Below are 141976 nucleotides of genomic sequence, written 5' to 3'. Positions count from 1 at the left end.
TCCTGTCGCTAGGATCACAATATGTTCTAAAAAAAAAATCACTGTACACGCCAGCGGCCTAAATGTCATTACATTATCATAATGCGCGATTGGAATTATAGATGTATAAATAGGGGCTATTTTTTTATTATTATGTTCTTTGGTCAATTTGAGATCCGGGGCTATTCATAAAAGACCAGGGGCTATAGCCTCGGATGCCCAGGCCTAACGACGCCACTGTTATGTAACCAGGGAAGTTGGGAGATTGAAGGGACGGGAAATGAAAGGAGTCACTGCGTTATGTCATCTGACCGTTTATTCAACGTCACACGTCTTGCTACCATTCCTACCTGGAAGGATATGTGTATTTTATTATTATCTGTGTCTCTTCCCGTACACACAGTCTCTTCCCTATATGTTTTGCGATGACAATGTCAAATTGAAAAATGTCATAGATGTTCGTGTTTTTGTTTGACCCATATTTGGTGGTTATTTTAGGACTTGTTGTGTGTGTAGTTGTTGCATATTGATGCCTTTCATAATAGTCAACCCAAACTGTCTCATTGTTTATTACGTCGACTCAGCATCAGAAGCTGTTCGCTGAAGCAGCTTGATACTGTTACAGGAAACAGCTTGATGCTGTTACAGGAAGCAGCTTGATGCTGTTACAGGAAGCAGCTTGATGCTGTTATAGGAAGCAGCTTGATGCTGTTATAGGAAGAAGCTTGATGCTGTTATAGGAAGCAGCTTGATGCTGTTACAGGAAGCAGCTTAATGCCGTTACAGGAAGCAGTTTGATATGGTTAAACAGGAAGCAGGTTGATGTCGTTACAGGAAGCAGTTTGATATGGTTAAACAGGAAGCATGTTGATGCCGTTACTGGAAGCAGTTTGATATTGTTACACAGGAAGCAGGTTGATACACTTACAGGAAATTGAAGTTGTTCCCTTGTTAAGGGGTTTGGGGGGGTTAAGGGGGTTAAGGGGCTTAGGGATAAAGGTCATCATTCTCTTCTACCATGATATGGCCAGGTAAGAATTCACTCACATACTCATGGCAGGTTTAGACACACACACACACACACAAAAACACATATACATGCAGACAGTCAAAAACGGTGTTGCGTCATATACATCTTTTCACTCTACTGATCTAAGCAGTGATGTCGAAGGTTTAGCTTTCTATAGTGCAGGTTGTTAAAGCTACTGGAAAGCTGTAAGTTATGATATTATAAGGTGAACAACATTCATTCTGCATTATGGGTCTCACGCATCCTGACACTTGCATTCTCTCAATCTCCCTCCCCCTTGCTTACTCTCCCTTTCTCTGTGCACAAGATGTCATTGTCATCCCCAATCTCGTAGTGTCTCAGACAATCTCAGAGCTTCATAGAGCTTCCCTTTCAAAGCTTCTCACAGCTTCCCAAAACGTCTCAGACAATCTCGGAGCTTCATAGAGCTTCCCTTTCAAAGCTTCACACAGCTTCCCAAAACGTCTCAGACAATCTCAGAGCATCATAGAGCTTCCCTCTCAGAGCTTCTCACAGCTTCTCAAAATGTCTCAGACAATCTCACAGCTTCATAGAGCTTCCCTTTCAAAGCTTCTCACAGCTTCCCAAAACGTCTCAGACAATCTCAGAGCTTCTTAGAGCTTCCCTCTCAGAGCTTCTCACAGCTTCCCAAAACGTCTCAGACAATCTCAGAGCTTCTTAGAGCTTCCCTCTCAGAGCTTCTCACAGCTTCCCAAAACGTTTCAGACAATCTCAGAGCTTTATAGAGCTTCCCACTCAGAGCTACTCAGACCTAACACAAGGGCCCTGGGAAGGCCAGTCAGTCCTCTCCACTGCACGTCTGTGCGACTAGCCTATTATAACGCCAAAACATATCCCAGTAGTAGCCGAGACAAAGGCCTGGTTAACATCTGGTGTCCTGTGCTTCAGCTAATAAACCTCAGCAGCCGCCACCTCAGGCAAGAGGGCAATGAGCCGTGGAGTGCAAAAGGGAGTGGTTTTGCCCGCCAGTGGTAGCAGGTGTCAGCCAGGCTGTGCTACATCCACCCCCAGACCCCCTCACCTCCCCCAGGGAGAGAGATTTAGACAAAGGGGGTCCCACGGAGGGTGACTGCCGTGATGTCACCCACTGAGGTAGTGGAGAGATGTCATTCCAGCTGAGATAAAATGATTCCACCACAGTGGCAGGGTCTATGCCAGAACAGACAGGGAGAGGTTTAATGAGAACAAAAGGAGGGAGCTTGAGAATAATGCTGTGTCACTGCCAATTAATGAAGAACATCATGTGAAGAAAGGTTGAAGCGGAGGTCGTCGATGGGAAACAGAGGGAAAGAGTGAAAGATGGCGTGACAGAGGAAGATACACAGAACCTCTGTGATGAGATTATGATGTGACGAACTTGTCATAAAAGACACAAAGCCTCTGCTTTGGCAACACTGATCTGCCTGCTCTGACGCATGGCTCCCTGAAAGGGTTACCAAATGCCACCCTATTCCCTCTGTAGTGTACCACCTTCAGCAAGAACTAGTGCAATATTTAGGTTGCCATTTAGAAAGCAATACCTGTCTGTTCTGGTTGACTAGATGAGATCCAGTGGGACAAACACATCCAGAAAGAAACTTAACGATAAATAGATAAGGGCTACCGAGGCCATTCCTGTATGTTGTGGGATGCAAACCACAGTTTAGTTTGACATGCCAGGCCACCATCCATGTTGCCATGTCCATTTAATCAGGTCTCCAGAACGACCTACAACCGTTGGTCGGGAGACTGTTGACCAGTCCAGACTGTGGAAACGGCGTTTCGTGAGTCATTGTGGTCAAAATCGCACGGCAGGGTACCGCCTTGAATTATGAACAGGCCCCATGAAGCCTGCATTCCTTCCACTGTCAAATTAATTCACCTGACCTCTGGCCTGCCGAGGCTTACCTAAGGGTTCCCCGTTGGCCGTCTGTGGCAGACCGAGAACACCTGGGCAGAGTGTCCCATCGGGTCTCCATTAGGACAAAGAAGTACTGTGGCTGCACAGGAAGCCCAGGGGGAGTGAGCTGGAGTCGACTTGTCACTGGTCCAAAAGATCGGGGAGAGGAGGGGGGAGAGAGGGGGAAGAGGAGGGGGGAGAGAGGGGGAAGAGGAGGGGTGATAAGGTGGAGGGAAGGAGTAACGCTAACCCGATGCAGAGAATTAAACACCCCTTTTACGCCACTCATGTCCATGACAGGGAGAGGCAGGCAACTCCCACATGACAGAAGTACAGTCAGCAGAGATTACATCTACACACGTCTAATACAGAGGTAGAGATTACATCTACACACGTCTAATACAGAGGTAGAGATTACATCTACACACGTCTAATACAGAGGTAGAGATTACATCTACACACGTCTAATACAGAGGTAGAGATTACATCTACACACGTCTAATACAGAGGTAGAGATTACATCTACACACGTCTAATACAGAGGTAGAGATTACATCTACACACGTCTAATACAGAGAGAGAGATTACATCTACACACGTCTAATGCAGAGGTAGAGATTACATCTACACACGTCTAATACAGAGGTAGAGATTACATCTACACACGTCCAATACAGAGGTAGAGATTATATGTACACACGTCTAATACAGAGGTAGAGATTACATCTACACACGTCTAATACAGAGGTAGAGATTACATCTACACACGTCTAATACAGAGGTAGAGATTACATCTACACACGTCTAATACAGAGGTAGAGATTACATCTACACACGTCTAATACAGAGGTAGAGATTACATTTACACACGTCTAATACAGAGGTAAAGATTACATCTACACATGTAATACAGAGGTAGAGATTACTTCTACACATGTAATACAGAGGTAGAGATTACTTCTACACACGTCTAATACAGAGGTAGAGATTACATCTACACATGTAATACAGAGGTAGAGATTACATTTACACACGTCTAATACAGAGGTAGAGATTACATCTACACATGTAATACAGAGGTAGAGATTACATCTACACATGTAATAAAGAGGTATTGATTACATCTACACACGTAATAAAGAGGTATTGATTACATCTACACACGTCTAATACAGAGGCAGAGATTACATCTACACATGTCTAATACAGAGGTAGAGATTACATCTACACACATCTAATACAGAGGCAGAGATTACATCTACACACGTCTAATACAGAGGTAGAGATTACATCTACACACATCTAATACAGAGGTAGAGATTACATCTACACACGTCTAATACAGAGGTAGAGATTACATCTACACACGTCTAATACAGAGGTAGAGATTACATCTACACACGTCTAATACAGAGGCAGAGATTACATCTACACACGTCTAATACAGAGGTAGAGATTACATCTACACACATCTAATACAGAGGTAGAGATTACATCTACACACGTCTAATACAGAGGTAGAGATTACATCTACACACGTCTAATACAGAGGTAGAGATTACATCTACACACGTCTAATACAGAGGCAGAGATTACATCTACACACGTCTAATACAGAGGTAGAGATTACATCTACACACGTCTAATACAGAGGTAAAGATTACATCTACACACGTCTAATACAGAGGTAGAGATTACATCTACACACGTCTAATACAGAGGTAGAGATTACATCTACACACGTCTAATACAGAGGCAGAGATTACATCTACACATGTAATACAGAGGTAGAGATTACATTTACACACGTCTAATACAGAGGTAGAGATTACATCTACACATGTAATACAGAGGTAGAGATTACATCTACACATGTAATACAGAGGTAGAGATTACATCTACACATGTAATACAGAGGTAGAGATTACATCTACACATGTAATACAGAGGTAGAGATTACATCTACACACATCTAATACAGAGGTAAAGATTACATCTACACACGTAATAAAGAGGTATTGATTACATCTACACACGTCTAATACAGAGGTAGAGATTACATCTACACACGTCTAATACAGAGGTAGAGATTACATCTACACACATCTAATACAGAGGCAGAGATTACATCTACACACCTCTAATACAGAGGTAGAGATTACATCTACACACATCTAATACAGAGGTAGAGATTACATCTACACACGTCTAATACAGAGGTAGAGATTACATCTACACACGTCTAATACAGAGGTAGAGATTACATCTACACACGTCTAATACAGAGGTAGAGATTACATCTACACACGTCTAATACAGAGGTAGAGATTACATCTACACACATCTAATACAGAGGGCTTGTGGGAAGGCAGAACCCACACTGCCAATTTGTTTTGGACCAAGTCAGAAAACACCTTTTTGTTCTGCATGCACACCGACGTGCATGAACCTTCAAATATTTTCTTGGATTGTTTGACAAATAGTCAAAAGGCGTAGGCATATTGACAAAGTTACGGTTTGTGTTCAGAGCAAGTATAATTACCGTATCTTAATTTGATCATCCTGTTGTTGTCCTTTGCACTTGTTTGTACAAATTGAAAAAGTACCCGACCACTACACCAGGTCCTGTGAAGCTCTGTTGGTAGCTTGCACCACCAGGTTAGTGGTTTGATTCCCACGGTGAGAACAGGGAGTAAATGTCTGCACCTACGACTACCTGATAATGACCACTCCCTTCCTGGTCCGTTTAGATCCGTCGTCGGAGGCCGACCCCTGCGACACTCTTCAGGGTGGCAGACCAGGGTACACCAGAGGATGATCAGTCAACCCACCAGGTAGCACAGCCCCCCCCAGTGGCTCCAAGGACAACTCCAAGTTACACTGTATTTGCACAGGGTCTCATTATTTACATTTGATGTTCAACTTGTTCTTCCTCCCACAGTGGGTTGTAGGGGAGAATGGCGTGCTTAAACCCAAGCGGGTCAATCCAAATGTGTACCAGCCACCATCACTAAAAGGTATGAGTATCTACGAGGGAGTTAAAATGTTTGTTTATTTTTGTCTGAAAAGACAATACCAGGAATTGAACTACGTTTTTTATTTAATGTATTCCCACTAAAGTAATGAATTAGATGTGATTGAGTCAGTATGTATCTCAGTATGAAATTATTCTTCAAGTACAATGTCATCTTGGGGCTTCGTTGTGGTCTATTTGCAGATGACAAATTACTTTTAATAATTAATTTAATTATGAAAAACAAATGCTTTTATCAAAGATCATCTGAATCCAGTTGCCAACCCTGTATGTACACTGTAGATACTGTCTCTATTAGACTCCTGCACGATCCACTTGTTTATGGTAAATTATCCCTGTGTTGACTCTGTCTTGGGCTTTGCACCTCTGCACACTACCTTCCTGCTTCCATGCTTTATAAAATGTCAACAGATGGATGTGACAAATGGATACACGCTGTCTGAATCACTCTGACTCTGACTTTAAGGAGATTTACCTGTACTGCACCTCTACATACTGAGTACAGTGCGGCCAAGATAGATTGCTTCTATATAAGAGAATTTGGGAGCAGAGTGGAAAAAAGGGAAGGGACAGGGGTGGGGGGACGGGGGGGGGGGCGAGTGTTGGAGATAAAGAGAGGGGTGGAGAGAGAGAGAGAGAGAGATTGGAGAGTGTGACAGCTGTAGACACTGACTGTGAGTCTGTGCAATTCTGGATCATCCAGGATTACTACAGCAGTGTGTACAGCTGCAGATAGAGACAAACAGGGTCTCACCACATACACACACACACACACACACACACACACAGTTCTAAATGTTGTTTCCTACTTGTTGTTGCAGAAACGTAGAGCATGTGCTAGTTTCCAGGCTTGTCAGTAGAGGGTCATTAAATGGGGATTATGTGCGTGTGGAGGGTTATTATAATGACTCGTGCTGTGTTTCTATATCACTGTTCTCCATCCTTCATCAGCTCAGCCTGGCTCAGTGACAGAGAGAGAGAGAGAGAGAAAAGGGGATAGAGTCCAAAAGAGGGAGAGATGGGGGGAAATGAGGGAAGCAGAAGAAGAGATTAAGAGGTGAAAAGCAAGGGAGAGCTAGAGGGGAGAGAGAAGGAGAAAGAGAGAGACAGAGGGGAGAGAGAAGGAGAAAGGGAGAGACAGAGGGGAGATAGAAGGAGAAAGAGAGAGACAGAGGGGAGAGAGAAGGAGAAAGGGAGAGACAGAGGGGAGAGAGAAGGAGAAAGGGAGAGACAGAGGGGAGAGAGAAGGAGAAAGAGAGAGCCAGAGGGGAGAGAGAAGGAGAAAGGGAGAGACAGTGGGTAAGAGAGATCATGAAAAAGGCCATGACAGGAAAAGGGCAGCCAGTGAAACCCAGACCCATGTGTTTACTTATTCTCCATTGTAACTCTTATTTATTTGCATATTTGTACAACACTTTAGCTTATGTATAGTTTCCCATGCCAATAAATCTATTTAAATTAAAATAAGTAAATTCACCAAATGATTTGAACTTCAGTAACAGTGAGAGTGGGAGAGAAAGAAACAGGAACATAAACCTTGTTAGTGGATGCTTGACAATTTCCCTGTTTTTGTTTCACAGTACTGGCAGTCCTTTTTCATGCCTGTGTGTTCTGTGTGTGTGTGTGTAAGAGAGACACACAGAGGGACCAAGGTGACCTAGACAGGGAAAGAGAGAGGATGGGAATTTCAGGAGGGAATGAAAAGAGAGCAGGAGGGGGGAGTTTCAGGAGGGAGGGTAAAAAGGGTGAGTCAGCATTGTTTAGACAGCAAGAGAACAGGCACGGTGCCAGGCAGGAAAAATGAACCCAGAGAAACAGATGCGGAAAAGTTAAACAAGAACCTAAAGTCTAGGACACCATGTTTGTCTGTCTGCCTAGATGGCAGATGGGGGGGGGGGTGGTGGCATGTTATCCATCTGTCTGGCATGCATCTGAAGGCCCTTATAGAGCATGGTGATGTTTGCATTGTTGAAGCCTGGTGAACCCAAAACAACCTTTCCCTCTCTTTCTGTGTGTGTGTGTCCGTGATCCTGTTTGTCCTCGTGATCCTGCATGTCCTGCGTGATCCTCTGTGTCCTTGTGATCCTCTGTGTCCCTGTGATCCTGTGTGTCGCCGTGATCCTGTGTGTCCCTGTGATCCTCCGTGATCCTGTGTGTCCCCGTGATCCTGCGTGTTCCCGTGATCCTGCGTGTTCCCGTGATCCCGTGTGTCCTCGCGATCCTGCGTGTTCCCGTGATCCTGTGTCCCCCCGTGATCCTGCGTGTTCCCGTGGGCCTGTTCATGCGTGCGTCCAGCCGTCCAGAAGATGGCTGAAGCACACATGCAGAACCTGGGTGTGTACCCTCCCTTGGAAGACCCGTTTGAGGGGGAAGAGTACGACGACTGCCCCTGTTATGAGGAGAGGCAGGAGAGATTCCCCGCCAAAGCAGCTGGTGAGCCAAGGACCCGCGAGGCCGAGAATGGCCACAACACTGCCCACTGATCAATGACAGAGTGGTGGTGATGACAGAGAGACCGGATCCATGCACCACACATACGTCACGCACACACACCTCCCAACCTGTGTACATGACCCAGTTCATCTGTGTTTGAACGGGAGCTGCCCGCACGCATTCGATGGGCCCAGTGTCCTCCACAGAGTTTAGCCTGTTGAACAGCAGGGCCTCAGATTCACTCTTCCCCACAGACCAAGGCCTAATGAGTAGGGCTATTCAACTCCAGTCCCAAAGGGCCAATACACTTCTGGTTTTCAGTTTCAGTTTGTATCAAGGGGCCTGATTCAGACTTGGGACACCAGGTGAAAGCAATTATCTACCAGTTAAATTATACCAATTATCTACCAGCGTTTTGGCCTTCCGGAACCAGAGTTGAACGGCTCTGTATGTGATGTAAACCAGGGGACTGGGCAGAATACACATGGAAGTTGAGCAGCACCGTGCGATGCATGTGCACATTCATATAGAGCTCACTGCACTGCAAATTAAGAGACCACTGCACCTTTTTCTTTTCTTTCCAAAAAAGTAGAAAAGGAGGGTTTTGAGTGAGCAATAGAAGTGTTAAAATTAAGAGACCACTGTTAATGTAACGCTTCTGTTCCTCACTCAAAACTTTCCTTTTCTACTTTTTTGGAAAGTAAAGAAAAAGGTGCAGTGGTCTCTTAATTTTTCCAGAAGTGTAGATGTCACGTTTACACCTGGTCATCAACATACGTCACATCCACACAAACTCACACTCCGACCAAGGGACTGGCTCATACTGTAGAACCAGATGATCAAAAAGAGTATCGGAAGTAGATTTATCAAGATCAACTGATGAACTTCTTTCTCTTTGTCATGTTGGTTAACATTTGTTACATGTCATTTATGCATCATCTAAAATCCCCAGGTCTATGTTGTCCTCAAACTTGTCAAAATAGTTATTTACAGGAGAACGAGGTTTGCTACTGCTATTTAAAACGACCTACTGTCCTGTTAGAACCTCAAGGGACCGGAACCATAGACCAATCAGAGGCACCAGATGAGGAGGACGAGGATGAAGAGCTGGAGGAAGACATAGTGGAGGAAAATACAGAAGAAAAAACTGAGGAGGAGGAGAAGATGGAGGAGAAGACAGAAGTGAAGGTGGAGGAGACGGTGGAGGAGAAGGGAAAGAAAGTGCGCAAAAGTGTAAAGTTTTAAAACAACTTTGAGCAAGAACAACAAAGAGGGAGATGGATAGTTGCCGATGTGTGAATGACCAAGTGAGCGAATGAGTGAATTAACAAGTCATTTTAATATATGAGTTTGAAAGAGAGCTACTTATTTAGTTATCAAGAATGGTCATTCTAAATTGAATGAATGACTGGATGTGGGTAGGTGGAGTCGGCAAATGTGAGTGTACAAGAAAGCTGTATATTATTACTATGGGGAGAGAGAAAGACAGGGAAAAGAGGGGTGAGTGAGAGAGGGAGGAGAGAGCATGAGGGAGAGTTTTGGTGGTGGACAGAGATGTGTCTATATGAAGAGGAGAGGAGTGATCCCACTGGAGGTCAGAATATAGATATTTGGCCCAGACATCTTTATAGGAGGGTCTGACCATGGTCTATTCTTCTCTTCCATGTCGAGTGAAAAATTCCTTCACTTTGTACTTTCTTACTTAGCTCTAGTGTTAGAAAACAGTGGAATATTGGTATCACGTGACAACTCAACACAGCATTACACAGAAATTGTTTCACTAAAAAGAGAACAGACACACACACACACACATACACACACAAGCTCATATATACACCTTTAGTGCTCAAACACACACAGCTGTAATGAAATGTTTAATCCATAATTCAAATAAGATTAAAACATTAGGTTGTTTTGTGCATTGACAGAAAGGCCGCTGCCTCTTTGCTTTTTTCTTATGTTGGCCTGCCACCCACACACAGACACACAGACCCTAACCCTTTCAAAATCTTAAAAACCTGTTTTTGTGTGTCTGTAGCACATTTCACTCTGGCTTAGTTTGTAAATCTCTGCCACATGATCTTAGTCATAGCTTGTTCTTGAAAGAAGCGAGCAGCTACTGCCATCTTGTGGCAATACAGAGAAGCTGCAAATAACCTGAATGCACAGGACATGGGCACTGCATACATATTTATTAACGCAGGTGTATAGTTAAACAGATTCCATAGGTGTAGCGTATTTGGGGGAAAAAATATTTGTGACGTATTTGAATTTATTTTTGAATTCTTGCATAGTCAACTGGTGTCCATCAAAACTCTACCTCCCCTTTAGAACGTGGTGAAGTTACCTAATTGCAATTCAGTTGAAGTGTTAATGGTGTAGCCTACTTTGGGTGTATGAAGATGCCATAACTTTAAAGAGTGGCCAAATTTTGATTATTAGTTTGAGGGAAGGGGGACCTTCATTTTATATACACAATCAGATTCCAATTGTTGTTTGTTTAAATAATTTCCTGTGTAAAGACATTTTAATCAACATGGCTTTATATGGACTCTGTTGAGCACTTAACTGTCACAATGTTTTGTAACCGTTCAGTCACGACTTGGATAACTGGTTTTCATATTACAACTAAAACAATACAACAAAATACCATACATACTGACTCTGTCATTTCCTCTATTTTCAAACTGAAATGGAATAACACATTTGGGGGTGAAAAAAAGAAATTTGTAGTCATTGTAGTTATCATATTAATCATAAAAATACCAGCCTAATAAATATAAACGGCACAATTGCTTGAGTAAGGTCTGTTAGCGTACTACAGCAGTTTTTTCTCTCTTTCCATTCCATTTTGTGTTCTCCATTCTTTTGGCTGGTTGTGTGGCCTGGATGGTATTTTAATACATTAATCCGGATCTATTCCTCTATTGCCCCTCCGGAGATGTGGATGCTGAAAAGTATCCTCGGGGAAAACATCTTCAGTGTTCGGTACACTGAAAAGAAAAAAGTATTTGAATGTGCATTTCACGATCTGACTTGGTAGATTATCTGTGCGGCCTTATATTAAACATTTCCTAGTTTGTTCACTGTTCAGTTTTAAGCAGTTTTTAAAATAAAAGCTACTTGGGAGCCAAATAAACTGTCTGTTTTACGTGAACGGAGTCGAAATATACGTGGTATTGTTTTGCAGTACAGCCAAGAGTTTAAACAACGTTCAACTGCAGTTTTACACAACAGGTTTGTTCAAGTTCAGCTCAGTTCATTCCACATACGGAAACAAAGTCCAATAGTATTATAAGTTTGCTCAACCTTTGGGCTTACGGCTGAACAAGTTTTTTCTTATTTTTTAACTGTTCTTTCATCAGGTAAGACTTTCAGTCAACATCAAAACTGATCAGCTGTTTAAAGTTTAATTGTTCGGACATGATATGGAAAAGCACACACCTTTTCTGTATAAGGTCTCACAGTTGGTGCATGTTGGAGTGAAAACCAAACCAAGAGCTCAAATTAATTTTTAGCAGTGATTTACGAAAATTGGATGCACCTGAGCTCAATTTCGAATGTCAAACAGAGTCTGAATACTTATGTAAATGTGATATTTATGTTTTATTTTTTATCAACAGCTATAAACCAGTTTTTGCTTTGTCATCACCAGTATTGTTTGTAGATTGATTTTAAATGTATTTTAGAATAAGACTGGGTAACGAAATGTAGAGAAAGTGAAGCGGTCTAAATACTTTCCAAATACACAGTATGATTAAATTGCTAATTATATTTAGTTGGAAAAAAGATCCATAATTTCATCAAATTCACATTGACAATTCGGTCATTAGCAAGCAGTTAGTCTAAAATCGATAAAATGCTAATGTTAGCTTGCTGAAAAACAGTGGTATTCCATCTGTTCGCTAGCTGTCAACAGGAAATGCATTTGTAGACGCACAACTTAATCTAGACAGGTCAGGTCTACGTGTTTGTGAGTTTAAATTGTTTCTTTTCTAAACAAGTTTGAAAATATAGAGTTAGGTTTAATAATGGAATAAAATAAACAACTACAGCAACAACAATCACAAAGAAGAAGAGGAAAAGAACAAGAACACAAAGTATGACAACTATATGGTCAGACGTCGTCTGTTGCGAGTCCGATTAATAAACATACAACACTTCTAAACAGGAAATGCCAAAGTGACCATTTTCCTGTAGAACGGATTCCCGGAAGAGAAGTTTCGTCGATGATGATGATAATGATGATGATGTGCTGAATCAGGTGAGTTAAAGGCTCGATTTTGGTTGTTAAATTCAAAAACGTTTCATGTGTTCATAGTTCAAATTAGAAATCTGTGTCTTGTCTATATATGTGTTTTATTGAAATGTATTATTTGGAATGGTGTGTATAATGTAGCTATCTTAGCTAGCTCACTTTCTAGCTAATTATGCCAAAACAACAACACTGTTATGTAAGCCTGGCATTTTATTCCATTCTATAGAATGAGACGTGTCTACTTTTAAACATTTCGACCATTATTATTAAATTCACATGTTTACAGAACCTGCTTGTATCTTCTAACTAGCTGTAACCAGTTTCGTTTTAGCTGTCAGCTTGCTGCATAGTATTTGCCTACGTGCTGGATCAACTATCTAGTTTTGTCCAGTATCGTTTTCCATAATGCAGTGATTTATGTATACGAGTTTGGATGTGTGTGTCTCTGTGCAAGAATACGTCCTGTGGTCATTTATGTGTTTTGACCGGTTCTCCGAGTACAGTTGCCTCATGATATGGCCATTGTTGTTGTTCAGTCATTCGCCCTCTTTTTTTTTCTGAAGTTAATTAGGAGGCTGTTTTTTTCACTAATTATTTAGTATGTGTATATAACTTTTTCTTCGTCCAAATTTTTTCTAAAGGAAATGTTTAAACATTGCTTTAAGCTATTTTTGTGTCTTCATCCGCATAATGCTAATCAATGCATTACAGATGCATTCAATGCTAATCAAGACGAAGACGCATTCAGTGCTAATCAATACTGTACACAGGCCCACTCAGAATCAGATCAGTCAATTTCAAGCATTCACTGTTATCTCTAGCAGTCCAATGTTCAAAGCAACAAGTGATTATTTTATATCAGTGTAGACCAATTCAAGTCTCCTGAAAACAGTGTAATGTGTTAAAGAAATTTTAACAAAAGTTGTTAACCTTGCTGTTAACTGGTTTGGGTTCCTTGCCCTAACAGAAGTCTACAGACTAGTATTAACTATAACAGCAATTTCAAACCTCAGTTAACTATATCCATTTCAAACTGACAATCAGTGGTAGTATCTGGGTGTGTTAGCATGTTTATAAAAATCACAAAAAAAAGTGAACTTCTTGGAATCCGCTTTCTCTGCTTGTAGCCTACTTCTCGAAATGACGGGCCAGTTTTCAGTACCAGGTGCTCATCAGGAGGTATTTATATCTGGACTACAATTAAACGGCCTCATAGGAAACATCTCATCATGATTTCCCCGCCTCTTCCTCGGGCCCTTTAACTGGCCACACCTTACCAGCGGCACACATCTGTCGTCCCCAGGTGGATCGCCCCCTCCGTCAGTAGGAATGCCGGGCAGAGTGGACTACGGGGAGCTTGGGGGGAGCCTTCCTGCCATTGCCTCCCTGAACGCGTCCTACTCCACCACCGCCTCCGCCCCCTCTACCCATTACCTGGTCAGGCCCCCTGCCAGTAGGCGGGTCATCTCTGACGTCCGCCGCACCTTTTGTCTGTTTGTCACCTTTGACCTCCTCTTCATCGCCCTGCTGTGGATCATTGAGTTGAATGTGAGTCACGAACCGAGTGGTGGACCCTGTTCTCTGTGGAATAAGAGTGCTTTATAGACTCTGATTTTGTAAAAATTAATAAATACATTGGACTTGTATTTGTTAATTTAATCACATTTACACATTTTCTGCTAGGCTTCCTGTATGGGGTCTGCAGCAACGTAGATGTTAAAGATATTATCACTCTAGAAAAATCTCAAAGCAGTACACAGTTCGTATAGGGAAGTGAAAGCAAAACCGCTTTGGGTAACATTGGACATTTACAGATCGAGTAAGTTGGCCAGATAAATTACTGACTCTGAGGAAAAATGTATGTATAAAAGAAAACATTCTGAATGATCTTAAGGATCTATTCAGTGTCCACTCATTTGTAATGCAAGGCACACTATGCAGGCTCTGGTTTGGTTCAGAGTATTTGTTGCTTTGGTTTCTGATCAGGTAACACCTCATACTCCCTTTCTAGACCTGAGTTTGCTCATCGTTCTGGAATACCCCTCTGGTATTTGAGTGGTAAACCCTGTCCTCTGTTTACAGTCTGTTGGTCTTTTCACCTGCTGTCTGTGTGATTTTCTTATCGACACTTGCTGTAATTGGTTCCACTGTTTTACGTGTCACAGGATGTGCTCCTCTTTTTACTTTCCTGGGAGAAGGTGTGAACATAATTGCCAGTCAGATTCCCTGCAGAGCTGTTACTGTTTTACTTGAGGTCATTTTCTGACAGCTCATTTCAGCTTGTCTTTTGTTGTGTCAGTGCTGCATGATGATGGGCAGGTTACATTTGTTTGTTTTAGGATTAACTTGCCTCTAGCTGCATGTTTTACTTTATGGCTTCTCTGTTTTGTCTCCATGCAGATCTCCAACTCCATTTGGCATAGCTTGGAACTCGAGGTTGTCACATACAACTTTAAGTCCTCCTTCTTTGACATCTTTGTGAGTGTAAATGGACTAGCCAAAGTTCTGAAAGTGTTAAATCATTAAGTTTCTGAATGTTCAGTCCAGGCAATTCCAGTGTGTCGATTCCAATTAAAGAAAATAGAGCAAATTCATGCCTTAATGTTAATTGGAACTATATTTTAAAAACAGTTTGAATTTGTTTTATCACCCTTTAAACTCCAACTGCTAGTTCAGTTATTATAGCTATAATTGTCACATCAGCAACCACCCACTAAAAGGCTTATTTACTCTCAAATTCCCTATTTCTCCAGTATAAGCTGAAGGGCTTAGTTATTTTCTTATTTCTTTTTTTTCCTTTTACTCCACAGCTCCTTGCCTTGTTTCGGTTCCTGTGTCTTCAGTTGGGTTATGCTGCTCTCCGTTTGAGGCACTGGTGGGTCATTGCGGTAAGAGCGAGCACCTTTAGACCCACAGGGAGGTCATATGTGGTGTGCTGAAGCCCCGCCCCCTACCTATTGTGAAACGTTTTTTTTCCCCTGTTTCACTCCCATAGATCACCACCCTAGTGACCAGCTCTTTCCTGGTAGTCAAAGTGATCCTCTCCAATGTGAGTGCTCACACTCTCCTCACTAGAAACAGTCGTGTGCTTGATTGTCACAGAGGTCGGTTTTCTAAGCTACTTCTCCTTTTCACTTCTCCATTTCGACCTTCTATGTTTTGTCTGCCTGGTTGGCGGGCGGTGTCTACTGATGGGGACTGTACATGCACGTCTGTCATCAGGTTTCACCTTTCCACAGCTTTCTGCGTTAGTTCCCGTGGTGACAGCCTGGGAAAAAACATCCTTTTGCAATCTGCTATTCTTTTTTTATTTTATTTTTAATGGGGAAGGAAATGGTAGATGTCATTAAAATGGCACTTAGTTGTGTGTGTGTGATATATACTTTCCTTTCCAAAAAAGTCAAAAAGGAAGGTTTTGAGTGAGAAACTGAAGGGTTAAAATTAAGAGACCACTGCAAATTTCTCACTCAAAACTTTCCCTTTCAACCTTTTTGGAAAGGAAAGATAAAGGTGCAGTGGTCTCTTAATTTTTTTTACGGAGCAGTGTGTGTATATATATATATATATATAATACACACACACACACATACTACCATTCAAAAGTTGGGGATCAATTAGAAATGTCCTTGTTTTTGAAAGAACAGCATATGGTTGCTGATAATGGGCCTGTACGCCTAGGTAAATATTCCCCTGAAAATCACCCGTTTTCAGCTACAATAGTCATTTGCCACATCAACAATGTCTATACTGTATTTCTAATCAATATTATGTTATTTTAATGGACTAAACAATTAGCTTTTCATTCAAAAACAAGGACATTTCCAGGTGACCCCAAACCTTTCGACAGTATTGTATCTATTGTCTCAGACTGACATGTGAGGTCTCACACAGCTGCTATCCCAGAATGCCTTTGGCTACGTGTTGCCCATCACATCGTTCGTGGTGGCATGGCTGGAGACGTGGTTCTTGGACTTCAAGGTGCTCACGGTCGAGGCTGAGGAGGAGAGAGGTGAGACGAGCCGGATGACAATTTAACACACAGTAGCTGATCTGGGTCCTCTGGGAATCCCCTCAGAGGATGGACGAGGGCGGTACCACAGACACTGATATGTACAATCATTTGTTGGTCAGTTGGATGAAACAAATATGCGTTGAGGAGATTTGACTTGTGTGTGTCTCCCCCAGCCTTCCTGGCAGCAGTCAACGCAGCATCCGAGCACGCTCCCATGATCTACCCCCGCGCTGTGTCCGAGGGACAGTTTTACTCTCCCCCCGAATCTCTCGCCGGTACCACATCTCTCTTTGTCTGTTCTTGTAATTGTAGTTGCTCATGTCGTTTCATCGTCTCATCTAATGGTAAACTCTCTGGTTGTGTTCTGACGTCCAGGGTCTGAGGACGACCTGGATGAGGAGGGCCTGGGTCGAAGGGCAGTCTCCCCTCAGGAGAAGGAGCTGGTTAGGCAGGGTAAAGAGGCCATGGCTGTGGTGGAACAGATCCTGGCCCAGGAGGAGAACTGGAAGTTTGAAAAGAACAATGTGAGTGACTGTAACCACTCGGGTGTTTTGAGCTGTTCGTTGAGAGTCCGGACACAACAGTGTGATATGCTGCTCATGTGAATGTTATTGACAGAGTGAGGTGCTGTACTTAATTCTTCACACCTTCTTGTCAGGATATGGGCGATTCTGTTTACACACTGGAGATTCCGTTCCATGGAAAGACCTTCATTCTTAAGGTGATCCCTCAACATCGTTTATGTTTTATTGGTGTTTTAGAATGTGATTTGATTTTTCTGTGAGTGTTAGGGAAATTGTACATTTTAGGCCCTCATCTAGGAAAGTTAACTTGAATTCTTTCATCATTGATTTAATGCTGATCTTCCATACTGATGTGTCCCTAGTACTCATACATTACTGTTTGGACCTGAATGCTAAACCTTTTGATAGAAAACAGTACTGTAAGTTGACCTTTGTTGTGTATCTTATAATACACTGAGATGTCCATTTCCTTTTCATGTGAAAAGATACACTGAGATGGTTATCTTTTAAGATGTCTTGAACTAGTGTGCCTACAGAAAGTGTTCTGACTTTTCCTTTTTTTTTATATATATATATATAATTGCCTAAATTATTTAATTCATCTTTTTTGTTGTCAATACAAACAATACCCCATAATGACGACAATCCAGTTTTTAGACATTTGAGATAAAGCTGTCACAATATCAGATTTTCAGTACACGATTATCGTGGCCAAAGGAATTCACGGTAAAGATATAATCGTGGTATCTATAGAAAATTTGAAGAAAAAAAATGCTGGTATTCATCTTAAACTTTGTTTAATGTGTTTTTTTTTCTTCTCTTTTTTGGAAAATGAATTACACTCAAAATATGAGTGTATGGAGGTGGAGAGAGTCTGTAACCATAACTGTAACAATTACACTTAATGGCTAGTGAAAAGGCAACCAGATGAACTGATAAAAAGATCCACAAAGCCTAACACTGAATTTTAAGTTCAGGGTACCATCATTTTTGTCCAGGCCAGTTTCATTATTATTATTTAAATGATTCTGTTGCACCACAATTCAAAAGCAATGGCTGATTTTCATTAGTTAATTTTCAGTACATTTTTATTTATTATTTCTTTTGTCAGTTTCAAGTTATTTCAATGACCATTGTGGGGTTTTCTTACTTTAACAGAAGGGTACCACCAACAATTTTGTCCATGTGTGTATGTTTTAACGGAAAACAAGGACATTTCATTTGAAGAGTGTTGTATACCAATGCATTTGTGTGTTCCAGGCCTTTATGCAGTGTCCAGCAGAACTGGTGTACCAGGAGGCCATCCTGCAGCCAGAGAAGATGGCTCAGTGGAACAAAACAATTTCTGGCTGCCAGGTGACCCAACCCCCCCCCCCCCCCCCCCCCCACCTAAAGACCCCTGCTACAGTGAAACCTGACAAAACGTTTGCAGTCTTGTTGACGACTGACGTTGCTGTGCGTGTTTTCCTTTAGATCCTCCAGAGGGTGGACGACAACACACTGGTGTCATACGACGTCTCTGCCGGGGCAGCAGGGGGGGTGGTGTCAGCCAGGTAACAGCACGCGTGTGTGGCCAACTGGACGTGTTTGGTTCTTCGTTGTGTTGGGACTGTAGAAACCAAAGGAACTGAGGAAGGCCTTGTTCTCCTTTAGGGACTTTGTGAATGTGCGGCGGGTGGAGCGCAAGCGAGACTGCTACATCTCTGCTGGCATGGCAACCGAACATGACGGCAAACCTCCGCACAGTCGCTACGTCAGGTCTGGTCTCCTGACAGCCTTCTTGTCACTCGGAAACAACAGTGAAAGCAGAGAATGTCCAACGCAGCAGTTAGTTAGCCTGTGTGTTATCGACAAGGTCCCTTTCTACCCCTCACTCTCCTTTTCTCCCCAGGGGTGAGAATGGTCCGGGCGGGTTTGTGGTCCTCAAGTCCAGCAGTAACCCCTCAGTCTGCACCTTTATCTGGGTCCTTAACACAGACCTCAAGGTAAGAACACCCCCAAACATCACCCAAGCAACATGACCAGGTTTTTTTTTTTTTTTTTCTTCGATTACGGAATCTTCTGGCAGCTTTGACAAGGGAAGGAACCTTTTATGGAGTGGGTCCTCTTCAGCCCGAACCCTCTCTCAACAGCTCACAAGGCAGAGATGTCCACACATAACGATTCAAAACCCAAAGTTTACAGGTGAAATGTATGCACGGGAGGTGGCTGACACAAACCAGCCACTTATGAAATGCAGTTATAAAAATAAGCTGTTGCTATAGATACAGAGTTTTCGACCAAGCCCCGCCCACCCCTTCAGATTGTTTCAAGCTTTATTATGCAGAAACTCATCCAACGTGGCTGTTGTTCTGCTCACTGTCTCTTAACGTTGTATTACCTACCCTTTTTAGAACCACGCTGTAGATGCTTATTTTAAATAATATTCCCCAAAATATAGAGAATTAGCATTTCCGTCATTTTAGACCATTACCAACTGCCTTGCTTAACGGGAAAAGGACCGATTTCTTTGATGAAAACCTATAAGTCAGTGGCCTAGCAGTCTAACCTGTAGCCAGTCAGTCCATTACAGCCTAGATCCCAAGCTTCTGGAATGCTCTCCTGAACCACCTGAAGTGACCACATTTAAAAAGTTTCTTCTGACTTTTAATACTCCTTTTAGCCTTCTTAAGTGTTCTATTATTTCTATTATTCCTATATATATATATTTTTATTTTTTTTTATTTTATGTAATGCATTTTGATGTGCCCTGTGGATGAAATGTTTTATACAAATAAACTTGCCTTGCTTAGGCTCATGTAAAACAGGTCTTAAGACATTTTATATAGGAAGGCTTTTTGTTGATAACCGTGTTGGGGGGGGGTCACGTGGGGTTTGGGGGTACGACACGTGGGGTTGGAGTGGGGAACACTAGTTACCGGATGAGGATTGGGAGCAGCAGGATAAACAGTCATTTCTGGTCTTGGTTTGGCTGGCAGTGATACTGTTGTATGAACATCATCCCATTTCCCCCTCTCCTCATCCAGGGTCGGCTGCCTCGCTACCTCATCCACCAGAGTCTGGCTGCCACCATGTTTGAGTTCATGGCCCACCTACGCCAGCGCATGTCTGACCTGCGCTCCAACCGCTAGACCGCCACCTGCGGGACGGACGCCTGCCACCTGCAGGTCTGGAGGTTTCACTGCAGCTTCTCAGGAACACCTGCCATGCACTTAGCAGGTGACCTGAGACGATGGTTGACATGAGACCTACTTTGACTTAGACAGGCGTGCACAGCACCAGGGACTGGAGGACGGTGTGACCCCCCCACGTTCTTCACTCCTTTAGGGGGGAGGGAGTCTGGGCTGTCAGAGGAAATGCTCCTCCCTGACATTTTAAACACAGTTACACACATTTCCTGTAGCCTTCCTGCTGTCCCTGTGTTCCCCGTGCTGTCTGCATCTCCCTCCAGCCACGGAGTCCAGCCGTCTAATGGAGGTGGCTTTTGGACTTTAGTTGGCCAGACTTGACAAACATGAAGGATGTCCTTTTTTTTTTTTACTACATTCGTTTGTTTTTTCCCCCTTTCTCACCAAGAACTGGTGCAATGACTGGTTTGGCTGCGTCGGATGGCTAAATCCATGCCTTATTCTACCGCACTCACACTTGTGGTTAACCACTGAGTGGCTGCGGATGAGCCTTTGTCTTATTTTTCACTGTGTTTCTCGGGTAACGGCTACATCATGAACAAACACTGAGCAGTTGGAAGTCAATGAATACGGTGACACGTCCCTTTTTTCATCGTTTACGCTCACTATGAAGAGGAGTGCCGGGTGCTGTGGTCTTCCCACCACTAGAGGGCGGCACCACCACCTGTTTGCTGAGAACAGGAGACAACTTTCCAAATGGAGCTCATGGAGGCTTTTCTTGAGTTTTCGGTTGATCATAGCTTCCTGAAGAGATACAGAAACTCTACTCCTCTGTGCCAAGCCTTTTAGTGGCCTTTTTTGCTGGAGGGAAGTGAACTACTTCGGCAAAATGCTTCACAATCGCAGACAATTCTAACTGTTCTGATCACCTCCTTTTTGAATAAGCCTTTACTGAAGACCGATGGAAATGTGGAATTAGTTATGTCTGCTCTTTTAACATGTATAAAGGTGGATGAAATATTTTAGAATCTTTCAAATGCACTATAATTGGGGTAACTGATTCAGTATTTTCAGTATGTAATAAATCTGTACCGTCATCAACATTAAACATTACATCTTGTATATCACAGCCTTCAGCTTTGAGCCCCAACGTGTTCATGTTGATGGAGACCTGAACATTTGGAAAGTCACATCACTGAATGCTGTTTTTGGGAGAACTCATGTTCCCCTCAAATGCCTTGCAGTCTTTGGAAGAGGGAAACGCACAATGGGACTTGTTGTTCGGTTTAGGTCTGTGCTGTAGATCAGGGCTCTGGTTACATGGCTTGACTACACCATTATCATGGAAGGAGCCACAAGTTGAAGGAAAACATTACGTGTTTCTATTGGTCAAATGGTTTGCTGGGCTGTCTGGAAGTGAAGAGGGGGTGTCCGGTAACCATGTTAAAAAAGAAAAAGTCTGAAAGTCACTTTGAGCAGTTTGCCGTCTGTGTGAGTGGGAGTATCAAACTGCTAATTTGTTGAGCTTAATACTGGGCTGAGAAACATGTTTGGTGCCTTTGTCGCAGTGACACTTTATAAGCATGTCTGTGTTTTTGTTTTGCTTTCAGGAGCTTTCTTCTACCAGAATGGATCTTGTATGTTTTGCATTGGTTCTTTTTTTCAGTTTTGTATGTTTACATGTTTATGACTTAGTTCATACATTGTTGATAATTTACTGAACTGTTTGTCTTTAGATATTTTACCAAAATACTGACCAACAATGTTTTTTTTTTTCTAACAGAAGAGCCTTGATTCTATAATTAAAATGTTGGAATTGACCAGTCTGTGTTCAGGAAGTCTTTTTATTGGTCGTGGAATGTCCTGAACAGTAAACTCGCCCCTGAACCCAGTTACAAACCGCCACGTGAAAACAGTAGTGTTTTGTATTAAAATTGTTGCTATGAAGAACATATGTTGTCCTGAACTCATTATGGGGTCACAGCATGATCAACAGACCTGCTCAGTAGGTCACCATGCAGGCCTGCTGCACATAGAAAGGCCAGGTTTATAACATATACACCTGAGATGACAGAAGGAGTGACATGGCTGTGAGGTTTCACACTGAAGGTGTCTGTGGTCACAACGAGCAGGGATTTTAATGGGCCTGTTCACTCCATTTCCCTGTCCGCCTCCCTCCACTCCCTCCAGTCTCGTCAGGCTTCTAGCCTCATTATGGCTCTGTACTGTCTTGCTTGAGGCTGGGGTGTTTATGTGATGATCATAACCCTGTGACTGAAGTTGGCCTCACATGCAGCCCGCCCCGCCCCGCCCCGTGAAGAGTTCTGCATGGGGTGTTCTCCATGCACATTAACATTTTGAACTGAGTCTGTTGTCCTCTTCTGCTTTTTGGTTGAGTGAGGTACATAACCTACACAACTTGGATAGCGATCATTCTGGGTCCCAAGCATTTTTCTTGTCTAGAACAATGTCAGGTCCACATGGACAGAATTAAGTCTGATGGGGTCTTTCATAAGAGGAGCACCCCATACTGTTGGGTCCATAATGAGGCCATTTCCTGATATCGTTTCACATAAAAAATGTGACTATTTCCAGTATGTGCACAGGGATGACTCTCTGACAAGACCAATCTATTTCTAAATAGGTACATTCCCAAAAACTACCGTGTGTTTTGGTTAAAGTCCTCTACCTGTGGCCTGCACTTCCTCTGAAGAGCATGTGGTGTTAGGTTTGTGATTGAATGGATGGGGTGGATGTGAACTGACTTAGCTGCATGGCATAGCTCTTGGCTTCCTGTTGCTGCTCAGGGGGGGGGCAGAGGATGGTTGGACTCACATGACTGAGACTGTGTGGGGTATTGTGTCTGCATCTTGATCTGTGGAGATTAGTGAGGCGGAGAGACGAGATCCCACTCGGTGCTCTGTGGTGAGGCGTCGTCCCAGCGTCCTCTCTCCAAGCTTCGTTTCTTCGGATTGGGTGGAAGGAACCTGTGCACGAATCTGGAGACCCTGGCTGGCTGCCCCGTCTGGACCTTACACATCAGGACGATCCCTCGACCGGTTTACACAGCGTGGATGTCAGACGAAGAATGGATTGCTCAGATCTAAAACCATTGTCTCATTGCTGGAAATGACATTTATCCATGACTTTGTTTAATGTGGTGTCAGACTGAACTGGGTGATATTCTCTAAACACACATTTTCTCAGTGTGGAGGCAGGATGTCAAAAAAGTTTAAGTAATACTGGCTTGATCAACTTCTCCAGCTTTGCTTGACATATGATGCTACTTTACTCCTGTGGATATTTATTCCTGTGGAGTGAAGATCGGTGGGTGTGATCAACGTTCCTCGGTAGCCCCAACCGCAAACTGCAAGAGGTGGAGAGTTTTGGACCACTGTACTGTGACTGAACAGGACTTGATCAACGGTACTGTAACTCTTCTGCACCTATCCCTGCCCACAATCCTCTCTCTACTTCCCAGCCCTCAGCCCCTCTACCTCAGAGATGGGGTCTGCCGCCAAGACCTTCTTTGCTCGGTTCTGTTGTTGCTGTTGCTGTGGCGATGATGAAAATGAGGAGGAAAAGGAACCTTTAATCAGGTATGTAACCACGAAACCCATCACCACGACAACCAGTGATACACCGACATATGTGCGCACCCATCACCTAGACAACCCGTAAAACACAGACGACCAAACGCCTGATGAATGATTGTGTGTGTGTGTTTTTTTCCCCACCAATTTGTTCATGTTTTAAAGCCATGACACTCTAGAGTACTTTGATCGTGAGGCCAAGAAGCGGAGGGACCAGGAGCAGAATCTATGGAGTGAGCCGGGTGACCCAAGTCACTCAGAAAGAGACGATGATCGTATCCTGTACAACCTCATCCAGAACAGGAACCAGACCCGCAGGGGCTCACTGGTACCCTAGGGGATATTAAGACAGAGACAAGGAGGCTGGGGGAGGGAGTGGGACAGAGAGAAGGAAGGGGGAGGGAGTGGGACAGAGAGAAGGAAGAGGACAAGGAGGCTGGGGGAGGGAGTGGGACAGAGAGAAGGAAGGGGGAGGGAGTGGGACAGAGAGGAGGAAGCAGACAAGGAGGCTGGGGGAGGGAGTGGGACAGAGAGAAGGAAGCTGGGGGAGGGAGTGGGACAGAGAGAAGGAAGAGGACAAGGAGGCTGGGGGAGGGAGTGGGACAGAGAGAATGAAGCTGGGGGAGGGAGTGGGACAGAGAGAAGGAAGAGGACAAGGAGGCTGGGGGAGGGAGTGGGACAGAGAGAAGGAAGCTGGGGGAGGGAGTGGGACAGAGAGAAGGAAGCTGGGGGAGGGAGTGGGACAGAGAGAAGGAAGAGGACAAGGAGGCTGGGGGAGGGAGTGGGACAGAGAGAAGGAAGAGGACAGAGAGGGAGGCGGATGGAGACACTGAAATAAAAAAACGGTGTTACATGCGACAGATCATGAATGCAGCAGTGCCTATATCAATCTGTCTTTGGCCTATATGTCACTTTTGGTTTGAATGCCAGCCTTACTGTATGACAACACAGAGAGTTGGTCACTGAGATGGAGGAACAAGTGGACGAAATGAGAAATCTGGGAAAAAGTCAAGATTTGTAATAGAAGGTTTTGCAGAGCTGAATACAGCCTTGTGCCCAGATCAGTCAGTAGATGGTGAAAATTGTGTCAGCTGTGTAGTATAGCATTAATAGTGTTTTGGGGCAGTAGTTGTGTAGTATAGCATTAATAGTGTTTTGGGGCAGTAGTTGTGTAGTATAGCATTAATAGTGTTTTGGGGCGGTAGTTGTGTAGTATAGCATTAATATTGTTTTGGGGCGGTAGTTGTGTAGTATAGCATCAATATTGTTTTGGGGCGGTAGTTGTGTAGTATAGCATCAATATTGTTTTGGGGCGGTAGTTGTGTAGTATAGCATCAATAGTGTTTTGGGGCGGTAGTTATGTAATATAGCATTAATAGTGTTTTGGGGCGGTAGTTGTGTAGTATTAATAGTGTGTGTTTGTAACCCTGAATCCTTTTCCACTTTAGGCACATCGGCGTCTGAGTGTGGACATTGAGTCTATGAGAGATATGCGTCGGGAAGTCAGGGACAAGTGGAAGATGATCCTGGAGAACCTAGGTGAGAACCAATGGAAAGGCGCAGTTAGGTACAGACAGAAGGTGACAACCAATGGTAGGCCGGGAAGCAGACAATGGGTCTCACTAACTGGCAAATCTCATTGGCTCAGGGTTCATGGCGGAGGCGGAGTCGCTGCTGACGGTGTCTGCCAGCGCGTCGTATGACCGAATGAGGAACGCCCCAGCGGCTCGCACCCTACTGCAGACGCTCCACTCAGAGACGTCCATCTTCAGCACCCGGGAGCCCCCACCAGAGAGATACCTCTTCATCCTGGTGAGAACAGGACGGGGGGGGGGGGGGACGGTCCATAATGACCACAGTGTCCCTCCCTTCACTTCCTACTGCACGGTCTGTTTGACGTAGATGACACCTCATGCTCTCCTCTTCCCTTTTCATTTCATGTATTCACTCTACGTGTCTTTCATCCTTGTACTCATTCTCCTTCCTGTCCCTCCTGCTCCCTCCATCCTTCCTACACCTCCCCTGTACTCCGCGCAGGACCGTCTCATATATCTAGATGCTGCAGACGACTTCGTGGCGAAGGCCAGGCGTTTCTACCCAAAGCGCGATAGCGATGACGAAGACGAGAACCCGTTGGCCGTCAACCTGCCGCTGTTACTGGCCCGAGTGAACCGTAATATGAACGGAGGAGGGAGTGGCGAGGAGGAAGATGAGAGCGAAGGAGAGGAGGAGAACTTCTAGACGGAACGTGAGATCGGGGACGCAGTGACCGTTGACTGTAGAAAGGGGGCAGTAGTTAGTTGATAATCTAGCTGGGTGGGTTTAGGGCTGTAACTTTGTTGAGGTTTCTCTTCCAGTTTTCATAAACACAAGGTTTAAACTAATATGACTCTGATTTTATTTTCTCTGTTTATGGCTGAGATTAGGGAGTGTTTTCATTGTACCACCCCCAATTGTTTATCCATCAGAGGCCCATGTTACACCTGCCTCTTAACATGCATCCATCATGCTGATCTCGTCATGATCTAATCTGCTTACACTTCAAAGAAATGATCCAAATCAGATCGTATTTTTGTCTTTGTATCCATGATCAGATTGTGGACGAGAGCAGGAATAAGGCTGTATGTTAGGAGAATGCGCGTGCCGGCCTTTAGTTATTCCTTCTGTTCATTCTTCTGTTGGTCTGCTGTAAATGCTGTGTACACAGAAACCTGCAGGGCTCAGACGTCCTGAGGGAACAGATTCCCCATCAGGTCTCTGGGTCTCATGATAATCAGCTCTTCTGTTTTCTCGTCACAAGATAGTATTTTTCTTTTATATATATATATATATATATGTATATATATATATATATATATATATATATATATATATATATAAACGTACATTTAAAAAAAATGTATTCATTGCAATGTGTGGAAAAGAAATTAAAGTATTTTAAAAAATGTTTTTCTCTACCTGCCCATGCTTATCAAGGGGAGCTTTGTTTGTTCGCAAAGTTTACAGAAATGAGTTTAGTGTCCCAATGACTAAACTTTGGTTGTTTGAGTGTGTGTGTGTGTGTTTGTGTGTGTGTGTGTGTGCGCGTGCGTCTGAACAGTGGTGGTTACAGCATGTTGCTCATGTTAGACAGGGTATGTAGCATGTTGTGAACAGTTGAAGAGGATTCAGTATGTCTCAATGGTTATATTGTAAAGTAGACATGGAAAATAAAGTAGAAACCTGACACCACCTGTGTGTGTGTGTGTGTGTGTGTGTGCGTGCGTGTGTGCGTGCCTGGCATTGCTTCAACACATGGAGCCAGGCTGTGATGACCCCCCTGTGTCCTCTGGGCATAATCTACAGTAACTATGTATTACCAGGCGCTGGTGATGTTTTAAACACGTCTATTTATCCGTGGCCACCGTGAGACACGCCCCGTAGAGATAACCTCCGGCCTGGCCCAGTCTGACCTGTCCTGGGCCTGCTCATCCCTCTGGAGCCACACATGTTGTGTGGATGTTTTGGTGGTCAGCTGCCTGTGATGTTACATAACACGGACACTCTGAGGAGGGCACGTCTCTGAACAAGGCAGCGGTCAGAAACACACACACATTCATTTAGACACACACACACACACACATTCATTTAGAAACACACACACATTCATTTAGACACACACACACATTCATTTAGAAACACACACACATTCATTTAGACACACACACACACACATTCATTTAGAAACACACACACATTCATTTAGACACACACACACATTCATTTAGACACACACACACACACATTCATTTAGAAACACACACACATTCATTTAGACACACACACACATTCATTTAGACACACACACACATTCATTTAGACACAAACACACGTTCATTTAGACCCACACACACAAACACCAACAGGTTGCTTTTTCAAAAAAAAATCCCAACAGACAAGTTGCTAAATCTGTCATTCTCAACTAACCAGCGCTAGGTTCACAGTCAATAATGGCTGGACGCCTGTTTGGATCTTTAACATCGACAAATGAATACATACCCTATAAAACATCACATCATGCTAAATGGAGGGAAACAGGCTTATGCTGAGTATGTTACATCGATCCTTGAGTAAATCTCTCATTTTCAATTCATTCTTTATTCGGCATGAGAAATGTGATGACATTGAAAAGTCAAGTGGAGCATTAGAAGGCTACTGTATAATAAATAAAAGTTAAAATAAAAACAATATGAAAATCTAAGTGAACTTTACTCAAGTTTTTAATGGCTAAAGACATTATTTTATAAGCTGTGCACAGCGTCATGTAAATTTCAAGGAGAATAAATAAACAGATGGTTATTATATTCACAACCTCGTTTATGTTCCACAGGCTGCCCTTTTTCTCATGACAGCAAGTCATAAATCTTGCAGCTGGGATTGCACATTTTGGTATTTCGCCTAACAAATATGGGAGTTTATCAATGTCTACAATGCACTCCATAAGAATTTGGACAGCGACACACGTTTTGTTCTTTTGGGTCTGTACTCCAGCACATTGGTCTCAAATGAAACAAATGACTAAGAGTTGAAAGTTCAGACTGTCATCTTTCATTTCAAGGTATTTACATCTTAGTGGCATATTCCCAGAAGTTTCTTGAGCCATTTTCCAGTGAACCGGTGGATGTTTCCAATGCAATTCTATAAAAAGAAAAACAAAACATACATCTGGGCTGCATATGTTTTCCTCATTCTTTCCAGTTCAACATGAACGTGTGTCATTAACTGATCGATTAATTGAAGATGAATCTTTATGATGATGGCCAGCTTGTCTTGGATAGACACTTTGGTCCTTGTGTTGTCAGTCACCCGCAACAGTCTCCAAATGCAACAAGCTCCTAACGCTGCCTAATAAGAGACAGCTGTGAAGTATGTTGTCAAAATACTTTGAGTCTTAGTTTGGGGGGAGGCTCTGTACAAAATGTGCCGTTATTTGGAAATGGTTTGTTTCGATGTGGATGACAATACCTTGAAATGAAAGCTGACACAGGGTCATTTAATCCAAATACAAAGTGCTGGAGTAAAACAAACTTGTGTCACTGTTCAAATATTTATGGGTTGAAACATATCTCTCTTCTCTCTAACATTCTGTATCTTTATCTCTTATGTGGCGTCGCCTGGATCACAATACATTCAGGGCTTAGCCCACCCCCCCGCCCCGCCCAGGACAGAAAGTACAGGGTTTTGAATGTACATGCGGAACATGTCAATGTACATTCTAGTGGCCTACACGTCTACATTATCATAATGCACGATCGGAATTATAGATGAATTGATTAGGGGCTATTTTTTTATTATTATAATTTTTGGTTAATTTGAGATCCGGGACTACAGCCCCGAACGCCCAGGCCTAACCACGCCACTGCCCAGCCCCTTTTGCAATTGAATGCCTTTGACCAGATAATCATGGAAAATGACACAGGGTTTTTAACCAACTTATCTTGTTAAATTACCGTTAAATAAAATTAAATACAATTGACACAAGTGACATCTCATTTAAGTGTCTCTTCCCAGAAGGTGAGTTTGACTTTAGTTATGTAACAGAGAGAAAACCCAGCCTGGTTCAGTGGAAGGAATGCCAGGGGGCAAGGTGATCTCTCTGGCCGGATCAACTTATCACCGCTCACCCACAGGGACCATCCAACGCTGAAGGCCTCATTAGAATGGAGATGTCACAATTAATCCAGAAACAGATACTGGTTGGGTCCACATCAGTCATGTACTTACTGCTTACCCAAATACATAATGTCACAGGTCAGGGGTCATTGTCAGTCTCTATTGTACTGTCTCTAATACAGTATGTGGTGGTAATAGAAGTATGAGTAAGAAAGTAACAGGCTTCAAGCATTTAACAGATACTTGGTGATTATCTTATTGAGTATCTGAACTGGTACTTAGTGATTATCTCAACAAAACTCTAAATAGTGATTATCTTGTCAAATGTCAAAATGTATTCAGTTATGTCGTTTGAAAAAGAGAATGATCTCACTATACAAGCTTTGAGACCTACTAGGTTTCTGCAATGGGAGTCCTGAACTGACATTTTATGGTTGCCATAGCTGCATAACACATTGTGTGTGTGTGTGTGTGTGTGTGCGTGGGTGTGGGTTTATGGGTGAGAGTGGGTGTGCAATAAGATATCTCACAGATAGCTCATCAGTACATACCCCAGACGTGATTCGGAAACATATTGCTGTAAGATGGGAGAATATAATGAAGTATAACATTTCTGGTCATTTGCTTAAAGACAGTCAATAACACGGGTATGACGAAATGTATATGTTTCCCTATATAACAAGGAGTTAGGCCAGAGACAGGGTATACAGCCAATGTAACATGGCAACATGTTGGTGTATCAGCCCGTAGTCATCGTATATTGGTCATATGCCACACCTTCTCCCTCTTCATGGCTGAAATAATTTGGGTTGTTTAAAACAAATGTATTACGTCAACATACGAACTTCATTACCTGTGCTGTGTTTGACCTTAAGTTGAGGAGAAATACAGTACAATTGAGATGTATACTGTATATGTTGTTGCTATAGTAAAATACCTATCCACCTATGTCAGGTAGATGTGTGAAGTATTGAAATACATTAAGGAATAAATGAGTATTTCATTTGAGAATGTAGCTGACAGCGAAAGACACACGAGTGACCGTGTTCTTACCATTGAAGGTGGTACATGTAGAATGAAACCAGTGCTTGAACCAGAAGGATGAGTCACTGCAAACACTGTCTGGTAGTGACAAGAAGAAATGTTGATGTAATATGTTGATGTGTGTGTGTGTGTGTGTGTGTGTGTCAGCAAGTGTATGTACAAGAGACAGAGAGACAGAATCTATGACTGTAACCTGAGAGGCTGTTGGCTGGAGTGTGTCTTTGTCATCAGACCAATACATCACAGACAGTTAAAACACAGTTATATCAATGACAAAATGGCACAAAAACACTGTTAAAAGGGTCTGAGCATGGCTCATCAGCTGGACAACAGATATAGGTAAAGTGAATGTTTAAAAAGTGTGTTGATATGTGGTATCAGCCGGGTAAAAATCAGTTCCTTGCGTCAGCCTACAGGACATCTCTGTAAAATGTCAACTGGAAGAAATGTGATCCGAAATGGTTGCTGAAAGAGACTTCCCTAAACTCAGCACTTTCTCACTAGTTTGCCATCAAGATAACTGTCAGGTTGACCCTCTGTATGTAGGCTTAGCTATGTACATCCACATATATATATATATATTCTCTCTTGGGGCAATAGAGGTTCCACTCAGCATGTATGTAGCGTCGATAGCATGGGGTAATCTCTTTCCACATTAGTGTTCTGCCATCAGGTATTACACATACATCAGGACATAAGCTCTATTAAGATGCCCCCTGTTAGAAGTCCCCCCCCCCCCGGTGTGATCCCGTGTGTTTACAAGTCTCTGAACGCCGGCTCTGATGTCGCTCTCAACTATGACATTCCCCACTTGGCTTGATAACCAGCTGTCCCTCAACTTAGCGTGTGTGTGCTGGGATGAGATGATTACAGAGGGGATTGGGGGGGTTTAATGTGGGTGTCAGGAGATTCTGAGTACAATTACCGGTAACCCCCCCCCCCATAACCCCTTCTTAAAAGCCCCCTGAGCGCGTGTCACTTCCAGCTCCCGGGGCGCAGTGGAAGGTGGGCCGCTTCTGGTGTCCAGTGTCAGTGCACAACTGTCTGTGGAGTGACAGCATCGCTTAGAAATAGAAGCGGGGCATCTATAAAACACGTTAGACAGTCACTGGTCTAGAAACAGTCAGCCGAGACAGCCAGACCATCACCACAGACGCAGGACACAAAGAGAGCGCAGAGTACCTGGTCTGCCAACCACACACACAGACAGCCGGACAGCAGGACAGCCAGTCTGACACTCCAGGAACTTGTTGGACCCACCCAGAGAGCCGTGAGGATGCAGCTGTGTACCGTGGTTGAGAAGCGCGCTGGGGCCGTGGTGGGGGCGGAGCTGGCCTGCCGAGTCTGCGAGGAGAACAAGGCTCAGAGGGAGAGTTACTCCGCAGACTGGAACAGCGTCAACGTGAAGACCCGGACCATGGACAGGTGAGTGACGGGCGATAGGGCCAACGGTATCCACTGCCTGTCCGGCCTCGGACGTATTGGAGAACACTAAGGAATTACTGGGGATGTAAAACCTTAAACAGCCATGGATAACTTCTGAGCAGCTCCTACATGTACTGCCCCGGGGGGTAGTCGTACTCAAAACTACATGGCTGTATAATATAGTTTGGTTATGATTAAGTGTAATCGGCTGAACCTGCTGAGTATAACATGAATTCTCTGCATGTTACTGAGGGACCGCTGAAGCTAATCACTAGGCGACGTGTAACCGTGTACCTTAATGGCGTCCCACAGGCAATCGATGAGCATGAAGGACAACTCCCATCGTGAGACCTACACTCGGCAGTGGGAGGCTCGCTCCCTGACCCAGGCCTGCCCGTCGGGGGTCTACAGAGTGGGCACCATGGAGAGGGGCGTTAGGGAGCACCAGCTCCTGCCCAAAAGGAACACCCTGCCCCTGCCCATCTTCACCCCCGCACAGCTTGGCGTCAGGCTGGGCCGCGGAGAGCCACACACCGAGGAGGACCTCCGGGCCTTCCCCATCCCCGATGGCGGCTGCCCTGGCAAGAGGGCCGTGGCGGAGATCACCCAGGACCTGCCCCCCGTCAAGCCACTCAGGATGGAGTTCGCCAAGGCACCCAAAGCCCTGGGCCGCTCCATGTCTCAGGAGGTCCAGAGAGGGTGAACAAAGTCAATGGGAAGGAGAGGGAGAGGGGGTGTTAGGGAGAACGGTCGTAGGGCTCGGCCAATCAGAATACAGCATGGAGACGTGTATAGATTTATTCCTAGTCAGTTTGTTCCATCCCTATATCCTAGTCGAGCAAACCGTGTACACCTTTACACTTTCAAACCGTGTACACCTTTACACTTTCAAACCGTGTACACCTTTACCCTTTCAAACCGTGTACACCTTTACCCTTTCAAACCGTGTACACCTTTACACTTTCAAACCGTGTACACCTTTACACTTTCAAACCGTGTACACCTTTACACTTTCAAACCGTGTACACCTTTACACTTTCAATGGGTGTTACATATATAGCAGGGATGATAAGGCTGGTGCTCTACTGTTATAGAAATGACTATCTGATGGGCCGTTTTGAGCGACATAAAGACAGACAACCTGTTCAGCAGTGTGTTCTTTCAGCCGTGCCATGAGCTAATCTCCCTGTTGACTGGAAATGCCTCATGGCCTGGTCACGTCTACACGCTGAACGAACCGCACCTGCCTCCTCCCAGGCTGAATTCTCTCGTGGGTAAGCCCCATAGCACGGCAGGGTCTCCTGACCACGTTGTCTGCAGAAGTACGTCCTGAGCCACCGGTCAAACAATGACAGTCACCCTTTACCAGATTGAGATGGCAGGATGGTTTTAAATGCAAAATCCAATTTAGATATGAGGATTTTTTTCTTGGAAGTATTCAATGGTGTTTACGGAGGTGTTCGTGTAGAAAGAACATGCAGATATGTAGAGGGTTGGTAGACAGACAATTCTAGATATCAAAAGAGGGCTTGAAAAGTGACAGAAAGAACAGAAGAGATTTTATGAATCGAACAGAGAAACTGAAGATGAGGGCAGGGTTAGGGTTAGGGTTTGGGCTCAACACACTGTCATATCCCTCTCTCTCTTTTTAAACAACACTGTCCTCCCCCAGACCTCCTAGGGCATTTCATACTCTCCTGGGTGAGGGACAAAATGGTACAAATGCCATCTCACACCTGGACAAGAAACCTTTGAGAGTGTTCCCACGTCTGGACTGACTACCTGTACGATCGAGACTATTCATCTAGTGTGACTTAATAAAGTGACCTTTGACCCGTGTATGTTTTGAAGTGCCTTGTCATCTTGCCTTGATTTACAGTTGACATCTGTTGGTGGAGTTGGCCAACAGAATGATGTGAGCCTGTATCGGTTTTCATGTGTTGTGTTTAAAATGTTTTCCTATAGAGTTATTTTTCTAAAATAAAATCTGAAGTGCTTTTCCTACATTTTTGAGCCTGATGACCTGTCTTCATATTGCATGGCATTACACAAGAAACCCAAAGTAAAGCTACATGCACAGATGTTTGTTTTTCTATTCTTGTGGGGAAGCAGAAAACCCAAAAGGCACGCTCCCTATCCCCAAACCCTAATTCTAACCTGTAATGCATAAACCACAACTGTAACTATCAGCCTAAATCGAATAGTTGTTTCCCTAATGCAAACCAGACAACAGATCAGGCTGGTTTACGATGGATATGTCAGGTTCTCCTATCTTTGTAAAAACTATTGTTAGACCTGGACACACACACACACATACACACACACACACACTGTGATTATAGAGGGAGCAATAATGAGTCATCTTAACTACCCGTCTAACTTGTGTTCTGGCCACTACAGTAACAGGCAGACTTTATGAGCACCAGTAGATGTTGTGTCTGCTGGAGACTGTAACATGTTTCTTTCCCTGTCACAACTTCCTGTTCCTGTCAATGATCTTTCATGCTCTATCCTCAGCAGGCTAGGGTATCACTGACTCTGTCCAGGACACACTGTTCCACTCTAGGCCGTAACACTGGTATACCGCTCTCTGTCCCTACTCTTTCATCTCTGCTCTCTTCTTACAACTGACACTTACTCCTATTAATCATGTCCTCACTTCCCCTCCTACCCCCCCCCCCCTTTTCTCAATCTCTCTGCCCCGACCCCCAACTTTGCAACTGAGCCCTATTCAGTCAAACACGCATTCACGTTTTTACCTATTTTTCAGCTAACTACAAGCCTAGTGTGTCTAGTCAATCATAACATCCATGTCTAGTTAATCAGAAGCGTGTGGGAACAGGAGGAATGTTGGATATGATGATGCTGCCCCAGACATTAATATGGCTGCATTGAATCAGACCCAGCCCTAGAGAGGCTCAATGTAGTGGTCCGGGTATATTTAGCTAGCAGGGTAAACACTACTATCACCATAGAGACAGCTGTATCTGCCTGTTGTTCTTCTCTGAGAGTTTAATCCCTCACGGTTTTATCGGCGCTCTGTGCCCACGGGTCCACTCTTTTTTCTCCGTATCTAGACATTCAACGCCCCTCTCATACCACCCCTAAACCCTAATCTGCCACGCCCCAAACAGGGACAGCCAGATTCCACCACGGACACCAGCCAACCCTGTAAACCCCCTTCCTCAGGCCAGGGAATGTCAGATGACATGGTGAGTGAGGTTCATGCGGAAAAACGTGAGACAGCACGGACTTCCCAAAGTCTACGTTATCTGATATCTCCCCACCAGGATCCATGTGCCACTGACACATTTCAGAGCAGATGTTAACATCGTCCTGTGTTGATATCTTCAGGTTATTTGTCATTTTTGTCCCCCAGAGCGACTTACGGAAGCAGTAAGGGTCAAGAGCCTTGGTCGAGGGCACATGGATGGCTTGCGTACCTTGACGTCTCTGGCATTTGAACCAGCAGTCTCTGGGTTACTGGCCCGATGTTCCTTTCCACTCGTCTGTGGTTCATGACCACCATGATAAACAAGACTATTGACACATTCAGGGGTTAATGGAGTCAGTTCGCTGCTGATCTTCTCGCTTCTTTGTCACGGTTGCGGCAACACTTCCTGTGGTCATGGGAGGTTATTCTGTGGAACTGAATGTCTGAAAGTGCAGTAGCGTAGAGTCACAGCGAACGGCTGTCAAAACAACACAGGACGCTGTTCATTTGCCTTGTGACCTGCGGTATCAATGGGCTCTTAAGGCCTTACGTAACTCTGGTATCGGTGTGTAATTCTCTGGAAGGGTGCGAGTGCACCTCCAGACACACTGATGGTAACGCACACAAAAAATCACAGAGTAATGGAACCACTCACTAACACATTCCAGTACGTACACCCACTTGCACATACACACATATATTTACAGTATATATATATATATATACACACAGACACACACAAACACACACAAACATGCCAGAAACTCTCCAAAATAACAAATCACACAAGCTCAAAGCCCGCTGTCTTGTCATGACAAAGGTGACACTGCTCCCTGCTGGATATATTGTGTAATGCATGTTGAAATAAGGACAAAACAACCGCTGTATATAAGTGTGAAAGCAGTGAAAACTTTCTTAAATAACAACTGAGTAATGGTGAATTAGCAATTTTCTTTAATCAAAACAACACGTAGAAGAACAACAGTCTTTGAAAGGTCGAAATTAAAGTGTGTGAATACAAAAATACAAAATACAGGGAACTACTTGTGCAAGACTCAGCAACAATTCCACCGTTACTGTTATTACCGAGCTGTATTTTAGTTTTCTGTGGCAATATGATGTCCAGCCAGTGAGGGAGGTGATCTTGCAGGTGGCTGTCATCACGGTCTTCTCTCCGTGGTGTCATAGTCCACTACACATTCATGACAGACGCTGGGGGGGAGACCAAAAGCGTCCGATGAAAACACTCCGACCGGGTGTTTGCTATAATCAGCCTCATTATCGCCCCCAGTTGGCCATTCACCCACCCCGACAGACACACCACCGGCGCCGCCGCCATCATCCGTACCGTGGGCTTCAACACCGGCAGCGCCAAACAACCACAACGCCGTGCTAATTGGTTGCTACAGTAGATTCTACCTGTCAGAGGAGGGTAACAGCATGTCTAACACCCCGCCCCCACCCCCCACCCCCTGTAAAGTTCTGCACATACCACAGCTGATTATTGTTGTAACTCCCTACCTGCGTTTAAGCCAAAAGGCCTCTGAGGAGGTGTGGAGTATATATGGCTAATACAACACGGCTTAAGCTGTTTTCTGGGGGGTGGTCTAATTGTGTTGGTAAATGCTTTATAAGTGCAATAAGGCATCTTGGGGTTTCTTGTGCTATGATATACACTCACCTAAAGGATTATTAGGAACACCTGTTCAATTTCTCATTAATGCAATGATCTCATCAACCAATCACATGGCAGTTGCTTCAATGCATTTAGGGGTGTGGTCCTGGTCAAGACAATCTCCTGAACTCCAGACTGAATGTCAGAATGGGAAAGAAAGGTGATTTAAGCAATTTGGAGCGTGGCATGGTTGGTTGTTGGTGCCAGACGGGCCGGTCTGAGTATTTCACAATCTGCTCAGTTACTGGGATTTTCACGCACAACCATTTCTAGGGTTTACAAAGAATGGTGTGAAAAGGGAAAAACATCCAGTATGCGGCAGTCCTGTGGGCGAAAATGCCTTGTTGATGCTAGAGGTCAGAGGAGAATGGGCTGACTGATTCAAGCTGATAGAAGAGCAACTTTGACTGAAATAACCACTTGTTACAACCGAGGTATACAGCAAAGCATTTGTGAAGCCACAACACGCACAACCTTGAGGCGGATGGGCTACAACAGCAGAAGACCCCACCGGGTACCACTCATCTCCACTACAAATAGGAAAAAGAGGCTACAATTTGCACGAGCTCACCAAAATTGGACAGTTGAAGACTGGAAGAATGTTGCCTGGTCTGATGAGTCTCGATTTCTGTTGAGACATTCAGATGGAAGAGTCAGAATTTGCCGTAAACAGAATGAGAACATGGATCCATCATGCCTTGTTACCACTGTGCAGGCTGGTGGTGGTGGTGTAATGGTGTGGGGGATGTTTTCTTGGCACACTTTAGGCCATGTCCATCCCTTTATGACCACCATGTACCCATCCTCTGATGGCTACTTCCAGCAGGATAATGCACCATGTCACAAAGCTTGAATCATTTCAAATTGGTTTCTTGAACATGACAATGAGTTCACTGTACTGAAATGGCCCCCACCAGATCTCAACCCAATAGAGCATCTTTGGGATGTGGTAGAACGGGAGCTTCGTGCCCTGGATGTGCATCCCACAAATCTCCATCAACTGCAAGATGCTATCCAATCAATATGGGCCAACATTTCTAAAGAATGCTTTCAGCACCTTGTTGAATCAGTGCCACGTAGAATTAAGGCAGTTCTGAAGGCAAAAGGGGGTCAAACACAGTATTAGTATGGTGTTCCTAATAATCCTTTAGGTGAGTGTATATATAGCTTTGTTTTGTGTATGTATAGTGACAGTATGCACCAAGTGCTGCATTTATACCTGTGGCAGGTGGGACGTCAGCGCTGGACAGGGGCGGAGGTGGGACGGCCCTCCTGGATGACAGGGCCCACAGTTCCGGCAGTGCTGGAAGAGGGCAGAGGCGGGACGGCCCTCCTGGATGACAACGTAGATGCATATCATCATTATCTCAGTCTGTCACCAACACGTCAACCTGCCGGGAGTTAGTGGGTGAAGACAGGGTTGTGAATGTGTCACCTGATGATGTCTCTGTGCGGGGAGCTGTGTGCTGGCTCTGGGGGTTCAGGGGCGTTGTGGTAGACCAGGCTGGGGTGGAGCTGGGGTGGAGGCACCCAGGCGGGGTAGGGCAGGTAGGCCATGGCAGGCTGATAGTGGTAGTGATAGTGGTACACCTCCTCCACCTCCTCCTCCTGCTGAAAGATCTCCAGAATCCTGCTGGCCTGGACGGGGGATACAAGCAGTCCTTTCAGACAGTGGCCCCTTATTGCCTCTGATCAACAGTGGTTTATTACAGGGATGTTGAGGCATATCCTACTATCCTACTGTTGGACAAAGAGGCACATCCTCATTCTCTACTGTTGGACAATGAGGCATATCATATTGGAGCCTCAGCATAACAATTGAACTTCCTAGTATCTATAACAACAAAAAACAAATTCTAAAACTAACATTTAGGTTCACTAGCGAGCGTGGGGAGCAACTCTGCTCACCTATTTTTAAACATCATATCAGATGAAGAAAATCTCAGTTTATTGAAACAGGTGTCTGATGAGTATGCTACCCACAGACAGGATGAATGGCTGACAGGAAACCTCAGGGTTTGGTGGAGGGTGGAGGTAGGAACAGCCTAATGTCTATACCTCAGAGATGGGAGGAGGGTGGTGGTGGGAATAGCCACAAGACTGTACTTCAGGGGAGGGTGGAGGAATGGGCTGTGAATAGCCCAATGACTGTACCTCACGGCTGGGCGGTGGCTGGTTCTGGGAATAGTCAGTTGAGCTGAGGGCTGACATGGTCATGTTGTTCATAATGACCTGGTGCATCTGGGAATTCTGGATCATAATCAGCTCCACCAGGTCTGCAAAATAACAGAATGAAATTATCCCATGCACGCACGCAGACACGTACAGATACTTACAGTCCCTTTGGAGAGCATTCAGACACCTTCCCAGAGGCTATACGGAATCCCACCAACGTGCTTCAATGTAGGGAAGGTATTAGCCAGGTGATGAGCGTTCGGTTTTCAGGCCTAACAGTCTGATTTTGGTCTCAAAAGACCAGAGAATCTGTCTCCTCGTGCTCTGCATCCCCCAGGCAGCAGGTAGTATGTTTTTTACTATGGAATGGTTTCTTCCCAGTCAGCCTACCAGAAAGGTCAGATTGTTAAAGTGCTGCAGAGATGGTTGTCCTTCTGGCATGTTCTCCCATCTCTGCAGAGAAACTCTGACGTTCTGGTAAAGTGGCCACTGGGTTCTTCGTCACCTCCCTGACCAAGGCCCTTCTCGCCCGGTTACTGAGTTGGGCAGGACGGCCGGCTCTAGGAAGAGTCTTGCTGGTTCCAATCATCTTCCATTTCACAATTGATGGAGCTCACTGTGCTCCTGGGAACACTTTAGCTAATGTTTTATAACCTTCCCCAGATCTATGCCTTGACACAATTCTTACTGTGACGTCTACAGTGAGTTCCTTGGACGTGTATGCCTTACTAAATAACATCCAATTAATTTAATTTTCCACATATGGACTCCAATCAACATCTAGAGGATCAAAGTACACAGAATTTTAGGTCAAATTTGGAGCTCATGGCAAATGGTCTGAATACCTATGTACATGAGATAATTCTGTTTTTTATTTTCAATAAATTGGCAAACATTTTAAAAATCTGTTTTTGCTTTGTCATTATGGGGTAACATGTAGATCAAAGCAAACAAAATATATTAGAAATGAAGCCTATGACACATCAAAACATGGAGAAAGTGAAAGGGACTGAACATTTTCAGAAGACACTGCACATCCACACACATACACACACACACACCTGTGGCATTTACACCTCCTGGAAGCTCTTCTATATGCCTGTTCTGCTATCCTATCCATTCAGGGACAATCAACCCATTTCATCCGGCATGTCCAGTCATGAGCTATAAATAAAATCTCTCATTCTCACTTTCGTTTTCTATCCTACCTTCAATTTCTGTCTGGCATAGACCAACACTGTTGTTGGGCTGAAAAAAATGATGACAGCCGTGATCTCACATTATGCAACACAACTGTTTCACTACACAACTTCATCCAAACATTTCATCCAAATGAGACGGCGCCGACTCCATGAAAGATTTCAGAAATGATGCGGGTATTGATATGAACCTTCATGTAAGTGACTTGGAATTAAGAGGAGCAGGAAGGTCAGTCAGACCAAACAATCACTGCCCTGGCCCTAGTGATACGCAGGCAGACATGGATGAGGTGCTATAAAGGTCAAGCAATTACGGATGGTCTAGCTCTTGCTCTTAGTTCCTACTGGCTCCGACAGTGACTCACAGTCACAGTTTCATTGACACAGACACACACACACCTATATGTCAGCCATTAGGATGACTTTTTCCAGAGTGGCTGACATACATGATGTATTATCTATGCGTTATTATTGTGTGCATTCTACTCATGTGCAATGGAAAAATTTATATAACTCGTAGCATTCCTATTGTATTACCCTAATTGAATATAAGCTACAAGACTACATAGCGACATGAGCGATGTAGCATCCCATCAAATAATGTCATGGTTCAGAGATTCAGTTAAACAATCACCACACCATGCTAAATTCTGTTGGTTTTTATTTTGTTTTTGTTTGTTTATAACCATTCTGTATGTCATATCCGGAGGTGTAAAACGTACAAAGTTACTTGGCTGTGTTCACCAGGTGAGGGACATTCCTCATTTAGACCTAAATGACCCGATACAGGTGGTTAATTCTGATCTCAATAAAGAACTTCCCTCACCTGGTGAACACAGACATGTACTATTAGACAACTGGCTAAGTAAGAGCACATTCTCTTTACAAGTCCAGCAATGCACTATTTTTAGCCTCGCTGGCCCTGTCCAGGAGTAATTTTGGACCAAGCCACAGTGTCCCCAGACTGTCCATGCTACAATAGAGTGTGCGGCCAGGGTTAGGGTCAGTGCGTTCCGCCTGGTGGAATTCTTATATGTAATGGTTCGGTATCTCCTAACCATCAGACAATGCCTTAATACTACCTGACCTCGTGACTTTTCACTGTCCCTATCCCCTGCCCACCCTGACACTTTCTGTGATGTGTTTTCTAAGTTTAAAAGCCATCCTAAGGAAAATAGATCAAGGCCTGTGGTGGAACAATTATAGAAAATTATGTTTGTGATTTCCAACTCTGGGGCAAATTGAACTAGAACATAAAGGGGGGGGGGGGGGGGGTAAAGGTTCTTGCTGAAATACGTTCAATTTAGGCACATTTGTGGAGAATCTCTCTGGTAACCCCTACTGCCTCTGATCTGGCAGACGCAGGGAACTCATTTCTACAGTGCTGGAGCATGCCTCTGGCAATCCGTAAATGTAATAAAATAAGAACGTTGGCTGCCTGGTTTGATCAACATAAGTAATATGTAAGTATTAGTACTTTTATTTTTGAAATGTTTTTAAAAAATCATACTTTTTTCACTCAAATAGTATTTTACAGTAGGGAGACTTTGACTTTTACAATTTTTATGATTGTATCTTTAACTCAAGTTTGACAATTGGTGAACATGCCACTGAGATCCAGCATTTACCTAATGACTTTGATTGGCACAAGGGTCATTAATAATCAACAGCAATTAATTAGTCACACGCGGTATCTCAGACACCACAAGGCCCCACTTTCACCGAAGTCATGCATCTTGCCTCAGAGATCCAGCATAAAGAAAATCCAGCACGGATCATGTTGGTTTGGACTGTGGTTGTCTTCTATTTATTAGGGATTGATTGGTGTATATTACTGTTGGTTGGTTGTTTTAGATTAGATTAGAACATTTACAAGTATTTTCGTGTATTAACTGTATGTAGCCTATATTACAAGTGGAATATATAGATGTGCAATGAGGGCAAATGTTTTAGAACTGAAACTTGTAAAGGCAAATGTTATGAAACAAACAACAGCCAGTCATTGTTTGCAGCCGCTGGTTTGAAATGTGATTTTGAGATAGGCTATATTGTGATATCCTTGCTGATTTCAAGGTGTCTTGCTGTGTTTTGAAGCACTCTTAAATAGGCTACTGTATGTTTTTTTAAATGGTTAAATAAAGAACATAATAGAATACATTCAACCCAGGCACACGCACCCACACACAGACACACACAAAATGCATGTCAAAAAAGCTGCAAGAAAAAGTTTTCCCTTCCTGACAGCCTCGGTTCAGTACCACGGCCTGCATGGTTGCCAGCCATACTGTACCTACCCTGCTTGACATGTCCTTGTTGGATGGGGGAAGTGGGGGGTGACATGGCAGCAGAGAGCTGCTGTATGATGGTGTTGGGCCACTCCAGAGCCTAGAAAGAGTCGATGTGGGACAGTAATGAGGATCTCTGCCTGGAGGCATATAGCCAGGGAGAATATCAATCTCCCATATCTAATACTGCCTGGGTTGAACTACTATTGAGAGGCAGGCAATTTCTTCCCACTCACTCAACACTTCATAGGAGCTACGCCTGATAAAACATCCAATTAAAACTTTAACGCGCCTTTGAGATATGCCTCGAGAAGATATGCGTCATCAAGATATCAATAGGCCTATACTAAAAAGCACACTAGTTGTAATTGCTGAATATATCTCCTTGATAATGCCGCACATTGTCAAAGACAAGCAGAAAGAAACACCTATCTTCACAAATAAGGCTGTTAAATATTACATAGGATTACAGTTTCTATATGCCAGTGAACTTCTACAAGCCAGTCAATTGTACTGTTAAAAAAAACATGTTGGCCACACTTACAGGATGTTGAATTATATGGACGTTCTGTGTGTCCTGGTCACACTGCTGATACTGAGGGCAAGTATTTTCGGTCCAGGCCATGGAGTTAACAGAGATGAACCTCGTCTTGCTCTAACCCTGGCACGTAGTTTAAATGCATCCGTTGGGTTGCCAAGACATCCAAGCGCAAACAACGGCCAAGGCGCAAGTCTTTGTTCGCATTGCGCGACAACTATTTTGATGTTGGCTGGTGAAAACATTTGACAATTGATCTTGACAGCTATGCCTTAAAGGTAGCAATCCATGCATCTAAAATAGTTAATCAATATAATTATCTTAGCAGATTAACCGAACAATGGGTCTGTCAAGTGACAGGGACAAAAACAGGTGTGCTGCGGCCATACGTCTCTGGGTCTTACTAAATTGAGCGGACTAACCATGTGTTTGAAAGAGGCAGCTGATTGTGGCATTGTGATGTGCACCGATTGAGAAAAATGTTGGTCTGTATATGGAAACGCAGGCAGTGTTGCGGACAGCTGGGTGGGAAAGACCTGGGCCGACAATTTCACTTTATAGACTCCTCTAATTACAGCTTCCATAACAGCTTCCATAAGTTTTCCGCTGTGACTCCTGCTATCTCTGTACTTCCTCCGATGTTTCTCTACTCTCCTTTCTCCCATAGCTGTCACCCTCTCCCACGCGGATCCCTCCACCGAGCTCAGAGAATTTCAAACGGTGTAATTAATCAATGCGCGCCAGGAAAGATCGTCTCTATTTTTAAAAACCCTGTCACCATGTGGCCAAACTGAAACAAAAGATAACGGTGAGGAAAACGAAGCCCGGACATCAGCCGGTGATACCCCATACAACCGGTCTACAAAAGAATAAATATTGGCCTCAACACAGCACATTATAATGACACCAGAGAATTTAGTTACGCAGCCACTCCGTTTAATGAAATTGGGCTATGGGCCATCAAATATGTTTTTACGTGATAGGCCTACTTGAAAAATGTATTAATTATATTCAATTCAGTTCAAGAGTAGTGGGGCGGAAGTGTCTGGGAGCGAACGAGACATGCATAGTTTAACCAGAGTAAAAATGATGTCATGAAGAAAAGTGTTTCTCGGTTGTCACCATAGGAAAACCTGTGTCTGTTACTGTGGGGTAAATCTTTTAACAGGAACGTTTGGGTTCCAGGTTGAACCTTGTTGTTTCCTCAGTGGAAAGGGCCCTACAAGTAAACCAAAAGGGTTCTATATGGAACTTAAGGAATTGTACCTGGGGCGAAAGGGGTTCCACCAGGAACTAAAAGGTTTTCCCCAAAACCTTTTTTCAGAGCGTACGGTAGGCCAGTGGAAACAATATACAGTACTCTATCCAACATTCTTCTTCAGTGCAGATTGTGAAGCCTGCATCTAAATTATTATTTAAATAACCTTCAGTAATATTTTATGGAAACACACACTGTGGACGGATGGACGGACAGCGTAGGTTAAGGGTTAGCTCCATCCCATTAGGCTTAATTATTTAAACTCCAAGTCCTTGATGAAACCTCAGGCCTGTGAGAAGTTTGGCTACCCCCCTCATCACATCTCGCACACACACACCATCAACGTTAACTCAACACTGACTCAGCGTTAACTCAACATTAACTCAATCCTGCCGCTGAACGCGTTTCGAGAAAAGGAGATGCGTCGCTGCAAATGTTATCCCATTACTGTAAATGTTATCCTATTAGCACATTAATTTTTTTTCTGCTGGTGTTGTCACTATGAACAGGTGGTATTTAATAGGCTGTGGATAAGAGCGTCTGCTAAATGAATAAAATGTCAAATGTTAGGTTAGGCTTTTTCTCCAGCTCCTCTCCGGCCCTCACTCTGACTCACCTGTTTTCATTCTGACTCCCCTTCTTTGCCACCCCCCCCCAACCCCCCCCCCCCCCCCCACCCACCCACCCACCCCACCCCCTGCGGCATGTGCTCAAGAACATGGCCATTACCTTTCTCCGTTCCTATGGCAACGCTACCCTGCTCTTGCAGCTCTGAGGCAATGGTGGTAGCAGTGATAGTATGTGCGCTGACTGGGGCTTGTTGGTAGAACTTCAGCAAACAGTTTTTTTTTTTTTTATAACAGTTAGGATAGGTGCTATTTTGGAACATGCGTTCATCTCTCCCTTTCCATTCCTCCCCTCTCTCAATCCCTCTCCCTCCCTCTAACTTGCTTGGTAACGCGCACACACACACACACGCGACATGTTTCATAATTCTTTAAAACACTAAATGTACTCTACTAGTCGTGACGGGAGAGAGAAAGTGTGCCTCATTCCGTTTCCGCCGTTACGCGTGGAAGTCGGAGCCTGTTTTATGCTAATGCTTGCCGTCTTAGTTGTGGCCCATTGATTGGCCCATTGATTAGAACCAAACAATCAGTCGCCAGCGACCACCACTCAATCAGACTTCAGTCTGCCATGAGTGTGGGGGGGGGTGTAGCAGGTTATCATAGATCACCATATTACCTGGCGACTGCAGCCCAGGCGGGTGTCTCTGCTCACCCGGCGATTGTTACAGCTTCTGCTTTTAGGGATTCAATCCATCCATGTGCGGGCGCTGACGGGGGGGGCGCTGACGGGGGGGTGGTGGGGGGGGGGGGTGCGGGAGGGTTAGATGGAGTGAGACCACAGATACAAAAGGGAGACAATGATGTAGCCGCAGAGAGCGGGAGAGGGAGACGGAGAGATTGAGAAAAGGGACGGGCTGAGTGAATGTTGGTCTACTATCTGACATATACCTTTCAAATGAAAGGGAGTAGAGGAGCGAGGGAGGGAGGCAGGGAGGGAGTGGGAAATAGAGGGAGATAAGGCCATGAATACATGTTTATCCTCCCTTTTCCCTCGGCAGTACACCAATGAGAATGATTGATGCGCACACACACACACACACACACACCCACAATCTGTCTGCTCCTATTAGCATAATATCTGTACGAGCACTTCACTGTAAACACCGAGCTTACAGCATTAGCTTGTTAGCAACGCACTCCAATTAACTTATTTGGTATTTTGGGGAGCTGGGAATGAGGCGAGTTTACTTCAACCCCCTGAGTGTAGTGCCTCTGCCCACTGTTTACCCAGAATCCCCTGGTGTAGTTACGTAAGCTCATTACCAGTGATTGTCAGTGGAAATCAATGGTACAACATCCAGTCTCCTTCTGGGACCGAGGGGTCAGAGAGAGACACTTTCATGTCAACTGTCTTAGGCAGCAAACCTTGCATTTCTAAGCTCTGAGGAAGCCATTGTTGTTCGTTTTATGTGTTTTTTACCAGCAGGCTCATAAGGCTGGTCCCAGGGTAATAATGCAATATACCTGCCTGTGTGTGTGCACCGAATGTGTCTGGCTGCCACTTCCTTCCCTGTTCCTCTACGATGCAGGCAACTTAAAAAGAGCAATGTTGTGTAGTATTGTTCCTGTCAGAAATGATCTTAGAAAATATTGCGTCGTAACTCGCGGTAGGTGCTAATGGCTCGGCACGTCTTTGAAGGTGTCCCCCTGCCCCCCCAACAATTGAAAACAATATTAAGGGGATTTAACTTGCGATTGGTAGGTAACCAGCGGCGATTGGATTGTGATTTTCTCCACGAAATTGCATAAAGATGAGTGCACATACTATTGTGAATCATTGAGCTGCAATGTGGTTGTGTTTTTGCTGAACTTTTGAGCACTGCAGAAAATGGACGGGCTTTGTTTTGGTAGTAAGGCTTCATTTTCGCCATGCCGTAATGCCCGACTCCCATTGAGAAAATATTGAAAATCATTGGTACAGATCAAATCAATGGGCCATTAGCAGTACCTTAACACAGACTGAAACATTTTGTTTATGGGCCACGTCAAGTCACACCACATTATACTGGCTTGATAAATTATGTGAGAATCCTTATTGTAATCCAGCCAGGATGAGTAAATCCACTTGTTTGAACTGCAAACTGCACTGCAAATGACAGTCAGGATAGTGAAGATATATTATTGTAGCCACCAGAATAACATCAGTTGAACATTTTGCATTAATTACCGAGGTGGTTATTCTAACTTCATTTTGAAAAATGTATGCTTGTGTTGCATAAGATTAATCAAACAAACCGATGCAGAAATACATGGTAATGCTTGGAAATGTGAAAATCCAGATTAATGCAGGGGTCAGAAGTTTTGGGCACAGAACATTGATTATTAAGCATTTTTCAAACAAACAAGCATTGTGATTCAATATGAATGATAAGTTACAGTTGACATGTTAACTCACAAACCCACACAGTAAGCCATTTACCTTGCTATTGTATTTGTGCAAATGTTAATTTCCATCCTGCAGCAGAAGCCTGACCTGGACATGTTCCACAGCTAAATACAGAAACAGATAGCAGAGATTGGTCAACACATTCTCTGACCACCAATTCCTCTTCTTCTGAATTGGATTTGTCCACACTGCCGAAGGGCTGCCTTTGCCGACAACGAGACAAAGTTTCAAACTTTCATATGGTTGGAATATCAATCAGATCTATTTAACTCAGAATCCTGTATGTTTGGAAAATTAGGTTAAGCTGTGCCAGAAAGGCTATACAAAATTGCATTGTTGTTTAACAACTTGATCTTATGCTCAGAACATGGGAGAAATCTAACCGTTTATTGAGGTAAAATGGTTCAAAGGAAAAAATGAATCATTAAATAAATATTTTTCTCCAAATGTGGTATAAACAGGAGGTGTAAAGTGTGGTATAAACAGGAGGTGTAAAGTGCGGTATAAACAGGAGGTGTAAAGTGCGGTATAAACAGGAGGTGTAAAGTGCGGTATAAATGTGAGGAGTAAATGTGTGGTGGCACACAAGCCACACTCCTTATATTGATATCTTCATGGGGAGGTCAGACAAATGAATGAAATGAGGCAAAAGGTTACTGACTTTCATGTATCTGGTAAAGGCAAATAAAAAACTAATAGCTGAAAAATCTGAATGCCTGAAAATACCGATCTCCACTAGTAGGGGCTATGAAGTAAATCTAAATAAAAATTACCCACGTTTATTTCTCCCCCACACAGTTTGAACAGGTCAAGAGGTAAAAAAAAAGGATCATAGTTGGAGAATGCCTAAAGTTGGTTTAATCATTGTGTCACCAAGTCTCCAAAATTACTCAGATGACAACTCAATGCCAAAAAGGAAAAATGTGGATGTGTTGCCAGAAGAAAATCTTCACTCTGACCAGAAAACAAATGTCAAAACTAGAAGTGGGTCTGGCGTAGAAGTAGGTATGGGCATGCAGAAAATAACCTTCTACTATTACGTATGGTGGTGGATATGTGAGGTTGTGGGTCTGTTTTGCTTCCATAGTCAGTTCCAGTACTGGGAGATTTTACAACAAAATCTGTAGCTACAAAGTTGAGGAGAAAGGACATGTAACATTAGGATGGGATGCTTAAAGCTAAAGATGTTCAGGGCTGCAGCCTGGAACTGATGAGTCCAGACGGTTCATATCTGACAGCATGCCATAACAGCTTGACGAGTTTTCACCAAACACTCAGCAGACCAAACCTTCACCTCTCACTGTGCCACAGATTGGATGAATTAGGTGGGACTTTATAAAAAATGTGTATTGACTGAATATTTATTATGTATGTGTTTCTTGAGAAGTCAAAATGGCTACAAGCCAGTCAGAAAGATAGAAAGATATTGGAATGAGTTCTTTTGTGTATTTTTCTTTTTGGTATGAATATAAATATCAACTGATCCTTGGTTGAGTAGGAATGCATCTCCATGTACCTGAGAATAAATCAGAAAGGGGAATGAGAGAAAGGTTAAATACAACAAATCCCATTAGAAATCCCTTGAATTGAGTTGAGAAAGACCACTTCAATTTTAGCAAGCCATGTGCATTCACAGAAAACGTGTCTTTTCTGAATTGCTTTCCCACAAGATATGAATAGAATAGATTTCTACGTTTTTTTTGTCTAAGGTCAGTATAATGTGCATTTATTATATCTCTCAAACATAACTGCTATATTAATATGTTAGTATATTTAATATATTCCAAGATGGATAATGATTGGCATCACGACAAAACAAACCAATGAAGGTTTCTCCGTTGACCAAATTCTCTGATGCATGATTTCATCTCCATTAATTCTGTCATGTCTCCTGTGCTGGTGTACTATTCAGCATATGCAGTGCTATTTTCTTTTATAAATGGTCAACCATGACGTTGCCTGACCAAATGATATAGCTTTATGGAAGACTCTGAGCAGTGTCCAGAGTTGCAAAATGACCTGTATTCTCCACTGAGGTGAAGGGACAACATCTGTCCAGTAACCAATGGCTGACATATAAACCGTTTTGGGCACCCAAGAAAGCAATCCAACGGTTACGGCTCCATCCAATCTTCTTAATCAACCGTTCTGACTCAATCATCCCTCGCTCTTCCAGAAAAGTCATTGTCATCTTATTTGCATCTTTAATTTAGATTTTTCATGCAATCAATCCTTCAAAGTGTAATTTGCATAATTAAGCATGTTCCTATTCATCTTTAATCTTCATTTGGGGACTTTGCATGTGACAGTTCAAATCAGGTCCAATTGTTTCCAAGACACATCCGTGAGTACAGGAACCGTTTTCATTGTGGTAACATAAGAGGTTTGTGTTATTGGGGTCCATGACAGTGGTTTTGTTTTCTCTCGGTCACAGAAATGCGCTGGACCCCACTTCACTCCCTCCTTCTGTTGTGAGGCAATCTGGTTTCCTGTGTAATGAGTTAAGAAGTGGACAGCCTTTTTCTTCTAAATCTGGATTGTTACATTTCTCTCTCTCAATCAGAATTCACCTGCAGGTCACCGTGGATTAATTGTTTCCTTTCTAGATCCCAGTTATCATCAAGACGTGTCTACGTTCGTAGTGGTTTCTCTTGAGCAGCAGGCAGACATGATGAAATACAGGTTTTATATGTAGCTAAGGGCTTCAATCAGTGCCAAGTCAAATGTTTTTCAAAAACGGGTCTCCAGTGGTGTGTTATTTCTTACAGTTTTGACTAAATTGGGTTCAGACCAAGGGTAGGTAGAGGCCAAAGTGGACGAAGAGCTAGTGTTGTGCGTGTGTGTATTTGTGTGTGTGTGTGTGTGTGTGTGTGTGTGTGTGTGTGTGTGTATGTGTGTGTGTGTGTGTGTGTGATAGAGAGAGAGAGAGAAAGAAAGAGCACGAATGGACTCATCTGCCTCCAAAAACTCAACTCTCCAGTCCTGGAAAGGGATAAAATAATAATGAGAACATGTGTTTCTTATGAGAGTCAGAGAGTAAGAAAGACAGAGAGAGAAAGAGGGAGAGACAGAGTTAACAGGGAAAGGAGGAAGCGGAGAGGAGATCAGATGGGGACACAGGACAGGAAGAAAGAGGCTGAAGAAAACAAGAGGTCTGGGGATGGGTGTTGACAGACCACATGCACGATGGGCAAGTGCTGAAAACGATGTGAAATAAAAAAGAATGATTGGATTCAGTGATGGGGAAGGATGGAAGTCTGCATTAAGAGATGGAATTCACCCGTTGTGGGGAAGGGCAGGAAGAAATAGAATGAGAAGTAGAGATCCCTGAAAGGACTCTGACCGTGTGTTTCTTGACAGTATGTAGCCATGAGATGTCAGCCGTTACGAGAATGCATTCAGTTGCATTCTCTTTGTTTGCTGCATTCTCTGTCCGTCAGTCTCTTTATTCTCTGTCCGTCAGTCTCTATGTTATCTGTCTGTCAGTCTCTTTATTCTCTGTCCGTCAGTCTCTATGTTATTTGTCTGTCAGTCTCTTTATTCTCTGTCCGTCAGTCACTTTATTCTCTGTCTGTCAGTCTCTTTATTGTCTCTGTCAGTCTCTTAATTCTCTGCCAGTCTCTTTATTCTCTGTTAGTCTCTATGTTATCTGTCTGTCAGTCACTTTATTGTCTGTCTGTCGATCTCTTTATTCTCTGTCTGTCAGTTTCTTTATTCTCTGTATGTCAATATCTTTATTCTCTGTCTGTCAGTTTCTTCATTCTCTGTATGTCAGTATCTTTATTCTCCGTCAGACTCCTAATTCTCTGTCTGTCAGTCTCTTTATTCTCTGTCTGTCAATCTCTTTATTCTCTGTCTCTCCGTCCCTTTGTCTCTGTCTCTCCCACTAGGATACCCCAAGGGACCCCTTGATCAATGTTGCGGGGGCGTCAGAAGGTTTTGTAGGGTTGGATGTTTCCGAAATTGCGGTCAACCATTCCAGCCAATCATCTGCAGGGTTAGACCAAACGGAACCGGTCCGAGTCTGTGAATCAAATATGGTATCAGTGTAGCCCTGAGATTGGTCAAAACCCAAAGGGGAGTGGTGTAATGAGTTAATAAGTGCACAGCCTTTACCTCCAGATTTAGAAAAGCACGTTGAACTCTTCGTCTCAGCATTCACCTGCAGATTACCATTGGAGAAACCGTGAGGTGCTTCTTATCCAAGTCACAGAGGCCATCAAGACACACACGTTCACAGCTGTTGTTCATAAGCAGCCGGTAGCCATTAAGATGGGTCCTATCTACAGCAATGGGCAATAAAATTGTCTACTCCTTTTCTCATTTAGTTTTTTAGTTTGCAAGTTTGGCTTCTAGGTCTTGGACCTGGAGTACAGTAGAAGCTGTTAAACCCAGTATTACCTATATATGATCCACATTTCCTGTCATCTCTGTGTGTGTGCGCGCGCGTGTTATGTATACCTCAGTGTGTGCGTCTGTGTGTTTGTGTCTTCAGTAAGCAACATTTTATGTGCCCCTTTGTTAAAACACGCACTAATAATGCATTGTATTGAGAGAAGACCTCTGCAGACCGTACAATCAATTATGGGTTCTCTACGCGATCGTCAAGACCTTTACAAACTACCTCCTGTAACAGTGCAATGGGTGCAATGGGAGTCCGTGTTAAGCGGCAGCTGAACATTTGTTTAAAAACCAAACCCAATACTACTGCAAAATATCCAGAGGTAAAATGTAGATCCATTTAGAAGTTTTTCACGCATAAAAATTGAAAGGATTTTCTCATAAAGTATGAAATGATTGTTATTTTCTATTTTGGGCCTTAATCGTGGTTAGTTTGCTTTTTAAGCTACCAATTCTTGTTGTTACCATTATTATAATTAGTATTGCTATTTTATATTGTCTCCGGCCATCTTTCCGGAATATAACAGTCCGAATACCAATCTGATGAATATCACTGGCTAAAGGTTGTAATGGTTTGTTCGCCACACGCCTGTCTACGCTGTGTCTGAATAATTCAACGACGACACACTTACTTTTAAGGATTTATGTTAATGTAACCTGAGAGCATCGCATGCTAGTGACCCATGATCTACAGAATTTCCAATGTAGTGGGAGCAGCGGCGGTGTGTCATGCATTTTTAATGTTCACGCAGAGCAATACGAATCGCTAGCTGAACTTGAATGAAAGTTAGAACGCTTAATAGTATTGAGTGATCAATCACTTGTGAATTACAACGGCTCTGTTTACAGCATATTATATGCTTTTAAATTTACGCACATTGATTTTTGAATTCAACTCTTGCTTACTTGAGAGGGATGTGTCCAGAAAAGAATTCATACAATCATGTTGCATATAGATAGCTATAATTATATTGTAGCCTAGTAATAACATTAGGGTATTAATGTTATTATTATTGGCCTTATTATTATTGGAATTATTATAATTAGTCCCATTATTCTTGTGATTGCTATTTATATTCTAACATGGTTAATTTATCCTGGTTATTTATTCTGGTTTGTGTGACACGCAAACTGTAATCTAATTTTGCAACAGGTACAATAGCCTACATTATTTACAATATAACAATAAAGAGATACGACAACTTCACTTTTATTCGTAGCATGCTGCAGTTGTCATTCAAGTTTCACCTTGGTACAAAAATCATGCAGCATCAGATGCTTGTGTGCAAAAACAGTAGGTCGAAATACCACCTTGTACAGCACAGACCAAGCCGGGCGCATGCTGAACTGGACAGTAAAATACTCAGTAAAGCACTAATGGGGTTAAACGTGCAAGATCCTGCAGCACGTTCAGTTTGTGTCGGCCGGACATGCTAAAACACTGGACCAAGAAAAATACATTATCAGAGAATACCCACGTCCTATACTGTCAGAACTGCAATGGAAAAAAAGTACAATTGTCATGCTTATGGCCATACTGTGCTGAGGAGTTTTTTTGTTACTTAAACAATTATGATTTGAGGTAACAACGTGTAAACATTTGTATCACAAGGTGGCTGTCAAAAACCAAACCAACATCCAGTTAAACAGCCATAACGCGTAAACCATGATGCATTGGTTCTTTGTTAACTTTTGATGTGAGGGATTGGCCTCTTGACTCCAATTGTTCTCTTAGTTGGCAGACATTTTCCTAAAGAAATCAAACGCTTTGCATATCGTCATACCACCCCAGACACAGAGCAACTTGGACAGGTGCGTGGTGAGGCTACCGGTCCGTGGCGCGCAGCTACACCCCTCTCCATCTCTGCGCCGGAGATTAATTGAGTCCAATCATCACCGCCTCAACGTCTTTGGAAGGTCTCCGGTCCTTCACCAGAAAGTTTATCATACTCTCAGATTTGATCATGAGGTTACAGCCGAGAAAAAATATGCCAAACATGACGGTGAGCGACAGAACGCACAGGACGGCAATCTGTACCACGCGACTGATGAAGAGTTTCCTTTCGTCGGGCGGCAGCACCAGCGAACCGCCGTCACTGGTTGCCACGTCGGTCCCATTGCAGCAGTTTATAAGAGTACCAGCGACGACTTGGCTCCTGTTGAATAGTTCGAGGAAGGAGCTGTTCATGTCTCCGTGGTTGTCAGTCTGACTACGCTATGGCAGGACCCACCGCGCACGGTTCCACTAGACACACACTCACGGCTAAACCCTTGCTCGCGGTTGCACTTTGCGTCATGTGACAAAAGAAAATCACAATTTAAAAGTAAAGATCAAATAGGAAATAAAAAGTTCGTTTTTTTATTGGAACTAGTAGTACGCATCAGTAGAGAAATTATCACAACCCTAACCCGATACCCTCTTCGGCACCACACCTGCGAGTCAAAGTATTAAACTGAGCACAACTTCTACGTAGCTCGAACCTCTCAAGTGGGTCCTCACATCTCTGAGGAGGCGTACATCTTTATGCGAGACTGCCCTGAATGCGCACGCACCTGTTCCCTCGCTTATGCTTTCTAGCCAAGTCTCTCGTGCGTTTTAAAGGATGATGATTTCCCGGTGGACCACACCATCGCTTTTCACGAGGGGTGGGTTGGGTGCGGACAGTAGGCTACCAAGACCACTGAACAATTTGCCTGCCCCCATCAATTGCCATTGACAGCAGACATATTACAAAATGTTAGCATTGGAGTAGGTGTTGGTGGCGGTCAGTCTCCTCACCGCCACTAAATAACTCTCTTTGGAAGATTTCTTATGGATGAAAGTAGTGATTACAGCAACGCCTCACTCAAGCTATATACTGCATTTCTCCCAGTGGGACCACCAGAGGCACTGAAAAGAACCCGATGTGCCACTCAGTTCTGTACACTTCCTCTCACCAAAACGTAATTGTGACAGTAAAACCCTGGAGTCAGCACTGTAAGAGGGATGGATGCATTAAGGCAGTAAACTCGAATTCTGAAGAAATTAAATCAACTAAGTCAATCTGGGCAAATCTTTCAACAGATATATGTATTTATGTTCCAGCTCTTTTTATGTAAGGAGACCAGGATTATTGTCCCTGATATTTTCCGTGTCAGCAGCAGCCTCTCGGTTTTATAAAAAAATTCTTATTCACACAATATTTGAAGTGCACAGTCAAACTCTTTTGGTTGCCAGATGCCAACCAATTTATACAATGTGTGGCACCATGTCACGAGGTAGAAGTGTGACCAGATTTAGAGACTGTGCCTAGAAGTAGAGACCGAAACACTATTCCGCACTTTCGACATTTCATATAGAAGGCAAGACAAATGTTATCTTAGTAGAGGCCTTCCTCACTGGCAAAGGAACATTTTACAAATCACGCAGTTCAAAACGAAATGAACACACAATATAATGAATACATCAAATACAAAAACTTCACATACTTAAAATGTTTACTCATCCTTGCCTCTGTACTGCTTTCACCTCCCGTGGACTGTCTTTTGAATAAAGAAAGGAACAGAAATGGAAAAAAAACAGATGGAGCATTTAGGCAATCATTTTACAATCCAATTCCATGTACTTTAATCAGGAACCTGAAGCTGTGACCAGGGCCGGTTCTAGGCATAAGCGATCCCCCTCTAGTGAGCCCCCGATCATAAGCAACCCCGCTCTAGTTAACCCCCGATCATAAGCGACCCCGCTTTAGTGAGCCCCCGATCATAAGCGACCCCCCTCTAATGAGCCCCCAATCATAAGTGACCCCCCTCTAATGAGCCCCCAATCATAAGCGACCCCCCTCTAATGAGCCCCCAATTGCAAGGGGAGAGGGGGCCCCAAATAAAATGTTGCTTAAGGGGCCCAAAAGGCTAGAGCCGGCACAGCCTGTGACATATCCAGTTTATTGGCCTACCTAACAACTAGAGGTGTAGGTTTTGGTTCTTTGAGGATATTATTAATTGAGGTAATCTGAGGCACCATTATCACTATGTTCAATGAAGGTTGAAGATTGGGTAAGAGAGTGTATGATGTACAAACATGGTATCTGAACGTAGCAGAAAACATAACACATGTTCCTGTTAAAATTCCATTCAGTTTGAACTCCTTTGATGAGGACAGTTAAGTAAATGTGAAGTATGGTCACAATTCTCAAACAGACCCTTTACTGAAGTTGGCCTACTGAAAATTGTCTGAGAAAGCTCAAATTGGGAAAATGTCAAGGTTTGTTTTTAATTGGCATAGCCAGTTCAGCCTGGAATCCTGAGTGGTAATTGGCCAGCGACACATCAGCTGAGTAGATCGCTTCCTAGACTGCTCACAAAGTCAGACTGTATACCTGTCTATTGTCTTTTTAAACATCAGGTTACTCACTCAGTCTGATATGCTGATGGTCATCGGAGCATGCCGGTTCAAATCCACCCACCACCCCCGTCTCCACCTGTTTGGCTCTGTTTCCTTTGCGAGGGGGATCAGTATGGCCTACCTTGCTCATTGCCCATGGGTTTCGCTATAAATAATGTTATGGTGATGTTATTGTTGGTAGCATCATAAGCACAATCATGTGATGGCAATGAGTTACCCCAGAGGAGCGGAACCTAATGTCAAGACATTGCATGTGCATTTCTAATGTCTTTAACATTTTTATTTTTATGTTAAGAAAGGGAAGGTCCTTCCGCAATTGAAACGTTTTTGCCCACTGATACTATATTTTCACAAGAAACTGATCTAAAGATGACCTCGATATCAGGCTTGTGTGTGAGCCAAGTGTATATACGTTCTCATCCAGAGAGAGATGTGTGGAAATATATGCGTTGTGTGGAGGGTCTCTTATCCCACAAGCAGAGTATTCATTTATCTCTTATATTTACACGCCAATTGATTACTCTCTGCTCAATGCCAAATTTCTTGCCATAACATTGTCAGCTCAGACCACAGCCCACTTCCTTTCTACCTGAGACTCACAGACACTGGGCTGAATGAGAGAGTGTGGAGGTTGAAGCCTCAACTCCTCACAGAGACATTTATTTTATTTCGTCGGGCCATCATCGAAACCGTACATCAAACCTGCCTGGTGTTCAACTTTTCAAAGGTCCGCCATGTCACCCTGCTCTTCCATTCATTCATCCAGTGTGAGATTGCGTTCATTAAAACCAAGGTGCTTACCTACAAAGGAACACGGGGAATCCCCCTCCTTAACTTTAGTTTTCACTTAAAATCGCTGACTAGATTTGCTGTTACTCAAAAGTGTGTCAACTCCTACACACTTTTTTCTCATTAACCCTTCAGAACCCCTAGTGGCCGTCCACGGACTTCCATGGTTGGCCTTGCTTCTTTAACAGTAATATCGGTGTAAATATCACAAAATCTACTTGATAAAAACCTGTTGCTGTATTTGCACGGATGTTGTCCTTAATAACAACGCAGAAAAAGGGTATGGTGTCAATCGCCCTTTTAAAGTGTTATGCATTCCTTTACTCAAAATGCTAGGGCCAAAACTGCCCCAACTGGGAACATCTTTAAAATGACCTAGCACCCTTTGACGTTATTGGCGAGCACATCAGCTGTGGCGCTCGAATGATTGCGCAGTATCGTAATGTAAAATGTTTAGCAGCGTAGTTGGTTAACTGTCGCTAGGCTGTTGCTTTCACCAACCAACCACGACTGGAAGGATAATGTGTACTTGTGCGTGTTCTTGCTTTATGTATGTTTGTTTGAAAACTTTTCTCTGAGAGATTATTACAGAATTCTGTTTTGGTCTAATGTCCATATGACACATTCCCTGTGTCTACAGGATGGCATTGCTGCTTTAGCAAATTGGTCCAAATGTAGATAGAGCTCTTATATGTGGACCTAAAGATGAATGGGCCTCGCAATATGTGACCCACAATTATTATTGCTGATGAAAGAGTTTCCTGAACGTTTTTTTGTGTATATTCAAAGGTTTGTCAGGACTTTTCTATCCCCGTATCAGCTTTCTGGGATTCGGGTTAGGTCAATATGGAGTAGTTGACAAGTAGCATTCAATTGTTCATATTCTTCTCATGATGATCAGCACCTGTAATTGTATTCAAATTCTCCCATTATCATCAGTTATCTGCAGCACTTTCAAGCTCCCAGTAATGGCCAATCAGGACACTGTTTTCTAATAGGTCATTATGTCTGACATCCATAATGGCTTTGATTGGAAAGAACGTTGAACTGTGATATTCCTCAGGGGACTAAATAGTGCTTCTCATCATCGACCAGACGACTACAATTATTCACAGTGAGAAGCCATGGTTTCAATGTGTGCTTATTTAACAGGAGCACTTCTCTCTTTCTTTCTTTAACAATGACCTTACGGTGAGGCCATCGAGTGGTCCAAGCCCCTGCCTGGGGTGCATAACTAGTGTTGCAGCATGGGGTTGAATGTGGCAAAGCACAGGTCCAAGTTTTAGCTGAAGACTCTCTTCTCTAACCTTTCTATCCCCCACTTTCTATAAAAAATAAAGCATGAAGAAATACTCCCCAAATATATTTAAAAGTTATTATGGATTAAAAGTAATTCATGTGTGTCCTGGACTTGTGACCACTCAGTGGTTATCAAACTGTTCCATGAGTGTAGGCTGCCTCTATTCTCATTATGTTTTCAAATACTCCCTCAGAAGTTACCAACTGCCTCAGTCCTAATCTTCTGTTTGTCTGCACGACAAAGCCTGTGAAAAATAAAACAATTTTGGATGCTCTCGACGTGTTTGATTATAAGCGGCTTTAGGTCTCAGACCGTCAAGCTTGTGTACCGACAACAATTAGCTCTTCACACAAATATCTTTCGTTAGCCTTCTAGGTGGTCAATTATAGTTCATTTATCACTGCATCTGGGGATCAAACAATGTGTTTATGTCCAACTAACCAGAATAATCCTATTAGCTTTTCTCGTTCAGATCAGGCTGTGTACAATGCCATGAGGCCTACCTGCTGTTCTCTTCATTAATTAAATATTACAGTATAATTATGGAAAGCAACTGAGGTTTACATTTTGATTCCTTTGTAAATATAGTCTGCTTCCCCAGTGACAACAAAACCGCAAACACAGAGTTGTGTATTTATGAAAGATTAAGAAGGGGCCAACAGAAAGTCAAAGACTGCTGTGCTACGAAGTAAAGATATAGACTTGGTTTGTTTCCAAAAAAATGAAAACTGTTGCCTCTGCTCTGCTTTAGCGAATATCAAACTGGGACTTATTGAGTCTGGATAAAATTCCTGTGAACAGGAGCGAAGAGGAACTTGAAAGAATATTTGGTCTCTTTAATTAATAAACTGCTTACAAAAAGAGCTGTTCACGACATTTCAGCAGACTTTGACGTCATCTGATCGTGGCATTTAAAGATTACGTTTCATTTAATTTGCTGCATTTTAGCTTGTTGGTAAAACTGAGACATAAATGTGAAACCGATGTTACACATCATGAGAGGTGACACATTCCATGCAGTTGACCATCTCCACCAGGGAAGCAAGAACATGGAAGGACACAGGAGATCATCGCAGACCCCTCCTAACCCGGTTTCCCTCTGTTCCAAACATTCTCCTGCGCATTCTTTTCACCTACCTACATCTAGATACACCGATCAGCCATAACATTATGACCGCCTGCCTAATATTTTGTAGGTCCCCCTGACCCGTCGAGGCATGGACTCCACTAGACCTCTGAAGGTGTGCTGTGGTGTCTGGCACAAAGACGTTAGCAGCAGATCCTTTAAGTCCTGTAAGTTGTGAGTTGGGGCCTCCATGGATCGGACATGTTTGTCCAGCACATCCCACAGATGCTCGATTGGATTGAGATCAGGAGAATTTTGAGGCCAAGTCAACACCTTCAACTGGTTGTTGTGTTCCTCAAACCATTCCTGAACCATTTTTGCTTTGTGACAGGGTGCATTATCCTGCTGAAAGAGGCCAATACCGTCAGGGAATACCGTTGTCTTGAAAGGGTGCACATGGTCTGCAACAATGTTAGTGCATCCTGGTGCCATGTGTTCTCCAGGTAAGTGATGCACACACACCTAGCCATCCACATGATGTAAAAGAAAACGTGAATCATCAGAACAGGCCACCTTCGTCCATTGCTACGTGGTCCAGTTCTAATACTAATGTGCCCATTGTAGGTGCTTTCGGCAGTGGACAGGGGTCAGCTTGGGCACCCTGACTGGTCTGCGGCTACGGAACCCCATACACAACAAACTGCGATGCACTGTGTGTTCTGACACATTTCTATCAGTACCAGCATTAACTTTTTCAGCAATTTGAGCTACAGTAGCTTGTCTGTTGGATTCGCTCCCCACGTACATCAATGAGCCTTGGCCGCCCATGACCCTGTCACCAGTTCACTGTTTTTCATTCTTTGGACCACCTTTGAAAGGTACTGACCACTGCAGACCGGGAACACCCCACAAGGGCTGCAGTTTTGCAGATGCTCTGACCCAGTCGTCTAGTCATCACAATTTGACCCTTGTCAAAGTCGCTCAGATCCTTACGCTTGCCCATTTTTCCTGCTTCTAACACATCAACTTTGAGGACAGATTGTTCACTTGCTGACTAATACATCCCACCCACTGACAGGTGCCATGCTAACAACATTATCAGTGTTATTCACTTCACCTGTCAGTGGTCACAATGTTGTGGCTGATCGGTGTACTGTATATTACACTGATACTGGAGATGTGTACATCAGCTGCAAAACCATGTTCATTATATACTAACTGCTCACATCCCATTGCATTAACCTGTATGCTTAGCACCCATTGAAAATAATGACCTGTTTGTTCTGTCCCGATATCACCACAGGCAGCACCATTACAGTCAACTAAAACTCTTGAGTATTTGTAAATATACTCAGCAAATAAAGGTGATTCACATTTCCCGATCCAGCTCATATCCCACAAGGTCCCGGAGCCTGCTGGTTTTCTGTTCAACCTCACAATTAATCGCAACCACCTGGTGTCCTAGGTCTAAAGAAGTCCCTGGAAGGGAAATCATTAATAAACACTGTGAAACCAGCTTTGAGGCCATAATGAAGTTTTACAGATCTACAGGCTACTGGAGACAAACGGAAACACAGCGTAGAGCCCCACGCGTGTAGTCAACCATGTTACAGGTGGCTTGAGCTCATTATAATGAGTATAATTAGCAAGTCGTGACACCCAGCATGCATGTGTCAATATAAAAATAGTTATGGACATACAACACGTAAAGACACGTGTGCATGTCTGACTTGTTCCTTAGCAACAGTAGACTTGTGAACATAGTGGCAGATGGTTAGTAAAGTTATTTTGGTTGAGAAAAGGAGGGAGGTAAGACGATAGGGAGGAAGAGTGAGAGAGTTTGGGTGCCTGGACGGAGAAGAGGGGAAAGCGCTTCCACTTAGCACAGGGGAATTGGCAGCCTAGCAACACAAACTCAGTGAAGACATTCCCTAGCAACAGGAAGGCATTTAGTCCACCCCCCCCCCCCCCCCCCCCACTCCACTTCACCTCCACCCCTGTCTTTTGGGGCCTTCACACAGGGCACAGCAGTGTGGACCCCCCCCCCCCCCCTCCTCCATACAGGTCTCCACCTGCCACCCAACCCCTTCATTTCCACATCCCTGCTCCAGAGGTGCGTCTGGGGGCAGACTTCTTAGGACGTTGATCCATTTCAATTAGTCTAATAGATGACCTACAGATAAGTCTTCATTAGATGAACAAAGTGTGTGTGTGACAGGTGTGGGTGCCTTTTCGTGCATTGATTTTTGACAATCAGAAAAGAGAGGTGAACAAAAGGAAGTTGTGAAAAAGGAAACGCGACGTGGCTAAAGAGTAGGGAGACCAGAAAAACCAAACAGCCAGGAGATGAAGACAATACAAAAATGAGGGTGTGGGGGGGAAGGTGACAGAGATGGAGAGAAACAAGGGGAGCAAGACAAAGAGAAACACACGGGGGGGGGGGGATAAATTGAAAGCGAGAGTGAGAGTGGTCGTGTCACCTGTGGGACTGTTAATCATAGAGAGCTAAATGTACTCATTAGTCCCCCCCATTGACAGCGCCTGGTGACGCGTGGCGGCAGAGTGGGACCGACCACTCCGCTCAACAACCATACAACAGGCTGCGTCCATTAGTCATTAAAGTTGTTTCAGGATAGTGATGATGGCTTCATTGCCCTAATGTATTGTACCATCCACCGCCAAACCTCGCACGTCTCCTCCGCACCCTGCCTCTGAAGGACCTCCTGGCCCGCACACTCTGGCGGGCCGATGCGTCTCCTACTAAACTTTGCAACTAGATTTCCCCATTTGTTTTTCTCCCCCTTGTCTTCTCTTCACCTCTGTATTCTGTCTTCAGCTCTGATACGTCACACAGGAGGCTTGGAGCCAGCCTAATGGTTCCAAAAAGCTGATTTGCTTTTTGAAAGAGATGTGTGTGTGTGTGTGGGGGGGGGGGGGGGTCTCTTGCTGAACCTCCTTCTAACCCATTTTCCCGGTCTCCCCATCTTTTAGTCCAGTTAACAGTCTCTGTTTCTCTATGGATCCTTTAGTTACATGCCTGCTGAGGGGAGTAGATCTGGAGGTCTGGATCAGGTCTGGAGACACAACCTCACAAACCACACTGCAAGGACACTTCTGAGATAAACCAGACAAATATATAGACTCCTGATCTAAACCAGACAGATATATAGACTCCTGATCTAAACCAGACAGACATATAGACTCCTGATCTAAACCAGACAGATATATAGACTCCTGATCTAAACCAGAGAGATATATAGACTCCTGATCTAAACCAGACAGATATATAGACTCCTGATCTAAACCAGACAGATATATAGACTCCTGATCTAAACCAGACAGATATATAGACTCCTGATCTAAACCAGACAGATATATAGACTCCTGATCTAAACCAGACAGATATATAGACTCCTGATCTAAACCAGACAGATATATAGACTCCTGATCTAAACCAGACAGATATATAGACTCCTGATCTAAACCAGACAGATATATAGACTCCTGATCTAAACCAGACAGATATACAGACTCCTGATCTAAACCAGACAGATATATAGACTCCTGATCTAAACCAGACAGATATATAGACGAGCTGTGTTAAAACAAATCCCAGGATGACCCTTTCATCCATGATATGGTGGGTTTCATTAAATCCGACCCAGTGAGAAGGAAACGGCCAATGTTTGGGGAGCTCGTTTATCCAGGTACTGATATTGGCAGCGTGATTGCATTTCATAGATTAGACTCGGTAAAAAGCTTGACCAGTCTTCTGTGGAGCGGAGAAAGAGGTCAAAACCTCCCCCCTCCCCCAACGCCCTCTCCTCCCTGCAGTACTGTTCATTGTCCAAATTGGGTGCTATGTGACCCTGGGCTGCATGAGGCAACAGGTTGCCAATACCACCCATGAATCTGCTAATACCTGCGAGTCCATGGAGAATTATCCCTCCACACACAGTCAGGAGCAATCAGAGCCTAATGCTGGCACACTGTGTTCCTGCCTGGGTATTAAACCTTATCTATTTATTTATGTTTCCATCACCTATCTTTGCTGCAATTCCAGAACACTGGCTGGTGGTAGTAGCTTAGCAACCAGTGAGACAGAGAGAATGAGGGGTACAGGGGGAGAGGGACAGTGATTCAATAAATGGACAAGCGCAGAGATCACAGACTGTGAGAGAACGAGGGTGGGGCATTGTCTAGCTCCCACTTCCGCCCCCCACAAGTCAATTTCTTAGAGGAGTTGCAGTGATGGTGATGGTTAGGCAGCGGAGGTAGTGGGAAGGAGACAGCCAGGAGACGGCCAGGGCATTGATCTAATCTTGTTTTCATCCCTCTCTGCATTTCTAGGGGCACACAGTTTCTCTCTCTCTCCATCGCTCCATAATGGACGGTCCTGTGAGAGCTGCCACGCAGGTCACATTCGCATAGAAGAAGAATGGGATCAAACAAAACTAGTCGACTGGATCCTTCTCTGAAGACGATGAATAGATATAAATAGTCCAGCGTTCACACACACACATTCTGTTTCTCCGGTTCAAAAGGAATATCTGTTTAAACCTCTAGGGGGCTGTCAAGTTCATGTCACTGGTTCTGAAACGTACCCTTGTTACATGAGGCTAACTGTTTTCCCATTTTGCTTCATAAAAATGGCATCTTACAAAGGATTACATGACCTGCTCTACATTTCTAAGGTGAAATAAATGTATAGAACATTTTGAAAATAATCATGAAAACAAACTTAATTGACTGTTTAGGCGTCTTGACACTCTTCAGTTAATGGTTGTTAGAAGAGCCATTAGCAGCTGGGAATCCTTTTAACCAAATATGATTATCAGTTTCTCTTGTTTTTATCTGTCAATTTATGAGAGAGTACAAATTGAGATTTGCATATCTTTTCCAAGTCAGCCCTGGCCTACGAAAAACAACATTAACATTAACATTAACTTAGAAGAAACTATCTCAGGGTTTGGTTTTTAGAAGACTGATGGTGTCAATTAACCTTTTCTATTTCTTTCATTTTTTTCTTTAGATCCTGACAAAACAATCCCTGCAGATGACAGGAATACCAACAATATGATTCTGCCATTACAATAACTGAACATATGGAGAGCTTCACTTTGTTATATGGGATTTGACCTAAACCTGCAGTTTTGTCATTTAGACCAAAACGTTATTATTGTTGCCATGTTGTCTTGTAATATTACTTAATAAATATTATAAGTCTTATTACAAACAGAATGAAAGACTTTGAGTGGAGTCAGGAGTGCATAGGGAATACATTGGGTTTGATCCCTTTGCCTACTAGTGACAAGGTTTGAATATTACTATTCATAAATGATTCCCAACCAAACAACAAAATGTACTGGGTGTTTAGCAATTTGGTAAAAGAAAACAGAAAAGGAACCAGGCAAGCCTAGTCAAGACGGCCCGTAATTAGAAGGGATGCATGTACAGTTGTTGCCCTCACAGTATTCAAAGCTTGGTCTCCCACGTGAGAGGCTGTGTCTTTAACCACTACGCCACAGAGCTATACGTGGGCTGGGTGTAGGCATAGCGTCTGGACATTAGATCATTTTGTCACGCATTAACATCATGCCAAGTTTGAATGTTTCACTAGACACCATTATGCATTGTGTTATACTGACTAACATTTCTAATTAAGTTTACCTTCACCACAAATAGTATCTATGAACTGTATGGCTTTTGCCACTGGCCGTATTAACAGCTTGTTAGCCAGTAATAGGCTTACTAGTATCTACTAACTCACTACTTGGAATAATCATAAGAATTAAGCAATTGCCAGTGAAACTGAAGATTACACTGCCAAAGCTGTTTAATTTCATGGCACAACAACGTTAGTTTTTCATTGGTGAATGACATCGATACTTTAACTAATAATATAGGTGAAGATACCTGACTTTTTCATCAGGTGAAAAGACTAAAGAATTGTGGAAACCCCTACTCAATTACTGCCCAAGAGGTTTTGATCTAGCCTATATTACCCCCTAAAAGCACGGATGCGTACTTTGAAAATCCACCTGAAATAGTTGAAATATAACTATAAACAATTTTATTTTAGGCTTCCTATAATCTAGCTCCTGAAGGTTGTAGCCAGCAAAGTTTTTATCAATCCTGAACAAATCAATGCATCATTTGTTTAGACTGTGACAAGCCTCAAATGCGGGGCCTCTTGCTTGGCATTCTGTGTCTCTAACCACTGCGCTATTTAACAAGGGGTGGTCAGTCAGTCACTCACTCAGTAAGAGACATTCGCTCTTCTTGGCTGGCTCCACTTATGTGGTCCAGCAGAAATATGGATGGGATATGTCCCTAAGGGTTATGCCCTTAAACATTCTTACATGGAATATGTCTGTAGATGAAAAGGTTTCAATGTAATTCAATTTTTCAATTTTCTATTTAAATGCAGCAAGCTGTGAAGGCTGTGCAGAGGCTCTCTAGGCTTTCTCTAGTGGCTTAAATAATAGACAATAAGATGACAACAAACTGTCTACAAATGTTTTATTCTGTTTGTTATGGGAGGTCGTTGGATAGATAACTGTCTATTTTAGAACGCTATTGTCGAATAAACTGCAAAAGAGTAGGAAATAAGTGTCTTGAATCACAGGTTGTCTTGACTTACACAGGTAGTCAGTGCCATTGTCAGGGGTGGAGCACAAAATGATGGGCCCTGTACATAGGCGGTCTCTGAGGGCCCCTCCCCTCTTTATCCAAGATTCAAACATTTTCCAGGGCCCCTATACACTTCAGGGCCCTATATACTTAGTACCCCTTTTCCCTGGTCCGACTCAACTGGTCATTGTGAAGACAGACACATCTGTACCATGTAGGCTATATGGGGAACAGGCAAATAGGGAATCAATATTCTGGAACATAAATACCCATAACGTAAGCCTTGTGTCTCTGAAGCCGCTTAACGTGTAGGGCAAAGCCTCCCCGCATCCGCATCGTGGTTGCATTTTGCAAGAATGAGGAAAAGCATTCTTATTGGTGATTCAGTCAGAGAGCAGGGCTACTACAAACGCTAACACAAGAGGGGGGAGCAGGCAGAGAAAATGAGCAGTGTCTCCAACATGGAAACTTTTTTCTGGATATTATCTGCTTTATCAGTAGTTGCTTCTGAAGTGCACGGTAAGTGTTTTTTATTTCCGTGAATCGTTTTAATGTAGCCTAATACGTTTTCCATTAGAACCAAAAAAATAAAAATTATATATTTTGACTAGGTAGCCTAGGATTACTGTGAAAGTCCAAGAAAAACGCACTAAACGATTTATCTTGACTAGGGTAATATTTAGAGACATGATTGTGGTGGCGAAACAGAATTGTCCAGGGCACATATTACTGCCTAGGTGTGGGTTAACAATACACCGGGCTTTATTGCGCTACTCCAGATCAAACGGGCCAGGTTAATGCCTTAAAAGGCAGCGCTAGTCATTTGCGAGACTGCCCTGCCCGAGCGCGCGCCTATCTTTTCCAACCACACCTTGCCTTACACGATAACACTTTACAATATTTGTTTTGGCCTTATGTTTTTTCCATCATGAATACACAGCCCCAGAAAACATTAAGAGACCACTACACCTTTTCGTTCCTTTCCAAACAAGTTGAAAAGGAAGGTTTTGAGTGAGGAACAGAAGGGTTATAAGAGACCACTGCAAATTGAACGCTTCTGTTCCTCACCCAAAACTTCATTTTTCAACTTTTTTGGAAAAGGAAAGATCTCTTAATCTCTTAAACCATCGTCAGTGGTCTCTTAATTTCCCCCGTCTCTTAATGATATACAGCCTAGTTAAATAATACACATAATTACACCATAAGGATTGACGCATAGGCTACATCTCATATAATACGTTTTCCGTGAATTTACATTTTAAATAGGACTACAATACGGTTTTAATTCCTTTTTTATGTTAGCGGGTTTTGATCACTGTTGAGCTGATAGGGAACAGGTTGATAGGAGGAGTGGAAGCGAAACCGAATTGTCCCAAATTGCGGCTGAGTTGTTGGAAAGTAAGATGCCTTCCTCTGCGTGTTGAAATATATTTCAATCCAACTGCCAGTGCTGTCAGCATGACATTTGAAACTTTACATTTACGTCAACAGTGGTCCGTTAGGTTTCTGTTTGGCATCGAAACGCGTGAGCATGAAGCCAGGAACCCTATATTGTAATGTATGGTACCGTGGTGTATCTTTGATTTTTTTTCTGGTCCTGGCGTCCTTGTGAAATCCAACGGAATTAAGAACTTTACACAGTACAAGGTTATTTTGGCCAAAAACCTGGTTTACTAATGCACACATCGACATGTTCAAGATTTAGTGTGGTGACATGGTCCAAGATCCCTTCCAATGTGTTCTCCAATCTAAAAAAAATACATTTTAGTCTCACTATTATAAATAAAAGGCATTTTAGTCTCACTATTATAAATAAAAGGCATTTTAGTCTCACTATTATTGCAAGTGAAGGATGTGCAAACTGCTCAAAATAATGGGGCCAACAATTTGACTCTGAAGTACTGTATTACATACTGTACATTAACCCTGTGTTACAAATCAATTTCCCTTATCAAGACTGTTATGTTCATTTACATAAGATACAGTATTGCACTCAGAGTTGTCTGGCAGATGTTTAACACTAACACAATTAGTGGCCAGAAATCACAGAATGCATTTTTAAGCTGAGTCTCTTTACTGGTTAGTTATCAGGGGCAGCAGGTTTGGCATCAATTAGCCTAGCAGTCATAGCAACTGACAAAGCACCACAGGATTGGCACATTGAATTCTGAGCTGGAAAAATTAAACATCAGTCATTTTGTCCCTGAACAGCAGTTCACTTTTATTGTGCCGGTCACTTTAGAGTTTGCAAAATGACTCAAATGTAAATGTAAAATATTTTCAATCAAATTTAGGTCACTTGTTATTCAAATGTAATTGGCAGATGGGAAAATGGGTGAAGTGGCTTATTCCTGTCAGTGTCTTTAACACTAGCCTGTGACAGAGCAGCATCTCCTCAGCTACTTTGAGGGCAACAACGCTACTTATATGGAATATTTTAGACGCAACTGCATTTGGCAAAACAGCCAGTAGAATAACATGAGCCGAAACCCCCTCAAAAAGCAGAGGACTGAAAGTGTCCATTGTGTCAAGTGTCCTCATTGAAAAAAAATGTTGTTTGTCATTTCACCAGAGACGCTCTCACCCAAAGCAACTTACAGGAAATGGTTTAGCCGCCCTGCCCATTAACTGGACCTCCTAGCTGCGTGTCCTTGTTTACACCGCGGTGTGTGTGTTTCAGGCGCTAACGTGTGCACCTCTCGAGGGGTTACCACCTGCAGACAGTGCCTGGCCATCCACCCCAGCTGTGCCTGGTGCCACCAGGAGGTGAGTGAACAACCCCTCTACGCCCTGCCTCCCATCCCTGCTCTTTCACAAGTGTGTTGTGTCTGGTTCAGCGCTGAGTTCCTTTCAGGCCTGCGTGTAAAGACGTGAAACTGGGTCTCTCGCAACATTCCGCCTGTTGCAACAAATAGCCTGTAGTACCTTGCCCTGGTAGTGGGCATGTCTGTTCATAGGCCTACTACTCATCAGTTAGTGAGGAATATGTTATTAATCTTTCTTGTATTCTTGTATTGGAATGTCTTCAGATTGACTTTCTAAATTGATTGACGTTACTTGACCTGTTGTCTCATCAGGAACTGTGCATTGCCCCTTACTGGTGTATTGTGTTGGCTTTAGGTGTTTGGACAGGGGGTCGGTGTGTCCCGCTGTGATCTGAAGAAGAATCTGCTGGATGGGGGGTGCACCGAACAGGGGCTGGAATTCCCTGTGAGCGGGTTCAGCATGCAGGAGAACAGGCAACTCAGCGACAAGGCATACGGGACGGCTGACGAGGTCACCCAGATCCAACCCCAGAAACTCACCCTGACTCTCCGACCGGGTACCCACTACGCTGCGCAGACAAACGCCCCCAAACACTCACCTGCATTCCTTCATTGGGTTTTCAGTCCATTTCCGCTTACCTTCGTCCTCCTCTCTTTCTGTGCCCGTCTGTCTCTTTCTATCTGTCTCTCTCTCTCTCTCTCTCTCTCTCTCTCTCCATCTACGTCCCTTTCTCAGATGATGCCATGCGTTTCGAAGTGAAAGTGAAGCAAGCGGAGGACTATCCTGTCGACTTGTACTACCTGATGGATCTCTCCTACTCCATGAATGACGACTTGGTCAAACTGCGTGACCTAGGCAACCTCCTGGCTACAGCCATGGGAAAGACTACCAGCAACCTCCGCATGGGCTTTGGTGCCTTCGTGGACAAAACGATGTCCCCATACATGTACATCTACCCTCCGGAGGCAGTGCAGAACCCCTGCTATAAGTAAGGAGAGGGAGGGAAAGGTTGGAGGAGGTGGAGGAGATTTGGACGAGGGATGAAATATATTTCAGCAATTCGGGAAGCTTTCTGGGCTTTTTCTTTTAGTGCATTCATTACATCTGTCTGTCTGTCTCCACCTCTTTACCATGTAGGAGAACCAATCGCTGCCGGCCTCAGTTTAGTTACAGGAATGTGCTGTCCCTGACAGACCAGGTCTCCCGCTTCACCGAGGAGGTGGGGAAGCAGCAGGTGTCTGGTAACAGAGACTCTCCAGAGGGAGGGTTCGATGCGGTCATACAGGCAGTGGTCTGCAAGGTGACACACACACCTACACACACACACACACACACACACACACACACACTGTCTTCATAGTTTTAGTTATTTATGGTTTCTTCTCTGCCTCTATCCCCCTCCCTCTGTTATTAGGACAAGATAGGCTGGCGTGCGGATGCCAACCACCTGCTGGTGTTCACGTCTGATGACAAGACACACAGTGCCCTGGATGGCAGGCTGGCAGGTGTGGTGCAGCCCAACGACGGCCAGTGTCACATTGACCAGGAAAACCTGTATGACCTGTCCACAACCCTGGTGAGATTTCCTTAACGGACGGGAGAAGTGAAAGGTCACCTGTTGGCCACTTGTCTGGGCACAGTATGATAGGGACGATGACAACAACACTAATAATAATAATAGCAATAATAGTAATGAGAAAAATAATGATAATAATAAAAACAACAATAATAGTAATAAGTGCCATTCAGCAGATGCTTCCATCCAAAGCAAACCACAGTCATGCAAGCACTTATTCCACACAAACTACATGTGCCAGGCACCACAGAGGACGGTACATTTCCCATACTTCTAGGCTTGATGAGAAGAGAAAAAAAACTTCTAGGAACGTTTTCTTCTGAACCGTTCAAGCAATCATGAAATATGGAGGAGTTAAGTTGTCCCCTTGTTAACATTGAAAAGCGGTTCCTTCACAATCTCTCGTTTTAATTCCCCCCTGAAAATCAGAAAGTGACAAAAAACATACATAAATCTGTACGTTTGGTTCAGATTTGATCCGGTCCAGGCCGGCCCAAACATTGACAACCTGTCAAGCCCACCTGGTCATCCTTGTTCATGTCCCCCTGGTTCTCCCTGTCCAATCCACATCCTTGAGCAGTATTTATTGACCCGCTTGGCGGGTGTCATCTGAACATGCAAAAATAGTTATGTGACCAGAGTCAAGTGCTCTTCACATGACAAAGCCACCCCTTATATTCTGGCTCCTCTCTAGGTCTCTTCCTATGTTCTGAAAACGCTAGGGAGATTTTCCTAACCTCTGAGCATCAATTCTTGTTGTTGCTATATTCAGCTCCAGTCAACTGCCACAGCATCAGTCAGTTAGAAATATCCACAGTTCCCATCCGCCAACCCAACAGAAACGCACCAAACACCAACAGTTCAAATAACAAAACATAAATACCACAGTTTTCCATTTCACATAGAAGGTTATAACTAATATTAGTCATAACTAATGTTATAGCCTCCTGAGAAAGAGCTAAACCCATTCACCAGATAGAATAGCAGTAATTAAACATCAAAATTACATTTTTATATTTGGAGTTCAGCATCTATAGTGTAGCACCCAAGCCTGTTTAGTGCTTCCTCTGTCCTGTCAGCCCAAACAATTCTAAAACATAATAAAGATGGACTTCTTCCTTAGGACTACCCATCTCTGGGACTGATCTCAGACAAGTTGTCTGAGAACAACATCAAACTGATCTTAGCCGTGACCCAAAACGTTGTACCCCTCTACCAGGTCAGTACATATTACAGTGGTCACCCTTGTAATTAGAAGTAGGCTTGTGGTCATTTATATCTCATCCACTTCCCTTTTCCTCAGAACTACAGCCAGTTAATTCCTCTCAGCTATGTGGGGACTCTGTCGGATAACTCTGACAACGTGATCCAGCTCATCCTGAATGCCTACGAGGTGAGACATGGAAATGGAACACATTTTCTGTTGCAGGAACATTATGGGATCCCCTTGTTTGGCACAAGTGCCACTGATGTCTTCTGTTCTGCGTCTTTCTGACCCTGCTGCACGGAGCAGAAGTTCCGATCCAAGGTGGACCTGGAGCTACTGGGTGTCCCAGATGAGCTGGCCCTGTCGTTCAACGCCACCTGCCTCAACGGGGAGCTGATCCAGGGTGTTAAGTCCTGCTCCGGACTCAGGACAGGAGACACCGTGAGTGTCTCTACCGTGCACCACGTCCATGATCCTTGCTTGGCCCGGGGTACCGTCCTAGGTGTAAGAGATGGAAAACGTTCTAACTGCACTGTTCCACTATAACCCGCTCCTCCCAGGTGTCGTTCAGTGTGGAGGCCAGCCTGCGCGGCTGCCCTAAGGAGAAGACACGCACCTTCAGCATCAAACCGGCCGGCGTCAAGGACACCCTGGAGGTCACGGTCAACTTCGCCTGCGGCTGCGAATGCGAGGCCGCGGCTCAGCCCGAGAGCCCTCTCTGTAACCAGGGCAACGGTACCTACCAGTGTGGCGTGTGCCAGTGTCACCCAGGGCGCCTGGGAGGCCGCTGCGAGTGTGCGGAAGGCGACTACAGAACCTCGGACCACGACAACTGCAGCCCGACACCCGGCGACCCCGTCTGCAGCGGGAGGGGAGAGTGCGTGTGCGGTCAGTGCACGTGCCACGCCAGTAGCTTAGGAAAGGTGTGGGGCAAGTACTGCGACTGTGACGACTATACGTGCCCACGCTTCAACGGGGAAATCTGCTCAGGTGAGTGGAGAGATAAGTCGTATACCGCTTTATTGCGTACTACCATCTGGGACCGGGTCGGACCTCTTTGCCTCCAGAAAAGCCTGAGTCCGTTTGGGTCAGGATTATACTCCCATAATCCCTAACTCACTACTCTCTGGGCCACTCTATCATCCAACACCGGCCAGCTGTCCCCCAGCTTGCTCCTCCTCCAGAACCAACTCTAGCTTCAGCCACTGGCTCACTAGTTTACAATCCATCTTCCAAAACTAAAAACTGTATGAAGCTGTTACTGGGGGTTATTAAAAAGATGGATACATTATTACTTTATATTTTACATTTTGTTGAAAAGTTTTCAGTAAAATTTTTAGGATATATGGTCACTTTGCCAACGTTTACATTCATGGCCTCTTACTCTGAGAGTTGAAGAATTATGCTATTTTGCCTTTTTCCATGGTTTTACAGGCCAAATATGAACCCATTATCTAGCTACCTGTCTAATCATTCACCAAACTAAAACGCTGGGGCAGTAGCATTACCATAGTTAACTTTTAAACTTATAGACAGCATAGCCAATAGTCACGGCAGTCTTCAGTTTGGGAGATTTCTCTCTCTTCAAATAGCCTTACCGTTTCACTGTCAGTACATAAACAGTTATCTTATTATGGCACTAGATAGTAGCTACCAGACAATTCCAGACATACCAACCTGCAAAAAACTCATTTCAGGGAGGTGGCTTCACCGGCTACTGACAACACCGGTTCTTATTCGACTAGTGTTTTCTAAAGTGTAAGGGTAATAATTCAGCCATCTTTGCTCGGAAATGTTTATTTAACTTCATAAATTATATTTATAATGTGCTCCTATTGCAAATATAGAGTCAAATTAGGATAAGACCATATTCTTGCCTGCCAAACTCAGTAGTGCCACAAAAAGAATTTGACTGTAGTCACAAATTTTAGCAAATATGAGAGGGGATAATTTTGCTTCAAATGGAAATTTGGCGATTGGCGGGTGTTAGTTTTGGACTCTGCAATGTATTTCCCATCCTGGTCTGGTGTTTTACTGACAGGGGTGGAACCCAGTGAGGCTGTCTGCTGCAGTAGTGTGACAAGGACCAATGAGCTGTCTATTGCTAGACATTGTCCTGCCCACCACCGTTTTTTTCTGCCATCATCATTCGACCTTTCTCATGAAACAGTTTTTTTCGTCCCCTGACTAGGTGATGTATTTTTTGATTGTCACACCATTCTTGTCTCAGTCATTTACTGTCACTCAAACTTTTTTGCAGCTACTTAACTCTCTTTAAATTTTAACTCTCTTGCTGTTCATTTAACCAATGCTACAAATAGTTTGGCTTTAATCATTAGCTTGTCTTTTAGCTTGGCACAAAACTTTTGTTAATCCATTGGCGTGCATTGTTACCACACAGTCTCATAGTTGATACCATGTAAATACTGGGTAAGAAGCTGTTTGAACCAGGCTGTTAAGGCGTTACAACACATTTGTATTACATGCTGTGACATAGACAGTGTTGTTGACTCAGAAACAGACTGAGTGTTTCCGAATCGGTCCTGGATCTTGTCTGACATTTTTTCTAATTTAGCCTGACTTGTACTCAGATGGCTCTGATGTAATTCTGACGCTGGCTAATTTATTGTTGCAACATAGCAGATAAGTAATGGTGATTTCACTGTGTCCGTAGGTGTTGGCTACAGCTGGACCTCTTTGTTTTAACCACAGCAACTGATTTATGTCCTACCCTCTATATTAGACAGGCTGTACTTATGGTCCCCACTGAATCCACTAAAAGAATGAGATGCACTAGATACACTACCTGTGGAGAAGTTAGATACAACATCTGTGACGTCTTGGTGTTTTTGGGGGAAGCTCTGTGTAGTCAGCCGAGTCACTGAAAATACATTGCACAATACAGCCTGTCGATGTCACTCAGTAGTTCCCATGATCCTCCCGGGCAGTGAAAGCCTCACCATATTTCCCAGAGAATGAGGAAATTCCTATAGACAACTGTTTTCAATGTCTTCCAGAATTTCCCATTTTCTTTCCGTCCCCTCAACCCTCCATAATATCTTCCACCAGGATGTTGTGGTGTGAGCCAGCGTTTCGTAACCCAGCGGCCTGGCCCCTTGGGGAGGCTACACAGGACAGGGAACAGGTCTGCACAAGAGGATCGTCTTGTGTTCTCGATCTGACAAGTAACGTCTGGTCGTCGGGATGAAGTCAGAACTAAGGATTGGGACATATTTCGTTAAAACACTCATTAACTCTGCATTAGCTATGGTTTTGAGACGTCAAATATGTAATTTGCGGCCTTGTGGTTTTAGTCATTGAGATCAAGACAAGGTGTGGGATGAAAAGAAGGCAACAAGACTCTACATTTAGGTCGTAGAGTAATTAGAGTACACAGCAGGAGACCCATATTGCTCACCCTGTGAATCTGCGGTCTTGTAGTCATGATGACAGTGTGGAGTACTCTAGCAGAGTCCCTGGGCCCCAACTCAATCTTAGTAGGTCTGTTCAGCCATGGTATTTTGGATGACTGTTCTCGGGCCAGCTCTTCTCTGCTCCTGGCCGCATGTGCTGCTGCGAATGCAATACCTTGTTTGTTTTAGCCATAGAGATTTAGTCTAATTCCTGAGATCCCTTCTAATTCCTAAGATTCAGTCTAATTCCTAAGAACCATTGTAATTCCTAAAATGCATAATGCTTTGATTTGAGGGGATTTTCATCCATATCAGATTAACCATTTATAAGTTACAGCATAATGTACATAGTCCACCCATTTTAGTGTACCAAAAGTATTTAGACAGCTTTCTTTATCAAAGTTTCTTATTAGGCAGGTGTGTTTGAAACATTACTGCATGCAGACGACAGCTGTCAATGTCTAGTCTTGATTCTAGGCTTCAGATTTGGAGTCAGTTACTGGTGTCTGACAACACGAGGACCAGAAAAGTTTCAATGAAAGTAACGCTGGGCATTCTAGATGAGATGAGAAATAAACAATCAGAGACATAACATTAGGTTTAATATGCTGGTTGACTTTTTAACTGACAGGTCTCAAAAGGTGAAATTCAATGGCGTATTATCTGACGCCCTTGGGTCTTCCACTGGTCCCCCTCAGGGGTGTGTCCTCTCACCCCTTTCGTTTTATATCGTTGAACACGTCACTCACAATACAATATCAATACAATATCAATGAAGGTCCTCGGTCCGAAATGTTGTTCTCAGAACGACATTTTGAGAACGACATTGATATTGCAAGTGATGCGGACATGGAGTTGTCCAGCGCACCGGTCGATCTGCAGGTGTGCAAAAGCTTGGTACTTTTGTTTTATATACAAATGAGTGTCAGTGTCATCTTGAGGGTAGGCATATCATCAAGTTTACAGACTATTCCATCATTGTGTGCCTGCTCAGAAATGATGAAACTGACCATGGTCTGATGGTTGATGTTTTTACTGACTGGTCCTTCTTGGACATAAATGTGTCTAAAACAAAGGAAATTGTCATTGATTTTAGGAAGTCACCCCCGATCCGTCCTGTTGTTATTTATGGCCAGGATGTTGAAGCAGTTCAACAGTACAAGTAATAATTGATAATAAGTTTGACCCTTTGAACCAAATAAGTGTGTTGTTTGTGCGAAGACCCATCAGTGCATGTACTTTTATCGTAAGCTTAGATGTTTTAATGTTGATGCCAGTTTTATGAGAATGTTTTGTTCTTGTTTTATTGAGCCTGTTTTAACCTTCTCTTTTACTTGCTGGTTTGGGTCATTGCCCTTGAACAATAGGACTAGGTTGGAGGGAATTGTTCGATTGTGCAGTAAAATTGCAGACATAAATCTAAATGACCACCCAACTGTGAAAAGTCAGGGCCACAAAGAAAGTCCAGTCAGTCCTTGGGGACCCTAGTCACCCCTGTTCAGTGAGTTCATGTTGCTTCCATGTGGTCGCAGGTATAACTTACTAAGAGGCAGGACCAACAGATTTAAAAACTATTTTGTCCCTGCTGCTATTGTGCTTCAAAATTATATAAACTCCAGTGAAGATGTTTATGGGTTGCAGGCTTCAGGCAATTATTGTATGCAAAGGATATGCAACGAAGTACTAAACATTACTACTTTATTAAGCATAATATAATTTATTTCCAAATACTTACGATAACAAACATTTCTGGGATTATGTACAAAACAGTGGATGAAAGTGGATGAAAATGAGAGCAGCCTTCCAATCCCTGATCCCATAGCTCCTTGGGGTGGTTTTCCTTCTCTGCTCTTGAGCAAGATTAAGCAAGCCCACCCCCAGGGTACATACACAGTACAGAGAGAACGAGAGTCAACATTCCTGTGGCACTCTGCTCTCTCTCTTCTCACATCTTCCCCTCCTTTATTGTACCATAAACTGTGTATTTACAGTGTCACTCTCTGTCTGTCACTTTTTCTTCTACTCTCTTTAGAACTGTCTATTACATCTTCCATCATTTCTACCCCTTTCTCTATGTCTCTCTCTCTCTTATTCTTTCTTCCTCACTCTTTATATCATTCTCTCCCTCAGTTTTCCCTTCTGGGCTCAATGTTTATGATTCTCTGTAGTTGATGCTCACTACAAGATGAATGAGAGGATTAGAGTGCACTCTCCGAACGAGGTGGATGATTCACACCCAGACTGCTTCCTAAACCACACCCTATCCCCTAGTGCCCTATTTTCTGAACAGAGGCTGTGGAAATCTGAACAAACGTGTCGCGCAATTAAGGACAAGGGTACCACTTGACATTCCGTAAAACTCTCTCTCGACTCTCTGACTCGACCCTACAAGTAATAAAGCTAAAAGAACAAGGCACAATCTAAGGTTCCTGTTGACCGTGAACTCCCTGCATGGATCAGAGATGGCAGGAGGGGAGTTGGCTAGACACAAGAAAGGTTTTAAACGGAGGAAAGCTAGGATTTCCTTAACTACAATTTGATTGTGCCTCACTTTAAAGCCTTTAGTTACGTCAGTGCTGTTTGTAATCTACTGTTTATGCAAAGTATACCGTTACCCGAGCTATGCTGAAGGAGGGGGTTTCAGCTGAAAACAATAATGAGCAGGTCTCTCTGTCATTGTAACCCAGATGAGCTCTGCATCAGTGAGTCAATCTCTGCTTTTAGTCACTTATTACCATCCCTATTCATATACAGTGAGAAACAGTGTGTTGTTCTCCGTGTCTGTCTGAGGGGAAGCAAACAGCAGTTTCTCAACTTTGTCGACTAGGTGGATGGATTTTGCTGAGGTTCCAGGGATTGGCCCACAAAAACAGTTTGTCCCGTGGTGTTGGGAGTGAAACAGTGAGCTTGGATGGATCGTTAATCAGTCTCCTCCATTCAGAAGGGAGGTTTTCCTGCCATTGTCTGCACGGTCTGTTCCTAATTTGACAACTTCATGTTTTGGGATGTTACTCACTACTGAGCCACCACACCCCGTTCTCTAAGTAAGCTCATAACAGTGACCAAAATCAACTGATGAACGGACACATAGATACAGTCTGGCAAACTTGTAGGCCAACTGTGCTCAGCCCCTCACTAACGCATTCCCTTTAACTCCAGAACATTCCACGCTAGCCAGATAACCTCTCCCGCGGGTCTGTCTGTCCTGCACTGATAACGGGGATTTACGACAGCTACCTTCATGGTGCCTCCCAGTTAGCAAAGGAAACGAGCTTGACGACGAGCCCTCTTCTCATCCGTGTCAGGCAATGGCCAGTGCAGCTGTGGCGTCTGCACGTGCATCAGCGACTGGACGGGGCCGAACTGCAACTGCACCCAGAGGAAGGACACCTGCGGACTGGGCGTCGGGCGGCTTTGCAGCGGCCGGGGCGTGTGCGTGTGCGGCGCCTGTCAGTGCAACCAGCCTGGTGCGTACGGTCGCACCTGCGAGAAGTGTCCGACCTGCCCGGACGCCTGCACCATGAAGAAGTAAGTCCACGCCTAACACGGACACGCAAGCGGGCCGACCGCGGGAGACACGAATGAAGGGAGCATGTGACGTTGACTTCTGAGGGTTCAAATTGCAGTGGACACACATTTTAATGTCCGCGGTTATGACTGCCCACGCGAAGATGTGGGTCGAACACGTGATCATGGTGATGGTGAAACAAGGAGAAGGGAAAGGGGGGACAAGGAAGAGTTGGGCGGTGATGGTAACGCCGAGATGGCTGCGTTGACATTGTGCCGCCTCTGTCCGCAGGGACTGTGTTGAATGTAGGCACTTCAAGAGAGGTGGACTCGTTGAGGACAATAGCTGTGCTACAATCTGCAGGGATGAAATTCAGCAGGTGGAAGAACTAGGTAAGACACATTACTACGTGTTCCCCCATTGTGTTCAGTGTGCTCTCTGTGCATTATTTACTCTCTTACTGTATTATTTACAAGGTACACCACATGATAAAGTACTCAGTGTTCTGCAACATTTCATGTTGAGCCAAAGCTATTCCTCAACACATCATTTGGCAGTTAAAAGTCTGCATGTTTAGTTCTAGACAGTCGATATGGAGTCCTAAAGTCGGCAGGCCACCTAAAGAATCCAGAACTTTCAGCAATATGTACATCCTCCCCAGGGGTGTCGGATCAGGGAAAAGGGGTATAAAGTATATAGGGCCCTAACATGTAGAGGGGCCCTCAAAAATGTTTGAATCTTGAATAAAGAGGGGAGAGGCCCTCAGAGACCGCCTATGTACAGGGCCCAGAATTTTGTGCTCCACCCCTGTCCCCGCCATCGGCGTCAGCTATTGGGTCGTTACTAGGTTCTATAGCAACACATTCATTCTAATTCTTCTAATTGAAATCATAAAAGTTGCTTTTAGTGTGTTTCTTGTGTAGCAGGTAGAATGTCACACTGACACAATTCTGATGGAAAAACAATGCAAAGCATGTTCTGCAGATGAAGTGTAACTAAACAACTTCCTCTACTCTCACCACCCCATCACCCTACAGCCTTAACATCTAGTCTCTCCACCTCCTTAACCTCTAGACCCTCTACATCTTTAACCTCCAGTATCTATACATCCTTGACCTCTAGACTCTATACATCTTTAACCTCCAGTATCTATACATCCTTAACCTCTATACCCTCTACATCTTTAACCTCCAGTATCTATACATCCTTGAACTCCACCATCTACATCTTTAACCTCCAGTATCTATACATCCTTGAACTCCACCATCTACATCTTTAACCTCCAGTATCTATACATCCTTGAACTCCACCATCTACATCTTTAACATCCAGTATCTATACATCCTTGAACTCCACCATCTACATCTTTAACATCCAGTATCTATACATCCTTGAACTCCACCATCTACATCTTTAACCTCCAGTATCTATACATCCTTGAACTCCACCATCTACATCTTTAACCTCCAGTATCTATACATTCTTGAACTCCACCATCTACATCTTTAACCTCCAGTATCTATACATCCTTAAACTCCAGCCTCAACATCTTCAACCTCCAGTCTTTCTCTCTTACTGTCCTCCATTTCTATCTCACCCCTAATTCTGTTTTTTCTCACCTCCCCAGGCTTCCATGAGAAGAATTCGGTGAACTGCACCTATAAGGACGAGGATGACTGCGTGGCGCGCTTCCAGTACTACGAGGACGACGACGGCAAGTCCACGCTCTACGTCATGGAGCTTGGTGAGTCTGTCGGTCAGAGTGCGGCTGTCAAAAATCCTCAAAAATTACGTTAGAATATTCCCTCTAAAAAAACACAAAATATTCGAACTATTCGAACATCTGGTTGCGCATGCGCATTTTGTCAATGACGAGCATTACGTCAATAACAGGACAAATGAATACAGAGACATTAATAGACTACCTATACAAGTAGTTAAGTTTAAACATATTTGACAACGTATTACCTACACAAAAACAAGTAAATCAAATGATGACCAAGACCGCAGACCTCTCGCTCGCTCAAGCACTTTCTCTCTCTCGCACTCACGCTCTCTGCGCAATAACGGTTTAAAAAACACATTTTGAATGCTGATCAAGAGTTTTGTGCAAGCAATATAAGGTTGCGACTATTGTCCCAAATAAAGCAGGCTTCATTCAGTGATTGAAACAAATATTAACATTAATTGAAGTTTCACAGTTGTAGAGTATCCAGTAGAAATAGACAAATATCTTTCAAACTAACCTTTGTTAAGCTGAAATGAAGACAGATTCAGCAACTGCATGGCCTATTTCTCGCTGAAATTTTTTTCAGCAAGACATTTCAGTGAACTATTTTTGTAAAATACGAGATCGTATTCTCAATGAGCCACCATGACACTGTTGAAATTCTCGAGTAGCCAGGTCAGGGGCGTGGAGCATCAACCATGGCTGTATGACGTCGCGACACAACGCTTCAGTTGTGTCGGACATATGGATCTGTACCGTCAGGCGCGCTAGCGCGCCCACTCGCAAAGCAGACAGCCAGACAACCTGTGCTACCGCAAATGTTTTTTTCCACATTTAAAAAAAATAAAAAAATATTCATTCTCACCTTCGAAATTCGTTTTTTTTTTAACTATTCGAATATATATTCGAATTTAGAATATTCGTTGACAGCCCTAGTGATTTCCTTCATTCCGATGACGCTGTGTTCTGTGCAGACAGTGGGTTTTACTGAAGGCTGAAGACTAGGAGGAGGTGGAGGGTCTGTCTTCTCCCCAGCTGGGTGCCGGGGAGTCTTTATGTGTGTGGCAGGCAGGCAACTCTAGAGAGTAGAGTAGGCACAGATCGTACCACTCAGCCTTGGCTGTCACCCTGGTACTCCGCTCCTCTCACACTCACACGTGCACGCACACGCACACACAAAAAGACAACACAGAAATCAGAAGTGAGGCACACTGGTCAGTGAAATGTATTTTATAATCCCTTTATGCATCACCAGTTGTCACAAAATGGTTATACTGACACCCAGGCAAATGATGTGGATACACGATTTCCCAGATAGATAGCCTCCACCTAAACCCTCTTCTCTCCCCTCTGCTCCCCTCATCTCTTCTCCTCGCCCCTCTTCCCACCTGCTTCAACCCTGTCTTTCAGACTGTCCTAAAGGACCTGATATCTTAGTGGTTCTAATGGCGGTGGCCGGGGCCATCTTGTTTCTGGGTCTGGCTGGCCTGCTCATCTGGAAGCTGTTTGTCACCCTCCACGACGCCAAAGAGTTTGCCAAGTTTCAGGAAGAGAAGGCGAAGGCTAAGTGGGATACGGTGAGCGTCCGACTGTACTTCTAGAACAACGCTGCCACCTGTTGGAGAGAATGTGAAAGGCAAGAATGTTTCATGAAATACGTCTGATTTGGTGTTTATTTTGTCTTCTATTTTCTTGACATTTTTCTAGGGTAACAACCCCTTGTACAAAGGAGCCACTTCCACGTTCACCAATGTGACATACCGCGGAAACTCTTGAGGGACTCTGGACCAATCACAGCCAGAGAATTCAGGGATCTATGAGAGCAGTGCAATGCAGTCCCAATGAGACGGACCCTCCGCATTGTCATCTGATAAAGTGTATTTATGTTTCATGTGCAGACTACTGTATGTTGATATCAGTTAGATTCAAGAAATTGTATATATTATGTAAAAAATAAAATAACATGGCCTTAAAACTGTTCTTTACTTTGATACAGCAGGGCCTCCAGGTGCCCTATTTTCACCAACAAATCATTTAATTCTTCTTATAAGGCCTAGTGAATTTAAGACCAGCCTCTGAGGGAAGGTGTTAGACATGTCATTTCTATGCTCTTTGGTAATTTCATACTGAATGTGAAAATATTGACATTGTACAGAACATCATACAGCTCACAGAGCTCTTTTACAAACTGCCTGTAGTGTCTTATAGATCCCAGAGTGTTGTGACACTGGTGGAGTGTTGCAATACATTTACCAAACGTTTGTAGAAATGTTTTAAAGGATACGTTTATTGTGTGTGTGTATATATATATATATATATACACACACACCATACCAGTCGAAGGTTTGGACACACCTACTCATTCAAGGGTATTTTGTTTATTTTTACTATTCTCCACATTTTAGAATAATGGTGAAGACATCAAAACTAAGGAATACCACATTTTTGGTTACTAAATGATTCCATGTGTTAAACAAAGCAAATACATTTATATTTTAGACGATTGAAAGTAGCGGCCCTTTGCCTTGGTAACTGTCTTGCACACTTTGACAACAATTTCCAACCATATTTACTGATGTCTCTCCCACAGATCTAATTGCACATGTAACTTTAGTCTCTGTTCCAACTGAAAAGCTTTCAAATTCACTTAGATCTGGTCCTGTTAAGCACTTTTATACCTGCCACAGAGCATGATAGGACATTAACTGATTGTTTCATGCAGTACACCTGTATGGAAGCATCTGCATTTGTTATATTCCTTCACATATTCAGGTTTTCCCTGTACTTTGTCACCCATTTGCATGTATGTGCTGGCCTAAATGTTCAATGAAGCAAATAAACGGCTATTTAAGTGTGTAAAGTTGCATTATGAACTGGTGCTTTGATATCATTGTTGGAAGTAATGGACATCGGTTAACTGTAACCAGCGTTTGCCAGTTAAAATGTAGTTACAAGGAGATATGTTGCTTGTTCCCTTTAATATATTTAAAAATATTTATTTGCAATGATTCTGTAGTTTAGTGTAATGAATGAAATCTATCAATTCAGGCTATATTTCATTTGTATTCTGAAAGGCATCCACCATATGCTTCCTCATAGACCGTCTCGAAAGATGGCTCAATGTTCCGTAGACCGTATGTCCAGTGTATGATAGGACATAACTCTTTGTGAACCCACGAAGATAGAGACCGGGTGGCTGGACAATGGATTTATGGAGGCCTACAAAACGGGAGGAAACTTGACCAAGATTCTGGTGATTTTCTGATAAGATGTTTAATTTCTCTCATTCTCGATCATGTTTTCTGAAGTACATTGCGTACGTTGACTACATTTTTTAGACTTCACCCTTTATCTGAATTATTTTTTAAGTATGTTCTTGCTGTGTTTGTTATTGTTCTATTACAAATGAGAATAACATCGAGCAATCTAGTCGCAAACTTCGCCCGTAGGGCTAAGGCGCCCTCGACAGGTGTAACAGAGTACTAACAGGCAACTGATTTAGCTGGGGCAAAGATTATTTAGAATAGAGATAGGCAGAAAGTGCTTTCTTGTGTAATTGATAGATAAGCATGGACACACGGACACTCGTCACCATCTATATCAATCGTTCCAGGACAAAAATATGACCAATGCACGGACCAGCGCCACAAAGGCCAATGCGTTGCGTCGCGGCTGTCCCATGGTATTGCTAGTGAAGGTTTTTTCAAAATCAATCAATCAATAAAAATTTATTTTTAAAGCGCTTTTTACAACAGCAGTTGTCACAAAGTGCTTTACAGAGACACCCGGCCCTCTTATAGGTGAAAAAGTTCCTCTCTGACTCAGATGTCATCATAGGTGTTATGATAATTTTCAGCAGAGTGACGGTCTCAGCAAAAGCCTCCTCTAGGTTGTTCTCATGGATGGATCTTAACAGAGACAGAGGCCGTCTCACCAGTGTGAAGCTCAGTGTGGCGGTACAGAGTGGTCAGCTCAGACTTCAACTTTTCCTCGTTTCCTAGAGGCCTCACAGTCAAGCTCAGATGTAGGGAATGACAGGACAAATTGTGGGAAGAGCGAGCTGTCAACCAGCTTGGGATCAATCAGGTGGTCACTTTGTGAAAACCTCTGCTCCACCTGGGAGATGAGTTTGTCACATGCCTCCTTCTTCACCAGCGCTGTGTTGGTTACTCGTCTGCCTGGCTCGTCTGTTCCATCGTGAACGGTGGCAGCCCATTCATCAGTTTGCTTCTGCATATTCTGGACATTCTCCTTGAAACGGGTGAGCGTACTGCTAATCCCATGCATGATGCTCCGTTTTTGCATGTTGTATAAAACATCAACTTTTGGCATAAGGAAGAAAAAAAAATCTGCAGCTGCAGAAAGCATCGGTCACGGAGTTTTTTTGACAGGCCGTATACCTCACTTATGGTGGCCTCATCCCATCCTGGTTCTGTGCGTATGTCCTCAATACACAGGAGCAGCGCAGCGCGGTTTTCCCAAACTGCATTGACAGTTCTACTTTAAAGTTCCATCGTACAGCAGGTGGCCTTGGAATGCATCTCTGTGTTGCCTCAGCAAGTGCCGCGACACGTTTTGGAGCGCCAGAGAAAGGATGCTCATCTTTGCTGAACAAAGGTGCAGCAAGGTCAGGTTCAGCTGGTGAGCATAGCAGTGAACAAACTGGACATGTGGGTATGTCTCTTTCATTAGCGTCTGTACCCCTCGGACGTTTCCACTCATTACAGCCGCACCATCATAAGTCCCTGTACACTTCATTCATACAGTCTAACCGTTCGTTTTGTACAGTGCTAGATGTCCTTTGTAACCCGTCCTCGACCAAGTGCCATCTCCATCAAATAGCAGACATGGAAAACAGAAGAGTTTTTTGTATGCTGTTAGCCACTTTTTCTTCAAAAACCACTCCACGTTAAACCCGCGGTTACTTTTACCAGCAGTTATGACAATATCCCGTGGCTGATGAGCACCAAGTCACTTTACTTCAAGTTTCTCCTCCAAATTAAGGGTTTCAAACCGGTGCTGGAGTATGAAATACACTTTATTCATTTTCTCAAGTTATCTGACGTTTGTGAAGCTAACAAGCTAGCTAAGACAATCTACCCTTCTCGCTCTTCTTGCCGACTAATGTTGGCGCCAGACCAACATTAGTCGTAAACAGCGTAAACTTTATTTGGCTGTCATGCTTTTTCTGGGATATCTGTAATCAACTTAATTTGGTTTCCTCTCAGAAAAATAAGGAGGGATCAAACAGATTTTGTCCAATAGAAATTCTGTTTGGTGGACTAAACCGGAATACACCCCATGTCATTATTTCCGGTGCGTCTGTTCCAACATGGCAGCGCCCGATACAGTGAGAGGGATATCCGAGGAAAACAGCATTGACACGGTACAAATATTACCAGAGTCCACATCTGGAGAACTGAAAAGACCTCAATTCGGAACCCGTTTCCTGACAGATCCTCGTCAGGTTTTTCAGCATAACGCATGGTATCGTATTTTGGCATACATGTAGTAGATACAGACACATGGAGTGGGCAGAGCCGAATGAGGCAGTAGTAGTTAATCTTCTAAGTTTATAATGGTGTTTTTGTCCCGTTTAGGGACAATGTGGAGTGGACAGAGGAGCAAGAGGCTGCAGCCAAAAAGAAGGTGCAAGAAAACAGTCAGCCCCTCCCTCTAGAGAAGCAAGGTTGGTGGGGCTGTGGTGGTGGATGATCTTGGCAAGTTTTCGCCTGGGAGAACAGTGAAATTAGTGTGTTCATTCTACCAAACAAAGGGTTTTAGTTGTGAAACATAACTTAGGTACTGTAGTTTCGTCCATGTTTTCCTTGAAACGTAGACCAAATGGAATTTGTGCAATTGTTGAAACTCAGTTTTACTAAATGTTTTGCAATGTATGCATTATGTTTTCAAGGGAATGACAACAACCCAGAGGTGTATTAATTACACACACTCTTTTGTGTAAAGTTTTGTGCTACGGGAATTTAAGGGGGACGGACTTCGCTTAATTTTTTTATAAGAACGCTGTGGGAGTTCAATTATCTGCCCCACAATTCTGTCTCAGGCCTGGATAGGCTTGTTTGCACTGGATGTAATGTGATTAAAGGGGCAGTTAACCGAAGATTGGAATCCTTTTCAAAATCTGTTACTACAATACTTTTAATGTACAATATTTGTTACTGTATACTTGCATTGCAATTTAGAAAAATGTTGCTCCATGCATTAACCCCTCTTGAGTTTCTTAGATTATCTAGGTGGGATCAAAACCTAACTACGCAGTACCAATTTTGCTCACCAGTGTTTTGCATATCGAATGCTTCTCTCAATGCAAATGATCTCCTCATGCATCATGCAGCAAATTCAGTTGACTTCAACCTCACCAGCGTGGTCTCATTTGGCATAGTCTATAGTGAAGTGAGTCTATAGTGAAGTGTTTTTATGTAGCTTTCCAATAAACCCAGGAGTCGGGCAGAACTCTATTGTTTGTGTAGGGCCATGGGAAGCATGGGAGGAATGTTAAAGCGAGGGGCCAGGTGTGCAGTGACCATTTCTCTCCCGACAGTTAAACAAACTCAACGTTGGGTCATGTTTTGCTCTACACATCTATTCACTGCTGTTGATAACGTCTGTGGCAAAGTTTTTTTACACTTGGGCCTCGTTTCCAATGGTGCCAAACACTGGTGTTTTACTAAGTCCAGAATTGTTTCTGATTCCATTCACACGGGCCAGCGCCAGTCGGCCACTAGGCCATGGCCGACTAGACCGGACTTTAGGACTTAGGGCAGGGTTTGCGTGTTGACGTGTTGCGTACTCTGAAAATGGGGCATGTTGTGCTAAGCAAATAGCGATGTGTATCGTTTGCTTTAGGATTTTCGTAATGGTTTTCATCCGATCTAGCAAACAGATCCCTGATAAAATAAATAAAATAAAGCAACAGTACAGGGAAGCAAAGACTCAGAACGGAAAGAGTTGGAACGACCGAAGGTGGTACGATGCCATTGATGTAGCCTGCTGAACCAATTACAAAATAGAATTACCTCAGAATTCTCCCAAATCCTTATATTAAAGGTAGATAGTTTTGACAAAATACTTAAACTAAATCATGTATACAATGATGTACATGTAGCAGTGTCACAAGTGTAGATGGAAATGGAGCCAGTCCCGGGAGTTTGAGGAAGACATTGGTTTTATTACTCAAGTTCAAGCGCAGTATTGTAAACAAACTGAGCATGGTGCTATTGTTTTTTTTACTACCAGAAAAATATTGATAGTTTACTCCTCCCTCCCCACCTTAGACAGGAAAGTCTAGAGCCAACATTAGCTTAAATCACCTGTGTAGCCTTGGTACAGGGGTAAGGCCCCAGTGGAAATGCGCCATTGCTGTATGTCAGTGGCTCCCAACCCTTTTCAGTTACTGTACCCCCAAAAATAATTTGCACTGCTTGGAGTACCCCTGAAGTACCCCCTCATGTTCATTTCACTAGTAAGTCTATGGTGTCATGAGTGTTTTCAAGTACCCCCTGTGGAGAGGCCAAGTACCCCCAGGGGTCCTAGTACCCCTGGTTGGGAACCACTGCTGTATGTTATTATTTGTGTGACATGGACGTGGTACGCATATTAATAAGCTGCACCCCTGTGCCAACGGCTAAACTATCTGAAGAGGGAATAAAGCTAAAAAGGGAAATGCCCTTTCCTAGTAGTTATTGGCTGTTACTGGGGTTCATATCTTGTTGGGTGATAAGAGGATGCTGAACTGACATGTGAACATTACAAACATTAAAATTTGATATTGATGTTTTGGAAATGGGTTGGATACCTACTGTGAGCCAGATGCCACTGTTAAAGGCTCATGTGTGAACTGGAAGTAATTAGTAGGACGTTTTCAGAATGAAAGGTGACTGATGCCAAACAACCGCAAGCCTGCTTACTATCTGTACATCAGTACTAAAACAGAAACATGGTAGTAAGTGTGTCCCTCTTCCTTTCAATTGACCAGAGGACTTTGACTGTCGGGCAAATGCATACTGGAATGACTTCTACACCATCCATGAGAACCGCTTCTTCAAAGACCGCCACTGGCTCTTCACAGAGTTCCCCGAGCTTGCTCCCCAGTGTCGCTTCAACCAGGGGTCCTATGCTGCCGGTGGCGTGGCTGGGACATCCTGCCCACACGATCTGGATCAAGGCCGGAGCCCAAGCAGTCCAGTTACTGGGCAGCATCCAGCCCCTGTAGATGGTGATTTCCCAGGATCCAATGCCACGTACCGCATATTGGAGGTGAGGGCGTTGTGATGGGTCACAGAGCTGCTGAGGCGTCTGTTGACTGGCGTCCCTGTCAGTTTGTGTTCTTACTGCAAACTCATTGTGTAATTCCTAACATGTTTGGCTTGGGAGTCAGCAGTGGAATTGGCAAGGACACAAACCGATCTGGGACCTGATTAATATATCTGAGCCTGCTATGTACTGTAATTTTCCCTCATACCTGAGGTAGCTCGATGTTCCCAGCTTGTCACTTACAGTAGCTATAGTGGAAGTTTGCTCTCCTCAGCGTGTTCATTTGTGTTCATTTTTTTTTTTACCTGTAAGCCTGTGGTCTGGTGTTTACTGAAGTTGCCCCCGGCCTCCTTAGTTCGGAAGGACTGTTTTAAGGCTTACCTCTTTCCTGTCATATCCAATAGGTGGGCTGTGGAGTTGGCAACACTGTCTTTCCCATTCTGAAGACCAACAAGTGAGTAATACGGAAGCCAATTCCAAGGGGTTGGGTTAAAATCGGAAGAAACATTTTGCTTGGACCTTAGCTGCAGCTGACGACTAAAAGCATGTCATCCTTTCAGTGACAGGTGGTTGGGATTACACATCCCTTTACGGATGTGCTGTCTGTGTGCCTTTTGTGTTTACCTTTTATAACACCAGCTACTGGCCTTGTAGAACCCGCAGGTTTTACATACAACCAGCCTTATACTGTATACCAGCTATTCAGAAAATCGCTAGATGTTTGAGGTGCAACCCTGTTAACAGCATCGTTTTCTCTGACTGCGTTACCTGGTGTGTGTCACAGTGACCCGGGGCTCATTGTCTACTGCTGTGATTTCTCCAGCACCGCTGTGGAGCTGGTCAAGGTAAGAGTGACAGACACTTGATGGACGACGTCATTAACTTTCGGATAAATGGGTTCATTCATCTGGTCCTTTCCACCACCAGAGTAACTCGGACTACGACCCCGGGCGTTGCTTCGCCTTCGTTCACGACCTGAGCGATGAGGCCGCCGTCTACCCTGTCCCAGATGCCAGCCTGGATGTCATTGTGCTCATTTTCGTGCTCTCAGCGCTCCACCCTGATAGGTATGTGGATTTTGAGCACAGTGAAAAGCATGTGCTGGGTGTTTGTGTTCGCTGGTGCGTGTGATTGGGAAATTGTTAGGTCTGTGTATTTCTAGAGGATCGGCTAAGAGTGGTTCATGTAGATGTGTATTTGTGAAAGAATGAGTCAGGGTCAGAGGCTTCTTCGATGTTTATTCAGCAGTCCTAGTACATGTCTCCAGATGGTGCAGTCAAGGCTCTCGCCAGTGTTAGTTTCACTCTCCCTGCTGATTCCCACCATCTAGCAGTTGACCTTGGGGTAGCTGGTGTTATGAAGCAACATCCCAGGATGGTCCGACTAGCGCCTTATCTGTCACCGTGGAAACGGAGGAACAGATATAGGCACGCCTAAACACCGAATGCCAAGCCCCAAGAAATAGAAACTGTTATATCATAAAGATTCATGTCACTAACATTCCTTGTCCCCTTATGTCACAACTAAGAATACACCCAGTTCCTACAAAATTAAGTGCTGTCCAACATGTCTCTGGCAGGATGCAGGCCTCCGTCTGCAGACTGGCTCGGCTTCTGAAACCTGGTGGGGTACTGCTGCTCCGGGACTACGGTCGCTATGACATGGCACAGCTACGCTTCAAGAAAGGTGAGTTACTGTGGACACCGTATGGGTGGGTCACACTGAAGCATTCATCCTCCTTTTGGCTCTGTACGCCAAAAGTCTACATTTAAAATTAAACAATTTACCATTATAGCTTTTACTTGAGGGTATTTGTGTACATATTGGTTCCCCCCCCTTTAGAAATGACCAAATTTTTTACACAGCATCCTACTGTCTTATTTTATTAATACATGGAACCAAAGACCTAGGTCTATATGGCCAAAAGCTTGTTTTAAAGCAATAATAAAAACAGAAGTACACTGATATGAAACAAACATATTAGGATAAGCAATCACAATTAACGGCAAAAAGGTAATTTATCAAACCTAACTCAATAAGCCAGCGGCACCTCTAAGCTTAGGCAGTTTTGTGAGTGTTTGATTAGTTTTTGTTTTTCCAATAGATTTTGTATTTAATATACATTGCAGGGCAACATAAGTATTGGACAAATTTGCCTGACGTGTTTCTAGTTAGTCAGATGTGTTCTGTCACATCATTCAAGGAAGCATAAGAGAACTGTCTGTCTAGTCTTCACTCTAGGCTTTTCGCTATTAATGTCTGTCAACATTAGGGCCAAAGAGTTATAATAAAGGTCAAGAATGCCATTATGAGTCTGAAACATCTGTTAAGAGAAACAACAATTTAGGCCACAGGGAAAGTCATTACGAATAAGGAAAGCACTGTTCAACCTAGCAATCTCAAACGATTTGTTAAGCCAAGGAGGTTCTCTACAGTGAGTGACTGGAAAAATTCCCAAACAACTGTCCAACAGATTTAAAGTGTGTGAGTCTGTCAGCCACTACCATTGGCAGAAGACTTTACCAGCAGGTCTAAATGGCTGTACTGTGGTCCTGTGTAGCTCTCTTGGTAGAGTATGACGCTTGCAAATGTTAGGGGTTGTGGGTTCAAGTCCCACAGGTGACTGGTATTAAAATGTATGCACACACATCTGATTTTCCCTCTGGATTAGTGTCTGTTTTATTGCTTCAGTGTAAATTATAAGAATGAAAAACAGCTGTGGAGTTATTTTATATACTCTTTTAACAGTTAGTAGTTCAGAAATTTTCTGAAAATGGGCAGGGACTTTCTTGTCTTACCTTCAAGTGGAAGCTGGTACCTCCAGCTTCCCCTTGGGGTGCGTGGATGGAAAATAGCTGTGACTGGACTGAATGTGAGCTGGCCGCCCGCAGGGTTGGGGCCACCAAGAGACCAGAAGTGGCAGAAAGAAAAAAATAATTTCATCCTATTGATTGTGGCACATATTTTTGAAAATAAGAATTTTCTTCTTTGAACAATTTCCACTCAATTAAAGGTTAGATTCATATGATTATGTTGTGTAAGAACAAGCTGATAAAAGACAATAAGAACACTTCACAGCCTTTTTACAACATTTCTACAGTTTCACCATACAGCATTGTCACAGAGCATACTGCCATTACTAACAGGAACTGAAAAGTCAAAGTTTCTTGACTGGCCAGGTACATTTTCAGATTTAAATCTAGTGAACATGCCTTTCATTTGGTGAAGATGAATCAAATGGAAAAATGACTACTGCTCCGCTACAGGCCTGGCGGAGCGTCAACAGAGAAGGTCCACAGCATCTGGTTGGGTCAATGGGTTGCAGACTTCAAGGAGTTGTTGCACGCAAAGTATTTGCAACCAAGTACTAAGCATGCATGTTTTATTTCGATATTATATTAATCTGTCCCAGTGCTGCTGGTTGCCTAAAGCAGGGGAAATATGTGATTTGATTTCCAAGCGGTGAAACTAATATGTAAAAACACCCTTCTTTAACCAAGCAACTGATCATTTTATAAATAGTACAAAGCCAAAAGAATGTTTCACAACCACAATAATTACAGACTGCACTGAGAGGTTTTTTGGTTAAATCAAGTCAGCTAAACCATTAAATGTTTATTTTTCAGGAAGGTGTTTGTCAGACAACTTTTATGTCCGGGGTGATGGAACACGAGTCTATTTCTTCACTCAAGGTAATAAATACAATAGAAACTGTCATGTGTTTTCAGCAATAATGTGCAAGGGGGTGTGGTCAATATATCAAGGCTAAGGGCCGTTCTTATCGTGAAGTGCCTAGACACAGCTTAGCCATGGCATATTGGCAATAGACCACAAAACCCTGCCTTGACTTATTGCAATTGAAAACAGGTTAACTATGCACTTAGAGCAGTAAAACTGATGTGATGTCATAGCCGTTGTATATACCATGGCTGTCAGCCAATCAGCATTCAAGATTCAAACCACCGGGTTTATAATTATGTATAAATATCTCCATGATGTCTCACTTCAGAGGAGCTCCATGGCTACTTCAGTGAAGCCGGCCTGGAGAAGGTCCAGAACATGGTGGACCGGCGGCTGCAGGTGAATAGAGGCAAACAGCTGACCATGTACCGTGTTTGGATTCAGTGCAAGTACCGCAAGCCTCATACCCAACCACCAGAGTGCCAGGACTGAGCCCAGAGAAGCGGAGAGAACAAGCCAACGGATCATCGGACCAGTGTCTGGGGTCTGACGCAGAAGTGGGGCCGCTACCCCCCCCCCCCCCCCCCCGGAAAGGGTGCAAAGAAGTGGGACTGCTCTGTTAGACCATTGTGACGACGGACACCATGGAAATTGATTCATGGGTGACGTGTGTGCAAAGCGTTAGACATGTTTTGCTATTGGGTTCCCTCAGGGCCATTTTGTCCACGCAGCTTTTGGTTCCCCCAGGTGCTTTTCTATAATGTACCCCTAACTTGACTCACAAACGACATATGTAGAAAGCTGATGATGAGCTCAGCTAAACAAAGGGCTGGAAAACCAACATGTATGTTTACATTCAACACAGTTGTTTGCCATAATTCATTATTTTAAATAAATTGTGCTGATGAGTTATTTTAGTATATCATGTTACATTCACATCTTTTTAAAATGAATAAAAAGCAGTGTGTAAACCCAGCAATGTCAAATGTTTCTATAAGACAAATGTGAAAATTTGAAGGGTTTGTTTCCGATTTTTGCCATAATACATCAAAGTCTAATGCATTTCTGTTTTCCCTGAAAGGTTTTGGACAGCGTTTTAACGCGTGTACTGTAGTTCCTAATCTACAATTTCAAACTGGCATCTGTCTAGACGGGATTTCGGGGCAATGATTGGGGTAAATCTGGAAAGGCAAACTTAAAAAATCTCACGAGAAAAAATGAGATTTACCGATTATTGTTTACATTGCATTTTTTTGGAAACCGAACCGAATCGATCCGGATTCAACTGAAATGATCGGAACAACACAACTTCCGTAACATATTGTGTGCTGGTGCGAGGAAACTAAAGCCGAAAACAACTTTGTTCTGATTGACCACAGTATTGGACCGAACCTATCAAATTGGAGGACAACATATTTACTCATTATTGTTGGATACTGCTATGCGCGATGAAAAGCGCAAGTGATGGCCATTGTTCGGGATAAGACATCCCGAAAGAGGCATGGTAAGGCCCTTAAAGAACGGAATGTAAACCAGGGTATACCCGTGTAGGGGGTGTATAAAGGCGGGTCGGGATACCCCAGGGCGTATAGGCCTCGAAGGGAATCCTCCGTCGTATTGGGGGCCAAGCACACTCTCGTCTCCTGACTAACATCAACACCGAAGAACGGGGATTTGGATGAGGCCTCGTTTGGGAGTGTCGGGGAAGAGATCTACAACAGTCTTGGATAAAAAAAACATTGGACCCGTGGAAAATATAACTACAATAGGAGGTAACTATGATCGAGTTCTATTGTCAGTGTTTTACAGTATTGCTAAACCATCTGGGATGGGTTTGAATAATCCTAAAAACATCAGGTTGCATGCATCTATTCAGTCGAACCTTTGCCAGGTTACTAGCTTTTGTAGCTATGCATCACCGTTACTGTAGCCAGTAACGTTAGCTACTAGCTAGCTTTAACCATTACTTAAATTGACACATTTTTAAGTAGCCCTGTTTTGGAAACATAAAATATATTACTTTTAAAGGTCAGACATGTCTAACCTTTCTCCAAAATCTTTCAAGTAACTGACCAACGTATAAGGTTACGTTAACTAACTAAATGTTTGCCACACCAGGTGGCTATCATCTTTTTACCAGCTAACGTTAGCAAGCTAGGTATCGAGGCTAAGACATGGAAGTTTGGAATGCCATCATCAGGCATCACCAACAAGGCGCCCATTCAGCCATACCTAGCCATGGGGGAGAACCTGAATTATTGACATGTCATCTCGCTAAGCATGATGAGAAATGACAGTGTCTGGTTATCATGTCACTCTTTTTGTTAGCATTTTATCCAATGTGAGTGGATGATGTCAAAATAACCTTTGACCAGCTAGTTCTTTAGTTGATTCGATTTAACAAGATGGTAGGACTCTGGCCTGACAAAAAGGTCTAGCTATAGTGTAGCAAATGGCAAGATTACTTCGCCAGCCCATCATGTTACTGTGATCGTGTTATAAACCAACCTTTTATCTAATTTCCAATGCCTACAGTTGTAGAATGAATAGCTCTTGCCTGTTTAGTCATCGATTTGGTAAGGTTGGGTGAAGTTTTGTTATGGCAGTTAGATTGTTTGGACATTACTAGCATATTCTTTTCAGCACGTTTAAAGTGTGTCACAGGTCATCAGGAGCCAGCGCTTCTAAGAATGTTCTATATGTGTTAATAACACAATCATTCCACATTCATCTATAGGAAACCCTAAGCTGGTTCTGAATCATCTAATGACAGCGCTGTTGTCTAATGATTTCTGAATCTTTCTATTTGCTCCGTGTATATTGTTCTTGTCTGCTGTCGGGGGAAAACAACACATTTAATATCAAACACTGTGTCTCTTGCTCATTGTCCCTGCAGCCATGATGGAAGAACTGCACAGCCTTGACCCGCGTCGCCAGGAGCTACTGGAGGCTCGCTTCACTGGGGTCGGTGTGACTAAGGTATTACCTCAACGTGTTTGGATATTTAAGGTCTAAGGGGTTGCTGTTCCCCTCCACCTCCTCTGACAGAACGGGATCTCTGTATTCCTCTCTTGGTTTAATGTATGTCTTTTTGTCTTTCTATGACTCTTTTTAATATTTCTTTGTTTGATTCTCAAATTCTGGTGTTAACTTGGCCAGGGATGGGCTGGACCCTTTGTTGGCTGGTGTGATGTGGTCTACGCTCCTCTTGGCTCACGATGTGGCGGCTGTATATTCAAGTGCCGATGGCTGCCAAGAAGGGGGGGCGGGTGGGAAGGGCAGAAAGGAATGCTGTTCAACCTTGTGCGTAGAAACTCTGGCGAAATGTTATGGCAGTAGCGGTGAGGCTTTTGATTAGAGGTCTTGCCTGAGGGTGAAGAGGTAGACTCCATCTTAGGGAGCTGTCTTTGTGGAAAGTGATCCGGAGACCGGAGAGAGTCACGGCGCCGGAGCCAGGAGTGGGCCCTATGCCAGCCATAAGCAGAGCTGAGCCCAAAAGCATAGCCTGGCCGCTGCCGCAAAGAAAATGGCGACTCCTTCCCGCTAAGGCATCTGCCGTGTTGTGGCCAAGGACCTTCTGACAGAGATGCAGTGTGTGTGGAAAGATGAGCGGAGTAATAAGGGTTTTGGCCTAGGGAGACGTGAGGGAAGACCCTGTCTGTCCTGGTGTTGGGAGGTCTGAAGAACCGTGATATGGTGAGACAGCTGTTCTCTCATGGCGAGGGTCTCCCTGGAACTCCGCTAGAGGAAGGTTGATCAGAGCTGGGCTACACTGTGAGGCATCAGTTCTGATCCGTTGGAATGTGTCAGTCTGTTTTAAATCCTTCCTTACTTGAGGTATTCGGCTGTTAGATGTGATTTAATAAGTTTAAGACATCCCGGGTACCCCTTACGAGTAGTTCCATTCATTTGATTGTTGATGGGTTTTCAAATTCACTTCAACAATGACTGGGAGAAAATAATGATGAAATAATGGGAGAAAGGAGAAATATTGAGTTGTAATCCCACCAGCATTAGTTAAGTCTGTGAGAGCGGTAGTATGTGCCCAGAATGACTAACTGTATTCCTCTCATATGGCCGTGCCTGGTGAAATCAAGTGACTCATTTGAGTGACAGGCGTAACCAAGGGAACAGACATTAGAATGGAGAGGTCAGCTTAGGTGCTGAGTGTGTGGAGGTGAATGGTGACGTCAACACGGCACTGTTCCTCCCCGGCTCGTTCTGTCGCTCTCGGTTTCCCTCACAGTCTCTTACCTTATCAGTTCATCGTTATGTAGCTGTGTGGGAACTGTTGGTCATATAAAAGAGAAGGCCAAACCCCCATACCTGTTTAAATGTGAAGGAAATGATGTCTGCCCCTTGCCTAGGTTTCTGCTCTCATTCTGATGTACATGTTTGTGGGCTGCTTTGTCTGTTTGTTTTGAATAGGGTTCCGGGCACAATGAATCATCCAATCAGAGCCTTGGCAGCGTGGGCTCTCTCAGCGACAAAGAGCTGGAGGTCAGTGTCCGACAGCAGTGTCCTCACTGTTTGTCCGTGGTCATTTCTGTGTATCTCCCACGGTCGTGTATTTGATATTATGTTCTCTCTCTCTCTTTTTTTTTGTCAGACCCCCGAGAAAAAGCCGAATGACCAGAGAACAAGAAAGAGGAAAGCAGAACCGTATGACGCCAGCCAAGGTGAGGTCTCTCCCCTCCTCCGTGACCTTTCCACGTCACCTCAGTCATGCCTGCGTCATCCATTCGGTTGTCGCAGCTCCACTGTCTAGATATATGCAGCACACTGATTTCCTGCCTTTTTAAATGTATTTTATTGCCCAGGAAAAGGAGCAAGAGGACAGAAAATTAGTGATTACTTTGAGGTGAGTCTCATCCCTTTCCAACGTGAATCAGTGTTGTCACCACGGCTAGAAATGGCCGCTGTGCTGTCCCGGTCGGTCCGTTACCTCCCTCTGTCTGTCTGTCAGTTTGCGGGTGGTAGCGGTCCTGGTACCAGCCCTGCCCGGAGTCTGCCGCCTGTGGTCCGATCCTCCCCGCAACATCAGACCCTCTCCAACCCCCCAGCCACGGTGAGCGCCCCTCACAATTCCTCTGCGTTCAGCCCCTGTTCGTGATACAGCTGCCACGCCATTCAGTCTGATGTGTGATGTTTACTGAGTTTCTTCATGTGTGTTTGTGTCCCAGGTGCAGCAGGGCAGCCCTTCATCATCTATAGGTTCAGCCAACACAGAACACTCGTCTTCGTCCCTGAAGCCTCTCACCCTCTACGTGAACCACAAAGCCACACAGGTACAACGGTGCAGGCCTTCATGAATATACAGTACCAGACAAAAGATTGGCTGCACTTACCCATTCACTTGAATACTGTGTACCCCTTGTCACCATCGCTTGGCTGTATTTCCGAAGTGGGCCTTCTGCTGGTTAAGTAATTGACCCTTATTTGTTTGCTTTCAAAATGGAACCAGACAGCATTGGTGTTTTACCGCTAGCAGAGATAGTGTTGTGTGTTGATGTCAGGTCCCAGATTGCCTGATGGTTCTACTTGTGTTAGCAAAAGGTTTCTGGTTCAAATCATGCAAGTTGCTATGGATGATTAAAAAATTTTGTCTGGTGTTTAAATATTCTGGATTACAAGAGTCATGAATTGTCAGGTTGCACATCTTTGGGATGGCCTCTGAAGGGCAGTTGCTAATTCTCTTTGGATAGGTACCTTAGGAAGGCCTGGTTAGATGGAGTTACTTCGGTCATCTATAAGAATGCGCTCAGCTTGTTTATTCAAATACATAATATTTTTTAAACATCATTTATTATTGTTCAATCAATATAGTAAAAACATTTGAAAGGGTGGTGTGTGGTTTGTTGACCAGTCTCACACTCCAATGGATGGAGCACCTGTCAGTAATGAGTCCTGTGTGATATGACCCATCTCTCTTCTGTTTCCTCCTGCAGTCTGACCTCACAGTAGAGAAGCTAACTGCTATGGAGAACAACAAGAACTCTGACCTGGAGAAGAAGGAGGGCAGAATAGATGACTTGCTGAGGGTGGGTACAAGTCTCACATCCCTGTTCTGATTGGTCGGTGTTTGCATACGTGTCACAGCTCCAATGGGTTTTTCCACCCATGATCTTTGGCTGATCACATCAGATAGTTCTGAAGCCAGTTTGATAGGTCAAATGACAAGAAAGAAAATCCGAATTGGTTGCCTGTGTTCCTGGAGGCGTGCTTTTATGCCCCCGTAACGGAAACTTTGTCTCAAGGTGTTTCAACGCCGTCTCACAAGTCACCGACAGACATTTTATAGACTGCTTTGTTTCGTGAATAAGTTCTCAAATAAAATGTGTTCTTGACCTGTTCCGTGTTTCCAGGCCAATTGTGACCTTCGGAGGCAGCTGGACGAGCAGCAGAGGATGCTGGAGCGCTACAAAGAACGCCTGAACAAATGTGTGACCATGAGCAAGAAGCTGCTGGTGGAGAAGGTGAGATACTCCTCTTCCTTATGGCCCTAGCACAGCCTTGGATGCTGGACCACCTTAACCCAGGGTTACGCGATTAGCCAAAGGTTAGCTTCCCCGTGTTGACCGCCGATTGTATTCCACGCACCCCCAGTCGAAGCAGGAGAAGATGGCGTGTCGGGACAAGAGCATGCAGGACCGTCTGCGCCTGGGCCACTTCACCACCGTGAGACATGGTGCCTCCTTCACAGAACAGTGGACAGACGGATATGCCTTCCAGAACCTCATCAAGTAAGGACCAGCCCGAAGTCCGTGTCCCCTCTACGTCTCTGTCCGTCCTCCGCTTGTTTTGTGTGTGACCATGCCGTCTCCTCTGTGTGGTCTCCAGGCAACAGGAGAGAATCAACTCCCAGCGAGAGGACATAGAAAGACAGAGGAAGGCCCTGGCCAAGAGAAAACCGCCCTCCATGGCCCAGACCCCGCCCCCTAGCCTGGAGCAGAACAAACGCAAGAGCAAGACCAACGGAGTGGAGAGTGAGGCGTACGTCCCCTCCCCGTTCAGCTCTGCTTCTTCAAGGCGTCTGTCTGTTCAGGTTCTGGTTGACCAAGGGCTTTTTTTGTTTTTCTTGACAGGTTATCGCAGGCGGAGTATCACGAGCAAGAGGAGATTTTCAAACTAAGACTGGGCCATCTGAAGAAGGTGTGTGGGCGGTGTGTGGGTGTGTGGGCGGTGTGTGGGTGTGTGGGCGGTGTGTGGGTGTGTGGGCGGTGTGTGTGTGTGTGTGGGCATGTGGGCGGTGTGTGTGTGTGTGTGGGCATGTGGGCGGTGTGTGTGTGTGTGGGCATGTGGGCGGTGTGTGTGTGGGCGGCTGATGATCTGGTTGTGTGTTGCAGGAGGAGGCAGAGATCCAGGCGGAGTTGGAGAGGTTGGAGCGAGTGCGGAACCTGCACATCCGCGAGCTCAAGAGGATCCACAATGAAGATAATTCTACGTATGTTCCTGACTGACTGTTAACCTTTTCTACATATGTCCCGTCTGACACTGTTACCTGTTTCTACATATGTCCCGTCTGACACTGTTACCTGATTCTATATATGTCCCGTCTGACACTGTTACCTTATTCTACATATGTCCCGTCTGACACTGTTACCTGATTCTACATATGTCCCGTCTGACACTGTTACCTGATTCTATATATGTCCCGTCTGACACTGGTACCTTATTCTACATATGTCCCGTCTGACACTGGTACCTTATTCTACATATGTCCCGTCTGACACTGTTACCTTATTCTACATATGTCCCGTCTGACACTGTTACCTTATTCTACATATGTCCCGTCTGACACTGTTACCTTATTCTACATATGTCCCGTCTGACACTGTTACCTGATTCTACATATGTCCCGTCTGACACTGTTACCTGATTCTACATATGTCCCGTCTGACACTGTTACCTGATTCTACATATGTCCTGTCTGACACTGTTACCTTATTCTACATATGTCCCGTCTGACACTGTTACCTTATTCTACATATGTCCCGTCTGACACTGTTACCTTATTCTACATATGTCCCGTCTGACACTGTTACCTGATTCTACATATGTCCCGTCTGACACTGTTACCTGATTCTACATATGTCCCGTCTGACACCGTTACCTGATTCTACATATGTCCCGTCTGACACTGTTACCTTATTCTACATATGTCCCGTCTGACACTGTTACCTTATTCTACATATGTCCCGTCTGACACTGTTACCTTATTCTACATATGTCCCGTCTGACACTGTTACCTGATTCTACATATGTCCCGTCTGACACTGTTACCTTATTCTACATATGTCCCGTCTGACACTGTTACCTGATTCTACATATGTCCCGTCTGACACTGTTACCTGATTCTACATATGTCCCAAAATATTCTTTTCGTGTTTTGCCTCAGAAGCATGTGAAATAATTTCTCTGTCTTCAAACAGGTTTAAAGACCATCCTACGCTAAACGACCGCTACCTACTTCTGTACTTACTTGGCCGAGGGGGTTTCAGTGAGGTTTACAAGGTGAGAGCCCTGACTGCGCATGTCACGATCAAAGGGATTGGTTTTGTGTCATCCTGTTTAAATGCGTACTTGTAAGTCCATCGAACTATGTGCTGCATGGTCTCCCAAGAATTCTGTATGATAATTAACTCATCGATGTTCAGCGGAATCAATTTCGTAGCCTGTGCCAAACCTGGAGTTCATATCGGTGCCAGGTTTTCTCGCCGGGATAAAGAATACTGGTCCTGATGTTAGAATCAATTCTAATGTGTTTTGTATTGATGTCACGTCTCCATCAGTTAGAATGATAATAGGTTTTTGTTTTGAAGGCTTTTGACCTGACAGAACAGAGATACGTGGCAGTCAAAATCCACCAGTTAAACAAGAACTGGAGAGATGAGAAGAAGGAAAACTACCACAAGTAAGCTTGGCCTGCAGTACCTTTTCTGTTATCCTACTGTCTTCAGGCCTTTTTATCTGTTCCTGATCATTTAAAGATCCTTCATCCTCTCAGAAGTCTTTGGGTTAGCCAAATAATTTTTATATGGTGATATGGGTTTAACAGAAGCTGTTTTAACACAGGAGTGAGACATCTCTCTATATTTCAGGCACGCGTGTCGAGAGTATAGAATCCACAAGGAGCTGGACCACCCACGGATAGTCAAACTTTACGACTACTTTTCCCTTGATACAGACTCGTAAGTTTCCCGTCTCAAACCGCTACAGATAATGTCCTACAGTGTGGAACTACACATTAGTTCTGGTGTCATTCTGTCTTTCAGCTCTGCGTCATGCTATGATGGTTTTGAAACAGGACCTCACGTTATTTCCTCTCTCCCTCGCACTAAGTACATTTTTCTTCTCTGCCTTCTTTTGTTTTCTTACATGGTATATCTCAGTTGACTAGTGTTCGCAGAAACGTTTCCCTCTCAACCGAAGAAAACCAGTCCCTAAAAAATGTGATGAAATAAATGCTACTTTGTAATGGGATATTTTTTTGGAAAACTCAAATCAATGGAGTTATCTATGCTGATGTTTATTATTGGACACTGGAAAATGAACCACTTTGTCCTCACATCAGAGAACAAACTAAAACCTTTTTTTTTTTCTTCAGTTTTTGAATCTTGTTGCTAGCTGTTTCATCCCTCCCCTCTAGTGCCAAATGAAGGATTGCAGACATTTACAAAAAAAACACACCTTTCAGTTAATGTGGAGGCTGTTATAGAGGCAGGTTAATCCCTCTGTCTGGCACGCGGGTTGCTATCGATGGTATTAACCATGATCAGCCTCTGAACGTCATGAAGTACGTCACTGAAGATCATTATGTTAGGCCCCCATGGGGGGAAAAGCGACGATGCACTCTGTCTTGATCGGGTATGATTTGTTAGGAGTACAACCGTCTCTGTTTTAGTCGGTGATGGGTTTAGCACACTGCACGCTGAATCAAGCTGGACAATCGTATCTGCGGTGACAGAGCTGATAGGCGGGCAGACCAACCTCCCCAATAACAGCTCTGATTGGCTGCAACTTGTACGTGAGGTTCTATTTGTCCGTTTTCTATTGGCTGCGACTGCGGATCCTCCCGCGGGCCGACAAGTATAAGTGCTGATCCGTTGTGTTTTAGAGCGTCTGTTAGAATACATGCCAACGTACACAACAAAGTGGCGTAAACTACCAGGAAGTACCCACTGACACACAGCATCCTCTTCAGTCAGACGTTATGAACCAAATGTGAACAGTCATCCACTGTTTACATGGAATGTCAGGTTTTCACATTGGATAGATCACCAGTGACACATTTTTCACTTAGAATCTATTAGGCTGATTTATCCGTTTTCCTGCCATCAGCACACTGTCCAAAACGACACCTTTTAAAAAAAAAAGTTTTTGCTGATGCAGAGGTACACTGCCTAAATCTCAAATATGGAGATGTCAATTGTGACTATAAAGACTAGATGCTTTTCCTCTCCTTTGTTGAGACTGCAGACCTAGGGCGGGTGGAGGGAGAAGTGCTTTTCATGGCTTATGCGAGGATGAGACGAGATGGCGGTATCACGTACCACAACAAGCACCTCAGCGATCACTGAGAAATTTAGGCATCTTCATCAAATCCATTACATGTATTTTTAAAGCCCTTTTTTATCGATACCCAGCCTGAAACCCCAAAGAGCAAGCAACAACAGGAAGTGAATGCAGTGGCTAGGAACCCTCCCCCTTCCGCACACACGAGGGTTGAACAATGAGGAAAACCAGAGAGGACTGTGGGATGCCCGCACGTCTTCTGGCTGTGCTGGGAGGAGTCGTTATCTTTGACGTGCATTGTTCTGTATTGTCTCATTTGTTGATCTTTTCTTTGGCCCGGGCTAGTGTTTGCATTCAAGCCCTTGGGGAGAGCGTATGTTCAATAGGGATGTGATGCGCTTAATTGTCTCGTCGTTCAAAGTACCCGAAAAGTTATTGCGTGTGACAGCACCTCACTGTGGGTACCTGTGTTTCCTCATTCTAGGTTCTGTACGGTTCTAGAGTACTGCGAGGGGAATGACCTGGATTTCTATCTGAAGCAGCACAAGCTGATGTCTGAGAAGGAGGGTCGCTCCATTATCATGCAGATCGTCAACGCCCTCAAGTACCTCAATGAGATCCGCCCGCCCATCATCCACTACGACCTCAAACCAGGTGGGTACTTGCATCCACGGACACGTTAACAGCGCAGTGTTACCATGGAAGCGCGCCTTCACTGGGGCTGTCACTGACATGGCGAGTTAAAACGACGACCGCAGACCAAAAGAAGGCTAGATGAGAGTGAAAGCTCTTATTTAATTTTTTTACGTTTAATTTCTCCAATGTTTCCTAACATTGAGTGCTTGGTTTGAACTTGTCCATTCCCCCAGGTAATATTCTCCTAGTGAATGGCACAGCCTGTGGCGAGATCAAGATCACAGACTTTGGCCTGTCCAAGATTATGGACGATGACAGTTACAACTCAGTGGATGGGATGGAGCTGACCTCACAGGGGGCCGGGACTTACTGGTAAAGCTCCACACAACACACAAAGTACAACTGTAGAAACTGATAGGAGGTTCACATATGAGTCCTTGGTCCTGGCTTGTGGACTCTCCTCTTCAGCTCACCCCATGTTTTTAATTGGGTTTAGGTCAGGTGACTGGGATGGTCATTGCAAAAGCTTTATTCTTGGCTCAGTGATTAACATCTATTACCAAAAATGTTTTTGTACAAGCACATGAAGCAGTTTAAATGAAAGGAAACCGAAAAGCAGAATTTCTCATGGGCAACAAGTGCATTATGTATTGTACATAAGATTTATTAACTATGTGCTTGTACAAAAACATTTTTGGTAAGAGATGTTTGCTTAGACAACCTGCTTTGAGAATATGCATTTGGCGTTTCGTGTAAGAATAAGACACAAGGTAAATATTTTATCAAAATACATGACATGAATAAGTATTTTCAATCATTTATTGGTTTCTTGTCAGTCAGAAAAGCTCACAGAAGTGCAGTGTAGATCATAAAACTTTCCACAATTGCGGCGAACTAATCGTCTTTTGGGAATAGGGTTTTTCCATTAGATTGATGAACTTATCCGACCAATGGTATTGTTGTACACATGCACATTTAACTGATTGGTCATGAGTAGAAGACTCTTTCTTGCTTGAGGAATGAACTTTCACTTACAAACCTCAGAATACAGAAATTTATAACGTTTATAAACATGTCAAAAATTCAGAGAGGGTGCAAAGAATGATCCGCACATGCATTTTAACCTCACAACAAGACGTGTTGCAGTAAATGCACTTATTATGAATGTTTTCAGTGTTTACCTGTGGACAGGGAAAACCAGGGTTTTGGCTTTAGCGTCAGTTTGCCCCGTTATCTCCTTTGTTTACATGGGGCGGACAAAATAGTGCTGGTTTTAATCTTGCTAAAAGGACTTTTTACAGTTCACACAAATGTACAGTTACTCTCCCACTATATTGAGGAACAGAGGTGTCAGAATGTGCTACGGAGGTCACTGCTTCAATCCAACACTCACGCCATTGTTGTTAGCCTACTGGAACCGGATTTTTTTTTTTTTGGCCAACATGGCTTTAAGGTTAGGGTTATATCGTCACCTGTTGGTTTGACAGTGCTTGACAACGTGTTTTTGCGTTTTCATGTGGACGTAGATCTTTTTTAAAACAGTGCTTGTGTGGACAGGATTAATTTTTAAGAAAATACCCATGTACATGTGGGCTAGGCTTTAGACTATTTCAGTATCTTCAGTATCTGTGTTTGTGGGTTCAGTTACAGTCCATTCTTGTTCTGAGAAATTAAGGCTATTACATGTGAGAAATTTCCAAGAAACTGAAGTTCTCATACAACGATGCGTTGTACCCCCTTCACAGAACAGTACAAACTGGCTCAAACCAGAATCGAAAGAGGAGTGGGAGGCCCCAGTGAACAACTGAGAAATGCCTCATGTTTTACCCTAATGTCCAGAAATGTTTCCATTGACATGGACTAGCGGCAGTCGGCTACTTGGCCATGGCCGGGTGGCCCAGCTCTCACTTGGTCCCAAGCACCAGAATTTAGGACTTAGGGCAGGGTTTGCGGATTGATGTGTTACGTGCTGCGAAAACGCCACATGTTGTGCGGCTTCTCGTAATGGTTTTCATTCGATCTAACAAACAGATCCCAGATAAAATAAAGAAAATGAAGCAACAGTACAGGGAAGCAAAGACGCAACGGAAAGAGTTAGAACTACCGAAGGGCATACGATGCCATTGTCTCAATAGAAAAATGGAGCGCTGAGACCAAGACGTAGCCTGCAGAACCTATAACAACACAAAATTACCTTAGAATTCTCCCAATTCCTTCTATTAAAGGTAGGTCATTTTGACAAAATAATTAAACTAAATAATGAATACACTGGCTTACAGTTGCAGTGTCATGAGTGTAGGTGAAGCAACCAGTCACAGAAGTTTGAGGTAGAAATTTGTTTTATTACTCAAGTTCAAACACTGTATTATAAACAAACTGAGCATGGCGTTATTGTTTATTTTACTCCCAGAAAAATATTGCCTTTTATTTTTCATAACTGAAAAACCAAATTGTGTTGTTAGTTTACTCCTCCCTCCCACCTGAGCCCCTCCTTAAGTCCTTGGTATTAAATGTATAGTTGAAACAGGAAAGTCCAGAGCCAACATTAGCATAAATCACTGGTGTGAGCCCTGGTACCGGGGTAAAGCACCAGTGGAAATGCAGCACAGGAAGACAAATAGATTAGTGTCTAGTTTGAGAAAGCGATGCCTCACAGGTCAACTGGCAGCTTCCCTAAAACACAAGCCTCAACATCAACAGTGAATAGATGACTCCGGGATGCTGACCTTCTAAGTAGAGGTATTCATGAGTCCAGTGTGTGTGTTCTTTTGCTCGTTTCCATTGCTCATTTCCATTTCATTAGATATACCTTGGAACATATGCCACAACAGAGACATTACCAAGAACTGGACGTCCCTCCAAATTTGATAAAAAGATGAGAAGAAAACTAGTCAGGGAGGCTTCCAAGAGGCCTACAGCAACATTAATGGAACTGCAGGAATGTCTGGCAAGTGCTGGCTGTGTGCTACATGTGACAGCAATCTCCCGGATTCTTCATATGAATGGGCTATGGGGTAGGGTGGCAAGACTGAAGCCTTTTCTTACAAAGAAAAACATCCAAGCACGGCTGAAGTTTGCAAAAACAAACATCAAAAGCACGTGGGAAAATGCGTTATGGTCTGATGAAACCAAGGTTGACCTTTTTGGCCATAAGTCCAAAAGGTATGTTTGGTGCAAAAACAACACTGCACATCACCCAAAGAACACCATACCCACAGTGAAGCATGGTGGTGGCAGCATCATGCTTTGGGGCTGTTTTTCTTCAGCTGGAACCGGGTCAGGGTGGAGGGAATTATGAACAGTTCCAAATACCAGGCAATTTTGGCACAAAACCTTCAGGAGTCCGTTAGAAAGCTGTAGAGGAAGAGGAAGTTCACCTTTCAGCATGACAACGACCCAAAGCACACATCCAAATCCACAAAAGCATGGCTTCACCAGAAGAAGATAATCGTTTTGGAATGGCCCAGCCAGAGCCCATACCTGAATCCAATTGAACATCTGTGGGGTGATCTGAAGAGGGCTGTGAACAAAAGATGTCCTCGCAATCTGACAGATTTGGAGCGCTTTTTCAAAGAAGAGTGGGCAAATATTGCCACGTCAAGATGTGCCATGCTAATAGACCCCTACCCAAAAAGACTGAATGCTGTAATAAAATCAAAAGGTGCTTCAACAAAGTATTAGTTTATGCAACCAGGTTATTGTGAGTCTTTTTTATTTTTCCCCTTCAAAAATTTCAGTTTGTTTTTCAATTGAATTGTTCATGTTGTAGGTCACATTAAAGGTGGACATTTTCTGACATGATTTATCATGATCTCATTCTTTTACATCACAAGAACCTGGCATTTTAACAGGGGTGTTAGACTTTTTACATCCACTGTGAATAATCTCACTTTTTAATAGGGATCATGGCCTAATGATAATGTGTTATTAAACTGAATAAAAATGTACATGTACTTGAGTGTTTTCTATTTTACACTTGTGACCAATTTGAAGGTGCAGCCTGTCGAACTATTTGTTTAACTGCTCATTTAATGCAATGGCTTTTGCTATGTTTGTGCTGTTTTCATAGCTGGTTAGGTCAAACTCAACCCTTGAGGTACATTTTCTCCCACATTAAGCATATTTGTAGGCACGGACATTGAAGCTAAAACATTTAATAATCATGCTGTTGTGTATCTGAGACAATATCTTGGTGCCGCTTGCTTGAAGCAGACGACTTTGCTAGCAATTGCAGTGTTAACTCAAACTAAAATAGAAAAACCATCAAGTATTTAAACAAAATTAGTCCAGGTATTTAAGTAATCTACAAAAATACGTGCAGCAGCCGCAAGAAATACTATGACGGATGTACGATGCGTGCTTGAAATCCCCTAAGTTGGAGATTTGGATATTGCACATGTCAATACTGCAATTTTGATTATAATTTGGTAAATCGTGCAGCCCTTCTATAGATGTTGTCAATTTAGTTGTTAGGATACATGGCATCTAGGGCCACAACAAGGTTCCCAAGGTCTTTGGAAGTAAACCATTACATACTACCATACTTCCAGTGGGGATTAGGTTTTCTGATTGACCATCCCTCTTTACTTCAAAACTTCCTCTGGGAGTTTTTGTCCCAAAGCTCTCTTTTTTTTAAATCTTACCTTAGAACCCAGTTCCAATGAACGTTCCAATTATGTTTCGCAAACTCCAGACGTGGCTGTTTATGTCTTGTTGAGAGTAGAGACTTTTTCTAGCAGGACATCTAAATAGCTTCTTGGCATGGAGGTGACATCTAATTGTAGTTTTGGTGACATAAGATTAAACAAACTTCAGCAATTCTCTTGTGATTCATATATGTATTTTTCTCTCTGTGTGAGGGCAAAATACTTTTGGGTTCTCTTTCAGACAGGTTTTTTTACCGTTTCAGCGGATATAAACATTTTTAATTATTGCGCTAATAGTGGAGATGGGATTTCCATTTGTGGGTTCTCTTACCTTCCCTATGTTGATAGATGACTAGGAGTTTGGCATCGGTGTCACCTCCATTTATAGCCCAGTGAAACAGGAAGTTGTGGGTGAAGGATTAAGAGTTCCCAATGACTCAAACTAGAAAAAACAGAAATTTGAATGGGACTAATTATTTTCGTTTAGGTTCTTATGAATTTCTCAGGGTGCCAATAATTGTACAATGTTAATTTGAGGAAAACATTTCTCTGGCAGGTACCTTCCCCCAGAATGCTTTGTGGTGGGTAAAGAGCCTCCTAAGATCTCCAACAAGGTGGACGTGTGGTCAGTCGGTGTCATCTTCTACCAGGCTCTGTACGGACGCAAGGTAATACACCCCAGAATTCATTTCTAAACATCTGAAATTCTAAACAACCTACTTACTTACTTTAGTTAATTGTCAAGAATTGGGGGGGGGTTATTACTAGATCTACGATTATATGAAGCCTTGATGTGACTTGAACATCTACGTAGCTTCACTCGTTATTTTCAGTTGCCCTGTGCGATCCTGAGTTCCTATTTTATTGTATGCTATCTTTGGATCAGCCGACCCTTAATGGCTAGGTACACTGCATATCAATTGGCTTGTGGCCTGAATGTTGCATGTTGTTCAAAATTATAGCTAGTTGGGACCACACATTTTAGGTTAGTTATGGTGACTAGCCAGCCTTAGCCAACAGGTTCCATAGCTTGCTATCTTACTACTATCGTTCCTTTTGCATAACGTGCCCGTGAAGCCTAATTAGTGAATGGAACCAAATAAATATTTACAACCAATATTTTATTTTGGCTACTATGGCAACTCATTCATTTCTAAATTCAGCAATATTCTCTTACTGTTGGATATTCAAGACAGAGCTTGGCCAATGTGTGTGGCAGAGGTCATTGGAATGCAATAGAATGTTGAATCCAACATCGCCCCCCTGAGGACACTGTCATTGGCACACAGGCAAAAACACTGATATAACTAAATGTAATATTTGCCAAATTCTTAATGACTTACAGGGCTGCCAAACCCTTTTTTGTTTTTTTTTTAATTTATTTTTGAACTACTGATCTACCAGTCATTTATATGGGGTCAATGGGGAAGTTGTATGAATCATAATACCTAGCGATGAAACCATTATATAAATAATTAATGGAGAAGTAACGCGAAGAGACGTGTTTTGCTGCTGGGTTTTATGGGGGTTATGACTCATACTAATTCCATTGACAGTTTTTCCCTCCCCTTTATTGTCACTGGTTGTCATGACATTTCCATTGTTTCTGTGGTGTGACGGTACCCTATTTGCCCCATCTGTATCTGCCCAATGTTGGTGATCCAATATATCAGTTGCTTCTTTAATACACAAAGTGTGTAACCAGACAATCTTTTTTGTATTAACTCAAAGGTGTCCTTTCCCTTGTGTGCCTCTCTCCAGCCCTTCGGCCATAACCAGTCTCAACAGGACATTCTGCAGGAGAACACCATACTCAAGGCAACAGAGGTGCAGTTTCCCCCGAAACCAGTGGTCACAACTGAAGCTAAGGTACTAGGGACTTACTTCCCTCCTCCTTATTGTAGTCTTTCACGCAAAACCTTTCACCACTCACTCTGTAAATATTTTTCTTTCTCCTCCACTTCCCAGGCCTTTATAAGGCGATGCCTGGTCTACCGGAAGGAGGACCGTATAGATGTGCATCAGCTCTCCAGTGACCCCTTCCTCATGCCTCACATCCGCAAATCTGTGGCTACGTCCGGGGCCTCCAGCGCGGCCATCCCATCCACCTCCAGCTCCTCCAATAGCAGCGCCTCAAACTGAGCCCGCGCCGTCCGTCTCTATGAAACTTGAGCGGGCGGACCTCGGTGGTTGGTGGAGGTGGGGGGTGGCTGCCCGATCCAGCCACCTCACCACGTCCCATCCTGCCGCGTCCAGCCAGGGGGCCTCTGGGGTGCAGGCAGGGGGTGTGTGAGGAGTCACGGGTGAGGTGTTGGAGTAGGGGGGTGTCAGGGGTCCACCTGGAGCCCCTACATCCCCTGTGTCCACCCACCCGGCTCTCCTTCCCCTGAGGTGGGGTGGGGGCTGTTGTTCTGGGGGTCAAAGCCCTGGGCTCCACCGACCGTGAGCAGGGGAGCGTGGCCCTGCCCTGATGAGAAACGGAGACATTCTCCTGCAGCAGGTTGAAGAAAGGAAGGAGAAAAACATAACAGATGTGTTTGAAAAATGGAAGGGACTTTTGGAAGATCCTGTTTTCCGTTTCACTTCCCCCCCCCACACACACACACACACACACACACACACACACACGCGCACACACACACTGGGTTATTCTTTGATAAATGCTTTGGTTGTCATCTGAGATGTCCCTGGCTGAGAGTACCAGTCACGGTTGCCTTTGGACTGGCTCTAAACACCCATGGATCTGTTCTCCTTGGCTGTTTGAAGGGGGGCATGTTCGGCCCTCACTTTTCTTTCTGTTTTAAATCCCTGTGACCAAAGCGGAAGACTTCCAGGTGGTGGCACTGTTCAACTGAAGTTTTTATAATGGTTCCAGTCCTGTAACTTGATATGAAGTAGAAAACTAACAAAAGGTCCCATTTTTTCATACTTTATTTTTAAGATTGTTACTTTTACCAAATGTTAAGGAAAAATTTAATGTACCCCCCCCCCCTTTTAGAAAATTGCCCCCCTTCATAAAAACTAGTTGGTTGGGTCTATTTGAATAAAAAAAACAATTGCCAGTAAAATGCAAGGGACTGGTTTACCCATGTGTAAGGTAATGTTTGGAGGTCATTGGGCCTCAGCAGATAATTGAATAAACCATTAAATACTATTGTTAAACGCTGTGGTCTGCTTGTCTTTAGTTCTCCTCGAGTTGCTTAATTCAGAAGGCGTTAGGGCAGTTTGTTTTTGCGTTTATAAATGATGAGCTCTGGTCGGGCTTGGTTATGTGCAGGATGCACCGCCTAAACTGAAGGTCAATAGCCATCCGTGCAAATGTGACCTGATGGGATGCTGAGCCCTGTATCTGCTGCTGATCCAGCCGGAGAGGTTGATGCCAAAAGGCCACACATCTGTGACACGCTGTTTTTCATTGCACCCACACACATTAACCCGCGTGAGATGGTTCTGCCTGCAATGGTGCATCGGGCTTGATTTCCCAACAGAGACCACAACTACGCAACACAGAATAATTCCGCATATGAGTAAGGGAATGATTCCATATTTGACCGCGACAGGACGGACGGCAACAATGGCAAATTCCGACAAAATCACATAATCCAAAATAGGTTATATGTTTTACAGGGAAGGCCGAGAAGCCACCACTACAGTATTCTCATATATATCATTAATTGGCTTTGTCTCCCTGATTTTTAAAAACGTTTTCTTGGATAAAATGTGCATATATCATGCTTAACGGTTCAAGGATTGTTCTGAGCCAGCTATTACAAAACACCGTGACCCACTATTTTATAGTTGTCGAATTAGTTGTCTATAAACTACATTAAATAATGAAAAATATGGTTTAAATAACGAACATTGTATTCAGTTTGTGCACCGCTTTGTGTGCGTTCTGTTAATTTGGAGAACGTGTAAGTGTAGGCTACTTCGCGGTGTTTCTGAGATATCTAACTGCAACTAACTTGAGGCGAACGAAAAGGCCATGGCTCTAGTTTATATCAAAGTTATCACTACTATAGGGACGTTGTTGTTAGTGTAAAACGTCTCCCAACTGACGAGGCTTGCAAAACAGTATACAGTCTGTGCAAACAGTGTGGGTGCAAATGGGTGGGTGGTGGTTGGGAGGGGGGTAGAGCGGTGACGCAGCGTCTGCGCGTTCCATTCGAACTTAAAAAACGGACACGCTAAAAAGACACAGATCCCACTCTACTCCTCCTCTTTTGCACCCCATCATACTCAACACCACTCTACCCATCCGTCTCGACAGAAAAGCTCTCTGTAAACTATTCCGATTTACCGTTTTCTGAGCAACAGCGGGCATGCAACGCTGCGACCGTAACATAGATTCGAGGAGAACATGGAAAAAATACTTTCCCTTCTACAAATGCACTTTATATTTATTGATCTTTAGTCTGGAACCAAAGTTCAGCATTTCAGGTAAGAAGAATGTGTTGCTATCGAATGCTTCTCTGCTTTTGATTCAAAGAAAGCTCTGGAGATTTTCTGCCTCTTTGTTGCGGCATGCTTGAATACCCCTACAAAAAGTTTTGTTTTGTTATTTTGCTGGTAGGATACCTGATGGGAGTTTACGCGTAGGCTTTTTATGCGAACTACACGGATGCATTGGAATGCCACGAAAGTCCAAGTTCTGAGTGAAACCAGATGTGGGGGAGGGGGGGGGTCTGGTTGTGTTTTTTTTCTCGTTTAAAACCTGAAAGTGAATTGCTAAAATTTAGCTTACCATCTCCTGATGGCATCTTTGAAATCTTAAAATTGTAAAAAAAATTGTGCACAACCTTGTCCTTTTTTGTAACCTGGCATAGAACTTACGCGTTGCATAAATTAGGTAACCTACGACCAGATGTGACCTTTACGTCCGGTTATGCAATTACGCTGAGCAACACTTCGTTGCCCATCTCATCAGGTCCCGGGTTTAGTATAGTTCTTACCAGGGACCCCTCACTTTTAGCACTGACCTATTAAACTCTTAGGCCTCCAATATACCTTGATGAGATTGGCTATGTAAATAAAACATACACTAAAAAGATTGTGGGCTATAAAAGCTATTAGAACACACTTTTACTGAAATGAAGACAAAGTAGCCCCAGTAATGAACTTGAAATATTACAAGGGCATTCTGATTTAAAGTATATTGTTTTTTTTGCTCTTAAATTGTGAATCTTTCCCAAGTCAAAACAGATGTTACACTTTGTTCAGTTACTGTGGTTATCTGGTACAGAGGTCTACGCTATAAACTGTAATATGGTTGGCAACTAGGCCAGTTGGTACCTAGGTAGGAAAACAATAGCCCAGAGTTGATTACATAGGAATTTAGCAGATGCTCCTATCTAAAAATGGCAGCTACTGGAGCAATTTGAGTTAAGTGCCTTTCTCAAGGGCACATTAATAGATTTTCCACCTTAGGCAGTAGGATTTGACCTTGTGAACTTTTGGTTATGGATCCAACGCTCTGACTGCTGGGATACCTACTGACCTTGATCATCTCATTGGTCATATTGCAATGTCTTTTCACTTTTTCCAGTCACTATTTGTATGTTTTCACAGAAAGCAGGGCTATGTCGGCTCTTACTGAAACAGAGTGTCATGCAGGGCCATTTTACGCTTTCCCCGCACATGGTATCAGGTTTGTTCGACAGGCCTGGCAGCTTTCTTATTCACATGATACAGGTCTTGTTTTCCTCCATTTCCTTCGTCTTTTAGACAGTTGTTGTCCGCACGGGTCTACCTGAGTGTAAATGCCTCTGTACGTCCACTTACCTCAGGATCAGGGAGGAAGTTCAGGTTCCACAGTGGGTCTGTGTACACAAGTCATAAAGCCGGGTCTGCCCCCCACAGATCCCACCCACTGGGTCCTACCGTCTTCTCCCACCTGGGCCTCCTTAGGGGACGGCCTACCACCAAGCGGCTGGTCTGGGCCATCATAAAACAGAAGAAAAACAAACACACTAACAGTATGGAATTTCCTGTCTATTAGTTGGTTGCAGTTTTTACTGGACACTGAGATTTTCTGTTTTATTACCCTCGCCCGGTCTCCCTTTTCTTGTAAAACCATCTGTCAAAACAATGAGGGTTCACGATCAAGCCCCACGTTTCTACCACCACACCCTCGTTTCCACCAGGGGGGTACAAACCGGATAGCCTAACGTGTCGCTGATGTTGCTGTTCTTGTCCAATAATAGCCGCCCAAACTTCCACTCCAAGTACCGGGCTTCAACATCTGTGTGAGTGAAAGGTTTGTTGTCTCGCATTCTTACCACGACATGGTTCCCAGACTCAGTGCCTGTATCTCTACAGTATGTCTCACCTCAGTGTGGATCCAGCCAGTCACCTTGGTTTCATGTACTGCAGCCTCCGCGGGCCCCCCAGGACCTCTGCGGCTCCACGTCCTGTGTCCCGCTCACCCCCCCCCCCCCCCACGCCCACAGTGTTCTAATCTGCACACACGGGAGAGCTGGAGGTGAAGGAGATGGTTCTGGGAACATCACCCTCTTAGATACTCATATTCCATTGTTCTTGGCTGCAGGTTTGCTTTTCTCTTCGGCAGCATAGAACAGTTCTGGACCAGAAAAGGGTGACGGCTGGGGCAGGGCTTGGGAAGGATGTAGACAAGGTCTCTCATCTCCAACGGGCGATGCCTGTTGGCAGTTTTAAGTTCGGAAGACATATAGCAGTTTATAATCTACATCTAAACTGGTTCGAAAAAGAACCGCTTACAGTTGTACCTGTTTATCCTGTGTAAAGTCCTGAAAGAAAGATGGTATTTGTTTGCTGAAATGCAGCCTTTGTCTTGTTCCTGTGTGGTTCAAAGACATAGATGTGTTTCCTGTCATACCCCTCTCCTCTTCTCTGGCTTTCGCATCCAATCGGTTTGGAGAAGAAGATGAGGAGAGGACATTATTTGCATTTCAAGCATATTAAAAAAAAGTATTGATAAAAAAAATCACTTCACAAAGACAGATACTACAATGGCAAGCGGTTTGTTTTTAACATTTTTCAAGCCTACAGGCATGGCCCCAACATAGAGTTTTGGCAGCTTGGATTGGGGCGGGGGGGGGGGGCATAGATCAGACTGAAAGGGTTTGTTGTGGTTGTACTTTTCCAAGGCAAGACTGTGTGAAATAGGCCGTGGTACCCTTCACAATATTTGCCCAAAAAATTTAGCATGAGACATTTATAAATACACTTCTGGAAAACAATTTAAAAAGTGCCTTTTTCTCTGCAAGGTCAGTCAGAAACACTTCCAGCACAGCTGGAGGTGCCAGCTGTGGCAGCTTCTACTTCAGACCGTCCTAACTTCAGTCCCGAGCCTGTTAGACTGTCCTAGTTTCACTGCCTTTGTAGCAGCAGAACGACTGCATTCCTTTATTTGTTCTGATTCTCAATCTAACAAAAGTCTAAATTATATCAGGCCGCTTTTAATAACATTTGTTTCTCCTTAAAGCTTCTCTTACCACACTGTCGCCAGGGTTCCTGAGCCACATATTCCAATAGCCATGTGTTGCCCATGGTCCAGCCATTATGTAATCCCTGTGCTCCAAGTGAACTCATACATAAACCAAAAAAATCCTGCACCCCTGGAAGCAGCACTGCTGAACGTGATGTGTGCATCCGACTAGGTCGACTCTAATTGATCGCCCTGTACAATGTTATGACGAGGGGCAAAGATGATCCTGTAACCTGCTCACAGCTGGAGTGGATTGCTTGTCACGGCTGTGAAATGTCTCTATTCAACAAATGTTTTTGGACCAGGGCATTTTGGAGCACACACACAATGTTTTGGCATAGAACACAAGAAACACTCTAAAAAGAAAAGCTTCCTGGAGAATCCTTTAGGGTTGTTCAAATTGAAACCATTTGTGAGGCACTAGACATTCTTATTTTCAATCTGTAGTACCCCGAAAGGATTCTTCAGGAATCTTTTACTTTTAGTGTGGAAGAATATTTTTGTTGTCACAGGAGACTTTGCTGAACTGTCCAATCGATGGGGTTCATGCTTCAGGACATTAAAGGGACACAATCCGTCTTTGCTGCTGTAGAGAATGTTTGAATAACCTTAGGAATTATTGAAATTAATGGAAATGACAGACAATGGAGAGAAACTTGTCTATGGAAATGTTTTTAATTTCAGTCTGTTACAGATCGTGTTACATTATTAGAACTGTGGAGCCATAGTCTCATGGAAAGTCAAAGTTAAGCCGTTTAGTTGCTTTTTGTCTGTTGGAACCATCCCGTCATTCTTTTTCTTTTACTTCAAGGACCCAGAGTAAAGGTTCTTTCCATAGACACACTGTTGCCAAGTCAGAAGAAGGTATTTTGACTTCCTGTAACTTTATTGCATCACAATTAGTGACACTGAACAGGCTTAACAACCGGTTGCTGTACAATGAGATGGCTGCAGCAGTCAAATCTAGCTAGTAATTATATCTGATTACATTGTACAAACTACAAAGTCCTACCAGTGGAGGCTCTTACAGCTCCGAGGGCCCACTCACTCACTGTGTTTGGTAACTACAGCATTTGTGGAGTCTGGAAGTCGATCAAAGCCACTGGCTGACTATTACTTCTCCACATTGTAGGGACAGAGGTGGACTGGCTCTGAGTCAGGGTGGTGGTGCTCTGATTGAAGGTCAGGCTTGGGGACTCTTTGTGGAGATTCTCCATTGTTTCAGGACGGCATGGGTGGTGTTGGGAGTTCTGGGAGGGGACCTACAGTGGTGTGATTAGATGTCTTGAGGAGAGGCTTTAGCACCACACCCTTTCTGTGTGTGGACTAAAGCACCTCCAAACTAGAGCTCTATTTTCAGCCCAACACCCAATGATCTGTCCCATCTTCCCACTTCTTAGCCCCTCTGAGGGCACTGTGGGGGGGGGGGGGGGGGGCTCAGGATCTCTCCCTCTCTGTTTTTCTTTTAACCCGGATTCAGTGAGGGCTTCTGTTTGTTTTTGGGTTGTTAAATTTTTTTCCCTTGCTCTTTTCTTTTTCAGCATCACAGTTGCGCTCCTCCCCTTTGTCTCTTTTTCTGTAGATCTCCCCTCTTCCCTGTCTCCCTCTCTTTCGTCAGGACACACACTTTTGAAACCCGGCCTTAACCCCTCAATCCCTGTGTCCCCCTTTGCAGGAGAGGAGAAGGAAAAGCTTAAAGAAGTGGGGATGAGGAGAAACCGCGCTGGGTTTTTGGGGAAAGCTGTTGGGTTTTGTCCCGACATTCCAGTTTCAGTGGCTGGAGTTCAGCCAGCATCTAGCGAATTTAGATCAGACTCTCCTTCTATCCTCTCCTCATTTTCTGACTTTCAACACAGTTGGAGTGTTTGCATTGTATTTACCTTTCAGACCCAAAGGGTGTGTGGTTCATGGCCAGTATACCATGGCTAAGGACTGGTTTTAGGTGCGACACAGCGCTGAGTGCCTGTACACAGCCCTTAACCATGGTATGTTCGCCATCTACCACAAAACCCAGGGGTGCTTTGTTGATATTATAAACTAGGTACCAACGGTAAGAAAGACATTTTCCACATACCTATGGTATGTGGTGGAATACACCACAGCTTTCAGCCAATTAGCGTTTAGGGTTTAAGCCACACGCTTTATAATTACAAACGTTTAACACAAAGACCACGGTAGACTCCAAGTACTGGAACATGTCAGGCAGCTGTGCGAATCCACACAGAGCCTTATTGTTACATTAAATTATACATTACTGCAGCATGGATAAAGTAAGCCACAGTAGAAGATATTTTGATATAATTTTGTGTGGATTAACTGTAGGTCTGCAGGTTCTGGGTAAAGTACTGACATAATTAGGTATTGGTATTTATATTATCCTGTAAGTATATTTAGAAAAGAAACATCTTCAAATTAAACTAGACCGCTCAGTTTGTTTTTAGGTTTTCAGACAAACTTCCCCCGCATCACGTTCAGATAACAGATAGACTCCCTGTGAGGAGAAAGGCCAGTCCAGGTCACATGTCTGGAATGGGGCAATTATCCCAGAATATGAGGGTAAATAGCGAACAAACACACCGTGGCATTAATAGACACATGAACAAACATGTGCAACCACTTCTCGCGTTTCAGTCTTCAAAGCTACAGCCGGTCCAGACAGCCTGGTGAATTATGTGTGCTTGAGTTGATACAGGCTGATGAATCACCTGTGCTCTCTTAGATACACATTGAATTATTTGATATGGAGGTGAAAGGACATGAACCAGGAGGCTGTGTGTCACTGAGGAAGCTAGCCTTTCAACTGCACCACAACGAGTGGAAACTCAATCACACTAACAAACCAGGACATCGACTGACAGTCCTATTGATTGTGTCCCTGCTTTTTCCCAGGCAGTAGCTAATGTCTCTCTCTGTCTCTTCACAGATCCAGTGGATGGTGACGTGTTTGTGTTCTTCCACGAGGGGGCTCAGGGTTGCCTGGGTGTGCAGGATCACTCCCTGTCCCTGTCCGAATCGTGTGAGGACGATGCCCAGAAGTGGAAGTGGGTGACCCGGGGCCGACTCTTTAACCTGGGCTCCTCTCTCTGCCTGGGTCTGAACACGGGCAACAGCAGCTTCAGGGGGGACGCCTCGCCGCTGGGCGTCTATCCCTGTGACAGAGAGCCTCCTCGAGTTCGCTGGACCTGGTCCTGTGCCCAGGTGTTGGAGAACCTCAACCTGTACATGCCGTCCCCGTCGCACCCAGTTAAACCCTCCTCTAACTCCTCGGTGAAGGCCCCAGACACCAAGACCGTGCAAGAGGGGCTCAAATGGAGACTGTTTGGGGATGATCAGGATCTGTGTTCTAGAACCTACCGTGGTGAGTGTAGAACTAAGAACCTACCGTGGTGTATAGAAGTTAGAACCTTGCATGGTGAATGTCAAACTAAGAACCTACCGTGGTGTGTAGAAAGAAGTAAGAACCTTCCGTGGTGAATGTAGAACTAAGAACCTCCCGTGGTGAATGTAGAACTAAGAACCTACAGTGATGAGTGTAGCTATAAGAACCTACTGTGAGTGTAGATGTTAGAACCTACCGCGGTGAATGTAGATATAAGAACCTACTGTGATGAGTGTAGATATAAGAACCTACTGTGATGAGTGTAGATCTAAGAACCTACCGCGGTGAGTGTAGATCTAAGAACCTACCGCGGTGAGTGTAGATCTAAGAACCTACCGCGGTGAGTGTAGATCTAAGAACCTACCGCGGTGAGTGTAGATCTAAGAACCTACCGCGGTGAGTGTAGATCTAAGAACCTACCGCGGTGAGTGTAGATCTAAGAACCTACCGCGGTGAGTGTAGATCTAAGAACCTACCGCGGTGAGTGTAGATCTAAGAACCTACCGCGGTGAGTGTAGATCTAAGAACCTACCGCGGTGAGTGTAGATATAAGAACCTACCGTGATGAAAGTTAAACTAAGAACCTACCAAGCTGAGTGTGGAACTATGAACCTACTGCCCTGAGTGTAGAACTCCTGGTGGTTGTAGAGCGTCAGATGTGACTGAAACTATTTTGGTGCTCATTGTCTGATAGATGAAAAGGCCTCTTGAGCAAGTCATGTTGGTCAGGAAATTACTGAAATGTAATGGTGGTGGCTACTTTTTGCTCATCCAGTAAAATAGACGTCTGGACTTGTTTTGGTATGGCGCAACTAGTCATCTGCCCAGAGAGCCATTTTACAGTAGAAAATAGTTTTTTGTTTTGTGTTGGTTGCACCCAGTAATGTATTTTCTGGGAACGTTGGTGACTATGTAAGTTGTTTTTTTAACCACCCACTTTGAGCTGGATGCGTGTGGTTCATACACACATATGCTATGAGCAGAATTTGTCTCACATCATTAAGCCACTAAATCCATGGTTTGAGAGCAGATGTTTCCTAGAAGAGGTTTTGCGCTACTTCAAGTACTGCCAGCTTTGCCTACATGGGCTATCCCGCTAGCAATTCCGGTTCCAGTCATTCGCTAGAAGCACTGTGGACAATAGAAGGCTGGCCCAGGCCTGTTTTAACCAACAAAGTTGTAAGTATTTTCTGTGCATAGTGACCTGGCACGCAACGTAGGAGTTAGGGTCATGAGCACAACGTTCAGAACTACTGACGGGAAGTATACCCACATTTGAGAATGTATATGGACAAGACAGGTTATTCTGCTAGGTCGTAAGGTCAGGAAGGCCGACCTCAAACGTGTGGTTGTCCCACCTAGCTGTCTCAAGATGAATGACCGAGCTATAAACTGCTCTGGATTGGAGCGTCTTCTGAATCACTGACATTCAAATGTAATCTCTGTCTTATTACTGGCTGGCAACCTGCTTGATAGCCAAGGAAAGCCATTTCCTCAGTGTTTATAAACTCAGGACGTGAACAGCTCTTGCCTCATTATATAGCCCACGGAAAAGCACACCAGTGTTTATGTTGTACTTAGAAATTGTTGCCCCAGCTTATGGGTCACCGATGTGGTTTTGTACAAATGCTTAGTTTCTACTTTTATTACCATCATCCATACCTATCTAATGCCATAGTTTACTGCCGTTGTTGTTGGTCAGGGAAATATGATACAACCAACGAAACAGCCTTCCCGACTGCAGTCACTAGGTACTACGCAGCTCCCTTCCTATAATTTCCTTTTTATTTTGCTTTACTTCTCATTTCCAATCTCCATAACTTGCTTAGTGAAGTCAACATGCTGCTGGAGAAATTATTGTGCGACCGTTTGTAACTTCCCTGTGTGGTTTTGCGCTAGCGACCTGACACAAGGCAGCAGGTTGGGCAGGCAAGAGGGAGGGAACTTTCTAGGGCTTTCCGCCACGTTTTTAACACATATGCCCTATTTTCCATGTGCCCTCCATGAAAGCAAGGCTGGCTGGTTTGCTGTGTGTTTTGGTTACATCACAGACAACCATCCTGTCTCTCTCTAACACTCTCTCTCCCCTTTTTGCTCTTCCTATATCAATCTCTCTCTCCCCTTTTTGCTCTTCCTATATCAATCTCTCCCCTTTTTGCTCTGTTTCTCCTTCTACCCCTCTTGTATTTATTCCCCCCCCCCCCGCTGTCCTTTCCTTATACCCCGCTGTCCAGTGGAATGCAGGGGCTACCGTAGCAACCCCGGGGCTTTCTGTCAGACTGCGGAGATCAGGTTTCATTCAAATAATGTTCATTCACCTCTCAAGAGCAACAGAGATTAGTTTCTACTTGAGCGTCATGTAAGAATGGAAAATGAACTGAAACAGCTGTTTATAAACTGAGCTTGCTGTTTGATTGGGGCGTTCATATGTTCCCAATAGAGACCGTTTGTTAGTGGAGTGTCCTTTTTACCCATGGCAATTCATAATGAAAATTATGTTTTCTGGCATGCTTTATAGTTTGAGACATTTTCCATTATCCGGTCTGTTTCTGCTTATTGTTTCTATTCCATATCTTTCCATGATCCTGTAATTTATCTTCTATTTATTTATTGCATGTTTGATTATGGAAGTCTTTGAGTAAACATATTTGTTTGCGTTGAAAATCATTTTTGGGTTTGTAGTGTCCACACCGCTGTTTTCACTGTTTTCGTGAGTCCAGTCGGCTGCAGAGCTCGACAGCTTTTTTTCACACAGATATTTCCCAACATAAAAACAATTTCACTTAAAGTAATAGCCTACATTTTCGGTGTTTAATTTTTTTTTTTTAAACAGTGCAACATTTTGATGCGCAATTTGTTATTCAGTAATATGAGACTATGGGACAGAGGGCTGTATAATTTTGCAAGGCACTGTGTATTTTCAGTCAGACATACATACATGCATACATACAAACATGCATTATTCATGCCTTTTCTTTTTTAAAGATCTTTCACAAAAACTAGAGCATCTCTGTGAAATTATTGCTAATCTTTGAACTTGCTGTATTATACCAAGATTCTTATTTTCAAAGATTTTTACATTTCATTTGGCTTGTGTCATGTTAAGTTTGGCTTTTTGCAACCCACATAAACCACTTTGAAGACGATAAAAAACGACATGTGAAATGCTCACCAGAAAACTGCCCTGCAAAACAGAACTCGGTGCTTATGATCCAAAGTCTTCTACGAGATTGGAAATGATAATATTATTATCATGTATTGTGTAAGATTACAAAATCTGATCCTAGTTACGCAGGCTACGTCAAGACTTTGACCGTGTTCAGTCCGACTAGACCGTCACCCTTATTCGATGTGTTCTGGGTTCACATTGCAGAGATCTACACCATCCAGGGTAACTCCCATGGCCGACCGTGCTACCTGCCGTTCCTGTACGACGGCCAGTGGTTCCACAGCTGCACCAGTATTGGCCGGGAGGATGGTCACCTGTGGTGTGCCACCACCTACGACTACGGCAAGGATGAACGCTGGGGCTTCTGTCCGGTTAACAGTGAGTCGTCCTCTGGCTGTCTTGTCTTCTCACCCCGTCAGCCGCCCACTGCTCTCGGTCTGTGTCTCTGTTTTCCGCTCGCCATGTCCACTCTGCCTCCCGCATTTCTCTCGCGCCCCCCTCCCTGCCGTCCAGTGTCTCATCCTCCCTCCTCTCTGACCCCCGCCGTCCTCTGCCTCCCTCCCCCTTCCTGGTGTCTTTTCTCTCTCTCTCTCTGTCCCTCTCTTTCTCTCTCTCTATCTGTCCATCGCTGTCTTCATCTCTCTGCCTTTATTCTTTTTCCTCTCACCCTTTCTGTCTCTCTTTGTCCCCCCCCCCCTTGTCTCCCCCTCTCCCCCTAACCCTTCTAGAAAACAACTGCGAGACGTTTTGGGACACGGACCGCCTGACAGACAGCTGCTACCAGTTCAACTTCCAGGCCACCCTGTCGTGGAGCGAGGCGCGTATCAGCTGCCAACAGCAGGGGGCAGACCTGCTCAGCATCACCAAGCTGCATGAGCAGACGTACATCAATGGTACGTTAAGTCCGCTGCTTGTTGTCGGAGTTCAGGTCCGAAACATAATGTCATGTCAATTATACAGAGTGTATTCAATGCGGTCCTCTTTATTAGAACCCTGGTGAAGCTTTCTTTTTTTTCTTCTATGGTTTTGATGAAAGGGGTTTTATTTTCCTGTGACGTCCCTGCGTAAATGCGTATATCCTGTGACGTCTTTCCTGCTCCTCCAGGTTTGCTGACAGGTTACAGTGCGTCATTGTGGATCGGTCTGAATGACCTGGACATCAACGGAGGCTGGCAGTGGGCTGATTCCTCCCCCCTCAAATACCTCAACTGGGAGAACGGTGAGAAAACTATTCCATTAACCCAGAGCTCTTCAACTCTGGTCCTGGAAGGCACTTCCTGGTTTTTGCGTTTGCAATCACCCGGTTTGCCAGGTCTGAACATGTCTCTTATCGGAAAGAGAGGATGAAATCCAGAAGTGTTTCTGATCTCCAGGATCAGAGTTGAGCCCTGCAATAACCAAACCAAACATCATCCATTCTCAACAACCCTTTAAAACCAAATCCATCTCATCCACCCTCAACCATAGTTTAAACCCCCACCCAACTTCATCCACACCCAACAATCTTTTTAACTCCACGTCGTCCCACCTCGACCATCTTTTGTACGTCTCCTCTCTCCGTCCCAGACCAGCCAAGTCATACTGAAGAGGAGAACTGTGCGGTGATCCGGACAGAGTCGTCTGGCCGCTGGCAGAACCGAGACTGCTCTGTAGCTTTTCCCTACGTCTGTAAGAAGAGACCCAACGCCACCCTGGACCCTTTCACCACCGGTAGGTCTGCCTAGCAACCCGACCTGACGCCCTCAAACAAATCCACCCCGCTGAAGCTATAAGCCAGTGGCTTTGTGGATAATCACAGGAGTAGTTCCAGTAACGAAACACTAAAAGTCTACCGATTGAACTTGTTCAGACGCTACCCCGCCTCAACAACAAGGGGCTAACATATAGTGTGTCTCTGCTCCGTGGGCGACAGACTCCTGGGCAGATGACGACAAGTACGAGTGTGATGTGGGCTGGCAGGCGTTCCAGGCCGGCTGCTACAGACTGACGTCGGAAAAGCTGGACTGGGACACCGCTCAGAAGACCTGTCAGAAGATGGAGGCCAACCTGGTCAGCCTTCACACCTTGCCGGAACTGGAGTTCATCGTGACCAACCTGAAGAGAGGTTAATAGCTAACACGCTGTTTATCACCTGCCTGAGAGGCTTTTGAACCGCAGTACCGTGAGGGTTGAGTATTTGTAGTCCGGCCCTTCCAATACCTTGATCCAGTGTGTCCAGGGAATTTAAATTGTGCTTTCTGTCTCTTGATTGGCTCCTTCCGTCTGTCAGACGTTGAGGAGCTGTGGATTGGTCTGCATGACACGGCTATGCAGATGGACTTCCAGTGGACAGACCACACACCTGTGATCTTCACATACTGGCATCCCTTCGAACCCAACAACTTCCAGAACATTCCGGAGGACTGTGTCACCATCTGGGGACCTGTGAGTGACCCCTGGCCATTGTATCCCGTAGTCTAGGCCCTTCGTCATGTCGCGCCTATGAGCTGTTCTTGCCAGCGAGCCTCTCTCCAGAAGAAATGTGTTTATACTAAGCAGCTGTGTTCTCTTTATGTGTCTGTGTGTGTGTGTGTTTTACAGGAAGGTCGCTGGAATGATAGCCCTTGTAATAAGTCCCTGCCGTCTATCTGTAAGAAAACAGCCCAGAAGACTGACGGACAGACAATAGAGCATGGCTGCAAACCAGTATGAAGCACTTTATGTTCTCTGCCTCGTTCTCTTTGTGTAGCACTTTATCTCTGTATTTCTTTCTCTCTTTTTCTCTCCTCTCTTCCCCTGTTTTCCTTTTGTCTCTCTCTGTCACCCCCTCTGTCCCTCTTTGCCACCCTGTCCCTCTTCTCTCTCCTCTTTCACTTCTGTCTCTGTTTCTCTATTTCTCTTATTAATGTGCTTTTAAAGGCGACCATTTCCATCTGTTCATTTCTCTCTGCATCCATCTTTCTCTTCCTTTCTTTAATCTGTTGTTCCCTGTCATCCTTTACCTCTCCCTCTTTCCATCCCTGTCTATAGAGATGCATAGTTTTGTCACAATTCCCATAAAACTAGCGGCAAAACCCAACAATCATATTTCCACCATTAATTAACCCAGTCGTGTAAATCTCTTCAGGACTAGGTGATGTTCGTCAACATATTTGTATCAGTTCACACTATCAAAGTTCTATTGGCTAAATGCAGGTGTATGTATTTACAGAAATGCCCTTGACCGATAGATATTTACTCAGTTATCAAAACCCTGAGTACGTGTAAGGCTAAAGACAAAACACGAAAAGCAGAAAGGGTGAGAGGGAAAAGAATAAAGGCGGAGAGATGAAATGAATGGTGTTTTAACTCAAAGAGCAGCTTTTCGTGTTTTGCTGTTGAGTTTAATGGGGATTCTGAGTGTATTTCAGTCCAGTGAGGTTCTACTTAGGGTTTTAGCAGCGTCATGCTGTATTAACTTCAGATACATTCAGCCCTGGTTCTCTAAAGGCAGTTTGGAAATATTACCTCCCTACCCCTTAACCACTCACCCCCTTCAACCCCTCCACCCCCTCTTCTTCCTCCAGTTCTTCTCCCTCACCTCCTCCAACCTTTACCCACTCACCCCTCTACCCCCTTCCCCCTCCACTCATTCACGCTTACCTCCATCACACCTAGACCCCCTCTCACCCTTCACTCCTTCCACCTCTCCACTCCTTCACCTTAACTTCATCCACTCCTTCACCTTAACTTCATCCACCCCTTCATCATTCACCCCTTCACCCTGTCACCTTTCACCCTGTCACCTTTCACCCCTTCACCCTGTCACCTTTCACCCCTTCACCCTGTCACCTTTCAGCCCCTCACCCTGTCCCCTTTCACCCCCTCCAACCTTCCCTTTCCCCATCTCTCCTTTTCTGTCTCTGTTTCTCTCACTCCTCATCTCTCTCTTTTTTTCTCTCCCTCTGCCATTTCACTTAGACTACTGTCCTTCCATGGTTTAGTGATATTCTCTCCTTTGCCTGCTTATACGGTAAAGACCTTTACTCTTGCTGGAATGTTTGAAATATCACTGCTGGCTCTGGAAAGTTCAGTAATTCCCTGCTAATGCTCTCCCTCTCCTAAAAATGGTGCATGTTTATGGTGCATCTTTAATATGCCAGTGAATATCATATCAAATGGGTTACAGCAGTTGGTTTCTGCTTAGCCAACTTCTCGTTTGGCAGTTTGTGTGTGTGTGTGTGTGTTGAACGAGTAAACGCTTGAGCGTCACATGAGGATATGTGAAAGTTACTTGTCAATGTGGAGGCATTCCAGTAGCGTGGTGTGACCGGTGGTGACGGTTGAGGTGTGTTTGTGACGCTGTGACTGAACTAGTGTCCTGCTAAGTTCCCTGCATCCGTCAGGAAACACCCCGCTTACTGACTGCATGTGGGGTCAGGGGTCGGGGTTCTATCTGAACAACACAGGCTCCTTGAACCCCAGCTCATTGGGTAATGTGGTGTGCGGTTTCTGCTCCTAAACACAGTGCAAGGCGTGAGACAGAACAGCTACTAAGAGGCTGCCAGCCCATTCATCCATCCATGTCTATATATCTAGTACCGTATGTGGTTCAAGTAGTTTCCGATTTTTTTCTCCAGCCACTTTGTTTCTCGGCGACCCATTTTTGGGTTATCACTTTGAGACGGAGAGAGAGAGAGCAAGAGAGATTGGGACTTAAGGACCGAGTGAGAGAAATGACTGACAGAGGGAAAGACAGAGAGACAGAGGGTCTGGGGAAGAGACCAGAAAGAGAGAGTGAATGTGGGAGAGACAAGGGACAAAGGGAGATAGAGAAATAGGGAAGGAGAGTGAGACGTACTGGTTTTTATCCACAATATGATTCTCATATAGAGGAACAAAGCTCAGCAGCTGGAAGTCTTTGAGGTTTCTCCCTCACTGCCAAATGCATTTGTGCAAAAGCCTGAGGTTGGACTGAGTCGCACCAAGTCATTTACCAACACTCCCTCTCTCAAATACACACTTAGTTCAAAACACGCATTCAGGACTACACACTCAAACCCCTGTGACCTTGTGTGCGTTGGCTGAGTTCTGGGTCTGTACACGTCTGCAGATATGAACTAAGAGGAGAGAGAAGAGAAACAGGCAGAGGGGGGTTGGAGGCTGAGTGGGTGGAGAGAGAGAGGTGAGATATAGGGCGAGGAGAGAGAGGGCAGAGAGAGGATGAAGAGTGAGAAGAGAGTGTGTGTAGTTGCACTGAGCATGGACTTGTCAGTCTCTGATCCAGTCAGTCTGTGTTGGAAAAAGCCCTCTCTATATTAACCCCATGTGTTCTGTCATTTGGCTGTTCATTACACGTTTGTCAATGTAAACAGTTCTCTTTGGACATATTTTCAGTTTTCTTTTAGGACAGTCATGGTTTCTATTATGACTCAACCTTCCCTCACTCCCGCGCCTCCCCCACCTCTCCCTCCTTGTCCTCTCTCTTCCTCCCTCCCTCCCTCCCTCCCTCCCTCCCTCCCTCCCTCCCTCCCTCCCTCCCTCCCTCCCTCCCTCCCTCCCTCCCTCTCCCATCCTCTGTCCCATCAGGGCTGGAAGTGGCACAGTCCGGCCTGCTATTGGGTGGGAGAGGAGCAGGTGACCTTCGAGGAGGGCAGGAAGGCATGCGCAGGCAGTGGAGCTACCCTCGTTACTATCACCAATAGGTATACACACACATACACACACGCACGCACTTCCTCACGCGCACCTAGTGTGACCTCTGACCCCTGTCTCTTTGTACACCACTGTTGTAGATTTGAGCAGGCGTTCGTCAACAGTCTGTTGTTTGGCCGTTCTGGAGAGTCCTTCTGGATAGCCCTGCTCGACCAGAACAGCCCGGGCAAGTTCCACTGGATCAGTGGGGACGAAGTGGCCTACACAAACTGGAACCGGGACCAGCCCGGCGGTATGTGAAGCTCTGCAGTTCTGTCCATCTGTCAAGTCCATTCTGGACAGAGAGCCACGACAGCAGGACTGTCAAACTCAGATCTGTAATCTGTACCAGGCCCATCCAGTAGTGACATGGAACCCCCCCCCCCCCTTTACAGGCACCATCAAAGGAGGGTGTGTGACCATGGCAACGGGCTCCGCTTTAGGCCTGTGGGAGGTGAAGGATTGCGTCACGTCGCGGGCTAAGTTCATCTGTAGACTGAACCAGGACACGTCCCTCAGCCCAGAGCCCCCAGCCCCACACCCCACCCCCAGCCTTACCGGATCCTGTCCCAGCGGGTGGAAGACCAGCAGCCAGCTACACCACTGCTACAAGGTATCCTGCAGCGTTAAGACTGCGTATGGTATTTAAATATATATTTTAATATTTAAATGGGCAATAGTTAAAATACAAACAATAATTTCATAATTATTGTAATACAAACAGATTTACCAGCTCCCTTCCATGGTATCTCCTTCTGTTATTCTGCGTCCTTTAACCTGGATATGGCTCACATTTCCATGAATGAACCTGCTTGTTCAAGCATTGGCAGTGCACACCTTATTTTGAGACATTACTCAATTCTAATTTGAGAACAGTGAGTCCAGGCTAGTTAGTTCAACTCTTAGTCTGTCTGGACAACAACTCTTTCTGGACTGAATAGGATTTAGTTTTGAAATTAGTAGCATGACGTTTCCTTCTTCAGTCATCTTGACTGAACTGTCTGTCTGCATCTGTGTGTTTTTTCTTGTCTTTTGCTAATTTCACAGCGAAGACCTTTGAGCCTCTCCTCTGAGATGTGTAGGTTTCGAACAGTTTGAAGGCTGTCTGGTTCAGCCTCAGCTGATCTGTCACTGATACTGTTCGGAACGTGTGCTCTGCTCCAGACAGATTGGTCCTCACCAGGCACATACTGTATGTAACCTCAATGTAACGTGGAGGTAACAATCCCAGTGCCAGTGACATTCAGTCAACTCCAGGCGGTGCTGTGGTCCGCCCTCGTCTCATCTTTATGTAGAACAGAACTGTGGACCTGACACCAAGTGCACCGCAACCTCTGGGCTGACAACAGTTTAGTAACTTGTTATCGTAGCTTTGGCTTTGGTGTGTGTGCCCCAGGTGTTCGACTCGAACCAGATGGACCAGAAGCTGAGCTGGCTCCAGGCCCATCTAGCCTGCCAGAGGCAGCATGGAGCCAACCTGCTGAGTGTCAGCGGTCCGGAGGAGGAGCACTTCATCCTGAAGATACTGCATGAGGCCTTCGGGTGGGTCCCCCCAATCGGGTTGATGGTCATCCGAAAGGGGGAGGGCGTGGGATGGCTCTGTGATTTGTAGGGAGAATGTGTTGTCGGTGGTTCTGATTGGCTCCTGCTGAGGGGGAGGAGGAGGAAGGTGATGATGGTGATGATGACCGTAATGTCTTTGTATTACTGTCCACAGGGAGTCGGAGGACCATGATCAGCACTGGTTCTGGATCGGGCTGAACCGCAGGAACCCCAACGACAACGGCAGCTGGAAGTGGAGCGATGGACTTGCCGTGAGTCACAGCATCAGACATGCTGCCCTACAATTAAGACACATTCACATTAAAGTGCTTAAGGCTCCCCAGCACTTCAAAACAGACAGTACATACATTGCAATTTTTCAAACCTTTTCTAAGTCATTTCAGCACAGCTAGAGTCCATCAACCTAACCGAAAGTTAGCAGCCCAGCTATTTTCTGGACTAGCTTGACCTTGCTACAATGTTACAGGAAAGAAGTTGAGGAAAAAGTAACGAAACCGTCTTTTTTATGTTCTGAAACAATATATTGTTTCAGAACATAAATACAGAGGTCACATTTTGCCATCTCCAAAAATGAATGGGATCTTTGACGAGAGATTAGCTCTCATCCCATTTGCTACAGACGGTACACTTGTCCGACCAGTAAAAGAAGGATATTGCGTGAACAGAACATATTATTTGAACTGACTGAGATGTATTACGGATTAGTTGCCCCAATTAAAATGGTGAAAGACTTACTACTAAAATGGTGAAAGACTGATTACGTACATGCATTCATAAACGCTGTATATGCAAGATATAGATATTTTGAATTTGTAGAAATAAATGTATAGCTTGTTTTCTTTGTACGTTGTTCAGTAACCACCTCTCATTCCCCCTCCTGCTGTGTGTCAGTACACGTACCAGAACTTTGGCCGGTACTACTACAACATCCGCCAGTGTGCAGCAGCGGACCTGGGTAGCATGACATGGCTGGCCATGCACTGTGACACGGAACTGGACTGGATCTGCAAGATCCCCAAAGGTAACCGCCGGACCCCAGGACCATACACCGATTGAGGTTATACCGATACTTAGTCACATCGACACAGACCCACGGTCATTAAGGTTATACCGATACTTAGTCACATCGACACAGACCCACGGTCATTAAGGTTATACTGATACTTAGTCACATCGACACAGACCCACGGTCATTAAGGTTATACCGATACTTAGTCACATCGACACAGACCCACGGTCATTAAGGTTATACCGATAATTAGTCACATCGACACAGACCCACGGTCATTAAGGTTATACCAATACTTAGTCACATCGACACAGACCCACAGTCATTAAGGTTATAGCGATACTTAGTCACGAAGACCCACATCATTAAGGTTATACCGATAATTAGTCACATCGACACAGACCCACGGTCATTAAGGTTATAGCGATACTTAGTCACATCGACACAGACCCACATCATTAAGGTTATACTGATACATAGAGACACACTGACAAAGACCAACGGTCATTAATGTTATACTGATATTTCTGCCCCTGGTGGAGCCAGAAAGCCTGACCTATATTTATATATATTTTTTTAAATGTGTTATGGGTTATGAATTTAAACCACTCTGGTGTTTTTTTGTTTTTCAGGAAAAGTCGATATGGATTCAAACCCCACTGACGGTGAGCACCAGACCGAACGGACATCATTGCTGACAAGGGTTGTCATCTGTTCCTTTAACTGTCCTTACAACACATCTCCAACTCTTCCTCATCTCTTCCCCCCCTCTCTCCTCCTCACCCCCCCCCCCCCACACACACACACACACCAGCCCCCTCGGCCAGTGAGTGGATCGGCTTCCAGGAGGCAGAATATAAATTCTTTGACCACCGGTCTACATGGGACCAAGCCCAGAGGATCTGTTCCTGGTTCGATGCTTCTCTGGCATCCATACACTCCGCTGAGGAGGAGGCCTTCCTGGCCGACAGCCTTCACAAGGTACCCTACCTTACCCTTTGTGACCTTATATGGCATTATGTAATAACAATATAACAACATTATCGATGCAATCAACTCTGAATGTTAGGAATTTCTAGGCCAACAACATGCCTGAACACATTAAATGAGCTCCCACTCTCTCTCTCTTTCTACAGTATTTCTTTCTCTCTACAGTATTTCTCTCTCTACAATATTTCTCTCTCTCTCTACAGTATTTCTCTCTCTCTCTCTCTCTCTCTCTCTCTCTCTCTCTCTCTCTCTCTCTCTCTCTCTCTCTACAGTATTTCTCTCTCTCTCTCTCTACAGTATTTCTCTCTCTCCCTACAGTATTTCAAAGCATTTCAATAGGTGCTTTATTGGCATGGATGGATGGTTGCCACTGTTGCCATGCTTAGGTAACCATAGTGATACAGTGCATAAATAAATACAATTTAACTATAAAAGCACAATCAAAATATACAGTATTCCAAATAATATTTATTTTTTTTACAGAGAAGAGGCATAAATAAATAACAGTAATCAAACATTTACATTCTGGGTGTTATTGTTTTTCTTCTGTAGTGACAGGCCTGGACATTCATCTACCATCTATTGTTTCTCAATTTCACCCAAGAGAATGCACATTTTCTCCTCAGTAGTTCCATAAAACTAGCAATCACTTCTTTGAATTTCAAGAAATGGATATCTCTAATTGACTCATACTTAAAGTAGTGGAGTAGCAAGTGCTGTTCATTTTCAACTTCTCTTAAATGACAAAATCTCTGTTTTCTGACCACCCATGTATTTTTTATGCCGTCCTGTCTCTATATCCAGGCTATGATCACTGAGTTCTGTCTCTATAGCCAGGCTATGGCCACTGAGTCTGTACATTGCTAGTAGCTTTCTTTTTTATATTCTTTGATGTGTACAAGGTGTTGTGCTAACTTGATATCTCTATTTAGAATTTGGTAGTTTTTGCTTACATTTGATTTCCATATGCCAGTAGTTAGTGTAAGCATTTTGGATAGAGATTTTAATTTGTTTGAGTTGGTCTAATATTTGGATTTTGCTGATGCTTCTGGGCCAACTGGTTTAAAGGGTCACTCTCAAGGTTGTTGTGCTTGTACCTAAATCCTTTTGATTATAATATTCTGGATCATATTGTGTTATGCGAGTCCAAAATGTAGTGTCTCTTTTCTCATGATGGAGTGCATTTCTCTCTCTCTCTACAGTATTTCTCTCTCTGTCTCTGTTGCTTGTACTCCCTTCTCTACCCTCAACAAATCCATTCATAAATATACTCCCATGTATCATAAACCACACCTGAACAGCCAGGCTGTATATGACTGGAGGTCAGGGGTCATCCGTACAAATGGTTCTGATTGGCTGTCTCTCACCTGCAGATGACCAGGTCAGTGGGGGATCACTGGTGGGTTGGGCTTCACACGTATGACAACGACGGGCGTTTCCGTTGGTCGGATCACTCCGTGCTCAACTACATCTCCTGGGCGCCCGGCAGGCCACACCCACTCAGCCGCGACCGCAAATGTGTCCACATTTCCGTCAGCAAGGGTGAGTGTTCTGGGGAGCCGGGGACACTTTCCCATCAAGCCAAAAAAAAAAAAGTTTTCAATGAAACCAAAACGCTGGTGAATTGTCCTCCAGTGGAATGGGCCGATCAGAAATGCCACTCAGACCTGCCTTACATCTGTAAGAGGGTGAACGTCACCGGCACCGCCCCGCCCACCCCCTCCTCCCCCCTGCCCCCCGCAGGCTGTCCCAGTGGCTGGGCGTCCTTCCTCCACAAGGTAAGCCTCCGGGCTCCTATGTGCCTTATGCTGGCTGATACAGGTGGGAACGTTATATGAACGTGAAGTGGCTGGTTTAAGTGGGGATTTCGTGTTGACGTCTCCAGCCATGTTCATGTGACAGCTTAGTGTCATATCTAACACACCAAGCTCTTATCTCCCTCCTGTGTGTGTGTGTGTGTGTGTGTGTGTGTGTATGTGTGTGTGTATAGTGTTATAAGGTGTTTGGTCTCGAGGAGGGCCGTAGGGCGACGTGGTCAGGGGCCAGAATGATGTGTGCGTCACAGGCTGGAGCTTTGACTGTGGTCTCCAATCACCTGGAGCAAGGTAGTTTAATACACACTTCTGACGCGTGCACACACACTCCGTCAATGTGATCAGTGACATCATTCTGTCCCCCAAAGCCTTCATCACTACCCTGCTGGCCAACGTGACCACTGACCTGTGGGTGGGGCTGACGTCCGACTCTAAAGGTCAGTTCCAGTGGGCCCAGTCTGGGCTGCTCAGCTACACCAACTGGGCCTCCGGAGAACCCGTGGACAACAGTGGACCGCTCCACAACAAGAATCCGGTACGTTCCGTCCTGGCCTCACCCTTCTCTGTCCGTCTGTTCACTTTGGCCTGGATCCCCAGTGTCTCCCCCCATAACCCTTAACCCTAACCCTTGTGACCCGACAGGGGAACTGTGTGTTGATGGTCCACGGGAACCCGGCCAAGAGCACCGGAATGTGGGCGTCCCGGGCCTGCGAGGCCGAGAAACACGGCTACATCTGCCAGAAGAAACAAGGTATCCGCGTGGCAACTCCCAACAGCGCAGCCAGCCACTGACATGTCCGACGAGCCACAGACCAGAATTCCTGTGTGAATCTGTTACAACGTACCCACTGATCCACATACCTAACCAATACATTTATCGTGTCTGGTGTGTGTGTGTGTGTGTGTGAGTGTGTGTATGTGTCAGTCAACTGAAACTTGAACTCTTTGTCTTTCAGATCCGACCCTGCCCCCCAGGCCTGCCCTTCTGCCCCCCACGCTGACCGGACCTGTGGACCTGGGCGGAGTGACCTACCGGGTGGTAAAGAAGCGTCTGGACTGGACAGGGGCTCTGCATGTGTGTGAGTCTCTGAACGGGACGTTGGCCTCCGTGAGAGATCCGTATCAACAGGCCTACCTCACACTGCTGATGAACAGCCTGCGTCTCCCAGCCTGGATTGCCCTCTACAACTACGGGGTGAGACCCCGGACCGGAGTCAGGAACAGCTGGACAGATTTGTGTTCATTATGGTTCCACTACACACCACTTGTATTCGTGCAATCCGATTGTAAGGTTCGATCATTTCCCCCTTAGGGGCGGAGCTTCAGCTGGTTGGGAGAGGAGGAGCTGACCTACACGGCCTGGCGGGACGGGGAGCCCAACACGCTGTCTGGGTGTGGTCACATGACCCCAACAGGACTGTGGACTATGGCCCCATGTGAAGCTAAACTGGATGCTGCCATCTGTCAGATTAATACAGGTGTGTGTTTGCGTTTTGCAATGCGTGTCGACTGCGTGAGTGAGTGTGTTTAATTAAACAAAATGTCAATCAGCTGTTGCTAAAGATGCAGCACGTCTTTCTGGGGTCCGCAAAAAGCATCAAACCTGACAAAAGTGTTTACGGACAGGACTACGTGAATACACTTTACATATTCTATGTTTTGAAGATCGTGAAGATAATTCAGTATATAAACATGTACGCCCTATCCTACTCTCTCTGCCTCTCTGTCCCTCTCTGCCTGTGTCCATCAGAGGACGCTGTGGTCCACCAGTGGAGCTACCCAGGGCATTGCCCTCAGTCACTGGGTGACTGGGCCTGGGTACCCTTCAGGAACCACTGCTACTCCTTTAACCTGCAGAACCTCCAGCTGCAGACTGAGGCCTTGGCCTCCTGCCGGAAGGGTAAGGGGGAAACTCACATACATGTCAATCACATGGTCACATGGTCCAGAACACCCCTCCCTCAACCCCTCCGCTTCAACCAGCCTGGAACACCCTCAGTCAGCCAGACACACCCCTCAGTCAGCCAGACAGCCAGACACACCCCTCAGTCAGCCAGACACACCCATCAGTCCGCCCGAACACACCCCTCAGTCAGCCAGACACACCCCTCAGTCAGCCAGACACACCCATCAGTCCGCCCGAACACACCCCTTAGTCAGCCGAACACACACTCACTCAGCCAGACACACACACCCCTCAGTCTGCCAGACACACCCCTCAGTCTGCCAGACACACCCCTCAGTCTGCCAGACACACCCCTCAGTCTGCCAGACACACCCATCAGTCCGCCCGAACACACCCCTTAGTCAGCCGAACACACACTCACTCAGCCAGACACACACATCACTCAGTCTGCCAGACACACCCCTCAGTCTGCCAGACACACCCCTCAGTCTGCCAGACACACCCCTCAGTCTGCCAGACCACACCCCTTAGTCAGCCGAACACACACTCACTCAGCCAGACACACACTCACTCAGCCAGACACACACTCACTCAGCCAGACACTCCCTTCATTCAGCCAGACACACCCCTTAGTCAGCCAGACACACCCCTCAGTCAGCCCGACACACCTATCAGCCAGACAGAGACACTGCTCTATGAGCCAGACAAACCCTTCAGACAGCCCGATACACCCATCAGCCAGCCAGAAACACCCCTCAGTAAAGCCTGCAAAACGTCTTGAGCTTAGTGGTTTGTGTAGATTTCTATGCTCTTTGAAACCAGAAATGTGTGATTAAAAAAAAGATTTCTCGATACAATGGTTAAAACATTTTCAGCTCCGGTAAAAATGAAGAGACCACTGCAAATTCAACGGTTCTGTTCCTCACTCAAACCTTCCTTTTCAACTTTTTAGGAAAGAAAAGAAAAATGTGCAGTGGTCTCTTCGTTTTTTCTAGAGCTGTATGTATATTCGGTGGCTAAAATGTGGCCACCCATGATTGGGAACCATCTTTGGGCCCCACTGAGTGGTTCCCTGTATATGTGAATAGAGAACCATTTGGAACATGCCTGTGAGCGTGACACTGTACAGATGCCTGTGAGCTTGACACTGTACACATGCCTGTGAGCGTGACACTGTACACATGCCTGTGAGCGTGACACTGTACACATGCCTGTGAGCGTGACACTGTACACATGCCTGTGAGCGTGACACTGTACACATGCCTGTCAGAGTGACACTGTACACATGCCTGTGAGCATGACACTGTACACATGCCTGTCAGAGTGACACTGTACACATGCCTGTGAGCGTGACACTGTACACATGCCTGTGAGCGTGACACTGTACACATGCCTGTGAGCGTGACACTGTACACATGCCTGTCAGTGTGACACTGTACACATGCCTGTGAGCGTGACACTGTACACATGCCTGTGAGCGTGACACTGTACAGATGCCTGTGAGCGTGACACTGTACAGATGCCTGTGAGCGTGACACTGTACACATGCCTGTGAGCGTGACACTGTACACATGCCTGTGAGCGTGACACTGTACACATGCCTGTGAGCGTGACACTGTACACATGCCTGTGAGCGTGACACTGTACACATGCCTGTCAGCGTGACACTGTACACATGCCTGTGAGCGTGACACTGTACACATGCCTGTGAGCGTGACACCGGGAACAGAATGTGTCTCTTTGCTCAACTGCTGTCGTCATGGAGCGCTTCCAGCGCCCAAACACATCAATATGTTTCAAATTAGCTCTGATTCATTGAGCCTTTATTGAAACGCGCCCACGTTAACATCCACCGATTTCCTGCTTCCTTCTCACCTTATCGTCATTGTCCTTATCGCCATCATCCGTCATTCCTGTCTGTCAACTCTGACATCATCCGTCTTGTTACCAATTCGACGGTCTTATCAACCCTGTCTAATCATCTCTGTCCCCCTCTGTGTCCACCTCCTCTCTCCAGTGGGTGGCCAGTTGCTGTCTGTCCTGGATGAGACAGAGAATGGTTTTGTCTGGGAGCACATCCAGGGTTACCAGGAGCAAGCCCATGGTGCCTGGCTGGCCATCACATTCAACCCCAAAGGTAAAGATATTTGGTGTAGGCTACAGCTTCATGTGACCTGCTGTTTTAAAATCCTCTGTGGTTGCTTTGTGATACTTGCCGTAGTCGGACAAAATCTGGGTGAATAACACCCTGGGGTCTTTTGCGTTTACAAAATGACGCTGATTGGCCAGATAGTGGCGCTAAAACAAGCAATTGAAAATTCAAACTTTGCAAGGTGCGGGGGTTGAGTGGACCTGATCAGGCACACAGTACCAAAATGTTGCAGGAAAAACGTGTTCTGAGGTAAGTGAAGATAATCCATTGGTGCTGGTTTTGACTGAATATTAACTAATCATGTCATATGGTCCATATGCAAACTTTTTTGGCTTGTGTGATATGCAAATAGTTAAAAGCTAGCTAACATTAACTAGAATCGTTTTAGTCTTTTCAGAGTAGTTCTTTTCTGAGATGTATACATTTTTATTGGAATCCAATAGCCAGTTAATTACTTAATATGTTTTAGCATGCCTTGGCCCTGTCAGAGATTGCAGATTTGAAGTCACAATCTGTGTTTTGCGATTTGTATTATAACATAATGTACACGTTACAAACACTTTCAAGACTCAACATATGCTAGAGCTTTTAATGCATATTGACCATTAAGTGGCGCTAAAACCAAACCGTCTCCTCTGGTCCCTCGCTCTGATGAATTTCTTATTTCAATTTTGACCTCTAATTAGGATACCTGATTCAATTAGTCAAATGCTTGATGATAAGTTGAATAATTGAATCAGCTGTGCCATTCACAGGTTAAAAACAAAATGTGAAACATCTATGGGGCCTTAGGAGACTTTGGAAAACGTTAACATACGTGATTTATTGTTGAGACATTCATCATGTGTGAATATCGATCTTTGTCTGGTGTGTTCCCGGTGTTGTCCTGCAGGGGGCAGTCTGATGTGGTCTGAGAATGCAGACGTGGAGTTCACCAACTGGGGTGTGCAGGACACCAACCTGAGCATGCTGTCCCCCAACACCTGCTTCTGGATCCAGAGCAACACGGGTCTGTGGAAACCAGGCTCCTGCAAGAACCGAACCCATGGAGTCATCTGCAAACGGCCACGCAGTAAGAACCCCCCCCCCCCCCCCAACACGGAGGCCCATGCACATTAACACCAGGCAGTCATACACAGTAAGACCCCCCCCCCCCCCCCCAAAACAAGGAGGCCCATGCACATTAACACCAGGCAGTCATACACAGTAAGACCCCCCCCCAACATGGATGCCCATGCACATTAACACCAGGCAGTCATACGCAGTAAGCCCCCCCCCCCCAACATGGATGCCCATGCCCATTAACACCAGGCAGTCATACGCAGTAAGCCCCCCCCCCAACATAGAGGCCCATGCCCATTAACACCAGGCAGTCATACACAGTAAGACCCCCCCCCCCCCCCCCCCCCAAAACAAGGAGGCCCATGCACATTAACACCAGGCAGTCATACACAGTAAGCCCCCCCCCCAACATGGATGCCCATGCCCATTAACACCAGGCAGTCATATATGTGACGTGCACAGTGAAATCTCGCATCAGAAATCTCGCAACTAGTCACTGAAATTGTAAGCTAATTTTTCTTTTTTCTCCATTTTGCAGGTGCTGAGACTTCGCCTGCAGTGTGTAAGTAGGCGGAGTCTGTCACGCTCTTCAACTATTGATTTCCCATCACGTACCTCTGCAGAATTGAGCCAATGAAACAATTACATGGAATTTGAAATTCTTACCTCTCCCTCCTCCATTTTCCCTGTCTGGGTCTCAGCTGAAGAAGACCACCTACCCACGCTGCTCCTGGTCATGGTGACGGGCCTTGTTCTGGTGATCGTCATCGTGGGCGTGATCTACCTGTACCGCCGGCGCCAGGTGGGCTCCAGAGGCTCCTACGAGGGCGCACGCTACAGCCGTACCCACTCCAGCCCCGGCGAGCAGGCCGAGAAGAACATCCTGGTCTCCGACATGGAGCTCAACGAGCAGCCGGAGTAGCAGGACCAGCCTGTACGGGGAGACGCCCTGGGAGGGACCTCGGACCGACCGACCCGCTGACCGACTCATACATGTAATGCTTTGACCTTTTATTGGAAGATGCCGAGGGGCTGTGTTGTGTGGAGCGTAGCAGGTGACAATCAAAATAGCACGATCTGAAACCCCGCCCCCTCCTGACCTGTCCTGCGTTCAGGGCTCTTTTCTCAGAGAGACACGCCCATTCTGACACTAAGCCAATCCAATTCATCCAGATTTCCGCGCAGTCTCCCGGGCGACCAAAGTCTTCTGCCGCGACAGTATTTACCTGAGGTTAACATCAGGTTCCTTTTAGTGTGTTTCCTTTTTTACTTGTTTGTGTTTTTGTTTGTTTTTGTCGGAACCAGCGCAGCTGTAGAGAATCCTCCTTATTTTGGTGGTTGTGGTGAAGCTTTGGTTGTCGCCGTGCCCTGCCTCTCTTCTGCTCTGTCTGACACGTCATCAGAGGCCAGTTGGAAACTAACCAATGCTTCCACGTGGAAGAGGAGGGGGCGAATACACCAGTGCAAACCAGACCACAAACTTGTCCCTGGCCTGAACACCGCAAGTACCCCTGCAGAAGGGGGACAGAGAGAGAGAATGACAGAGAGAGAGAAAGAATGAGAGATAAAGAACGAGAGGGAGAAAGAACGAGAGGAAGATTAACCAGAGGTTTGACATTGATTTAGACTGATTGTTGTATTACATCTCTGTATGTTACGTTCTAGAGGGTTCTAGAGGGTTTGTTTTAGCACTTTCTACCACCATCTTGAGAAGAGCCAACATGTATTACTTTAAGCAATGGACATGGCGTTCACTTCTTTATTCATGTTTTATTACCGCAGTACTCTGTTTTTTGTTATATTTCCTTTGGCTTAGATGGCAACATAGTGCAAAGTTTGGTCAGATAACTGGTATGGATGGATACAATGGTACAAGTAGAACCTAACCTGCAACAATAGAAAGCTTAGATCCCCTTTAGGTCATTCACTTTAAATGGGACGCATGTTCTGTTTTTATTTTAGCTCAGGATGTTGCTGTAATTTGTGATTTGTTTCACATTATAAACCGGGTGGTTAGATTTCTGAATGCTGATTGGCTGGAAACTGTGGTATATGAGACCATATACCATGGGTATGACATCAAATCACTTTTTACTGTTTTAGTTGTGTTGGTAAATGTTTTTTTATAGCAATAAGGTATATTGAGGGTTTGTAGTATATTGCTAATTTACCACAGCTAATCATTGCGTCCAGGCACTTCGCCATGTGTCTTGCTTAAGAACAGCTTTTAGCCATTTTATATTGGCCATAACAAAATAAATTGTTCCTCAAGGTACTATAGAGCCTAACTTTCGGGAAAGCCTCTTTAACAATGCAGCTTGGAAAACCAAAGAACTCATTTGAAAAAGGAACTGCCACATTCTTTAAACATTTCGAAAGATAAACCCCTTTCATTTTATTTCGCATTGTCAACTTTTTTGCTTGTGTTGTTCCTCGGTGCAGTGGTTCTCAAACCTCTCCAGGTGGGCCCCCAGCTAATTTTTTGAAGCCCTGAAATATCCCACCTGAATCAAGCAGCCAAGGGCTTGATAATTAGCAGACCAGTCGATTCAGGTGTGCCGGGTCTGGATGACATCTAATGCATGGAACTGTTGGGCGGTCCCCAGGAGAGGTTTGCGAGCCGTCGCCTTAGTCTGGGGAGGATTGTACACGGTTAGGAATGGAGCACAGCTGCATTCAAGGCAGTGAATCAGCAAACTGAAACCCCTACGCCTGGGTCCCATTTGACCACGGAGGAAGAGACTGATGTTTTCTTTCCCTGTCGTTACATTCCTCCTCCCACAGTCACCCCTCTTGACCGGATCTGTGTCCTGCTGCGTGGATAACGTTGGATCCTCTCTGATAGAAACTCCTAGTGGGCGTTGAGCCAGGCTGAAAATCCACCTCTTCTCTGCTTTAGAGCAGAGCAGAGAAGGGAGGGGAGGGGGGAGGGGGGGGGGGGGGTGTGTGGTGGCGTCTCCAGCTGTGGAATGTTGAGTCGGCAAGAAAAGCTCGGTGGCACGCCTGGAACCAATCAGAGAGCAGAAGGGCTCAGGACCAAAGGAGAGAGAGATTTAGGGAACGGGTGGAAAATGAGAAAATTTGTTGGGTTGGGACTGGGGAGTTTCACTTTGAGGTAGATCTGCCATGAAGGCAGAAATGAATGTCATTGGTTTACTCAAAGAAGAGGGCAGAGCTTAGGTTCCAAATCTGAAATCACTCGTTTCATTGTTTCATTTGTTTTTCGTGTCACTCTGTTTCATTCTAAAACACTTAGGTTAAGGATTAGAGATATGTATGGGTTAAGGTTGCGGTCAGATTTGATCAACTAAATGTTTGAAAATGCAGTCACTGCCCTCTCCGTTGAGTCAACCAATCACAGGTCTTCTGGGTGGTTCTGCTTGCTGAGTTAGTGTTACTCCCAAGGTGCAGAAAGAGAGGGGGGAGGTGGGGAAAGAGACATAGGGACAAAGGGGGTGAGTGGGGCTGGAGGAGGGTTGTAGCATTGTGCCTGCTTCAAAATGACTTTGCATATGTTGTTGTGTTGAATTTAATCAGCCTACAGTGAGCCTGTGTTTGGCCCTGATTTCCTGCCCTATCTGGGACTGCCGATTGGCTTTTCCCTGTGAAGAAAAGTTAAAAGCACCTGTTTTTTTTTTAAAGTAAAATGTTGTTTTTATATTAAATGAATAAAATATATGTTGGCTAAATGACTTCAATAATTATTTCATTAACTGTTGGTACTACAGTTTATTATGTACAATTTTATTGGCCAACATTATTTGTTGTGATGTTGAAGGAGCCCCACTAGGGGGCAGGTCTTACCCACAGTAACAGCTTGACTCGCTTTCAGATTAGTTCACTTTATTCATTGATGCATCATCTCCCTTAAAGTCTTTCTTAGTTAGACGTTCTATCTGCTACTCTCTCTCCTGCAT

General features: G+C 44.4%; 10 protein-coding genes across 13 annotated transcripts in view; 8 read left to right on the top strand and 2 right to left on the bottom strand.

The window, feature by feature from the left end:
* The window catches only part of ppp1r1b (protein phosphatase 1, regulatory (inhibitor) subunit 1B), a 19801-nt gene extending 8771 nt beyond the window's left edge, over nt 1-11030 (top strand). The window contains exons 2-5 of the mRNA XM_010874781.3: nt 5660-5743; nt 5851-5926; nt 8239-8376; nt 9419-11030. Of these exons, the coding sequence (XP_010873083.2) occupies nt 5660-5743; nt 5851-5926; nt 8239-8376; nt 9419-9621 (501 nt within the window). The 3' untranslated portion in view covers nt 9622-11030. The remainder of the gene's footprint in view (nt 1-5659; nt 5744-5850; nt 5927-8238; nt 8377-9418) is intronic.
* Nucleotides 11031-12093: 1063 nt separating this feature from the next.
* On the top strand, nt 12094-21273 carry stard3 (StAR-related lipid transfer (START) domain containing 3). Of its 2 annotated transcripts, XM_020051095.3 has the most exons (15): nt 12094-12640; nt 13762-13813; nt 13938-14182; nt 15035-15112; nt 15445-15522; nt 15630-15683; nt 16526-16643; nt 16820-16921; nt 17022-17170; nt 17305-17367; nt 18431-18526; nt 18644-18723; nt 18824-18928; nt 19062-19155; nt 20197-21273. In XM_020051095.3, the coding sequence occupies exons 3-15, from the start codon at nt 13964-13966 to the stop codon at nt 20299-20301; spliced, it is 1341 nt and encodes a 446-aa protein (XP_019906654.1). In that variant the 5' UTR covers nt 12094-12640; nt 13762-13813; nt 13938-13963; the 3' UTR covers nt 20302-21273. The 2 variants fall into 2 exon arrangements, with proteins under 2 accessions (XP_019906654.1, XP_019906653.1); XM_020051094.3 differs by lacking the exon at nt 13762-13813 and having other exon boundaries at nt 12095-12640.
* A 1612-nt stretch (nt 21274-22885) lies between these two features.
* mreg (melanoregulin) lies at nt 22886-26685 on the top strand. The gene is made up of 5 exons (XM_010874778.4): nt 22886-23897; nt 24057-24219; nt 25340-25430; nt 25540-25703; nt 25929-26685. Exons 1-5 carry the CDS (start codon nt 23803-23805, stop codon nt 26130-26132), a joined length of 717 nt encoding a protein of 238 aa, XP_010873080.1. The 5' UTR covers nt 22886-23802; the 3' UTR covers nt 26133-26685.
* A 4874-nt stretch (nt 26686-31559) lies between these two features.
* On the top strand, nt 31560-34018 carry tcap (titin-cap (telethonin)). Its single transcript, XM_010874777.5, has 2 exons — nt 31560-32012; nt 32325-34018. The coding sequence occupies exons 1-2, from the start codon at nt 31864-31866 to the stop codon at nt 32713-32715; spliced, it is 540 nt and encodes a 179-aa protein (XP_010873079.1). The 5' UTR covers nt 31560-31863; the 3' UTR covers nt 32716-34018.
* Nucleotides 34019-36226: 2208 nt separating this feature from the next.
* On the bottom strand, nt 36227-45128 carry LOC105013323 (proline-rich protein 29). 2 transcript variants are annotated; one of them, XM_029123738.2, is made up of 6 exons: nt 45086-45128; nt 42570-42660; nt 39056-39177; nt 38337-38539; nt 38121-38234; nt 36227-36438 (listed from the first exon to the last, which is right to left on the bottom strand). In XM_029123738.2, the coding sequence occupies exons 2-5, from the start codon at nt 42613-42615 to the stop codon at nt 38138-38140; spliced, it is 468 nt and encodes a 155-aa protein (XP_028979571.2). In that variant the 5' UTR covers nt 42616-42660; nt 45086-45128; the 3' UTR covers nt 36227-36438; nt 38121-38137. The 2 variants fall into 2 exon arrangements, with proteins under 2 accessions (XP_028979571.2, XP_010873077.2); XM_010874775.5 differs by lacking the exon at nt 45086-45128 and adding an exon at nt 43105-43234.
* Nucleotides 45129-52987: 7859 nt separating this feature from the next.
* rprml (reprimo-like) lies at nt 52988-54320 on the bottom strand. Its single transcript, XM_010874774.3, has one exon. It carries the CDS (start codon nt 53958-53960, stop codon nt 53649-53651), a length of 312 nt encoding a protein of 103 aa, XP_010873076.1. The 5' UTR covers nt 53961-54320; the 3' UTR covers nt 52988-53648.
* Nucleotides 54321-66122: 11802 nt separating this feature from the next.
* On the top strand, nt 66123-82480 carry itgb3a (integrin beta 3a). The gene is made up of 15 exons (XM_010874773.4): nt 66123-66463; nt 68625-68710; nt 69065-69266; nt 69446-69698; nt 69848-70010; nt 70125-70286; nt 71410-71505; nt 71590-71679; nt 71800-71934; nt 72054-72483; nt 78212-78434; nt 78706-78806; nt 80042-80158; nt 81554-81720; nt 81851-82480. The coding sequence occupies exons 1-15, from the start codon at nt 66388-66390 to the stop codon at nt 81917-81919; spliced, it is 2370 nt and encodes a 789-aa protein (XP_010873075.2). The 5' UTR covers nt 66123-66387; the 3' UTR covers nt 81920-82480.
* A 2956-nt stretch (nt 82481-85436) lies between these two features.
* Nucleotides 85437-93070, top strand: mettl2a (methyltransferase like 2A). The gene is made up of 9 exons (XM_010874772.3): nt 85437-85630; nt 85744-85832; nt 88140-88420; nt 88822-88871; nt 89202-89262; nt 89345-89484; nt 89997-90103; nt 92044-92109; nt 92427-93070. The coding sequence occupies exons 1-9, from the start codon at nt 85476-85478 to the stop codon at nt 92588-92590; spliced, it is 1113 nt and encodes a 370-aa protein (XP_010873074.2). The 5' UTR covers nt 85437-85475; the 3' UTR covers nt 92591-93070.
* A 151-nt stretch (nt 93071-93221) lies between these two features.
* Nucleotides 93222-111036, top strand: tlk2 (tousled-like kinase 2). Of its 2 annotated transcripts, none has more exons than XM_010874771.5 (21): nt 93222-93870; nt 94995-95077; nt 96527-96598; nt 96708-96777; nt 96925-96959; nt 97065-97166; nt 97282-97386; nt 98047-98139; nt 98464-98574; nt 98705-98841; nt 98939-99091; nt 99184-99250; nt 99445-99542; nt 100531-100612; nt 100921-101012; nt 101200-101289; nt 103098-103267; nt 103483-103621; nt 108452-108563; nt 109657-109764; nt 109864-111036. In XM_010874771.5, exons 1-21 carry the CDS (start codon nt 93777-93779, stop codon nt 110035-110037), a joined length of 2187 nt encoding a protein of 728 aa, XP_010873073.1. In that variant the 5' UTR covers nt 93222-93776; the 3' UTR covers nt 110038-111036. The 2 variants fall into 2 exon arrangements, with proteins under 2 accessions (XP_010873073.1, XP_010873072.1); XM_010874770.5 differs by having other exon boundaries at nt 93227-93870; nt 96919-96959.
* A 1052-nt stretch (nt 111037-112088) lies between these two features.
* On the top strand, nt 112089-141751 carry mrc2 (mannose receptor, C type 2). Its single transcript, XM_029123613.2, has 29 exons — nt 112089-112335; nt 118287-118721; nt 122116-122289; nt 122640-122804; nt 123017-123130; nt 123478-123621; nt 123824-124015; nt 124181-124335; nt 124492-124596; nt 127459-127574; nt 127665-127816; nt 127959-128176; nt 128960-129105; nt 129281-129377; nt 130018-130147; nt 130768-130800; nt 130950-131116; nt 132499-132667; nt 132761-132903; nt 133116-133230; nt 133308-133474; nt 133582-133690; nt 133896-134134; nt 134252-134417; nt 134690-134839; nt 136863-136982; nt 137890-138069; nt 138598-138621; nt 138761-141751. Exons 1-29 carry the CDS (start codon nt 112218-112220, stop codon nt 138979-138981), a joined length of 4464 nt encoding a protein of 1487 aa, XP_028979446.2. The 5' UTR covers nt 112089-112217; the 3' UTR covers nt 138982-141751.
* Nucleotides 141752-141976: the final 225 nt, after the last annotated feature.

The sequence above is a fragment of the Esox lucius genome, chromosome 11, assembly GCF_011004845.1.
Source record: "Esox lucius isolate fEsoLuc1 chromosome 11, fEsoLuc1.pri, whole genome shotgun sequence".
Lineage (NCBI taxonomy): Eukaryota > Metazoa > Chordata > Actinopteri > Esociformes > Esocidae > Esox > Esox lucius.
Note: the sequence above shows the minus strand (reverse complement) of the source record. Positions and strands in the feature narration are given on the sequence as shown.

Coding starts and splice junctions, on each gene's coding strand:
- stard3 (XM_020051095.3), top strand. CDS start 13,964: ATGCCGGGCAGAGTGGACTACGGGGAGCTTGGGGGGAGCCTTCCTGCC. Junction 16,644..16,819: donor CGAGGCTGAGGAGGAGAGAG/GTGAGACGAGCC, acceptor TGTCTCCCCCAG/CCTTCCTGGCAGCAGTCAAC. Junction 18,724..18,823: donor GGGGGGGTGGTGTCAGCCAG/GTAACAGCACGC, acceptor GTTCTCCTTTAG/GGACTTTGTGAATGTGCGGC.
- mreg (XM_010874778.4), top strand. CDS start 23,803: ATGGGGTCTGCCGCCAAGACCTTCTTTGCTCGGTTCTGTTGTTGCTGT. Junction 23,898..24,056: donor GAAAAGGAACCTTTAATCAG/GTATGTAACCAC, acceptor CATGTTTTAAAG/CCATGACACTCTAGAGTACT. Junction 24,220..25,339: donor AGACCCGCAGGGGCTCACTG/GTACCCTAGGGG, acceptor TTTCCACTTTAG/GCACATCGGCGTCTGAGTGT.
- tcap (XM_010874777.5), top strand. CDS start 31,864: ATGCAGCTGTGTACCGTGGTTGAGAAGCGCGCTGGGGCCGTGGTGGGG. Junction 32,013..32,324: donor AAGACCCGGACCATGGACAG/GTGAGTGACGGG, acceptor GGCGTCCCACAG/GCAATCGATGAGCATGAAGG.
- LOC105013323 (XM_010874775.5), bottom strand. CDS start 43,185: ATGGCCTGGACCGAAAATACTTGCCCTCAGTATCAGCAGTGTGACCAG. Junction 39,178..42,569: donor ACAAGGACATGTCAAGCAGG/GTAGGTACAGTA, acceptor GTTATTTTGCAG/ACCTGGTGGAGCTGATTATG. Junction 38,235..38,336: donor CCGCACAGAGACATCATCAG/GTGACACATTCA, acceptor GTTGTCATCCAG/GAGGGCCGTCCCGCCTCTGC.
- rprml (XM_010874774.3), bottom strand. CDS start 53,960: ATGAACAGCTCCTTCCTCGAACTATTCAACAGGAGCCAAGTCGTCGCT.
- itgb3a (XM_010874773.4), top strand. CDS start 66,388: ATGAGCAGTGTCTCCAACATGGAAACTTTTTTCTGGATATTATCTGCT. Junction 69,267..69,445: donor CACCCTGACTCTCCGACCGG/GTACCCACTACG, acceptor TCCCTTTCTCAG/ATGATGCCATGCGTTTCGAA. Junction 70,011..70,124: donor TACAGGCAGTGGTCTGCAAG/GTGACACACACA, acceptor CTCTGTTATTAG/GACAAGATAGGCTGGCGTGC.
- mettl2a (XM_010874772.3), top strand. CDS start 85,476: ATGGCAGCGCCCGATACAGTGAGAGGGATATCCGAGGAAAACAGCATT. Junction 85,833..88,139: donor CCTCCCTCTAGAGAAGCAAG/GTTGGTGGGGCT, acceptor TCAATTGACCAG/AGGACTTTGACTGTCGGGCA. Junction 88,872..89,201: donor CCCATTCTGAAGACCAACAA/GTGAGTAATACG, acceptor TGTGTGTCACAG/TGACCCGGGGCTCATTGTCT.
- tlk2 (XM_010874770.5), top strand. CDS start 93,777: ATGAGGCCTCGTTTGGGAGTGTCGGGGAAGAGATCTACAACAGTCTTG. Junction 96,778..96,918: donor ACCGTATGACGCCAGCCAAG/GTGAGGTCTCTC, acceptor TTTATTGCCCAG/GAAAAGGAGCAAGAGGACAG. Junction 98,140..98,463: donor GAATAGATGACTTGCTGAGG/GTGGGTACAAGT, acceptor CCGTGTTTCCAG/GCCAATTGTGACCTTCGGAG.
- mrc2 (XM_029123613.2), top strand. CDS start 112,218: ATGCAACGCTGCGACCGTAACATAGATTCGAGGAGAACATGGAAAAAA. Junction 127,575..127,664: donor CTCGTTACTATCACCAATAG/GTATACACACAC, acceptor CCACTGTTGTAG/ATTTGAGCAGGCGTTCGTCA. Junction 129,106..129,280: donor ATACTGCATGAGGCCTTCGG/GTGGGTCCCCCC, acceptor TACTGTCCACAG/GGAGTCGGAGGACCATGATC.